The sequence below is a fragment of the Mytilus trossulus genome, chromosome 6 (genome assembly GCF_036588685.1).
Source record: "Mytilus trossulus isolate FHL-02 chromosome 6, PNRI_Mtr1.1.1.hap1, whole genome shotgun sequence".
NCBI lineage: Eukaryota > Metazoa > Mollusca > Bivalvia > Mytilida > Mytilidae > Mytilus > Mytilus trossulus.
In genome coordinates this window covers 66095374-66205003 of record NC_086378.1, presented here as the reverse complement: position 1 = coordinate 66205003, position 109630 = coordinate 66095374, and the positions used below count along the sequence as shown (strand labels likewise).

The 109630-nt window shown below is 31.5% G+C and overlaps 5 protein-coding genes across 8 annotated transcripts; 2 read left to right on the top strand and 3 right to left on the bottom strand.

The window, feature by feature from the left end:
* Nucleotides 1-4707: 4707 nt before the first annotated feature.
* On the bottom strand, nt 4708-29639 carry LOC134721705 (purine nucleoside phosphorylase-like). 2 transcript variants are annotated; one of them, XM_063584878.1, is made up of 6 exons: nt 29457-29639; nt 13294-13466; nt 11504-11607; nt 10590-10765; nt 9678-9868; nt 4708-9292 (listed from the first exon to the last, which is right to left on the bottom strand). In XM_063584878.1, the coding sequence occupies exons 1-6, from the start codon at nt 29552-29554 to the stop codon at nt 9090-9092; spliced, it is 945 nt and encodes a 314-aa protein (XP_063440948.1). In that variant the 5' UTR covers nt 29555-29639; the 3' UTR covers nt 4708-9089. The 2 variants fall into 2 exon arrangements, with proteins under 2 accessions (XP_063440948.1, XP_063440949.1); XM_063584879.1 differs by lacking the exon at nt 29457-29639 and adding an exon at nt 20039-20174.
* Nucleotides 29640-40534: 10895 nt separating this feature from the next.
* LOC134723670 (RING finger protein 145-like) lies at nt 40535-42052 on the bottom strand. Its single transcript, XM_063587227.1, has one exon. It carries the CDS (start codon nt 42024-42026, stop codon nt 40590-40592), a length of 1437 nt encoding a protein of 478 aa, XP_063443297.1. The 5' UTR covers nt 42027-42052; the 3' UTR covers nt 40535-40589.
* A 6447-nt stretch (nt 42053-48499) lies between these two features.
* LOC134723669 (uncharacterized) lies at nt 48500-52239 on the top strand. The gene is made up of 2 exons (XM_063587226.1): nt 48500-48754; nt 50715-52239. The coding sequence occupies exon 2, from the start codon at nt 50721-50723 to the stop codon at nt 51900-51902; it is 1182 nt and encodes a 393-aa protein (XP_063443296.1). The 5' UTR covers nt 48500-48754; nt 50715-50720; the 3' UTR covers nt 51903-52239.
* A 2011-nt stretch (nt 52240-54250) lies between these two features.
* On the bottom strand, nt 54251-58253 carry LOC134723668 (RING finger protein 145-like). The gene is made up of 3 exons (XM_063587225.1): nt 58208-58253; nt 57644-57797; nt 54251-55780 (listed from the first exon to the last, which is right to left on the bottom strand). Exons 1-3 carry the CDS (start codon nt 58220-58222, stop codon nt 54303-54305), a joined length of 1647 nt encoding a protein of 548 aa, XP_063443295.1. The 5' UTR covers nt 58223-58253; the 3' UTR covers nt 54251-54302.
* Nucleotides 58254-75342: 17089 nt separating this feature from the next.
* On the top strand, nt 75343-98320 carry LOC134721699 (retroviral integration site protein Fli-1 homolog). 3 transcript variants are annotated; one of them, XM_063584868.1, is made up of 7 exons: nt 75343-75499; nt 76101-77082; nt 84415-84618; nt 85180-85284; nt 92097-92153; nt 97405-97455; nt 97692-98320. In XM_063584868.1, the coding sequence occupies exons 1-7, from the start codon at nt 75497-75499 to the stop codon at nt 98219-98221; spliced, it is 1932 nt and encodes a 643-aa protein (XP_063440938.1). In that variant the 5' UTR covers nt 75343-75496; the 3' UTR covers nt 98222-98320. The 3 variants fall into 3 exon arrangements, with proteins under 3 accessions (XP_063440938.1, XP_063440939.1, XP_063440940.1); XM_063584870.1 differs by lacking the exon at nt 75343-75499 and adding an exon at nt 75683-75808; XM_063584869.1 differs by lacking the exons at nt 84415-84618; nt 85180-85284.
* The last annotated feature ends 11310 nt before the right edge of the window (nt 98321-109630 follow it).

The window sequence follows — 109630 nt, the reverse complement described above, 5'->3', positions numbered from 1 at the left end:
AATCTTACAATCATACCATTCACATAATATAGTAAGCCTATTGCTTATAGCATCTGAAAAACCAACTGAACATGTAATAATTCATGCATACACCAAATATAGCTGAGCTTTTGCTTATAGTATAGGAAAAAAAGACAGTCATAAGAACTTGATTAATGAACCATTTTTAAATGAGATCACAATTAGATGAACCCTTCAAGGCAGACATGTTACTTAAAATTGTTTGTTTATTAATTTATATATTAAAAGTATTTATTTATTCTTACCTTTATATTTTGTAGAGCATTCAACTTTAGTTGAAAACGCAAGACATAGTGATCCTACATTCCGTCGGAGTCGGCGGCGTCCACAAATATTCACACTGTTGATTAAAGTTTTTGAAATTTTAATAACTTTCTTGAAATATCCTGGATTTCTGCCAAACTTAGACAGAAGCTTGTTTATGTTCATAAGATAGTATCCAGAAGTAAATTTTGTAAAAATAAAATTCCATTTTTTCAGTATTTTACTTATAAATGGACTTTTTTCTGCCAGGAAACATTGCATTCACTCTAGATCTGTGGTTAAAGTTTTTAAAATTTTAATAACTTTCTTAAGCTTGTTTATGATCATAAGATAGTATCCAGATGTAAATTTTGTAAAAAATAAAATTCCAATTTTTCTGTATTTTACTTATAAATGGACTTAGTTTTTCCTCCAGTTAAAATTACATAAAGTCTGCAGTTAAAGTTTTTAAAACATTTTTGAGATCCTTTAACTATCCTTGATTGTTACCAAACTTGGACAGAAGGTTTTGACAATCAAAAGATAGTATCAAGCGGAACATTTTTATTGATTTCTTTCATCATTTTTGTTGAGTGTGTGATTAAAAGCAAAAGTAGGCGAGACACTGGGTTCCGTGGAACCCTTGCAAATTTTTTATTATTTACTCGTACTTTTGAGGTAGAGTTATATCCCTTAGACATTCAGTAATTTTCAAAAGTAAAAAAAGTCATGTGTCCTTCTTTTCTTGAACATCTCCTGATTACATTGCTGTAAATAAGTGTTACTGTAAATTCTGAAATTATTACAATGTTTTAATTATGGCGTAAAAATGCGACAGAGTTATTATTGCAATAAATAAAACTTGCATTTTGAAATAATTTATATGAATAAGACAGGATTTTTCTCAATATTGCAAAATTCAAATTCCCATTTTAGTCTAAAATGACAAAATTGCATTAATAAATGCACAAAATAAATTCTGAATTTCATCTTAAATAGTTGTCTTTACTTAATTCATTATTGGTGTAATTTCTTTGTCTATGAAATCTCATTTGTTAATTATCTTCATAACACTGATCATAAACAAGCCTGTGAGAAAGAATAACATGCTAACATGCACATTTAGGCATAAGTAATTTTTCAGTGGAGGTTAAGGGGAGATAAATCAAATCTTGAAATGAATATGAAAGTTATACAAGTTAACTTCTACTCGTAAATAAACATGCCGTCTGGGCTTTGCTAAATGTTCAAGGCCGTACAGTGACATAGAGTTGATAATATGTGTGTCATTTGGTCTCTTGTGAAGAGTTTTTTCAATGGCAATCAGAACTCATTTTCTTTTTTATATGACTTGCACAAGTATTACCCCTGGCTGGCATAGAGATAGGCTTGCCTTAAAATCATTCCATACATTAAATAAAGTTGACCTTATGCTTAGAACGGAAGTTATAGCATCTGAAAAACTAACAAAACTGAAAACATAACATTGACCAATGAATCATGAAAATAAGGTCATGATCATATGAAATCTGCCAGACAGACATGTACACTTGGCAATCATGATGTACACCAAATAAAGTTGAAAGGTTCTCATAGTAACTGACATGGGAACTAACCACTAAAACTTAACCTTAACCAATGATAGAATCTACACCTTATAATCATACACTAAAACTTAACCTCGATTAATGATAGAATCTACACCTTATAATCATATACTAAAACTTAACCTCGATCAATGATAGGATCTACACCTTATAATCATTCTTTACATTAAATATAATTTACACATCGCTATAGAATCTTGACCATAAAAACTAATCCTTGGTCTCTGATCTTTGCAATAAGGTTGAGGTTTGACAGGTGAACCTTGTCTGACCTACATGTAGACCTTTAAACAAGGTCATATCGTATAGCAGGTTATTTTTGTGGGTGTAAATTTTAACTTATATTTGTGGATAGAACAAAAATACAAAAATAAATTCACACAGACACAAGAAAAGGTATTGATAAAAGTTTTGATTTCAACAAAATAATAGTAACATCAAATCCATTGCATGTGTACTGATTAAAATATAATTCTTGGACACAAGAATTTTTTAGTTGGCTGTTAAATAGCTTTCAGTAACTGCTAAAGTACCCAGATTGGTACTGAAGTTTTTTTTATAGATATAGGAAGAAGTGGTATGAGTGCCTATTAATGTGACAACTTTCCATCCAAGTCACAATTTATAAATGTAAACCATTATGGGTCAAGGTACGGTCTTCAACACGAATCCTTGGCTCCTACCGAACAACAGGCTATAAAGGGCCCCAAAAATTACTAGTGTAAAACCATTGAAAACAGGAAAACCAACTGTCTAATCTATATAAAAGCAAGGACCGAGAAACAATTATGAACCACATAAACAGATGACAATCACTGAACATGTCTTTTTGTGTGTGTATGCTTTGTTATAATCTGATGATTGTATTCTTTTTCACAAATTTATAGTATGGCCTTTTATTTATGTTGTGCTTTAACAAATTATACTTTTCATGTTAAGAGGAAGGATTTGGTAATTGTAAACATGTTTAAACCTTTATCTTCTGCATGTGCCTGTCCGAAGTCAGGAGCCTGTATTTTAGTGATCATATTTTGCTATGTACTTAAACTGGGATTCATTTATTTTAGTGGATGAAGAACTTGTACTGTCATGACAATTTGATATTGCATACAATCCTATAGATAATGCATAACCTTGTTATATTTAATTTAGGGGTTATCTTTATCCATGTTTTATAATTAATCTTCATCTTAGATTCATGTACTGTAAATTTAGAAATTATAGCAAATGTGAAAATTGAAATAACTTGCATTGTGATATCGGTTTGCACATTTTTCATGAAATTGCAACAATTACTCCCCAAGTCATAGTTTTCCATTCTTCTAAAATCTACAGTACCTAGGACAAATGGTGCAGTCAGGTTTTTGAATAAGTCAAGTACCGGTATCTCATTGTGGATTGTCCACTATACAAGTGAAAAATGAACAATGATAGAACATTTTGTAGCTGGTCCTTACAAGTATTTTTAACCCTTCAAATACAAGACCAACCATATGTATGGCATTTTTTCTTTTCTCCATAAATCTTCTGGTTAGGGAGCATCTTCTGGCAGTGCATGTAAACTTTCTACACGTTAAATATTTATGCAGGCAAATGTCTTTCTTGCATTTACTAATCATCTTTTTTAAATCTGCTTCTAGTCATTGTTCAGACTTTTGATGAACCCATTATATTTTAATGTAAAATGTCTTGTTTGTTTTGTTATGAAGTGTCCTAATAAATCTCAACTATTACATGGCAACTATTTTAATTATCCAAAGGACACATTTTCTAAAAATTAAACAACCTTAGTGAGCACGCTTACATACCCCACGTCCCCACATTGTCATTGGAGAAATTAAATAAGTGAAAGAAAAACAATTGTATAAGAAAAATTAATTTCCTGCCAATATGCATATCTAAATAGTATGTCCTTACAATCTACAAAATTTCATGAAATTCTGTTGTGTGGTTTCAGAGGAGTTGAGATGACAAATTGTTGCAGAAGTACATTGAAGCAAATAAATTTAAAGGGGTGTAACTTCTAGAAAAAAAATTGAATCGCAATTTCCCGTCGATATGCACAACTACAAAGTATGTCCTTATTATCTGAAAAAGGTTTTGTGAAATTCTGTTGTGTGGTTTGAGAGGAGTTGCGATGACAAACTGTTGCAGTAGTACATTATAGTAAATAAGTTCAAAGGGGCGTAACTCCTAGAAAAAAAATTGAATCACAATTTCCCGTCGATATGCACTACAAAGTATGTCCTTATTATCTGAAAAGGTTTTGTAAAATTCTGTTGTGTGGTTTGAGAGGAGTTGCGATGACAAACTGTTGCAGTAGTACATTGAAGCAAATAAGTTCAAAGGGGCATAACTCCTAAAAAAAATTGAATCGCAATTTCCCGTCGATATGCACAACTAAATAGTATGTCCTTATTATCTGAAAAGGTTTCGTGAAATTCTGTTTTGTGGTTTGAGAGGAGTTGCGATGACAAACTGTTGCAGTAGTGCATTAAAGTAAATAAGTTCAAAGGGGCGTAACTCCTAGAAAAAAAATTGGATCGCAATTTCCCGTCGATATGCACAACTACATAGTATGTCCTTATTATCTGAAAAGGTTTCGTGAAATTCTGTTGTGTGGTTTGAGAGGAGTTGCGATGACAAGAAACAGGACTGACTGACGGACGGACTGACAGACGGACGGACGGACGGGTCAAACACATTATACCCTCCGCAACTCGTTGCGTGGGGTATAATAAACCTCATTAGTAAATACTTTGACCAACTGAAGATAACACCTGTTTTAAAGGACAGGTGTTTGTTTCTAATTTATTCTTAGAAAATAGTGAACAAATATGATGCATGTCCTTTATTTATCAAATCTCAACAACAAATCTTTCAATTGCCTACACATTAAGCTTAAATAACCAATTATATACCACGATTAACCCTCTGTATCTTGATATGCATTAAGATATCTTCTTTGATACAATCAAAATGTCCCCATTGAGGTATTATCATATGATGTATTTCGAAACACCTACAATATTGAAATTTCAACCTGCTTTCAAATTCTAATATATTTCTACACATTACAGTCATTGAATAAAATGATAGATGTTTTTTTAGTATACTTGATAGTATTATAAATATCAAGCTTTACTTTCCTTATGCAATGACTATTTTGGAATATTTAGTACATTAGAAAGCTCCAGATTACATTCAGGGTATCAACACCTAACCTACCTTTATGTCAAATATTTAAGTAATTTTTAAAAAGATTCACCAAAGAGATAATACTTATACATAATCAACATGTAGAAAAGTCTGTTCTTAGCTTTATAATCAAATCATAAAAATAGCATGTGAACAATAGAAAATAATATACAATCATTGTACTCAAGATATAAATACACAGCAATCTGAATTAAGCACACATTGTTCTAAATACATTAAATAAGCAGTTCAAAAAAGAACTATCATTTAAATTCTTTGTTAGCAAATGGTAAAGCCTAATTACAGATGAATTTAGGTATAAAAATGTATGCTTATAAATAAATAATGATAAGAGAATTAAGGAATGAGCATTTAAATTGTAAATTGACTATAAAGACCAATTTCTTTATTGATATTCTTCTGAGTTCAAATATAAAGAGAAATTATATTTCCAGTAAATGATAGTAAAGTAAGATTAAGTAAATATAAGAAGATATGGTATGAGTGCTAATGAGACAACTCTCCATCGCAGTAACAATTTGTAAAAGTAATCCTTATAGGTCAAGGTACAGTCTTCAAAACAGCCTTGGTTCACAACGAACTGCAAGTGTCTATATTTCACAATGCCTACCTCCCACAAAATGCTGTTAACCCAGGTCTACCCCCTTAGGGGCCCTAAACTCATATTTGTAAACCAAGTTTATCACAAAGACTATTTCTACATTCTTCAGACATAATTTTGTATTTAAGATCCAGTTTTTTCTGAAAACATAAGATTGACTCATTTTGTATGCTACAGAGGACACAAAATAAACAAAAGTTGTGTGTTTAAAATAAAGGCATGCACACATAAAATAATATTAATAAACAAAATAAATCTGGCTTCACTAACTGAGATATGACCAACCAAATGATTGGGGAAAGTAACAATATAAAAACATAAAACAATATTTAATGTCAACAAGTTATGCACTATAAACGAGTAAACAATAACAATACACCATTATACATGTATTGAGCATCAAATGGTAAAATATTTGTACTTTATTCCAAAAATCATCAAATGGTCTGTGTTTGGTGGCAGTCAGCATTGTATATAAGTTTCAGATTAAAGTAAAGTAAAGTTTAGAATGAGGAAACAGTAAATTCAGCTATTATTCTATTTATAAAGGGACATTACTCAAGAACAGTGAAACTTAGCAACCGCACCCAAATTCACATTTAATCTATGTTTTTTGTGGTAATAATCATTGTGTAAGAATTTAATAACCATTGGTCATGGCAATACAAATTGTTTTATTTATAATGTCATATATATTTCTTCATGAGATCTTCATCACCGGGAAAAAATATAAACATCAAGATTCAAAAATATATAAATTGCATGTTTGTTATTAGCATAGCTTATGGCAACAACACTCAATATAAACAATCATATATTAACCGGTGTATTTAAGGCAGTTGCAAAATATGCCTGTATTTTCACATTTGTAGAATATTATTTAAAAAACAGTCATGAGACTTGTATGTCTAACAATGGTCAAGAAATCTTTTCATGTGACTTTGGTCTTTTATTGAGTGTTACCAAGGTCCCATATACAGGAAGACACTGCCATTTTGTCAAAGAAACTCGAAATAAATAACAGTATACTATCATTGTTGTGTTAAAATACTTTTAATTCTTAAACTGGTGTCAAAATAAAATTAATTGATGACCTTGAGTTTCCATTTCGACAGCGAATAAATATAATAACTAAAATAAATATAAAAATAATCTCTAAAAATAAAGTATTAATTTCCTGTACTATTTGAGATTCACAACACAACATTCTTTGTTCAGATACTTTCTATAGATATAATGGAAAGGAAAAAAAAATAAGGTAGGAGTGCAAGAAAACTAATTACATCTTTTTTGGCCTCTACCAATATATATATGAGATTCATCAAAAATGCAATTTAAAATTTTAAATGTATAAATTCTATCTCTTTTGTTTTCAAACTAGTAGCTACTAGTTGTTAATCTTTTACAATGCATGCAAGATCTTTGTTGAATGAAAGTGTATCTTACCGGTAATTAAGTGGTTATGCAATAAAGATATTTCCAAAGAAAAGTTATAAAAAAATATTTGAAAACAGAACAATTTCTTGTTCTGTATCCTTACCCAGGACACTGAAAGTAAAATGTCAATAAAAGCATATTTTGGACCTAAAATTTCAATAGACCATTTCAAGTATAAAAGTGAAAGAAGAATTTATGAATGGTTTATTTTTTAAAATTCATTTCATAGAAACATAGCTGCCTTTTTTAACAAATAAATATCAGATAGTGATAATATAAAATATGAAAATAAAATATAACTTTTGTACTTGAATCAAAAAAGGTTGATTGTTTTTAATTGATTTTTGTTTTACTTAAATTTTGGTTAACTGCAAGGATTTTTACAACTTCAATAGACGAATAAAAAACATTTAACAAATTTTAATAAGCACATAGAACCTCCTCAAACTACTAGAAATATATCATACGATATTTACATACAGAGCACTAAGTAATTAATTTAAGCATTCAAAATCAATTCATTATTATAGTAACCATTCCATAAACAATTTTTGTAAAACATTTCTTCTTCTTTATAATTCAGCACTCCATCAACATACTGATGATAACGTGCCGGGCACTGATTTTACTATGATGCATGTGCGTGGGATCTAATTTTTATTTACAGTGAATAATGTACAAAAAATTGAAATAAAAATTTCAACATAACTTCTTTTTCTTCTGTTTTTGTACTATACATTTTGGTTTCTAATGTTGGGTAATCTCTTTAATATTTCCAATATATGTGAATATTGAACTATAAATCCAATACTGTTTCAGTAAAGTGCACAGAAATTTAAGTTATCCGAAAGATATCTGAAGTTCTTTCATTTATTTGTTCTAAAATGCTGTTTTTTAGCAGATTTGACAGTATGGATAACATATTCATGATCATTAAACTTATAAACACGATTCATTAACCATTTTTTAATTCATTCATTCATATAACAATAAATTACAGTCTTAAAATACTATACAAAACAAATATCACACAAAATATTTACAAAATTTAAAGAGGCTTCATTCTACACCAACATTATTTAAATGAAAAGGTGTCATCTGAAAACCCTCTTAAACTTCACAACATTAGAACCACAGTATTAACATATAGAGAGATTCAGTACGAAAGACATAAGAAATATAAAATTATTATGCCATATACAAATAAACTCACAGCCATTTGATATACAACTAAAGTCAGCTTATTTCAGTATATCAGCTCAAATTCTGTTTTTAAACATAGACAATTTAACAGAAACTCATTAAATATTATCATATTATTTTTTATAAATTTGTAAAAAAAAATCCATAGAAATTTTTAGAGTAAATGTCTGTTAACTTTACTTTAAATCAGAAATTAACCATAAATTTAAAGGGAAGTAATCTTGCACCTTTTTTTACACAGGCAATTGTCTCCCTTGAACATCTTTTTATTAACATCAAAACAGAAAATAAAGCACAAGAAATTGATGCATAATCTAAAATACTAGAAAAATCTCCCCTTTTGGATGAAAATGAGTTTATGCAGTTCCATAAATCCACCCATAACATGGTCAAACCTACTGATAGTATTTTTTACAATCTACTATTATCTAGCTTATTAAACAAAAACATCTGAGATTCTATTAAAACCATGAAAACCAGTAACTGAGTGAAATAATCTCATTAAAACTACTGCAGAAGGTTCCACAAAAAATATTACAATTTAGATTAGTCATTAGTCATGGAAAATTAGTATACTGACGATAAAAATCTTAGTAAGTTTTTTGTGAAACCGACTCCTGGATTCTATTTCCTCTTCAGGGAAGACATTTTCAAGGATTTATTCTCTCAATACATCAGTCCCTTATTGTATAACAATAAATTTTAACAAGAAAAACAATCAACAAAGATATAAACAACATATGAATTGTAATTGGCTGTTACACTTCAACCTCTGCCACCATTTTTGAAATAAGAGTCTGTACGTCTTTACTTCTCATTTTTGCCGTCTCTAGAACTTCTTCATGATTTGCACAGGTTTTACAGTCATACTCCATAATACAGCTATTTGTAATCAGAGATAATCCAAACACTTTCATGCCACAATACACTGCCACGATGGCTTCAGGTACTGTACTCATACCTATAGAAAATAAACAAATAATTAACCTCCACTCAAATCTTCATCTCTGATTTACAAAAACTTAGAACATTAGTAACTTTATCAGTCCTACCATTCAAACATATTAAAAATGGATTTCAAGAAAGAGAGAGACCAATTAATGGACCTAAAAGTTGCTGTATCCATAAAATTGAAGAAATTCAATATAAAGTCAAAATTATCAAAATTTACAATCATAAATGCATGCAATGATTTCTGAATTTTACACAGTATTTGATAATCAAATGATGCAATTTTCAAATAGAGCTCATTATTTAAAAAGAAACTATCCTATCAAATTTATATCACTGATACACAAAGGAGCAGGTAAAACTGCATTCTTTAAAAAAGTATTTGTTATTCTTACCAGTAGCATCAACCCCACATTGGAGAAGAAATTTACATTCTGTGACAGTCTCGTAAGATGGTCCCGTTAACATAGAGTAGACTCCTTCCCTACAGAAATCAGTATAACCTAGTTCTTTGACACATTTCTTAGCCAGATTACGCAGATTGAAATCATAAGCATTTGATAATGCTGGAAATCTTGGTCCAAATCTACAAAAGACGTGATAAAGTTCATGTTTGTTTTACAAGTATTACAAGTATTATAACAATTTTCAGGAAAAATTCTTTTTATATGAGTGGTCATTAAGAGGTTTTCATGATTTTTACTTTATAACAACATACTATCAGACAGATACACATTCATAAGGGGCCATCGATGCTCCTACTTGTAAATTTGCACAAATCCTTTTCCACACATAGATGCAGGATTCATGTAGTTAAAACCATTTTGTGATGTTCAGGCAAACAGAAGTAAGAGAAATGAAACGAAAAAATTCAGCAATTTTTATGTTTATTAAAAGACATTACTCATGAACGTTACAAGTGATGCCACCCAATTTCAAACTTGATCGGTGCTTTATGGTAATAAGCATTGTGTAGAAGTTTTATGTTTGGTTGAGGGAATCTCAATTAAACAACAGAAAAGAAAAGTTAAGATATTCATGTGTATAAAGGAGAGTAAATCATGAACCCCAAACATGCCACCACTTAATTTCTAACATGATCTGTGTTTTGTGTACAACTTTTATACCGTTTTGTTGAGGTGCAAGTTTTTATTGCTGGAGGAAACCTGAATACCTGATCATATCCATGACCTTTGACAGGAAAACTGGAAATCCTATTTAATGATGATAAGGGTCAACCACACCTGTCTAGTGTAAGGTGTGAAATCAGAGAGAGAAGGGGGGTATACATATAAGAGGATATTTACCGGTCATCATTTGGTCCTATTAGTGGATTTAAACCTGAGAATCCTGGAATATTAAAATGGTCCTTCATAATCATAATGTCCCCTACGTTATAGTCTCTGTTAATACCACCGGCAGCATTTGTTATAAATAACGTTGTTACACCCATCAGTTTCAATATCTTTATTGGTAAAGTAACCTGAAATGAAAAGAATTTAATTCAGATACTTGTAGTTAAAAAATAAATTAATACATGTGTACGCATGCTCTTTAATAATAAGTTGTGGCAGTTGACACTATATTTTCAAGCTTTTTATTTTTCAAGGACAGTATTAAAGTGTGACATTTTAAATAATGTCAACACATGAGCTTCATTTGCCTAAAAATCGAACCTGTGCAAATGATTTATACCTCATTGGTTACCCTATATACGGTGAAAAGATCTTAACAGTTAGTCTGTAACTGTTTGAAAATTCAAAGTCAATCAAAGTCTTTTACATGCACATGCATAAGGTAGATTTCTATTTAATGCAGATCATGTCTTGTACACAAAATGTTATAATCACAATCTTAAGACAGACATGTAAACCATTTAGATTTTAACCTATCAAATTGTTAATTTTTTTACAATTTCATATTCATAATTGTTAATCTAGTGATGTATATTGCTTAGTTTACTAGAATTTTACCGGATCAGCATCATCATTTGAAGATATTTTTAAATATTGTTCAAAGGTTTTTTATTTGGAAATATTAATCAGGTGTGAAGGTTTAACTTTATTGAAGAAATTCTACTCATTTCAAAAATTAAAACTAGGCTCATTTTATACCTATCTGTAAAACCAGGAATAAGTATGTGTGCAAATTTAAAATCTAAAATTCCAAAATTTGTTTTCATTAAAAATTGTAAATCAGCCTCTAACAAGTATTATTCTACCTTGTGCAATGGATATCCCTCATATACATGTACTCGTCCCTGCATTATTATCACCGGTTTATTACGTAATTTACCAAACACAAATTGGCCTTGGTGTCCAGGTACTGTAAATAAAAAACAAATATTCTTTACCATTCAAAATGTTTTATAGAAATATCTAGATCTATGGTAAATGAACGATTGAGTGATTAATGTTTAATTTACAGAGCAGCATGAGAGATGATTGATTGGTGTTTGCTTTAATATACAGCATACATGTAAGTGCTAAAAAGACTATATTGTAGAGACCAGATCTGTTATGAAAGGATGGTAGAAGACAGTGTTTCCCCCACTTTTTTCTTCTGACACATGTTTGAGTGATTGTGAAAAAAAAAAGTAAAATCACAAAAATACTGAACTTAGAGGAAAATCAATTCAGAAAATCCATAATCACATATGGCAAAATCAATTAACAAAACGCATCAAAAACGAGTGGACAAGAACTGTCATATTCCTGACTTGGTACAGTGACTGCAAGAGTATGCTTTTTAAATTTAAAGCATGGTGGCAGTTGATTTTACATAGAATACTAGTAAGATACATCATTCAAAGCTTATGGTTGATTAGTCATTATACCTAAATACTTTAACGTCAACACTTGAAGTCATGCACTACCTGAAGTAAATGCATTTTGATTGAATCTTTCAAAAAAGGATCTTCTGTGTATTTTTTTATTGTAGCAACACAGTGACTCATTTACGATGTTTTTTATATATAATTTCAATGATAAAAGACATGAAAGTGAAACTCAACAAGTTCAGCGACAGAATGTCTTTAATATGGTTTATATACTACACAAATGTTTATCTATAGGTTTTTTTTAAAAGACTGTCAAATGTCTGACTGTAATGTCATGTTTGGACTTTTATAGCTGACTTCAAATCACTATTGGTTTTGCTCGTTGTTGAAGGTCGTAAGGTGACCTATAGTTGCTTATATCCATGTCAATTTGATTTGGATAGTTGTCTCACTGGTAATCATACCACATCTCCTTATCTTATATAGTTCAACAAATCAATAGTACTTTGAGAACTAAATAGAAAACATGTACAACTGGAAAGGAGTGGTGTATGAGCTTATCTTGAAGGCTCTGACGTCTGTAGAGTCTGTACTTTCTTTTAATGCTATACTTAATAATTGAAAGACACAATAGCTTGATAAAGTGTATTGAAAACCTTGATGTATTTATTGATGCTGAGTGGAAAATCAATGACAAGTTTTACTACTAAGCACCTGCTAATTGTATTGTTTGATTTCTAGTGTTAATAGAAGTTTCATATGTTCTAAAAAATAATACTGTAAATTCAGAAACTATCGTTACATTTACATTTATTACTGCAACTTTGTTATAAATTTTAGACTAAATAATGATTTGATTTTTGCTATATTGAGAAAAATCCTGTTTAATTCACCAAAAAAATCAATCCAAATGCCAGTTTATATTATTGAGAGTAATGATTAACCTGTCACATTTTTCAAAATAATAAAAACATCGCATAATTTCTTAATTTACAGTAGATGTGAAAACAGATAATAAGTCATCATGTTTTTTACGTTGTACATTTACAAGTCTGTCAAACATTACATTTTGATTGCTCAGGTTATAAAATTTATTACATATGACCGAGTTCATTTACATGTGACGATATGTAACAACTAAAAATCCTGAATTGTGATAAATTACCATCTCTCCTGTTTCCGCTACAAGTATGTTTTAATCTACAGTTACCTTAACATACTGGTGAACATACCTGTACTAACAGGAAATCCTTCTATATCAAAATAACTAATTGTTTCTTTTTCCTCCACTAAATCTGCTAACCCACCAAGTCCTGAACCACAGATAATTCCAAGTTGTGGTCGACATCTTACTCGCTTCAGGATGTCTTTTGCTATTTTATCAATTTCTTCATAAGTGTCATACCTGTAATATAAAATAAAATTCATGTACACTTTGCTAAGCTACAGAGAAGTAAAATACTATATAATGCTTAAATTGAGAATGGAAATGGGGAATGTGTCAAAGGGACAACAACCCAACCATAGAAAAAACAACAGCAGAAGGTCACCAACAGGTCTTCAATGTAGTGAGAAATTCCGGCACCAGAAGGCGTCCATCAGCTGGCCCCTAAAAACATTTACTAGTATACATTACCTAATTATAAAATATCTGAAATAAAAGGACTATAGTTCTGAAAATATATATATATCATGAATTCCTTTATTTAAGTGGGTATCAGTTTTGGTGAATTTAGGAAACTTGCATTTTCATGGATATTATATTTCTAAGTTTTCACCGATCTCTGTTATTCTCATATATGTAATCCCTCATATGTTATTCTTCAGCATTTGAATTGGTAGTTCACCTGTACCCAGGAAACCCTTGAAAATTGGTATCCAACAAATAATAATGAATCCTTAGTATTTATGTATGAAGGTGCAACATGCTCAATGCATTAAATTTTCAAGTCTTTTGTGTGATATTGTTGCAATAAAAACATCATGACTACCGTAATTGGACCAACTTGGTTATCTTCTTGCAGTAATAGACTTTTAAACCAGATGCTCCGCAGGGTGTAGCTTTATACGACCGCAGAGGTTGAACCCTGAACGGTTGGGGCAAGTATGGACACAACATTCAAGCTGGATTCAGCTCTAAATTTGGATTGTGATTAAATAGTTGACACAGCATAGGTTTCTGACACAGAATGAATGTGTTCTAATGAACTTATAAATTTTGTTTTCTCTTAGAGCAATTCACTATGCTGTTGAATATTAATCCTCTCAAAAAAATGTTTGAATAAATTTTCTTTTTATTTATGAAATTTCAAATGAGAAAATTGAACCCAATTTTTTTAATCACATCCCCCTTTCCCTTATTCCAAAACTAATCTCAATTAAAATTTCTAATGGAGTTTGCGACAATAACTACTCATTTAAATACAGCATAAAATATTAAGATGTAAAAAAACTGCTTGTTATCACTGAATGGTAAAGATTATTTTAATTTATCAGTTGGTAGTAAAAAGTGATTATACATTGTATATTGTATATATAACAAAGATTTAAGTTGATTCTGGACAAAGAAAGATAACTCCAAATAAAAAAATTCTTACAATTAGATATTTCTTGCTTACTATTCTGGACAAAGAAAGATAACTTTAATTAAAAACAAAATTGCTATTTCACAATATTTTGCAATAAGATATTTCTTGCCATTGCGCAATACTGTGCAATTGAAAAGACTTGCTATTGCACAAAACTTAATATAATAATTTTAGATCCTGATTTGGACCAACTTGAAAACTGGGCGCATAATCAACCAGATGCTCCGCAGGGCGTAGCTTTATACGACCGCAGAGGTTGAACCCTGAACGGTTGGGGCAAGTATGGACACAACATTCAAGCTGGATTCCGCTCTAAATTTGGATTGTGATTAAATAGTTGACACAGCATAGGTTTCTGACACAGAATGAATGTATTCAAATGAACTTAAAATTTTTGTTTTCTCTTAGAGCAATTCACTATGCTGTTGAATATTAATCCTCTCAAAAAAATGTTTGAAGAAATTTTCTTTTTATTTATGAAATTTCAAATGAGAAAAATTGAACCCAATTTTTTATTTACATCCCCCTTTCCCTTATTCCAAAACTAATTTCAATTAAAATATTCTAATGAAGTTTGCAACAATTACTACTCATTTAAAAACATCATAAAATATTAAGATGTAAAAAAACTGCTTGTTATCACTGAATGGTAAAGATTATTTAAATTTATCAGTTGGTAGAAAAAGTGAATATACATTGTATATTGTATATAACAAAGATTTAAGTTGATTCTGGACAAAGAAAGATAACTCCAATTAAAAAAAATTCTTGCAGATATTTCTTGCTTACTATATTGGACAAAGAAAGATAACTCTTAATTAAAAAAAAATTTGTTATTTCACAATATTGTGAAATTAGATATTTCTTGCCATTGCACAATACTGTGCAATTGAAAAGACTTGCTATTGCACAATACTTAATATAATAATTTTAGATCCTGATTTGGACCAACTTGAAAACTGGGCCCATAATCAAAAATCTAAGTACATGTTTAGATTCAGCATATCAAAGAGACCCAAGAATTTAATTTTTGTTAAAATCAAACTTAGTTTAATTTTGGACCCTTTGCACTTTAATTTAAACCAATTTTAAAACTGGACCAAAAATTAAAAATCTACATACACAGTTAGATTTGGCATATCAAAGAACCCCAATTATTCAATTTTTGATGAAATCAAACAATGTTTAATTTTGGACCTCGATTTGGGCCAACTTGAAAACTGGGCCAAAAATCAAAAATCTAAGTACATTTTTAGATTCAGCATATCAAAGAACCCCAAGGTTTCAATTTTTGTTAAAATCAAACTAAGTTTAATTTTGGACCCTTTGGACCTTAATGTAGACCAATTTGAAAACGGGACCAAAAATTAAGAATCTACATACACAGTTAGATTCGGCATATTAAAGAACCCCAATTATTCAATTTTGATGAAATCAAACAAAGTTTAATTTTGGACCCTTTGGGCCCCTTTTTCCTTAACTGTTGGGACCAAAACTCCCAAAATCAATACCAACCTTCCTTTTATAGTCATAAACCTTGTGTTTAAATTTCATAGATTTCTATTTACTTATACTAACGCTATGGTGCGAAAACCAAGAAAAATGCTTATTTGGGTCCCTTTTTGGCCCCTAATTCCTAAACTGTTGGGACCGAAACTCCCAAAATCAATACCAGCCTTCCTTTTGTGGTCATAAACATTATGTTTAAATTTCATTGATTTCTATTTACTTTAACTAAAGTTATTGTGCGAAAACCAAGAAAAATGCTTATTTGGGCCCTTTTTTGGCCCCTAATTCCTAAACTGTTGAAACCAAAACTCCCAAAATCAATCCCAACCTTTCTTTTGTGGTCATAAACCTTGTGTCAAAATTTCATAGATTTCTATTAACTTAAACTAAAGTTATAGTGCGAAAACCAAGAAAATGCTTATTTGGGCCCTTTTTGGCCCCTAATTCCTAAAATGTTGGGACCAACACTCCCAAAATCAATACCAGCCTTCCTTTTATGGTCATAAACCTTGTGTTAAAATTTCATAGATTTCTATTCACTTTTACTAAAGTTAGAGTGCGAAAACTAAAAGTATTCGGACGACGACGACGCCAACGTGATAGCAATATACGACGAAAATTTTTTCAAAATTTGCGGTCGTATAAAAATCTAAGTACATGTTTGGATTCAGCATATCAAAGAACCCCAAGATTTCAATTTTTGTTAAAATCAAACTAAGTTTAATTTTGGACCCTTTAGACTTTAATGTAGACCAATTTGAAAACAAGACCAAAAATGAGGAATCTACATACACAGTTAGATTTGGCATATCAAAGAACCCCATTTATTCAATTTTTGATGAAATCAAACAAAGTTTAATTTTGGACCCCGATTTGGACCAACTTGAAAACTGGGCCGATAATCAAGAATCTAAGTACATTTTTAGATTCAGCATATCAAAGAACCCAAACGATTATTTTTTTGTCAAAATCAAACAAAGTTTAATTTTGGACCCTTTGGACCTTAATGTAGACCAATTTGAAAACGGGACCAAAAGTTCAGAATCTACATACACAGTTAGATTCGGCATATCAAAGAACCCCAATTATTCAATTTTGATGAAATCAAACAAAGTTTAATTTTGGACCCTTTGGGCCCCTTATTCCTAAACTGTTGGGACCAAAACTCCCAAAATCATTACCAACCTTCCTTTAATGGTCATAAACCTTGTGTTTAAATTTCATAGATTTCTATTTACTTATACTAAAGTTATGGTGCGAAAACCAAGAAAAATGCTTATTTGGGTCCCTTTTTGGCCCCTAATTCCTAAACTGTTGTGACCTAAACTCCCAAAATCAATACCAACCTTTCTTTTGTGGTCATAAACATTGTGTTTAAATTTCATTTTTTTCTATTAACTTAAACTAAAGTTATTGTGCGAAAACCAAGAATAATGCTTATTTGGGCCCTTTTGTGGCCCCTAATTCCTACACTGTTGAAACCAAAACTCCCAAAATCAATCCCAACCTTTCTTTTGTGGTCATAAACCTTAGTGTCAAAATTTCATAGATTTCTATTAACTTAAACTAAAGTTATAGTGCGAAAACCAAGAAAATGCTTATTTGGGCCCTTTTTGGCCCCCAATTCCTAAAATGTTGGGACCAAAACCCCCAAAATCAATACCAACCTTCCTTTTGTGGTCATAAACCTTGTGATAAAATTTTATAGATTTCTATTCACTTTTACTAAAGTTAGAGTGCGAAAACTAAAAGTATTCGGACGACGACGACGACTCCAACGTGATAACAATATACGACGAAATTTTTTTCAAAATTTGCGGTCGTATAAAAACTTAAATAATACTAAGGTTAATTCCTAGAAAAGGCGTCATTTTTTATTTTTCAAATCATTGCTTTTAAAAACCTAAATTTTAAAAATAAATTCTATTGCACAAATGTTATTTTAGGTTTAGTTAATTTGGAAAACAATTTAAATGTGTATGTTCCTTTATTGATGGTAACACATTTTTTTGGTAGCTATTATTAAAGACTATATTACATAATATGCTTGGGTTGATGTGATCCTGCTTTAAGATGGAAGTTGTAAATATACAAGAAAAAAATATATCTAGTTCTGTTATATGTTTTGGAGTTTAGTATGACGTCCATTTTTCATGGAACTATAGTTCACATTTTTGTTTGTTAAGAACCCACACAAAGCCCCCTTTCTGGTGCTGTACATGTATCTTCTGGCTGTGTTTAAGACCCATTGGTGACCGTGGCTGTTTTCTGCTCTTTGGTCAAGTTGAAGTCTATATGACCCCTTCCCCATTTTCAAATTTATACATGATCATCAATGTAGGAAAACTATTTCAGCACATTCCTACATGTATATCATGCCTATATTTTGATTATTATATATTTTGATTTTTGTCTTTTATTTAATCATTCCACATTCTTTCTTTTTTAATCTAGAAGTATTTCACAGCGGGTTCCTAAGATCCCCCATCAAAATAATTATATTTTAGATAAATTCAACACAATCTTGGAAATTTAGTGTATGAATTCCAATTTCATGTGACAGTAACAACAAAATCATTTCTTTTAAAACTTATTAAATGAATTTGTACTTGAATTTTTAGATAACGTCAACTTCTTATAGGAAAATGTTTTTGTATAAGAGCAAGGTAAGGGACTTATAAGAAGATGCAGTATAAATGCCATTGAGATAACTTTCCACCAGAAACCAAACACTGTAGAAGTAAACAACTATAGAAAGAGTCAAATTCAAACCTTCAACAATGAAAAACTCATACTTAGCCTACTTAATTGAAAGACAAAATTCAAATCCATTATAACTAATATGTGTTGCATGATAAGCATATTTAAACTAAAGAAAAAGTTTAAATGCATTATTATGAATACATGTGTTTGACTTAATTAGTTTAAATGATTGTCTTGAGGAAAATTGCCAAGAAATTTATAATGCTTTCTGATTTCACAATATGGTGTGTACAAAATAATAATTCAGATTTTAGATATAATATCTATAAAATCTTTTCACAGACTTGTTTTTGTTTACATTTTGTACTTATTAATCAAAATATAGACAAAATACATTCAACAATATATCCCTAGTACACAGATGCACCATCAGTACTATCATTTTCTACGTTCGGTGGACCATGAAAATGGGAAAAACTCTAATTTGGCATTAAAATAAGAAAGATCATACACATCATAGCAAACAAATGTACTAAGTTTTAAGTTGATTGGACTTCACCTTCATCAAAAACTACCTCTACCGAAAACTTTAACCTGACGCTGAACAGATGGATGAACAAACAGACGAATGGACGTGCAGTCCAGCAAAAAATAGTGCCCATAAATGGTGCATAAAAAATCTTTAAAAATGTGTAAACTTGCACTTATAATAACTGTAAGTCAATATTTTATAACTGTTTTTTGAAAATTTAAACGTGGGTTTTGTTGTTCATTTTTATACAAATAAAAATAGGAAGATTTGGTACCACATGTATGATTGTCTATGAGACAACCCCCTAACCAGAGACCAAATGGCATACATGCAGTAGAAGTTAACAACTATATGGTCACCATATTTAACATGATTTACATATTTGCCTTTAAAACATTTAGAGATAGACATCAAATAATTAACCTACATGTTTACGAATGCTTCTCTGCACACCAAAAAAAATAAAAAATGTCACTTTATTTTTATATATTTATTAAGCATTAATTGTCTTCCACTGTAATTTTTTGACATGCAGATACCATCCAGTAGTGAACTAAAACATATTTAGAAGATACATGTACAAACAAATAAAAAGAAAGTCTGAAAAAGTAGATGCAAACACATAAGGCATGTAAGGCAACTTACTTGTTTAGCAAATTCATTTTAGAAAATCAAGTCCAGTTAATTTTTTTCGACCTTTACATTAACTGTCGTCCAGAATAACAATGGATTTATTTTTTAACTAAGTGTTCTACCAGAATTCATGTATGAATGTGTCAGTTTTTAAATATCCTGTATATAAATATTGTGATCAAATCTTTAATCCTAGGAGCTCTTATACAATGTCCTGAGTATACCTACGTATATAATGATATAATTAGTAATAACCTTTAATTTATTCCTGGTTTTATTAATAGCCAGAATTAACCATACCTTTTTTAGTAAGAAAAAGTTTACTTTTTAATCTATTTATGCTTTCAAAACTTGTTAAGACTTTGAATTAATTTATTTTTTATACAATGGTGTAAGGTATAAATTGATATCAATTAAAGGAGACGCAGACCTTCAACTTTATAGATATTTTTCTCGATTTATTATTGTTTGGTTGTCGTCTTTGAAGTAAACCTACATGTATAAAGCATAAAAATGAAAACCATGGCCACATCAGAGACCAAATTATATGTTAACTTATCCAAACAAATACTTTAAGTATTAAAAGAACCATAAAGAAAAACTGACCAATATAGTTTTAAAATAAATAAGGTCAATCAATTCGACATAGAAAAGTTTAAAACAAATAAATATTTGAAATGTGTTTATACCTATCATCATGGTCATGCACTTGAAGAAGATTAATGTTGGAGATTTGATTTTAGAAAACTTTGCCTGACCCTTTGATGTCTTAAAATGAGATTATGACAGACAATCAATAGCCTAATGATCAATCTAAATATCGAACAAATCAAGTTAGAGTATCTGATACAAAAAAAGTCATTAAAATTAGTCTTATAAATGAACATTAAATTGAGAATGGAAATAAAGAATATGTCAAAGAGACAACAACCAGACCATAGAGCATACAACAGCCGAAGGTCACCAAAATGTCTTCAATGCAGCAAGAAATTCCTGCACCCGGAGACATCCTTCAGCTGGCCCCTAAACCAATATATATACTAGTTATGCACATTTTGCTATGTAAAGTATACACTTTATGTCATGTGTTTACCAGTCACCCTTCATAATTTAAAATAAGATCAAATTGCAAATTATTTGTAACGTGTATACTGTTTAATTATTATTACTTGTGGGATACTAATTTTCGTTGGTTGCGTGGGTACACTTTAACCACCAATTTAAATGTTCAACCAAACTCATATTTTCAATAGGCTTTGTATACACATGATACAGACGTTGACAAAACCACAATTTCAAATATCCCTGAATATGCTAGTTTTCGCAATCCATGAAAATTAATACTCACGAAAAAAATTTGTAAGGGTTCCGCGGAACCCAGTGTCTCGCCTACTTTTGCTGTTAATCCCAGGCTCAACAAAAATGAGGAAAAAAATCAATAGAAACATTCCTCTTGATACTATTTTATGATTGTAAGAAGCTTCTGTCCAAGTTTGGTGTAAATCCAGGATAGCTAATGAATCTAATAAATGTTTTGAAAACTTTAACTGCAGACTTTATGTAATGTTAACTTTGAAGAAAATCTAAGGCCATTTAAAAGTAAAATACAGAAAAAATGGAGTTATCTTTTTACAAAATTTACTTCTGGATACTATCTTGTGATCATAAATAAGCTTCTGTCCAAGTTTGGCACAAACTGAGGATAGTTTAAGAAAGTTATTAAAATTCTAAAAACTTTAACCACAGAGTGAATGTTATGTTTCCCTGCAGAAAAAACTAAGTCCATTTATAAGTAAACTACCGAAAAAAATGTAATTTTATTTTTACAAAATTTACTTCTGGATACTATCTTATGATCATAAACAAGCTTCTGTCCAAGTTTTGTAGAAATCCAGTATAGTTTAAGAAAGTTATTAAAATTTCAAAAAACTTTAACCACAGAGTGAATATTTGTGGACGCCGCCGCCGACGACGGAATGTAGGATTGCTTAGTCTCGCTTTTTCGACTAAAGTCGAAGGCTCGACAATAAATTAATGCACAGTATATGTTTATGAACCCTTTTTATATAACATAGATCATCAGACACAAGGACAATCGTGAAAAATAAAATTATCCTGAGCAGTTCAAACCCATAAAAATGGTGATTTGTTTTTTACTCCAATATACATGTTTTTACAGTAATTATAATCAGAGCTAAAAAACCTAGGACATCTGATAATCAAGTATGATGAAACATAAGGAAATTATCAATATATTAGAGGGATACTACTTAGTTGTAGTTATACATCCTTAAAATCCATACTTTAATTGTACAAGTAAACATGGTTTTCTCGTTTGAATTGTTTTACCTTGTCTTATCGGTCCCTTTTATAGCTGACCATGTGGTATGGGCTTTGCTCATTGTTGAAGGCTGTATGGTGACCTGTAGATGTTAATGTCTGTGTCATTTTGGTCTTTTGAGGACAGTTGTCTCATTGGCAATCATACCACATCTTCTTTATGATATATGGTAAATGTATCAAGAAAATATAATAGGATCAATGATGTTGTCAGCACATGTAGTTCATACATTTTTAAAAAACATGCTTAAAAGTTCTTTTCAACTTTCATTTAAAATTTAAAACAAAGAAATACAGATGTACTCTTAACAAATAGCCAACGGTAAAGTGTGAATGAGATTGCAATCGATTTTTCTCCTGTCATTATGACTTTCCATAAAATTTAATTTATTCATGTTATTCTTTACCATGCACATTTTTATAGGTAATGCTATATGATTTTCACTAAATAACATCTGATTATTAAACTTAACATGATTAAGTACTTTTTTATTCTCAAATCATAAAATTTTGAATCTGATGAAATGTTGTAACATGTTTAAGTTCATGTACCCATTAAATTGCATTCCTTCAACAATATTTTTATTTTCATTTTATAGTCAAAATTATTAAGTGCAAGATTTTAAGAATCTGCATTGTAAATTTAAATGCATTATTATACAGTACTTTATCAGATCATGTAAGCAACTTAATTATGAAGAAGAAAACTAGTTGATGTGTACTAACCAATAATGAGGGAGGGTAGGAGGGGTCCTGATCCTGAAATCCTGGGCTTAAAAACAGGAAATCCCAAGGTCCTGAAATTTGAAAAAAAAGAATTCCTGGATCCGGAAAGGGTCAATCCCGTATTTCTGAGCTTAAAGACACCCCATCCTGAAATCCCAATAAAGGTCATATCCGGGTTAATTCCCCCTCGATAATAAGAAGTCTGAGATACATGATTTTTTTATAAGTTATTATTTTCTTTGAACTAGCTGTCAGTTACTGTGAGTACTCTCCGATCTTTGTGTCTTTTTTGTTTGTTGGGGATTATGGGGAAGTATATAAACACTGCCATATCTGTCCAGTTTGTTTTTGCTAGATGTTTTTTCTGCTTTTTATCTATCTGAAGAGTCCTATTGTCTCATTGGCAACCATACCCAGTGATCTATTTATCTTTATATCCAAAACATTGCATGTAACTATGTTTAACATTCAAGTAAATGTGAAATATTTCAGAATATACTTACACATGACTTATAGTCCACAAATTTAATGTTCTAATTATGTTACTTAAAGACATGTAGATAATTTGCATTTTATGCTCTGACCTTGAAATAACATTTTTCAACTTAATTTATCTTAAATATATATCATAAATCAAAAGTCCTATAAACTTTTGAATCAATATAATGGAAATTTTGTTTTTCAATTGTGGTTAAAAGTACAAGTATGTAATCCATATATATATGCCAGTGTGTCACTTGAAACAATTGGTTGATTGACAATCTTGCATACAAGTTCATCTAAAGATGACCCTTCTGGGTTGTTTTCTGATCTAACACACAATCAAAAACAGACCTACGGAACAAACTGAAATCTAATAAAGATTGACAAAAAATATACCCGATGAAGTTTTCTTTTGCATATTAAACAAATCCTAGAAAAGGATATTTAAAACACAACATCATTAATAACAATATTGATCCCCTCAAGCATGTCATGATATTTATTTTTTTCAAACCTTAATTTGGAGATTTACCGCTCATTTATAAGACTTAAAATTTTACTATTTCAAGTGGATAAATATTGTACTAATCCGGGTTACATGGTTTAATCTGTTTCTTGCATTAGTCAATGGAAAATTTAGATTGCTGCATCACTGTACATGTACTTTTTAAATGGATATGGCAGGAAATCACACAAGACAATTATAATCTAAACAGTAAGTGGTTTACACTGGTTAAATTATGCTGTGATATTCCTGTGAAATCAAAACAAGGGCACAGAAATAACACTATATATATATATATGAATAGTCAAGGACTAATTATTGTCATGTACCTTCGTCACTTTCATTATTAATGATATCAAAATAAATCTTTTCTTACTTAATATCCTATTAATTATCATGGTTATAAAATAAAAACATGAAATATGTTTGTGAAATTTTATTATTAGTTTGTTCATATTGAATTAATCATATTTCAATATCTTTATATTAGAGAAAGGAGGAAGTGCTAATTCACCACCTGAATCATGTGAATAGGATCGATGCATTTAATTACAGTGATATTTTTTTAAATCTGTGTACCGTATATAATTTATAATATAACTTTTACAGGGTTTTGCACTATAGGATTTTTTTTTCCAAATGAACATGAATCAAGGAAAAAGTAGTGAATAGTTCACAGCGTTCATAGAACAATCAAGGCAATCAAACCTGGAACTCATCATTTTCAGTCTAGAGAAGGTAACAGAATCTTAGTGTACCTTGGGACTCTAAAATGTCCAGTCTTAAATTAGTTAAGCTGTCTCAGGACTGTTAGTGACAGGCCTGTAGCAAGAAATTTTCAAGGTGGTGTTATTTGGACTCACGAACTCAACTTTAACAGTCATAATACGAACAGAACGTTGACTTTAACAGCGCTTATTTGTTTTCAAGGTTTGTCTGAACCCTCCTGGCTCCCGGGATGAGTAAGAACCCTCAATAGCTCTCTCAGGCCAAGCAAAAAGATGTGTTCACTGTTACATGCTGAAAAAATAGGGTAGGGATTTTTTTTAATTTTTAATATTTTTACAATTGAGATTATGGGAGCAACATTCACATTGTGACTTTAACAGTGCCAAACCAAAACAAAATTAGGGTAGGGGATACAAATTGGAATATGTAGGTGTACAGTGAACACACAAATTGTTTTGTTTGACCTTATCAATAGTGCAAAAATGTCAAGGTCAGACTTGTGTGTAAACATCAGAGATCAAGGATTATTTCTGTGAGGGATGAGGGTTTTATTGACATCACTTATTCATCATTAATTCTAACACTAACATCCGTAAAAAAGTTTCAAAGGGTTAGCGCACACTTAAAAATAAATATTCATTCAAATCAAAATGCTTAACCTTTTATGACAGTATGACTCTAGGCAAATATTTAAAAAAATGTACTCTTAATAGAAATTTGCTATATATGCAGTATGTTCTGTCATTGTTGCGGTTAGTATGGTTACGCATAGTCTGTTTCCCGGCCGTTATTGGAATTCTTGACAATATTTGTATATTCCGAAGGCATACTGAATGTTTTACGGAGGGGACCAACCTAGGTTACGCATAGCTGTTAACCTCTACGTCACATGTCTTTTATTAGGAGAGTTATCTATTTATCAATCTAACCACTTCCTCCCCTGTTTGTATTTTGTTTTTAAAATGTCACAAAATGTACTTCTATCCTATTATAAAATGTAAACACATAATCAAAGAAATGAAATCATAAATCTTCTTTATTCATAAACCTAGCTTCAAGGTGGGTTTTTATCTATGTTTTTAAGACTGTTTATTTATTGCCTACAACATTAAAATGACATAACTTGCATCACATTAACATCTAGTATTATACCACATGAATGCAGATCAGGTGCAGTTGTCACATGTTAAATGTATATCAAGAACTGCTGACTTGCACCATTATATTTAACTGTATGAAATTATCAATAAATTATATAGTTTTACCTAATAGAAGAAATTTCAAGCTTTTGGTTGTAATGACTAATGTATGACATGTATACATACACAAACTACCAACTTTAAGTTATTTTACACTAAAAAAATCTATTTTTAATGTACAGTACAAGAGTATTTAAATTCCTTTTCTCTTGTCTAAAAACTATATATTCAAATGAAAACAAACATGACAAAAAGACCCTGTAATTAGATCCCTATTAATTCATAGTGCCTTTAAATATAAAATATTAAATAATAAAAATGTCCTGAAAATAGAACAAAAACATGTTTACTCTAACCTTGACCTAGACACACACTCTCTTTTGAGCCAATCAACAGCCTAGTTACTGTAAACAAAATGACACACCTTCAGACACCATATTTATCATAATTTTTCCCTTCATGTTTATCACTAGAAATTTAACACACGACTTAATATCAATATGTACACAAAATATAAATGAATTCAGACTGAACATTTCTTTTCATGTGTATTTTCAAGATCACAAAAATACTTAACAGGTCTGAACAACAACAAAGCATGCATTTAACCTTTTCAACCTGAATGTCATTTTAAGTTATTAAATTAAATACAGGTTATCGATCAATTCAAAACCAACCAAATGATTGAAGCTTGAATATAAATGGGTGGAAAAGAATAAACAAAAATAAAGAGGAACTATTTGGTCAATCACTGAAATGTAAACATTGTATACAATATCTATTGTGACATGTAAATATTTCATGTAGGCAATGTAAATAGTCAAGCTAAGAGGGCAGATATCAAATTAAATTTAATTCTAGTAGGCTGTATTAACACAATTTTGCACCCTCAGCATTTTACAAATGTTCTGCAACTTAGTCTATTTAAGGAGGCTCGCGGGTATAAGATTTTTAGAAAAAAATTAAACATTTATTTTTCATTACAAATTTTATTAATTACCTTTATTAGTTGTTACTTTATCATATGGTACAAAAATCATTCCAAAAAATTAATTCGTGTTGACCCCAGGTGACTTTTAAAATGTAGATATCATTGAAAAAGCTCCAAATTATCTCCCTTTGGTGCAAAAATGCCATTTTTTGGCATTAAAATTGAAATATCTTTTTTAAATCATCGGTGACCTATATTTTTTATTGTTGTTTTCGAATAAGCTGTACACAAACTAAATTATTGTTAAATTTAAGCGATTTCTGTAATTTAGTTCTTTTTTTATTTTGATATTACCGTTATTTCTCCTATTAGATCAACAGAAAAAAAGGACATTGACCAAAATGTATGCTTCTTTTGAAGGCAGATTATGAGCGTAAATGAACGGTGACCCCATTTTTTTATTTAATTTTTCCATTAAGTATAAGATAAAGTTCATTTATAGAAAAATATAGCGAAATCCTATATTAAATAAAAAAAATCATTTAGACCCGCAAGCCCCCTTAAGTCTGACACCTTCTGTACTCTGAAAGTGCAATTTTAATACTTTTCAAAGTACATTTTTGTACATTATCAAAATCTTATTATAACCTTGGAATTAAGATTTTTTACTGCACATACAAGAAATTAAGATGAATTCTGAATGAAACATTGTCATGAAATACAAGTTCCTTATGCTATAATAAAATTAAAAATCTGGATTAGCATTTCCTCTGGAAAGATTAATATTTTTATTACACTATAAATAAAGTAAACTTGTCAAACAGGCTTAAATTTTGTATTTACGCCAGACGCATGTTTCATCTACCAGAGACTAATCAGTGAAGCTCAAATCCAAAAAAGTTTAAAAGATCAAATGAAGTACGAAGTTGAGGAGCATAAAATGTATTTCCTAACATGTACAAAATACAGGGAATGTTCCTACAGGAACAGATATGGCATTTTTTTTAAGTTTCCAGAAGAAATTCTGTATGTGAAACAAATATATATGTGTTGAAAACATTTACTGACAACAGAAATTACATCTGACACTCTGATATTCAGTCAGATATTGAACTTTTGTCCTTTTTTACACATCTGTTATAAATATTATATATTGGTTTTTTTTGTTCCTGTATGATGCAGTTAAATGTTGGAACAAAGTACAATGCAGTTAGATTTAAACAAATATTACATAATTTGTATTAAACAGTATATGTAAATATTGATTAAATATTTTCAAACAAAAGCACAGCTGACATGAATTTTGATAGGTAATAAAGAAACTGACAATCATCTCCAAGGAAACCTGTCATTGTAAAATCTAATTAATAATAATATGATCTAAACACATGATTACCATTAACATGACAATCCACCATTTTCTACATTAGAAAATGCCTGTACCAAGTCAGGAATATGACAGTTGTTATCCATTTGTTTAATGTGTTTGGACTTTTGATTTTGCCTTTTGATTTTGGACTTTCCTTTTTGAATTTTCCTCGGAGTTCGGTATTTTTGTGTTTTTACTTTTTATGGATAACATATACATGATATATTGCAAAATATATCTAGCTTTAAATTAAAAAAAAAAATGTTCTTATAAATGAAAAAAAATGAAAAAAATCAGCTTGTTAAGAATAAGTAACTTGCAAATAACATTCACATGTATATAACTTTTAAATTCAACAACTTGTCCCTTATGAAAACCTACTTTTAGTACACCTGTAAAAGTATCATTTTCTTACCTTTCACAATTGATAATATTTTCTGAGGTTCGTTATGGAGTACATTTATAGCGAGTAATAGGAAAAAATCTTGCCAAATGATTGTAAAAAATAATTTTTGGAGCTTACTGATTAAATTCAAATTTCTTAATTACATGTTCATTAAAAAAATCAACTGACATAGGTAGATCCAGGAGGGGCCCTGTGGCTCCCCTTTTTGTGGGAAATATTTTATTGATTATATCGGCAATCGCTGAAGCCTGACTGGAGCAGGCCCCCCTTAGGTCAGTCAGCGGCCCACCTTATAAAAAATTCTGGATCGGATCATCCGCCACCGACTGATTTTAACGAATCACATAAAATTTCTTCCCAAATGACTATAACAGATAAATATAATGATAATATTTAAACAAATCACAATTTGATGCTAACTTGTCAAATATTAACATTTGATGCCTGACAATAAAAGGGCATTTCTAACCTCTTACATTGTACAAATGTATATTCTTTGCTTTACAGCAACTGTAAATAAACTCATCATATATTTCATCCTTTCGACTAAGTTATGTCATGACATTTGATTGTATATATATACAAAATATCTGCAGTTCTCGAGAAGAAAATCATAATGAAATGTTTTTAAAATTAAAAATGGTCTTCCAAGGTGAAGCTTAAATCATGCTGTTAGCTCTTTTTTTTTTTTTTTGCGGCTTGAGCTACACGTGCCGGCAGATTATTCAAGTCAAAATCTTACCCAGCTAGATACAGATGACCATTCTTTTGTTTGCTGTCACCATTCATCCCAGAATAATCTCCATTCATTTTGGTTTTGCCGTCTACAGTTCTCTTCATCCTTGTCGTTTATATCTTGTTTACCACTGATCCAATATTTGGTAAATAAATAGTGTAATATTTGGCGGTAAATTGTAAAGCGGAAGAACACATGGAAATTTTGCGCGTAATTGAATACCTTAAATGGGCTTGTCACGCACTATTGATTTCAAATATCAGAGAAAAGATTAAGTTTTGTTATTATATATAAATATAAACATTTATGTTAATCGAGATGCTTGACATTTTGGTTAAACATGTGGTACTATTTTAGCATGTAAAGAGTTCGAACAAGGTCAACAAACATTGAATGAAATTTCCGATGGTGTCACGTGACATCAAATTGCATCATGCACCAACAAAAGTACTAGGAAAGGCTTCTCCCAAAAAAGAACCCACTCATTGATTAAACATCACCTCAAAACAATTTTAACATAAACAATAAAATTTAAAGTGTTTATTTTAATTTTTTGGTTGTAATTATATATATTATTAGAGTGACAGGGGTATACACAGCGAAGAAGACTTGAAAAGACAATAAATATCAATAACACATTATTAATGTTTATGAACATTAAAAAACAGAACACAAACAAATATAAGGTTGCACTTTCTTGATAGAGGGTTACTGCTCACAAGGAAGCTATTAAACCAAGAGTTCCAAATGGTGAAGTTGAAATCATCCCTTCGTAAATTTTACGGACGCCATCACGAGTTGGTTGACCGTTATGGAATAACCGTTTCACAAATGATATCGGATATGTTCCTTACGTCGTAACTACAATCCCCTTCCCTTTCATGAATTTGACCTACCGAATTAGACTATTTACCGGATTTGTAATCACATAAGCAACTCGACGGGTGCCGCATGTGGAGCAGGATCTGCTTACCCTTCCGGAGCACCTGAGATCACCCCTAGTTTTTGGTGGGGTTCGTGTTGTTTATTCTTTAGTTTTCTATGTTGTGTCATGTGTACTATTGTTTTTCTGTTTGTCTTTTCCATTTTTAGCCATGGGGGGGTGTTGAGGACCTCCTTTTGTTGGAAATGTTTGGTTGGTTACAGGAAAGCACTGAAGCGTGACGGGAGCGGTTCTCCTTTTACGCAGTCATGCAGTGGGCCCAACTTATGAAAATGTCTGGATCCGGCCCGCATGCCTTGATTATTAGGACACATACATAACAAATCACAAAAATATAGGAAATCACTGAAGCGTGACGGGAGCGGTCCCGGCCCCTCTTAGGCAGAATACCACACATATACGATACTAAAACAATTACAGGAAAAAAAACAAGCTCTGCATGAAAAAAAGTATAACCATCTAACTTTCAATATCTTTCCGGGGTTTGACATGTGTTTTCTTAGTTTGCACTGAATTATCTTCAATCATTTGCGTATTTACAAAAGTACAATTACATGTATGTAGACTTCAGCCAACGGCTATTTTATGCCATAAATATTTGAGAATGGGTCAAAATTCACATGCAAATACAAAATTTTAAAGAAAGGGGGTCCCCAAATTAAGCAACGGAAAGTATATTATTTTACCACATGCCTGCAGCCGCCTATCTTATAAGGCCTGAACTTGTCAGCGTAAAGCCTCGGACCGTAGTGTGGCGATAATTGTGGCGATAAGGGAACAGTAGTCATTTATATGTAAAGCCATCCCAAAACCATCTCTCAAGTTGAATTTAAGTTCGAATTTTTTAAAGTTACAACTTTAAATTGGAAAAAAGTGGTGAACCTTATGGGATAATCGAGAACATATGCAGTGACGGGGCAAGAAATTTGGGGGACCATTTTATTACTACCAAAAAGGGGACCCGCTCCAGTCAAGCTTCAGTGATTACCTATAACAACCAATTTATTTTCGCTCAAAATAAGAGGCCCGAGTCCCTTGTGCCCCACCTTAAATCAGCCTGCATGTGACATGAACCGACAGAATTTCCATAAATAAAGACTCATCATAGATACCTGAGGATTAAATTATGCATTTACGCCAGACGCGCGTTTCGTCTACAAAAGACTTATCAGTGACGCTCGATTCCAAATAAAGTACGAAGTTGGTGAGCATTGAGGACCGAAATTCCTAAATGTTTTGCCAAATACAGCTAAGGTAATCTATGCCTGCGGTAGAAAGGGTTAGTATTTCAAACATCCAAATTTTTGTAAACTGTTAATTTATAAATATGACCATGCATATCAATGATAATTCATGTCAGCACAGTGCTGACTGCTGGGCTGGTGATACCCTCGGAGAATTAAAAGTCCACCAGCAGTGCACGTGCCATCGACTCATTTCCATAGCAAGATTATAAATAAAAATGCGAGGGGCACTCCCTCTTTCAGTATAAGTTTTATTCCATTTTTTTTTTAGTTTTCATCTCTATTTAACTAAGTAAACTTTTTGATAAGGAGAACGGTGCCGATGCATCTTTACTAGTTTCGATCCAGTCGATCTGTGATGATGGTGCACATGGGACCGCTTTCTTGTGGAGCTAAAAATAAACACGTACATGTTTACCAGGGTTGAGTTCAATATCGTAGCAGCTACGTCTACGTAGCCGCTACGTAGCTGCTATGAATTTCTATGTATCAACTATATAGTCTATAGCTACACGTTCAATAGTCAAAATCTACGTAGCACTATACATGTACACGTTAATTTGCTCAATACGCCAGACAATAGTAATGATTCCGAAATTCACAATGAATTTCAAGGTAAGGCGAAAGATACCAAAGCCAGGGACAGTCAACCTCGTAGATCGAAGATCTAAAATGATCATTAAATGTCCGAAATATATTTGTTTGCACCAAGAACATGATAGATGTCCGAAATATTTGTTTTCACCAGGGAAATGTTACAATTTCAGAAATATTTGTTAACACACACGACACAAGAAACATGATAGATTATAAATTGACTTATGGTTTGAGATTGAACTTAAATCTTACGGTTATTCAATATTTCTATTCGTTCAATAATCTTGAAAACTCATGGTTTATTATATTTTTGTTGAATTAACTGCCATGAAATAAACAAACTTGCTCCTGTTAAAGAAGCTTCAAAAGTAAATAAATCTATGTCTAAAGATGGAAAATGCACTTGGTAGATTTTTGTCAAGCACATCAGTTTTAAAGAATTAAATATTGATGAAAAAGAATATGAATATTGATTTGATAAATCTTTTCAACTTATAGTAAAAAAAGAAATAAACTTTTAAACATATTATTATTAAAGAACTTATAAAAAAAATTAAAAAAAAATTGTTATTGTTAAGAAAAGTATGATAAAATCAATCTGGAAAAACTTTCAAATATCGATATAACAGATCTAATTTTTTTTTGTTTTTTTTTTTTTATCTTTAGTCAGACTTTACAGTGAACTTAAAAATGAAATTAAACTGGAAGACTACTCGACAACAAATGGAAGTTTTTAACGACCTTGACTGGCTATACAGCCCTTGCACGGTCGGCAAGACTACTCGCACAATCTATTTCATATTTTATATCATTCGAAAGCTTATTAACCGTATTTCCTATTTTATTTTGCCCGGTCGTCAATTATTCGTACGGTGCAATTTTTGCTAAATCAAGGACAAAAGTCAAAACTGACCATTCCTAAATTATGCTAGAATTAAGCAAAATCCTCTTTTCTAATACTTTGTATGATAATTTTTTCTTCTAAAAATTATCTGAACCGTATAATACAATATACCACAACTCCAAATAAAATGCAAACTAAAATGTAGATTGCGCAATATTTACATGTACAGAAAATTGCATTTCTTGAAAAAAAACTTCCAAAAATCATGTAGATGCAATTTAAGCTACATGTAAATATTTTCTGAGGTTTAAATATGTATTTTTGAAAAATAGAAAAGTTATTTCGATTATAGGCTAAGGGATTTTTTTTCATTGTTTTAAACTGTCAAAACTTTCAAACTTGTCAAAATAATTTTAAAGGTTAATATTATTGTTGTGAGATCTTCGCAACATAAGAACCAAATAAAAAAAAACACCATTAAAATAAAGCTAAAAAAAGGGGGGATTAGTGCATCTGGTTTTATTAGTCTTGTATATTGTTTTTTTTTTTTTTTTTTTTTATAAATATGTTTGGAGTTTAGTATGACGTTAATTTTCGCTGAACTAGTACACAATTTTATTAAGGGGCTAGCTGAGGACTACTCCCGGTTGCTAGATTTTCTAGCTGCGTTGAAGACCAATTTTGGTGGTTATCTGCTCTTTGATCGGGTTATTGTCGCTTTGAATATTCCTGATGGAGAGTCGTCTCATTTGGCACTCATACCACATCTTCTTATATCTTCTTACCATCTTTAGTATGCAAATGTTCAACGAATGCTTGTCAGATGATCTACTTAAATACCACTCTGGTTTGTTTTCATGAATGACTTAAATGACAGTACTACAGTGGCATATATACGTTGCAACTTTAATGCATAATAATGACCAGCTTTGATTGTAGCATAAGTTAACTTTTTTTTTTTTATATAAAATCTGCTTTGTTTGAGATTTTTCGTTTTGAATTTTCCTTAATGTTCAGTATTTTATTGGACCTTACTTTTTATATATTATATATATTTAACTTAGGAAACAGTCATTATTTATTAGCTGAGAGGGTCGGTGCATTTTAGGGGGGTCATTGTCAAAAATATCACACAGCTGGGGGGTTGCCATAAAAAAAATATGGGGGGGGGGAGTCACACAATGAAAGTTTTTATTTCGGTCAAGTATATAAATTTTTGGACGATATTGAAGAAAGCGTGCTTGTATAATATCTAATATAAAGTTATCAAAGGTACCAGGCTTATAACTTGATGTGCATAAGTCTCATCAGTGACCCATAAAACATGCACACATTTTTTCTCACAAGTACTTAATGTTTCAGATTAATATAAAGCATAACTTATTTTGTAGATGTATGTAACTATTTATGAGGAATTTCAACTGTTTTGAACAACACAACGTATTCAAGAACAAGATATAAAACTGGTTGGTGGTCGGTCTTAATCAGATGGATATGTTGGTTTTTATTAAATGTTGAGAAATGTTTAATTTTCGTTTGGACGAAGTTTAAATAGATATAAGAAGATGTGGTGTGAGTGCGAATGAGACAACTTTCCATCCAAATAACAATTTAAAAAAAAGGTAAACCATTAAAGGTCAATGTACGGCCTTCAACACGGAGCCTTGACTCAGATCGAACTCCCAGCTATAAAGGGCCCCAAAATTACTAGTGTAAAACCATTCAAACGGGAAAACCAACGGTCTAATCTATATAAAAAAAAAAACGAGAAACGAGAAACACGTATTAATTATATAAACAAAAGACAACTACTGTACATCAGATTCCTGACTTAGGATAGGATATGTTTGTTTTTATTAAATATTGAGAAATGTTTAATTTTCGTTTGGACGGAGTTTAAAGTTTACATAACATCATCAATTCAGACATTGATAAGTTGAATACAATAGGGAAACATTGGTTATCTCCCCTTGAGGTCTATATGATAAGTAATTCTAAATAGTCAAATGTAATAAGAAAATACTGTTTTAGTTAATTTTATGAAAAGAAGCAGTCATTTTAAAATCCCATATGTTGACGGAATAAACAAATACATACCTGACAGAGGTTTCAATTGAAAGATTAACTAATTTAGCCAAATGTGATTTTTGTTTCTTTTTTAAAAAGTGTAATAAGATTTTAGTTTTATTGAATGTCAAACGTATTTACCATTTATTACTGAAATAAAATTCCATTTTGGAAAATTATTGTTTACTTTACTAACTAGGACATATAAAAATAGGTTCAATCCACCATTTTCTACATTTGAAAATGCCTATACCAAGTCAGGAATATGACAGTTGTTGAACATTCGTTTGATGTTTTTTATCATTTGATTTTGCCATTTGTTTAGTGACTTTCCATTTGGAATTTTCCTTGGAGTGCAATATTTTTTGTGATTTTACTTCTATACAATTAACAAAAAAGCGTGTATCCCTATTTAATGAAAGGATCACTAACTCGAATTTGAGGACATATAGATTTTTCTTTGAAAAGTTGAAAAAATCATCAAGGTGAGATTTATCTGAAATATCTTTTTCTAAAGGCACAACCGCTTTAGATTCACTTCAAGAGGCAAACATGATTTGTAGCTTTTCTGGTTACAAAGTCATATATTTTATTTATGTCTTGGTGATAAGTACCTTATAAACCATCAGAAATCTACCAAACTATGAGCGCATTCATAAATTCAAACGAACTTAAATTATAACCCATTTGGATGGGATTGGCTCGGCTAACAGTACAAAGCAAATCTAAAGTTTAATTTAAGACAGATGCAAAGTTCATCAAATACTGTCCTTCAATCTTCACAACAATACATGCTGTAACAGCTTCATGTATCCCCCTTTTGTCGTACCGACAAAATAATAACGTATTTTTGATCATTTTCCACAGTTTGAATTGATAGCTAATTTAAAATAGCTAAAAACTACTATTTTGGTAGAGTTGGACAACGAATGCATACTTATCTAACACTAATATGACTGGTGTATCCCAATTTTTGAAAATTTTACCTATTGTGTCTGTTTGTTCGGCTCACTAAATTGCTGTCTATATAATTGAATTATGCAACTGTGATGGAAGTGCTAGCTATAATATCAGATTTAAACCGACAATATTAATTTTTACAAAAGGAAATGTCTGCATCAATTTGTACAAGTCAGGAATTTGACAGTTGCTTTTCATTTGTTTAATTTTGACAATTGGACGATCACTTTCATTTTGAAATTGCTTTATATATAAAAAGCAGATGTGGTATTATTACCAAAGAGACAACTCTCCACAAGAGACCACAATGGCACAGAAATTAACAACTATAGGTCACCATACGGCCTTCAAAAATGATAAAAAGCCCATACCGCATAGTCAGTTATAAAAGGCCCCGAAATGACAATGTAAAACATTTCAAACGAGAAAACTAACGTCATCATAATTGTAAAAAAAAATGTACACATACAATCAACCAACTTGTTTTTATGGATACTTAATTTCGCGTTTTACCATTTCTTTACCACTTCGCGGCAATTAAATTTCGCGATTTCCTGATTTTCTTAATGAAGTGTAATAAGGAAAGTGTCAAGTTTTACACATTCGCGACGATTTATATTCGCTTTATTTTCTACTCGCGCAAGTCTCGAAAATAAATTGATCGCGAACATAAGTTTGTTTCAAGCAAACAAACGACAACCACTGAACTACAGACTGCTGACTTGGGACAGGCACATACATACATAATGTGGCGGGGTTAAACATGTTAGCGGGATTCCAACCCTCCCCTAAGCTGGGACAGTGGTATAATAGTACAACATATGAACGAACTATAAAAATCAGTTGAAAAAGGCTTTACACATCAGATGGACAAATATACAAGTGGACGTGGCTGGGTACTTGTACATCCCAACAACAAAAAGACACTAGAAAGAGACCTGAGAGTACTTGCAGTTAACTGACACATTCTTCAAGCCACTAACAACTAATAAAAAAATCATACATCTAAGACTAAATTGTCAATCCATACACATCCAAAATCCAAAGGATTACTTCATAAACAACAGTCACAGAAAAAAAATAACATTGTGCAATGCAAAGATACAGGTATCGGCATACGTATATAACATACTAGTAGTATTTAGTTTGCTTTAAATCTATACTGATAACAAAGTCAATATTTATACCAATACAATTATAATTTATTTTTTGCTATTTTATATTTTATATAATAGTGCAATCGGAAACATATCCAAATTTTCAGTGAAATTAATGTACTGTTTTATTTGTGTGTAAATTTATTCTTATTAGCTTCTCAGATGTGAAATGATGAACGTAAAGATACTAATCATATCTTTTAATTTTACTAAGATGCTCACAATCTAATCAATTTTAATCTAATTAAAATTAAATCCTTGAATTACACTTGTTCTGAAAGAGTGTCATCAATAAGTCTAATGTGAATTTTAAAAATTCAACACCATTAACAATTGATTGAAGAAAAAATGCAGTTATATACATAACGAAGTTTACCACAATAACAAGTATATCATAACTGAACAATGAAAATATAATACTCAATATAAACAGAGATGTTTCTACGGCTTCATCATGGCATGAAAGAAAAAACGAGTCAACAAAAGATAGACAATGGTCTGTTAATCCATACACCACACTATTTACAAATATTAGATAATATATAAACAAAAGGACATTTGTTTGATGTTCTTCATCTTTAAGCAACAGTAAGATTTCTCATTCTTCAATTTGTTCATTTTACTTTTTCAATGTCTCTGTTGTTTATACCAATAACAGTCTTTTGTTGAAGACCGTACTTTGACCAATAATGGCTTCATGTTTCCAATTATCACTTGGATGGAGAATAGTCCGATTGACGCTCATACCACATCTCATAATATCTATTTTCCATCATTCAAGTCTGCAATACAAAACGAGTTTCTATTTCACAATTTCACATGTGGAGACTCGACATATTATTTAAGAATTTGATCATGTCTTTATTTGCACCGCCATTAGCATGAATCATCTTTATTTGACATATAAAGGCAACAGTAGTATCCGTTATCGTCGTATGAAAATCTATGAGTTTGACTGTTCCTCTGGTATCTTTTGCCCATAATTTATGCAATTACAGTGTAGATATCACATAGAGGAGAATCTGCGAACTCTCCTAGAGAACATGATATCATCCCCGGTTCTTTGTTGAGTTTGAGTTGCCAAAATTTCCGTTTTCTATGTTGGGTCTTTTGTTCGTTTTTTCGTTGTCAGATTGTCTTCTAAGGATTTTCGTATTCCAGGAATAGATTCACAACTTCTTGGAATTTTGGATCCTCAATGCTCTTCAACTTCGTAATTGTTTGGCTTTAGAAATATTGTGATATGAGCGTCACTGATGAGTCTTTTGTGGACGATGCGCGCGTCTGGCGTACTAAATTATAATCCTGGTACCTTTGATAACTATTCGACTTACTATCCGTTACAGTTCCCCCTTTTTTTTTAAAGTTCTAACGAAACACTTGTGTTGAAATGTGTTCAGCATAACACTTGCCAATGCCACTGATGATACAGAAATTCAGATGCCTCTTTACACCGAATGACTTCTTAAATTCTTATTGAAGAATATTAAGAATGAACATTTTAATATACAAAATACTTATATTAAATTTGGTGGCAAGATAGTTCATAGTACTATATCTATTCTAATATTTAAATATCAGCATTTTTTTTTAATCTTGTAACGATACTTTTACTTGAAAATTTGTAGGATAACTTGAAAAATTCAAAAAGGTAGAATTTTATATTTTTTAAAACTGATCGGTAGATAACGATTTTATGAATATTTAATTATTAATTTAGGCGTCAGTAGTTTATAATTAATTATGCTCAAATCTCGTTTAGTGTAATGATATATCTTTGAACAGGATTGAATACTAGCTGAATCGAATACAAGAGAAAGAATAGAAAATTGCAGTCTATCATTGTACTTTCTCAGGGCAATTTTGTCTACAGGTGACCAGCATGGACGCATAGATATGGCTGGTGGAAGAGATGTGATTTATACAGAACATCACAAATAGGGTTCACTGACTGCCCAACAAGCTTACGCCTTGAAATACCAACCAATATGAAATAAAGGATTGTTAATGTGTTTCGTAAATAGCGCATTATTTCATTTGTTTGAAGCATGAACATCTCATTCCTGCATGAGCCATTTCCTGTCAAAACTGATTTAATAGGGATATAATTAAAAATATATGCAAAAACCGTTCCAAATCAGGATCAAATACAACATTAAACTCACCTTGAACTTATATGCGGCATGTGAAAGGTTAAGCTAGCTAGAACACGAGGTTTAATTCACCATTTTGACGTAGGGATATGTCCCAAGTCAGGGATATGAAAATTGTATTCAGCAAAAAGGTGATGTCCCTTATCAAATGGCAAAATCAAAAGGATCAAAGACACCAAACGAATGGAAACGGATTATCATACTTCTGACTTGGTGTAGGCCTATGTAGAAACGGTGTATTTAATTTGGGTTTATAGCTAGCTAAACCTCTAACTTATCATTGATATGGTTATAATCATACATTAACTGTTTACAAACTTTGATATTTTATAATACTAAGGCTTTTTTGTAACCTTAGGTATATATAACATTAGTTAAACTGTTGTATTTTTCAAAACTTTTAGGATGTTTTGGTTTTCGATGCTCTTCAACTTTGTACTTTATTTGGCCTTTTAATTTTTGTTTGATTCTAGTGACACTGAGAAGTCTTTTGTAGATGAACCGCGCGTCTGGCGCAAATACAAAATTTAAAAACTGGTATCGATGATGATGATGATGATGAGTCGCACTCAGCTACATGAATGGGTGAACAAATCAAATTGTAGTCAACATGGTGCTATAATCTTTATAATCACAATAAAACAAACAAATATGTTAACAGTTTTAAGTCAATTATGTTTTGACTACATAAGTATCATATTATGTGTAATGTACAATATTACGTTTTTTGATTTTGACGCATACCAAACTCATAGAAATCAACAGGAATGGTTGTGAAGGAAAGTATTTTAAAATACAGAAAATCAACTTAATGCACTTTCTAGAGTTTTTCATAAAATTACTGTTAATCTATTTAACGTCTGATGCATACATCATAATTCTCGATTTAACTATTTAATTCAGTTAGATATTTTTATATATAGTAAACAACACATAAGTAAACAACACATAAGATATATTAATGAAACAGAACAATTATGTGAAACATATGCAATATTGCATCCAAAACCTTAAGAAAAGTAACATTCGATAATATCAGGAAACACAAAAAATATTGAAAATAATTAATATATCAAAATGTAGATATTTGACGAATTTAATGATTTATATATGCTTTGAAGTGACTACACGGATGTATTCAAGACAATTACATACATAAATGAATTCTAAAGTTTTATAAGATTATTTGCATTTGACACAATGGACAAGTAAGTCTTACATTTAGCCATTTCCGAATACAGGATTCATGGAATAAATGGTCACATTGTGTGACCTTTGCTTCTTCCAATCCCTGGAAACAAATCGAACAGACGTCTTGATGTCCAGCAAGTCGATCAGATGTAGCGTCGACCAAATTATTTATGAATTCTCTGATCTTCTTTTTATGGCTGATGACGCGTTGTATTCTGACTCCTTGGATGTATATATTGACGTACGAAATTAATCCCAAACGCAACAACTCTAACCAACTATAAAAACCAAAGAATAGTGTCCACACAGAGAAAACCACCGTGCATATTTGAATCAATATTATAAAAATCCCCATGCCAATTCGAATATTAAACACCAGGTTATCAAATCCATCCCAGAAAGTTTGGCAAATTGCATCGTATTTGAATAGAATATAAAGAAATAGAATGTAAACAGCGAATATTAGATTTGTAAGATAACTTGACATTGTTAAAAAGATTCCTAAATTATCCATAGTATAGTGACAATACATATAATACATTATTATTGCAGGACCTAAAACAAACATCAATTGAATACAGATAACTCGTACGCAGGTTAACATATTTCCTTGTATAAATTCTACTTTTGATGTCATTGTTTCTATCAGGAGTAAACAGTTACTAACAAACAAGGCCAAAATCAATAATAACCTGCTGACAACTAGTTGTCCACGCTCATAATGTCCCATGTCCGATATAACTACGTTTATTAAAAAGAAAATGACGCTGAATATATATGAAGGTTGCAAAACAAGTTCACCTTCAATTTCAAACGTGCCTGTGACGGTGAGGTAGCAAACCTTAAGTAATCTTTTTGAGATTGAAACTATTATAGAAGCCATAGCATTTGATGATAAAATTGTACAGCAGCACATACCAAGTGTTGACAAAAGTATGGACCTTTGACCCTTAACACCTAACTCAGATAAGTCATTAATGCAGTAATTGTATATTAATGCCACAATAAACATCAACACATAATACATAGGATAGGTGAACTCCGCTACGAACTTGACTTTCCCTTTATCTAGTGTGTTTGAAAACTTGTTGAAGTTGTCGAACATTACACTATAGTTTTGTTTATGTAACTGTATAAACATGACAACTGAAATCAAAATAACAACAATGATATAAAACCAGCTTAATTCATCCTGCAAGATCGATCCAGCCAAAACAAAGCAATACAGATAAACCCCAAAACGACATTGTGTATTAATGTTACAGAAAAAACATACTAACAAACCAAGACACGTCTGTAATAACAGGTAGGAACTACCGAATCTTTCAAATAAATTACTTTCTCCAAACACCCAACCACATATAATCTGTGTCGTTGTCAGCAAGACCTTGATTATTTTTTGTTTATTAATGTATGACATTTGAAACAACAATCCCAGGCAACATGGACCTATAAAATAAAATATTTAGATTTTAGTGAAGTTTAATATATTAGTATATTCCACATAATCTATCATAGCTTAAAGGTCATGCACTTCTTTTGAACTTGATGGATAGTCGTCTCATTGGTAATCGAACACCATCTTCTAATTTTGATATCCATTAAAATTAGAATTAAAATATTATGGGTTTCTTTGGTATGTCAAAAGACCAAGAAATGCAACTAGACACATGTCATACCTCGATAATGCATATGTTATTGTACCCTGAAAATTAAACACCAGATAGTTTTTCTTTTGTGTGTACATCAATTTATTCAAAATAGCTCATCAAGAAATACGGTTACATTTTGTGTGTAATATCAATTTAGATGGTTTCGCCAACAACACTTTTTGACAACCATAATAGTGATCAATTATAGTTTGTACAATGCTCCTTTAAAATTTCAAAGAGGAAGAACTGCAGTTTCCTTAGCTCTACTGCTTATTATTGTTGCTAAAGTGTGCGTACACTTACAATACATGAGATATTTCTTGCTGAATTATGAATGCTTCAGGAACCCACAAACCCTTTCTAAATCAGTGGCAAGAATCCAATCAGTATACTAAAATGTACTTATGAGAAAGTGAAACTACCTAATCTAGGGTTTATGTCAATTTGGTGTAGAATCTATTAGATTCATAAAACATATTTAATAAAAAGTATAATAATAAAAATAACTAATTCCAAGCAAATATTAAAATTGAAAGTCATTTATCAAATAGCAAAATCAAAAGCTGAAGCACATCAAACGAATGGAAAAGCTATCTTACTCCTGCCTTGTTACAGACATTTCCTTTTGTAGAAAACGTCGATTTAAACCTGGTTTTATAACTAGATAAACCTCTTACTTGCATTATAGTCGTATATGATTCCATTATACACACCACAAAGTGAGAGCAAAGCAAATATACATAATTGGTAAAAATGTCAAAAAGGGATAAAACAGTCAATGTTGTGTTATAATCATTAAAACATAGACAACTCTGTTTAAAAAAAAAATAGTCATCAAGACACTTTAAAAACAATGCATATAAGAAATTGAAAGACAAGAATACAAAAAAATCCATAGCACAATAATACAATGACGGGATGTGTTAATACCGCCAAAAGCATATTTCCTGAAATGGACCGAACAATTAAGGTTAAAAATATACTAAGATAACTAAAAAGAACAATATATAACTTATATTTACTTTTCAAACCTAGCATTATAGCTATCCTAATAGCCTGCAACTTGTATAACAGTCGTTTACAGTGCCATTTTCTTGACAACATTGGACAAACAGTCGGACAAGACATTACAGGTTAATGTGAAAATAGTTGAATGCAGCAGCATAAACTATGTAAACATATATTACAGATATACACACTAAACTAACTAAAGCATTCAAACAAACAAGAAGAATCTTACAAAGACTCCAACAGCACGGATTCACTTGCTATTTTAAAGAATAAATATGTTTGAGGGGGCGCGCGGGTATAAATCCTTTTTTTAATTAAAGGATTTCGTTTTTTCCCCCTATAAATAAACTTTATCACATACTTAATAGAAAAATAGAAAAGAAAATTGGGTCACCGTTCGTTTAAGCTCACAATCTGCATTCGAAAGAAGTATGCGTTTTGTTGTTACTTTTTTTCTGTTGAACTAATAGGAGAAATAGAGGTAATATCAAAATATAAAAAGAACTTAATTACAGAAATCGCTTAAATTAACCAAATATATAGTTTTAAGTACAGCTCATTTGAAAAAAAGAAGGAAAAATAAATGTCACTGATGACTTAAAATCGATATTTTGATGTTCTTGCAAACAAATTTGCTTTTTTGCACCAAAGGGAGATATTTTCGAGCTTTTTCAATGATATACAAATTTTAAAAGTCATATAAGGACACCACGAGTCGATTTTTTTTATTGATTTTTAAACCATATAATTAAGTTACAACTTTTAAAAGTGTAATAAATAAGATTCGTAAAGAAAAAGAAAATGTTCAAAATTTTGCTGAAATGTTTGTACCTTCGAGCCTCCTTAAACTAATAAATACCGAAACAGGTCAAAAGGCATAAATCCAAAAGAAAATTATAGCACTTAATAAATACGAGGAATTTAAGTATACTGAAAAGATATACAGCTTTAGTGCCTAGAATCGATAACTCAATACAAATCTGGTTATTATTGGGTCTTGAAACTTTTCGATGAACTTGTTGGCACTATTGTTGCCTATTACCTTCGACCTGTATTAGTTTTTATTTTCAGAATATACCTTTATATTAATATATAGAAAAGTTTGATGTCATTTTAACGGTACTTTTAGCATTTTCATATTTGTAGAAGGTTTGGCTAGCAATAAAACCAGTTTTAACACAGTAATTTTTATTAAAATGTCCTGTACCAAGTCAGGAATATGGCAGTCGTTATCAAATAGTTCGTTTCTATGTATGTTTCATTGGCGTTTGATTTTATTGCGCTTTATATTCTTCTGTTGTTTTCTTCTTTAAGTTGATGTGATTCCCTAGTTTTTAGTTTAATAGCAGGATCTGTTTTCCCTTATTCAATCTATGACTTTGGAACAGCGGTATGCTACTGAAACCTATATTTATAGTGTTCACACATGTGCTGTTACCTTGGCAATTTTGAAAATCTAAAGTTCGAAAACACTCTTTATATGCTAAAATCTATTTTGAAAGTTTGGAGCACTATTATTAACCAGTCTGCTATTTTCATAGTGATGCAATTTTTATAATATTTTTGGAGTTCCATAATTTTGTTATTCTTGTGCTTTGGATTTTTTAATATTATGACCCCAAGCCCTAATGGCAGATTTTCTAATGCGCATCCGGTGCAGTGAGAATACTACAGTGATAATTAATGTTGATACCATTCAGAATGTACAGAGCAACAATCCACTCTTGGATATGCATTTAAGGTAGAATAGACTGGCCTTTTAAAGCTGACTATATGCGGTATGGGCTTTGCTCATTGTTGAAGGCAGTGCGGTGACCTATAATTGTTAATGTTTGTGTCATTTTGGTCTTTTGTGGATAGTTGTCTCATTGGCAATCATACCACATCTTCTTTTTTATATTGATACCTATAATGTTGTATTGGTGTTGCGATAAACTATAAGTTTTGTGAAATAAATATCAGGTTTAAGCGTAATACATTAAGATATTATGTAACCATATCTTGTATGACGGTACAAAACACGTATGCAGTTATCATTCTTACCTAGTGACCGCAGAAAATATGACAGCCATCCTAAATACTGATAACTGAATCTGGAGAAAATGTCGAGAAAGGCTATGGCGAAAATGTTAATACTAAAATCCAGCAAAATTGTCAAATGCTGCCTCTTAAATCTTGATAATCTTGATTGGATTTTCTAAAATGTTAAAAAATAACATATGTTCGTAATTAATTGCCTTAATTATTATATATGAATAGCGTTTGATTGATCATTGAGACGGCGTGAATGTAAAGCAAATGAAACAATCGTATGTGGTATAACCACTGGATAGTCTTAAAACATGTATCCGTCAGTTTAATCGAATAAACGAATCTGCCCAATCTAGTAAAATAAAATCATGAAATAAAAAACAATAATGCATAAAAATCACAGGCGCAGTTGTGGTATAAACGAACAAGGCAGTCATAAAAACACTCAAGGCAAGGATTTAAATAAAAAGTCTGGATAGTCATTTTTGTGGACTCAAGATTAATGCAGAATAACACAACATGATACACTTGTGTAAGGAATATCAAAATAAGACTGCTAAAGAAGGAGGGTATAATTGGAAATTAGTCCTTGTAAATTACTCCTGTGGATAAGCGATTCTCTAAAATGAATGCGAGTGCCTTCCATTTTTATAAATATGTATATATGCGGTGTATGTTTACAGATTTTTGTCCCAATAATTGTCACATTCACCTAATATGTCTGTTTTGTTAGCTTCTCAATTTTGTCAATATAATGGTAATATCATTATTTTTTAGTAACAGTCATACAAGTGTGGGGTTAAGTCAGCTTTCAAACCAGATTAAACAAAACATTTTCTTCTTAAGATGCATGTATCAGCTAGGAATATGGTAGCCGTTTTTCGGTTGTTGATAGCATTTGATTTTTGCAATTTTTATAGAATGTCCTTTTCGAATTGGCCGTTGAGTTCAGTATTGGGTTTTAACTATACTAGATTGCAGTTTTAAACATGTGTAAGACCAAATAAAACATCCAATTATTTAATATGTTACTTCACGAAAACTGATACACAATACTGCACGTTTATTCATAACGTACATTTTTCCAAATTGTTTTAAGTGCAGAAGACGTGTATTTGAACGTACAATATAAAAACTAGTCAATTCAGTGAAATAGCGTTGTAAGTAAACTATGACACCAACGTGAAGCTCGATCCATGTTTATTTAATTCCAAACATATAATCTATATAAATAAAAATATAAACATAATTCTTATATTTAAACCTAGTAATACATATAATTGCACTGACTAGGTTTTAACAATAAAGTTATTATTTATAAACTGAAAGACAATTGAAATATGATTCGATTTATCTTAATATAAATGAACCCCTCAATTGTCAATTTGTATAAAACCTAATTCAATATGTTTCAAGCTTAGTACAATGACATAAATATTTAACAAATTTGCTCAGTTGAACAGGAAATGGGTAAATTAAAAAAAAATCCAACATATATCTCACTATACGGTACAGGATTCGCTTATGTTTGAAGGCTGTGCTATGACAAAGATTTTACATACTCATCTGTTGATATCAGATGAATAGTTGTTTCATGATAATATTACCACATCACGTCCTTATTTTTATATAAAGTTAAAAGAAATACTTATATGTTAAAAATATACTTACCTGGTAAAGCTCCATGTTTTGTATAATATAAAGAAAAAAACAAGGTATCAACACATTCTAAATATAGATTTATTACACCCGTTTATTTTTAAGTATGATTGCCATGAAATGTATTTATAAATCAAGCCCATAGAAATAAAATAAACATTAATATATAATTATCGCTATTTTGTGTATTTTTCCTTTGATCTTTTTTTGTGATAATGGCATATCATGGTACTCGCATGAGATGGAAAATTATCGCTAGAAACTAAGAAGCCACGTGGCGTTGCTACGGAAATTGACATGAAATTGACAACGTCGTCACAGGTAAAATAGCGATAAACAGATTATCATTGGTCATCTCAACTCGATTGCTTTTCTCGCTTTCGCCGTGAACGGCTCAAGCGAGAAAATCAATCTCGTTGAGATAATCGACGATAATCTATAATTATATGACAGTTAGGATCTTCATAAAATGTTGGTTTGAAATCATAGAATACCAAATTGTTTGACTTTGAAGTCATCGGAACAATTACGTTATTTTAAAAAGCTAACATAATCGGTTGAATATGTACTGAATGGTTCATCACTTACGATCAATATTAGCCGCGAGTATTTTTGTGACCGACTCTTGATTATTTAATTGTAAAATGTTAAGCACAATATATCAAAATGATAACCCCATTTTTTTAAAATGTCAGGAAGAATATATTAAAATGATAAACACAACATATTAAAATATTCACATCTGTTTCTATCACAATATCCACATTTAAAAAAAAACTTATCTTGTACATATCGAATCAAAATTTTCAACACGCCTAAGAAAAATAAAGTGTTCAGTAAAATCATCTCACGGTATCCCCCAAAAAAAGGAAATTAGCAACCTCGAACCTGTTCGAGCAAAATACCATGTTTGTGGACAGGCAATATTCTTTTTCAGACTTTTTGTGAACAAAACTAAACCGCAAAACAGATATTTCATAATCTTTACCACAAATGGATTTACAAACAGAACATGAATATCCATTTGACCCTGGCTTTTAAGCAACAAACAATACATGTAAAGTTGTCGCTAATAAGGGAATGTTGATTATTATTGATTTAGAAGTCTTCAACTTTATCTCGAAACCCTGTGTTGGTTTTATCTTTAAAAATTTTCACATGGCAAGGAATATGAAAGAACAAAAATGATAATTTGTGTCTATATTATTTATTTATTAACAAACAAAGTTTCCTTAAATTATTGATTTTCCCTGAAATCATATTAGGGAATATGTATAATGATTATTAAAATGTTCAGTGATTATGTAAAATCACTGCTCATTTTCAGGGATTATATATAATTACTAATGATTGCAGTGATTCTACATATTCCCTGAAAAATCAAGGATTCTACATAATCCCTGATTATACAGATTCACTGTAATATATATATATACATAATACTAGCCTTTAATAAAGGGTCAATTGCTTACATAAATTCTATGTCAAAATCAATTGAAAAACGAATAAATACCTGTTCAAAGGGAAATAAATCGATCGACCCAAAACAATGTATATCTTAAGTGTACTGGAATCTTAACGATAAAAATTTTGCCAATCATACGGGACATAATATGAAGTCGACAAGATCACCAAGAGATTGAAGGGTCAAATTCTAATGATAGGTTTAAAAAACTTTAAAGTCATAATTAGTGGAAAGTATTTGCTGATTCAAAACGGTGCGCAACCAAGCTGATTTTCTTGTTAAGGAAGTAAATTAACTTTTGTTATACACAACTTCACGCAAATTTTAAACGTAAGTACACTTACTCACATTTACTATACTCCAATAAACATGTCAGACGTTAGGCCCGTTTGTATGGAATGCTTGCCTGTGATATCTTTCGAAGTGGAAGTTCCATTATCAAATGGCAAAATAAAAAGCCCAAGCAAATCAAATAAATGAAAGACAACTGCCATATTCATGACTTTGTACAAGGAATTTCTTTTGTAAAAATGGTGGATAGATTTACAGAAAGCAACATTATTTAATAATGTTACGTTTGTTTTTAAATTTACTTGCTTATATTGCATAAAATTAATATTAAGAACTTATATTGTATAGATAAGTCACCTTGTCCCTGATGTTTGCTTGTTATAAAACCAGGTTTAAGCCATCAGGTTCTTGAAAAAAGCCTGTACAAACTATGGAATTTGGCAGCTGTATTTCACTTGTTTTGTTTGATTTTGTCAGCTTTTAATGGACTTTCTCTCTATGAACTTGCGCTGGAGTTTGATATTTTGTTATAATTTTGTGTCCTAAGTAAAGGCATGAAAATACATGATATTTTGTGTTTTTATTTCATTTTTAACCAAATATTCCTGTTTAAAAAAAAAATTGCTTTAGGGTAAAAAAGTAAAATCACAAAAATAATGAACTTGAACGAAAATCTAATCGGAAAGTCCATAATCACATGGCAAAATCAAATAACAAAACACATCAAAAACGAATAGACAAGAACTGTCATATTCCTGACTTGGTACAGGCATTTCAAATGTAGTTTTATAGCGCTAACCCTCTCACTTTGATGACAGTCTCATCAAATTCCGTTATATTTACAATGATGCGTGAACTAAAAAGACAAAAAGAAATAACATTATTTATAAACCAAGCAATAGCTTTTACATAGCAACACTAATCATTGATATAAAGTTAACGAGTTAATAGCATGTACAATACAGTTTCGTTAGATAACTCCACATCAATGAATGGTGATCTTTTAAATTGAACAAGAAGTTGAATATGTTTATTTGTACTTGAATGTATATGTTTGACTACAAATAGAAATAAGATGCGATATGAGTGTCAATAATGCAAATCTCAATAAAAGCAAAACACGTATACGTGCACTTTTTTTTAATTTTTAAGTAATGTTCTGCTATTGCATTATTTCATCTTTCCGGTCTCTTACCTCGCCGACATTTTTTCCATACGTTAGAAATTCGCTAATAACAAAAGTGCAATTTTTGACGAAATTCGCTTACAAGCTTTTTTCTGCCTAGTCTCTTCAAATATGTTCAAATTTAGTGCTACTTTTACAAATAAATGGGTTCATCATTTCAGACTTTTACTAAAATTTAGATCCTTTTACATTTCGATTCTTTAGAGAAACATACCTATTTTTGTTTTCAAACGATAAACACAAAATGCATTTTGTAAAAACATTTTGAATATTTCTTTACATAATTGTGTACTAAGTTTGTGTAACATTTCGTGGGAAATACCTCATTCTTAGATCAATGTAATGATTCTTAAACCTCCCCTTAATATTTATTGTATGATCTTTAAGGAGTGACATAAGTAAGAGAGTGTAATACTATCAACCATTAAATTAAACTGAACATAGATACCAGGAATAAATTATATATATACGTCAGACAGGCGTTTCGTCTATAAAAGTGACGTTCGAATCCAAAAAAATTAAAAAGGACAAATAAGGTACGAGGTTGAAGAGCATTGAGGACCAAATTCCTTAAAGTTTTGCCAAATACAGCTAAGGTAATCTATGCCTGAGGTAGAAAAGCCTTAGTATTTCAAAAAATTCAAAATTTTGTTAACAGTTAATTTTTAAATATAATAATATCAATGATAATTAATGTAGCTTTATCTAAATGTTTCGTTATTGAGACAATAAAAAAGAGATTTTTTTGCATGTTTTAAAAAAAGAACAGAATAGACTAACAAATCATACATCAACGATCAAAAATATTTTCAGATACACATGGGAAATCCCTTTTCAAAAGAAACGCAAAAGATGACTGAGGGAACTAAAGTTGAATTATACTTGAAGGATGAATTTGAAAGGGAATGTGCCTACAAAATAGAACAAGAAGAAGTCGAATTTATCAAGTCGGGTATAGAAACCATTGTGAAGAGGATTGCTAATAAAGTTCTAGACAATGATACTTTACAGGAAAGTATGAAAGTTACATTTGAAAAATATTTTAAGGGAAAAATGACAAGAAGCTCAAAAACTGTATTTGGTGTTGGAAGTTTTTATGAAGGGACCAGAAATAATTTTCCTGACGAATTTGATTTTATTCTCACTCTCTTTAGTTGTGAAGGCACATTTGAAGAATACAAACAGTTTCTCCTTGAAGCAAGCGTTTTTAATACAGTTTCAGATACTTTTTCACAGAAAGTGAAAGAATTGTCCGAAGTAGATAAAAATGCCTTACTCTATACTGCTTCTGATCCGAAAAGTCAACGAAAACTGTATTTTGGTAAATATTTGCGTCAACACGGTCCGGCAACATGGTTAAGATTTATTTACGAAAATGAATCCAACAGGAAAAAGGAAATAGATGTAGATTATGTTGCAGCTTTACATATAACTAACATGGATGTTCTGAACATGGTCGTAAACGAATTGTGTGTATTGACAGAATTTGCCAAAGAGACATTGTCAGTCGGTAGTTGTTTTTGTATAGGAGCTAATTTTTCTTTAACTCAGACGGAAGTACGTATTATGAAAACCATCTTGTCAGAAAATCATAGAAAAATATACAGAATCCTGAAGTATCTCATAAATGGCCATGGTGATGTCGATAAACTTAATAATCTAGGAAGCTTCGATAAAGCTTACTCCTCATATATGATCAAAACTGTGATGATCTATCACCATTACAATTGTAAAACGCTCGACACTGTTAATTTAGGACCATGTATATTGGATGTACTGGACAACTTATGTAAATATAAAAACACATCAGAGTTCCCTAGCTTATACAAAGTTGACTATAGAACAAAGATTCGATGCGACTTGTGTCTCCTGACTTCACTAAGATCCTTGACAGACTGTTTGAGGACAATGCAAAGAGATTTAGGAAGCAGTTATAACTATGAGAGAGACAAAATAAGAGATTCCATTTCAAAGAAATACCATGACACATTAGGCAAATAAGTATTCAAAACGTAAATATTTCAATGAAAAAAAACGAACGAAAATATTTTTATTTCTTTAAGATGTATAATGGAGATGAAACTCAAAATTCAAATCTTTAAATCTTGATTATTTGCATGAATACCAAAATTTAGCATTTTGTATTTAATGTAAATGGCAAAACTTATTATAATTACAAATAGATCAACAGGATTTAAACCGTTTATTGACTTATATATTATGAATATTTCAATTAAAGTTCAATTTCACCCTATGTTTTGCTTTTGTCATATTTTTATGACAAGTCGACTATAAAAGGTAAGAATAAAACAACCAAAAAAAGGAACAGCTAGGTAAGATAAACAACTATAAGGCACACACATGAGGAAATTAGCCCACACATATGAGTTTAATTTACACCATGATGCTACATGTATTCGGTAAAAATAATAGATTTTAATAATTTGGTTGGATTGTTTCAGCAGTTATCACTATTTTATAGTAAAGCATAATAAATGCAAGATATGCAATCACATTCAATAGCGATTAAAAGTAAGAAAAAAATATCAAGGAGCATGGTAAACAGGGTGTTCGTTTCATGATATGATGATCATATTGTGATTTCTTTGTGATGGAATGATTTGGATTTTTCTGTAGTCGATGTGTTGGTTTGTTATCATAACACATAATATAAATGTACGTTCACAATCAAAATTGTTGTTTACAATTTTAAAAGGATAGCTTATATAGTTGCTTTATTTTCTTTAAAAAACCCGAACAAACAACAGAAATAAATCGAAACCCACCGATGGGTCTTCAACACAGCGAGAAATCCTGCACTCAGAGGTGGACTTCAGCTGGCCCCTAAACAAAATGTGTACTTATTCAATGAAAATGGACGTCACACTAAACTCCAAAACTTTAAGATAAAGTTAAATTAAACATCTATTAAGACAAATAAAAGACCAAAGGCTCTTGAGTTTGGACGGGCGCAAAAATGCGTCGAGGTAAAATTTAAACAATTAAACGAAATGTAGTATTTAATGCCTTATATGTAGTGATCCAATATTTTTTCTTAATTTTGGAATAATGGAATCGAATAGGTAGATATGCGTGCGATGAGAATTACCTGATATTTTTGTGGTTAGTATTTATCTGTTTTGAATATGTTTTTTTTTTAGAAATATGAAAGTCACCTTAATCATGTCCCATGAATGCTTGTGCTATTAATGCTGTTAACGTTAAGTTTTAGTGCCACTGTCTCGCATTATATTCATTTAATATGTGTTGGTTGTATTGCAATGTCGCTGTTATGTTCTATCTTCTTTTTTTTGCGTTTTGCAATATACCTTTTACGACTGCAGATGTTCTTACTAAAACTGAAACATTTCACAGAACACTAAAGCATGACCTTACTCACCATCAGATAGGTAAATATGATTTTGACATCTTTAAATTCTTTTGCAAACCATCTATATAACACCAAATTTAATAGAACGAGGCAAAGTTCAGTCTGACTTTTTACGATGTTTAAATGTTCATATCATCTTTGCTATTACTCAAACTATTATGTTCAACATTAGAAAACACGTCATAATTGTTGGATTATGACATTAGAAACGACATGTCACATGTCTAATACCCTTTTTTATATTTCTTAAATATACCAATTGTATGCATTAATAGGGAAATAACGACTTATGAAAATATAAACCATTAAAAAATATGACGGGCGGTTTAACGCATGAACGAATGAAGCGAAAATGACATAATGAAAACAATGCTATTTCGTTAATATGTATAGTCATATCAGTTTTATTTTCAAATTGTCTAGACTTTGTCTACTTAAGCTCAGCACTTTGGTACCGACTTGATTTAATAAACTTTTATAAAATTATTCGTTTATAACTTTTGAAATTATTCAGAAACTAAAGTTTCAACTCCCTCAGGCAAAATTGTCTTAAGATGAATTTTGCTATATATTTTATGTATTTTTTTGTCATATAGCTCTTCAACGGGTTTGGTACTTATAACTCTTTGGATTTCATATGTTTGGCTTTGACGTTCCTGATGAAGGTAAATCCAGAAAAGCACTTCGGACGTTTGAAATTATTAAACGTGTTGTTTTCTACTTTTTTACCATAACTTAACTTGGCTCATAACTTGAAATCCTATATGTTACTGCATGTAATATTAAATGATAAATGAATTGAAGGTGAAGTTTTCGTCCATGACGCACGCACTATTTGGTTCGAAACCAACTTCTTCACACGAACTTGTAATCTCATTAACATCAAGTATGAGAAATATGACAATATTTCATTTATTACAATGTTAATATTTGACAAAATTAAAAATACAACCCGATTATGAGAAGTGTCTATAGAAGCGTGTATGTCACTAACAAAAGATTTGAAAGTTTTATATGGGTATCTGAAGTTGACAAACTGGGCAAATAAGTCTTGTGTTTAACCATTTCTGAAGACATGATTCATGGAATAAATGGGCACATGGTGTAACTTTTGCTTCTTCCATTTCCTGGAAACAAATCGGGCAGGCGTCCTCATGTTCAACAAGCTCATCTCTTGTCGCGTCAATCAAATTTCTGGTAAAATGCCTGATCTTGTTTTTATGGCTGATGACAAGTTGTAATCTAATAGCACTGGTGTATATATTTGTGTAAGTAATCCCAATTATCATCAACAAATCTACCCATCTATAAAAACCAAATAATAATGTCCACAGAGAGTACACGATTGTACATATTTGTATAAGTATAAGAACTATCCCCATAGAAAATCGAATATTAAACACCAAATCGTCAAATCCGTCCCAGAAATTTTGACGAACTGCATCGTATTTGAATAGAATAAAAAGACACAGTAGAAACATTGCACAAATCGAATGTGTTACAAAAAATGACGTCGTCAAAAAGATCCCTAAATTGTCCATCCTATATTGACCAAATATCACATATATGAGTATTACAGGTACAAAAATAAATACCAGATGAATAAAAATTATACGCATGCATGTCAACAGATTGCCTTGTATTATTTCAATTTTGGAAGAAGTTGCCTCTATTATGATTAAACAGTGACCAATACACATAGCCGTTATTAATAGCAACCTGCTTATAATTAGCTGTCCTCGTTCAAAAGGTTCCATATCATATATAACTATGTCCGCCAACAATATATATAAATCTGAGATATAAAACAGTCCTATAATATTTTCTGGTTCTATATCAAGCAAACCTGAGACGGTGAAGTAGCAAAACTTTAAAACTCGTTTTGAGATTTCAATCATAAATGTACCAAACGCGTTTGCTGATAAAATAGAACAACAACACATCCCAAGAGTTGACAAAAGAATTGACTTGACGTTGCAAGTCCCCATCTCTGATATGTTAGTATTAAAGTAATTGTAAACCAATGTCACAATAAACATTAACACAAAATATACCTGAAAGGCAGGATCTTTAAAGAATCTTCTTTTAGAATGTGTATCTATAATTTCATGAACATTGCCTTCACAAAAATTAGTGACCATTAACCAAATATTTTCATTACTCTTCAACATAATAAACAACAAAACTGAAATCAAAGTAACAGCAGAGATATTAAGCCAGCTAGGTTCATCCTGCAGAATCGCTCCAGCTAAGAGACAGCAGTACAGATAAGCTCCAACTCGACGTGGTGTATTTATGTTACAAATATAACAAACAATCAAACCAGTGCACATCTGTGAAAAATGGTAGAAAACATAATTTCTTCCAACTGTGGTATTTTCTCCAAGAATCCAAGCGCATATTATATGTGTAAGTATCAGCAAAACCTTGATAACTTTTTGTCGATAACGGCTTCGTAGATAAAACAAAATTGCTAAGCAACATAAACCTAGAAAATAAAATAAAAAGAAAAACTGATTTATTAACTAATTGGTATATTGTTAATGAAAAGCATACTATATATGACAATGAACTTAACGTAGACACATAGTTCTGCACACGAGTTGGTTAAAGCAGTTAGGTCATAAAATTTAAATAAATCATACATTTAAATCATAATCTTCCTATACCTATATAGTTTGAACACTCACGATAAACTTTTCTACAAAGACATCAAATTATTCTAGAAACCGCTCTTATTTCAATGACAGATATATCTACGACCAACCAGACAGTCCCAGACAACAATCTCATTTTGTATATGGAGTTCAGCCAATGAATGATGGATTGATTTGTTTTTCTTTCACGTGCAGTTGCAATAGTTTCATGATGCAAATGCAGAACAACGTACATTTTGAAAACATCAATTTTAATTTACTGTAAGTTGACCATGTTGAAGTGCTAAATTTTGGATTGCTATTGCAAGTTTAATACCTCAAGTTACTTCAGGAGAATATGAATTGACAGTTCACTATGCAACTCATAGTAAACTCAAACGACATCAATTAAAGATAAATTCCTGGACAAATATGGTCTTTTTTAAGTTCATTTTGGAGACATTATATTTCCATTTCAACCAAACAATTAATAAAAACTTTTCATATCAAACAGTATATCACTATGGAAAATACCTTGTATAATATATGGACATACCATACATTATAGGAAAACTGCTCCGATTCGAAATCAAAATCTTGGGAAGCGACGTTATCAAGATGCTTTCTGCTTACATTAACATATATTTTGTAACGTTTTGTTGATGAATTTTTCAACTGACTGTCCGCATTCTTAAAGAAACACACTCTTTGCATTCTAAAGGGAACAAACTATTCTCCTTATGACTTACATCTAGAAATTGACATTGAGGTTTGTTGAGAACTATCTTAACAACAAACGAGATAACTTAATAGTGCCAATATGAAACATTACTCAAACAGCTTCATCGAGCGGTTATAGATAAAACAAGGATACTTCAATGCAATATCAACCCAACGATACAAACAAAAGAAGCCTACAGTTTTTACAAATAGACAGGTGTCTTACATTTTATAACAATATTGCATGCTCTTAATCACATCGAGTCCCAAGAAGCAATAAACAAATATACAGTTACATTAAAAGATCTTATATCTGGATTTTGGGTATTTGGATGTCAATACATTTATTTATCCTTCCTTCCCTTGCTTTTAAAACCACACAAACATTTAAACGACACTACTTTGAATTTGACTTCGAAAACTTGTACAATATAAAATAGCAAATGATAAAAATAATTAAGAATAATACAATTACTCGACGAAATCTTATAAATTTGTCTAAAAACTGTCTTGTGGCTTTGTGTCTAGCTCTATCATGCACAGAACCCGTTGTCAGTCGTCATTTCTAAATTTTTGTCTTCTACCGCTAGCAATAACACATCGCAAGTAGTATGAAACATAGACATTATCAAATTTAAAACATATTGCACTGGCTAATTAAAATTCGTACACGAAAAATTATAACTGCTACAAGTCCTGTTTTGTGTGCCATTAATAGTTTTGGCATTTTTCCTGGATTTGACCAGTTGAGGTTCATAAATGAAACCATTTGTTTAATGTTTTTCTCTTTTTCATATATGATTTAAGTAACTTGTAACATGCTGTTGAAAACGTTTTTTGGTCGATTTCTTTAGCAATTTTTTATCATTATTTCAGCTTCTATTTGATGCACGTTTAACCAAACTATATGGCGAACAAATACATAATACACAGTTACACTATACAACCATATTGGGGGTGTTGGTAAAATCATTATATACAATAGTTATCATTACCTAGTGGTCGAAACAAATAGGAAAGCCATCCCAAATACTGGTAACTGAATCTTAGGAAGATGTCGAGAAAGGCTATGATAAAAGTATCGATACAAACTTCCTTAATATTGATCAAATTTAGCCTCGTGAATCTTATTAAATTGTGATGGATTTTCTGAAATAAAAACCAAAAACAAATATATTTCACTCACGATGTTAGACAGATGTAGAATAAAGATTTTAGCAGATTAAAATGAAGTAATTCCCTGATGTAATTGATTCTTGATTACATAAATGCAAAAAAGAAAAACATAGAAAATAAATTAGAGTTTGAGCTGTAATATTGTGGGATACAGGTTAAAATAGAATAATAAAAAATATGTCAATAAAAAAAAATGGAAATATTTCAATGACAAGGTAAAAAAAGAGGCGAAATATATCAGAATAACATTCAATATGATAAGTCGAAAATAAACTGACAATGACATGGCTAAGAAAAATACAAAAAAGGTACACAAAACACAACATTGGAGACAAAGCAAAACGAATAATTATACATATTGTACATATATATATTATACCTACCAGTAACAACTCCATGTTGTGTTGAATTCTGAGTAGTTTCGGTTTAATAAAAATCCTATATTATTCTAAAAATATAAATTATGAAAGGTGTCATAATTAATAGAATATTTTTAAATGTGACGGTTTTAAATATACCACCTTGCAGGCCATTAAAAGAATAACTTAGATTGAACTATATATGTATATTCGTTAATTACCTGAATTCCTATTGATAATATAAGATCACACATTGTTATAAAACAAGTCATGAATATTAAACTCAGATTGTATTACATAAACAGAAGTTAAACTTAAAGTATACTATAAACTTTGCAAGGTTATAAAAACTATGTGAAAATACATATGTAATAACCTACTTTAGAATTAACGGAAAATGCAGTCCATGACAATATTTTTCGTATTTCGAATTCTTTAACACAGAAAACTAGTAAATAGTTATTAAAGGTACCAGGATTTTGATTTGAAACGCTAGACGCACGTTGTCACAAATATGGCTACGGTTATCGATGCCTGATACACAATGTATATGAAAATATAAAAAAGTATTTCTAATAATTCATACTTTTGCAAACAGTTAATTTATAAAAATTGCCATATAATTGATATTCATGTAAACACCGAAGTACTGACTACTGAGCTGGTAATACCCTCGGAGACGAAACGAGCAGTTGCATCGACCTAGAGATGTATTAAGTGATAAAAGGTACCATGCTTATAATTTGATACGTCAGACGCGCGTTTCGTTTATATAACACTCATCATTGTTGCTCAGATCAAAATAGTTAGAGAGCCAAACAAGTAAAAAGTTGAAGAGCATTGAGGAACCAAAATTCAAAAATCTAATGATACAAAAAAGGAATGATGTATGAAACAACAAAAGTACTTGAAAATTAATCACCAAAAGTTGGACTGACAAATACGTACCTGTAAAAGCACCGTTTTACGTTGATGCAGGAGATAATTTTTTTTGAAAGCAATAATAATACATGTTTTCAATTATTCCAAATAATTCTTATAAACACATAATGTCTATGACTAGGTTTAAAAAAAATGATTAAATAAGATCATTCTTTCTTTTAAATGTATTAAGTGTACCTTATCAACAAGAAGTTAACCTAATTTTGAGTGATCTAACTACAGTTAAAAGCATTCTGAAAAACTGCCAAATTATTAGAACACAACTACAATTTGATCCTTCTTAATGTAAAAACGGTACATAACTTTTGAGAATTATTCAATTCAGTCGTACAGAATTAATATAGTGATTCTATTGTTTTCGTGGCAATGGATTAGTATACCTGAATTGTTACTACATGTATAATCAAGACATGTTTGTCAACTGACAGCAAAGTTAAATATAAAACTACTAAACTATGTTGTACTTGACAGCATGCAAACACTATCATCATAACCCAGAAAGAATTTATTTACCTTATGTCTTTTCATAAAATGATTAAGAAGTACTGTGATGAAAGTACTTTTATAATCAAATTGTGGTCAATCAGTCTGCAAAACTTCTGTTCCTAATATAATGTTAAAGTATTACTGAGGAACAAAAGACATAGATGGCCTCAGTGTCACATTTGGAAACATAGTTTTCAATGCTCTCAAACTTCGTCTGTTTTGTTTCCTTTGATCGGATTGTTACCTCTATGACACATTCCACATTTTTATTCTCAATTTTATTCAATCTCCAATTACAGTGTCCCTCTTATTGTTTTATTCGAAAGCCACACGAATTTGCACAGCTTTGGGATTTTTTTATTTTCTACGTTTCGTCCGTTTGTCAAAATTTAGTATGATAGCTCAAATTTGCCTTGAGAACCATTTCTCCCTAAATATTAGCACTGACGGAAGAAGGCTCCCTTTTTAAATTATTTGCGTTGTCGTTCAAGCGTTGAGTTACTAAAATTATTTGTTTGAATTGATTAACTGACAGATTAATGTTTCATTAAAGTCAGCAATTCTGACTCTTTTGTTTCTAGTGTCTTGTTTGTTTGTCTTGTTAGCTTTTTTCCCTTTGTAATGCCACTGTGAGACTCCTTCTGTTATTTTCTAAAATCAAAGCATTATTAATTATTTATGTGCCTGCCGTCATCATACATGTATGTGTGTTCAATCATTTTGCTTGATTATTGCAATAAATCAAACAAACTGACAAATATGCATAATTGTGGGTATTTGTTACCGTGTTACATCGATCCATTGAAAAAAACCAGATATCATTTCAGAGTTATCGGACTTTTCCCTTAGATAATTTTTTTTTCTTACATTTTTCATAAACGAATGTCCTTCAGTTGCAATAGTATGGTATTATCATTTGTATGATACAATATGACACAATCATTCTTTAGTTTTCTTTGTTGTGTCATGTGTTCTTATGTTTGTCTGTTTGTCTTTTTCATTTTTAGGCAGGCGTTGTCGGTTTATCTTCAAATTTATGAGTTTGACTGTCCCTTTGGTATCTTTCGTCCCTCTTTCACACTCATTTAAGAGTTATGGGATTTTAACAGTTATAATTGACACAATATTATGTTTTTCTACAGAGCCATTTGATTTGTTTGTCTATTGAATGCCTCACAATTATAAATCCAAATTCATTTTTAAAACAATTTCAATATGCACAAAAAGGACGTACTAACACTTGAATTATTTTCAAAACAACGCAAAATGTTTTCTGATGAAATCGAAAACAACAAACTAGTGTCATATTGAAAATATTGGTACGTTCATTTAAGCACATTTACATTTAAACTTTTTGAAAGAATTTTAAATTTAAGATTAATTTGTTATTGTCATTTGTTCTTTAAGCTTCCTCCAAAACCGAAGAAGCAATGATTTATTAGTGCCATACCAGGGGCGGATGCAGGAATTTTCGAAAAGGGGGGGGTGCTAACCCAGGGCAAGGGGGGGGGGTGCAAAACATATGTCCCGATACAAATGCATTGATCGGCAAAAATAAAGAGGGGGTGTGCACCCCCGGAACCCCCCTCTGGATCCGCCACTGCATACTGAAAACTCTGAATACATTTAATGTTTGGATGATATTATACTGGGATTAATGTGCCCAGTACATCTTTTTAAATGCATCTGCTAGTGTCCGTCCGAATGAGGTTCTTATAGTTATATAACTTAAGTGAATGTATAAACTGACCTTTAATGTAAATAGATATAATAAGATGTAGTGTGAATGCCAATGAGACAACTCTTCATTCAAATAACAATTTCAAAAAATAAACCATTATAGGTCAATGTACGGCCTTCAACACCTTGGCTCACACCGAACAACAAGCTATAAAGAGCCACAGTCTACTATCTGAAACCAAACTCTAAAACAGCGATGACGTTGCTTCGCTAAACATCAACGTAGTACTGTTAATTCATTATTATTCGTTGGATACCAATTTTCGTTGTTCCGTGGGAACAGGTGAACCACGAATTTAAATGTTCAACGAATAACAAGTTTTGTATTAGGATATGTGCAGACTTTGGCAAAACCACGAAATCAAATATCCACGAAAAGACAAGAAGTTTTAAGCAATCCACGAAAATTGGTATCCACGAAAATGAATGAATCCACAGTATATCAAAAAGTAAAATCACAAACATACCGAACCCCGAGGAAAATTCAAACACTTGGTACAGGCATTTTCTATGTAGAAAATGATGGATTGAAACTGGTTTTATAGCTAGCCAATCCTGTCACTATGACATACGCATCAAATTTCATTATATTGACAACGATGCATGAACAAATCAAACAGACGTAATAGGTTATGTTATGCTATTGTTTCAGAAAAAGGGAGAAGGTTTGGATCCATTAAAACGTTTAATTCCGCTGCAGTTTGCACCTGTCCTAAATCAGGAATCTGAGGTACAGTAGTTGTCGTTTGTTAATGTAATATATACGTGTTTCTCGGTTCTCGTTTTTTTATATAGATTAGACTGTTGTTTTTCCCGTTTGAATGGTTTTACACTAGTAATTTTGGGGCCCTTTATAGCTTGTTGTTCGGTGTGATCCAAGGCTCCGTGTTGAAGGCCGTACATTGACCTATAATGGTTTACTTATTCTTAAATTGTTAATTGGATGGAGAGTTGTCTCATTGCACTCACACCATATCTTCCTATATCTAGTAATAGGTAAACATGTAAAAAAAGGGCACAGCAGTCAACATTGTGTAATATCCTAATCACTATTAAAACAAACAAATATGTAACAAAGAAGCACAAAAATCCTATATCAAATTTAACAACCTCATTCTTTACTTTTATATTGATCCATTTCCGTCCAAATGAGGTTAAATGTCTGTTATAGTCAAGTGATTTTATGAACTGACCTTTCAAATATAGTCATATAAAATCAAGAAGCAGCAGTAGTATACCGCTGTTCAAAAGACATAAATCGATTGCGAGAAAACAAATCCGGGTTACAAACTAAAACCGCGGGAAACACATCAACTATAATGAGTGCTTACAACGTTCAATCCTTAAAACAGATTCAGATAAAAGTAAAAATATCAGAGGGAAACGAAAGAAACACAATGGGTTCGTCGACAGGGTAGGCGTCTGCTTCTATCAAAAACTCTACCGTCCATATCTATACTCAGTAAAAATGTATTACACCGGAAAAGGAAACAGTTGGTAGCATTAAAGATTTAATGACTTTATTCTAAAGATATAAGACTGAAAAAAACATGTCGGACGTTAGTTGTACGGGGCGCCGAATGGGACTCTTGTGGTTTTGTACAAAATTCAATTCTGTCATAACAAAATCATTTTTGTCTTACAAAACTATGTGCTACAGACTTGTTTTGTGAGAACTTCAATTTTGTGATGACAAAATTCATTTCTGTCATGACAAAATTCATTTTTGTAGACAAAATTCATATTTGCCATGACAAAAGTCAATTTTGTCTTAAAGGTATGCAAATATAAACATATTTGCATACAAAATTGACTTTTGTTACCTGATATGGAAATTAAATCACAAAAGTCAATTGTGTACGGTAAGATTCAATTTTGTGAGACAAAATTGACTTTTGTGAAACAAAATTAACTTTTGTGAGACAAAATTGACTTTCGTGAGACAAAATTGACTTTTGTGAGACAAAATTCAATTTTGTCATTTTTGTTGAGACAAAATTCAATTTTGTCATTTTTGTTGAGACAAAAGTCAATTTTGTTAATTTTGTTGAGACAAAAGTCAATTTTGTAAATTTTGTTGAGACAAAAGTCAATTTTGTTAATTTTGTTGAGACAAAAGTCAATTTTGTCAATTTTGTTGAGACAAAAGTCAATTTTGTCAATTTTGTTGAGACAAAAGTCAATTTTGTGACGACAAAATTCATTTTTGTGATGACAAAATTCAATTTTGTAACAACAAAATTGACTTTTATGAGACAAAATTGACTTTCGTGAGACAAAAATCAATTTTGTTGAGACAAAATTCAATTTTGTTAATTTTGTTGAGACAAAATTCAATTTTGTCAATTTTGTTGAGACAAAATTCAATTTTGTTAATTTTGTTGAGACAAAATTCAATTTTGTCAATTTTGTTGAGACAAAATTCAATTTTGTCAATTTTGTTGAGACAAAAGTCAATTTTGTTGAGACAAAAGTCAATTTTGTTGAGACAAAAGTCAATTTTGTCAATTTTGTCTCACAAAAGTCAATTTTGTGTAACAAAAGTCAATTTTGTGTAACAAAAGTCAATTTTGTGTAACAAAAGTAATTTTTGTGTAACAAAAGTAATTTTTGTGTAACAAAAGTAATTTTTGTGTAACAAAAGTCAATTTTGTGTAACAAAAGTCGATTTTGTATGCAAATTAGTTCACAGAAACCAAACTAAACTAATTTAAATACAAAATTGACTTTTGTCGCTCAATTTTCAAATTAGGTAACAAAAGTCAAGTCTGTGTAACAAAAATGAATTTTGTCATGACAAAAGTTACTTTTGTCCGCTGATAGATAATTTTGTATGACAAAATTTCAAATTTGTAGTATGATACAAATTTTGTTAAACTGAACTCATTTTTGTTGAACAAAAGTCACTTTTGTCCGTACAAAATTGAATTTTGAGTACAAAACCACAAGAGTCCCATTCGGCGCCCCGTAAGTTGAGACACAGACAAGTATTGGTTATCGTTACACTTTTGAAATATCGATTTCAGTTGTATATCTACATTTATCGGTCGTCCCTCTGTCTATATCACTCTGTTCAGCTCTTAATATTATTCTGTATCATGTCTTTGTGACGTCAAATACGTTGACCCGGCCTTAATAACTTTGACCCGGACATATCAGCGACGTCATAATGTTTGAACCGACGTTAATAACTTTGACCCGAACTTATCAAGTCATATGTTTGTGCTGGCGAAACAAAGAAAACACTTCCGAAACACGCAAATATAGCCCGATAAATCGATTATCAGATTATCTGCATATTGATATTGTAAAATATCAACTGCTTGACATTATATGAAGGCTTTTTGATCTCGTTCGCTACGCTCACTCGACAAAAAGCTTCATATTATGTCTCGCAGCTGATATTTTACGATATCAACATGCAGATAACCTGATAATCGGTACAACTTTGTTGGCTCGATCAGTATTTGTCAGGAAAAGTAAAATCACAAAAACATTTAACTTCGAGAAAAATTCATAAAGGAAAGTCTCTTACTAAAAAAGCAATCAAAAGCTCAAACTCATCATACGAATGAACAACAACTGTCATATTTCTGAGTTGGTACAGGCATTTTATTAAGTCGACAATGGCTGAGGAATATAACTCTGTTTATGAACTAAGTGTTTTTTTTAAATATACTTTCATAATAAAACACTCAAGTTCATACTAGGTAAATGGTTTGAAAAGCAACACATAATTTGACAAAAAACGAAAAATATTAAGAGACAAATACTTCACAATGTTTCTGACTAGGGACACATAAAAAAGTAGATACTGCAGTTAAATAGCATGGCATTTAAAATACCTTACAGAAAAAAAGGATATCGGAGAGCAGCAGACATGAACCTACAGAACCCTAATTAAATTGCTTCAAGGGTTCGTTTTTGATGACCGAAATTGGTTCTCTGTGCATAAAGTATTGGCCTCCATTCTGAATCATAGTCGTTATATATGACTGCGCAATTTTGAAACGTAACACGCCTATCAACACTGGTTTCACTGGGTGTTTCTGATACGTATTCAAAAAGACAATAAAGAATTTGCCTCCAAGACATGGTAATGTTTACATAATTATTATATGTTGACACAAACGACATGCTAACTAGTGCCTTCTTTGTTTTGTTTATAACACTTTTTATTTTAATGTTTCCATATACTACATGTATTCAATGAACAAAGAGGGAAGTATCTAATTTTGTATTTATCTCAAACCATCGTTTAATCATAACTAAAATTACTTCTTGTTAAATCCTTCATGCATTAAATACAATTATAACGGAAGCTGGACAGATTTCTGTTTCGAAAAAAAGAAACAATTTTATGTTCCTAGAAAATCATCATTTGGAATCATACAATATCGCGTGCGACATGCATCACATGCGCAATCAGGTACTTCCGGCGAAGAAACAAACATCATTATAAATGACACTTGGTATATCCGGTACTTTGAAGGTTTCTTTTGACTATTGACATTGAACGACAAGTTAATGTTAAGAAATTGTTTCCTGTAAAACATTATCTTCATTACTTTTGATGTTATGTAAAATAAGTTATATTGTGCATGTCTTATCAAACTCCAGAAACAATAAACTTAAAAAGTAAGATGGATTTTATATAGATTGCTTTAAGAGGTGTGGACAAAAGGGGAAATACGGTATATCAGAAGGAAATAAATCAATGGAAAATATCATTAAAAAAAGGAACTGCACGAATTGAGGAAAATAACTTCAAATTGGTTGTTGTCGCATGAACGTATATCTGAAATCTCCTCATATTCGTATTTATATGGCAGAATAAATTTTATGTATAAACAGAACCAAAAACCACAAGAAAACAGCCCTGGTTATCTTACCTTTCTAACACAAAGACAAAACAATACAATCAGAAAAAAAAAATGAATTCATAATAGGTTTTGCTCTCCGGTCATTGGATGGTCGGAATATTTATAAGGGACATATTTCGAAACTCATGACCGGAACAATATTGATATTGATTAAAATTATTTTTTAAAGAATACATATTTAGAATTGCTTAATTTGAAAAATCGTTATTATTATCTCTGCAATAATCAACATCACAGAGGCAATACACACTAATAATTTAAGAATATTTGCAGCTTCGAAAATAAACCAAAAACTTTCAATCAGCTCATATCATACCCGCGTACTAACCAAAATCATTCACCACACTTTCAAGCAAGCTCACGAACAGGCTTAAAATAAAGGAAAAAAGAAGAAAGCACGTATCCCGCAGCCGAGATACGAACGGTAAATTGTATTTCATTCCCCTCCCCCCATTTTTTGCTACAATGATACAATAAATGCAGTTCAACAACTTAAATCAATGTTTTTAATCCTACTTCCAAAGCAAATCCATAAACTCGAGACAGAAATCTGTTAAGCCAACATGAACACCTTACATTCGTTATCATGTTGAGCCTTAATTATACAACCTCACTATGCATCTTTTCAGTTTATAGAATTAAGATGGAGAATGACATCGTGTAATCATCGGTTCTGATCAACTCTTGCTTATATCTTGATGATTGGTGTAAGATGACAACAAATTTAACCGCGCCAGGAAAACAAGTAGATACACGAGCGGAAACAACAACTTGTTAATGACGTAGAAAACAAACTGTGGTATTGTCCTTGTGTTTACCATTAGTAAAATTTAGAAGGTCACACACCCTCGATTCAAGTTTTGTTAAGCTAGATTTTCAAAAAAAACCCGAGAAAACAACTACATGAAAATTCAATGTTTCACATACAAATATACATATAGACCTGGGTTTCTTTTTATAGTTAGAGCAGAAAAAAACATTACTATCATAAAATAGAAGAACAGTACACCTTTAAAGAACACAACAAATGAATGTTGGCCGTACAAATACGCAGCCACATACGGTTGGAATGAGTACGGTGAATTAGCCATGGCTCGTGTCAAGAGGGTTGCACGCTCTCTATGCGTTAATTAGAGAATCCTTACAGAAACTTTTATGACAGTTGAAAGGTGTCCTGCTGTAGGCCAAAATGTCTGCCCTTATCAGACATACATTGTAAACACGTTTTTTTTAAACGAAATTCCAAACTTCCCTTAATTGCTTTATGTTTGGTAGACCTTCAGAACCTATCAATTGCCGGTACTAGTTAGAAATAATACGATAAGGAATGCGTGCCAAGGAGACAACTCTCCATTCAAGTCACAATTTGTATAAAGTATAAACAACTATATATACATAAAGGTCAGAATACGGCCTCAAAAACCTTAATATACACCGTACAGTAAGCATTAAAGTCCCCAAAATGACATTGTGAAATAGTTCAAACAGGAAAACCAAACGTTCTAATCTATATAAAAGATGAGAAACGAGAAACACTTATTGACAACATCAACAAACGACAACCACTGAACAGGCTCATGTGCATACAAATGCAGTTGTTTTTAATGTTTTATTTGTAGTGTCCTCGTCTGGAATATGCATGACGTACAATGTATTTCCCACTGGAAAATAATTATAAATCAAGCAATCCATCAGCTACCCAAGAGCATGAGGACGAACAACCACGCTATAGCACTAGATAAACTTGGCATGCTCATTGTATAGATTTTATACTGAAGATGTGAAAACCTCTTTTTCAGTTATTCTCTAAATATCTGTCTGATACACACCTGTCATACTGTATTTGGACTTTGAATATTGTTAATTTCATGGATGATACAAAAATGAAGATGTTGTATTATAGGGTCATTGCATGAATATTCCCCAATATTCATGCAATTACCCTTTTATTGTATAGCAATATAATATTTGAAAGAAAACAATGGTTGTCGTTGATGACGTCAAGATTTATTGCACTAGTGCAATATCAGAATTTATTGCACGCTAACTTTTGGTTACTTTCTGTGGAAATTATTATATTACTATGCAATAATATTGTTAATGAGACCACTCCCCCAAAGGACCAAATTACATAGATATTGGCAGCTATAGGTCACTGTTCAGCTTTCAATGATGAGCAAAGCCCATAAACATTATTCATGTAATAAAAAGCCAAACGACATTTTAACATACAATGAGTGTAGCGTATATTTTGGAATCTCTTAATTTATCCGTATGACATAAAGTTTGAAGACAAAACCTAGAAACTTCAACGCCATACTTGTATTTATTTAATTATCTATCATAATGCCTTCATAAAATAAATTTTATGACTATTCTTTTGTTTAAAAAAATCACAAACTGGCTGTTTGCTAATGCGGTTCTGATCTTATATTGGACCATGTTGATCCAAAAGTTGTATGATATTGTCCACTTGTAAATCGCTTATGCATATTTAAGACGGAAATGAATTACAAGTAAATCTACAAAGGGAGTCGGCATGGGTGAAGGGCTAGGTTTTTAATCTATAGGAAATTGTTCAATATCGGAAAGATCAAGTATTTTGCCATGCAACTTATACTTGTGTTATATTTCCTAGCTTTGCAAAATCGTACATAGACATGGATTTGAATGGTTTTACACAAGTAATTTTGGGGCCCTTTATAGCTTGTTGTTCGGTGTGAGCCAATGCTCCGTGTTGAAGGCCGTACATTTTGACCTATAATGATTTACTTTTATAAATTGTTATTTGGATGGAGAGTTGTCTCATTGGCACTCATCCTACATCTTCCTATATGGTTACAATGTACCAAATAAAATTACATGGGCGCAGCAATTTTATGAAGGGAACATGACATAGAGATAAACATAGATGGCTCTCTGTGATTGGTTGTTATATCTTTTATATATTTTTCTTCTGGAAAGCATTATGAATGAAGGTTCATGCAAGCACAAATTTTTCCTTAAATGTACAGTATGAAGGGCCGGAAATATTTTTTTTATGTTGCTCAAAATTATGGAAATTTTTCTGCGAAATCGTCAGGTATCGTGAAAAAAACCAAAATTCACCAAGAAAAGCCATTGGACCATATATATTTGAGTGCGGTGAAATCGCAAATAGATATCGAGCTTCAATTAGACAACATCAGTTTTCCATAATTAGTTTATTAAAAGCGCCTTTTAAGGAGATAATTGTTAAAAATACCATTGCCCCCATTTAGTACTTTATATCCATATCTATATAATACAATCTGGGCACTAAGACGTGGCTGCGTATTGACTCATCCCGCAAACCAATGATAAAACAGATATAGGTCACGCGTTTGTTTCTATAATGCAGTAAATTTTTAGGCGAGTATGAGGTGGTAGTATGGTCCTTTTGCAAGTTTTTCATGAATTAAAAAAATCCTTAAAAAATATTTCATAAACTTGTTTGCATCCGAAGCTATCTTCTGTGTTATTTGTATTGAGGAACTCTCGCAATCGAATATTTGAAAGACAAGGATACATATAAGTTACAGTTGTTTGTTTTATATTTCAATTTTTTTTTTAGAAAATCATTCTGTTATAAGTGAAATAAGTTACAAATAATGATATTCGAGAACAAACGATTAAAGTACTGAAAAACGGTTAATCATCAAACAGTACCTAGTACCTAAAGCTATTTTTATTTAGGCTTTACTAATTATTACTAAATATAGGACTCAACCTAGTTATTTCAATCCCCGTGTTAAAAGTGCCAAACGAGTCAATTACAACAAGTGCTTACTTAACTATACATTGTTATCTGATTCAGAATTAAATTTCATATACAAGGAGAAACTAGATTTTTAAACCAGTAATCGGTTTCATTAAACAAGTCAGGCATCATATTGATTGATTGATTGTTTGTTGGTTGCTGAACGTCCAGTGTCAAATACTCCATGCATGTTCAGAACTAGACAAAATAAATATAAATGGTAGGTTCTGTGGCCGTCCTAGATAAAGGTCGGTAAAATTGGTACTGTCACTGTAAAATGAAGGTAAATTAGAAAGGGGAATATTTTTGCCTGCATCAAGGCACCTATAGATCTCTCAAAGGTGTTTTGCAAGGATTCTTATTGTGAACAGAGTATTTCAAAAGAGGCATCGGAGTTAACATCCCGTTTCTAAATGGACGTGGCTGCATACTTGTACATCTCACATACAGCCGAAAGGACGCCCGGCTTTTTTCAAGATTGTACGGCAAGAAGAGAATCTTAGAAATGACACGAAGCAGAACGTTTATCTTCATTTGAAAAACGAAAACCTGAGATGGCTAGTTATTTTACTAATGGAGCCCTCATATTTTCATATGCAGTCTTACTTGAAGGTAGACTAAGTGCTTCAGACGTATCAATCTATTATGTTAAGTTTTTATGTTAAAGGTCATCGGTAACATTATAAATGAATATCAAACAAGCCTGCTTTACAGAAATACAAAAGATATGGGGAATTCATCCATGACAAAAAAGCAGTACTTGCACAGGATATAAAAAAAACTACACAAAAAGAAAAGAAACAGCGCTTTTATTACTCTTAATAGTGCGGTGACAGAAGTGTAAAAAGTCGTCTAGATCGCGAGTTTAATCTCACCAAATAAAACACGCCTAAAAATGGTCTTAACGTAAAGACAAATATGTCTTCTTTAGTTTTTGCTCTGTCGTCAGAATTTCGTACGGTCACATTTTTTCTAAAAAGTCGTTTTAATAACTAGTAGTATATTGGAAAGTTTCAACCCCCCTTTTTCAAAATGAAAAATTGTGTATGTTTGCTTACATTTAACTGAAATAGGTTTTCCTGAAGCTATTTTCATATATCGAAATATTCTATTTAGTTTTTCATTTTCTTATAATCTATCAAATTTGCTAAGTTTAGACTGTTAAAAATTGAGGTAATTTTAAATGCAAATTCAGACACAAACTTTAGTTTCTTCTTCATAGTAGTAATACAAGTTATTCCATAATATTTTTAGCATATAGTATTTCATAAAACTAATCAGTGATAAAAATTTCGGAACCAAAATATGAAAAAAACCTTAAGAAATCAATGGAAAAAGAATGGAATAAAAAACTTCAATTTCAACACGGAACTTAATCACTTGCCTTCCGTCACATGTTGTGTATTAGTCAATAATTTGCTCTCAACTGATATATGATATTACTACCTTTTCGCTATTATATACACATATGTGCACTGATATATGCTACATTCTTTGTTTGTATGTGTTTATATTCTATGTTTTTTTGTTATAAAACATTAAATATACTTTGTCAGAAAGTCTTATTGTAAAATCAAAATAATTGACGGATAGTTTTAGTAAATATTCCGTGATATGTCAAGTCCGTTGCAACTTGCTCCATTAAATCCAAAGAAAAGACAAAAGTTCTTAAATTTTATGCAGTGCTTAATATACAAGTAAGAAAAAATGGAGTGAAATTTTGAGTCAATTTACCAGTATAGGAAAGTTGATTTGTGTATCTGTATTGAATAAAAGATTAAATGAGGTGAACATCAAGATGTTTCATGCGAAAGCTGTTAATTTACAGAAGTCCGTATCATTGTTCATGCTACAAAAGTTACACAAGTAAACATATTTGTTCCCCCTTTTAGAGCGGGGAAGCTTCTAATCTGATATTTAATGACGACATACAATTATCGGACTGTTGTCCCTCAGTTTCGGGTATGTGTACGCGCTCTAGAATGCAGTCGTTCAACTGGAGCGCTTGTATATTTTGTTGCAACAAAACATTTTAGAAAGATCAAAAACTACTCAAGTTTGAATCATATGAGCGTATTAGGAACGTTTTAACCGTGTAGGATAAAGTTAAAGTTGAAATTATTTCCCGTCCATCTTTTAAACTTCCAAGCACTCTGTCATTTTGGTTGCATTACAAATTATTTGCTAAAAACGGAAAAAAAGCAGATATCTCAGTTCACGATACTGCTCTTACTAATTTTATTTGGCTATTAACAACGATGTAATGGTCATTCCTCATGACACCGTTACTAGATAAATATACTACTTAGTAGTAGATCTTTTCTTCCAGCTGATTCTTATTTAAAATATTCTATTTGTAAAATGCAGTCTAAACTCATTGATTTCTATAGAAATCTAGTTGTCAAACAACTTCAACAAGTTCAAGGCAAATATAACAATATTTTGTAGCAAAATAACTATTTGAGATGCCATATCAGCTGCTAGCCAATTGACAACTGAACTCAAAATTTTAATGTCAAATGTAAAAGACACAAATAACGGACATATATGTCATTCCGCTGCAAGTATACAATAGAAAAGACATCTCTACAAACTCTACAGAAGTATACCCAACTTCTGGAGAATTGTCTCTTTCGTCTTCAATTCAGTCAATGCTTTCGTCTTTTTTGCAATTCATTTTATGGTAACTCGATGAAACTGCCTCGCCAAGACTATTCTCAGGAAATGGCATCACAGAAATTGCGTAATTGCCGTCAACCGTTTGTGTGGACATTTTTTTTTTTTTAAACTTTTTACTCCTTTTCATTTGGGATTGGCTTTACAAATGTACCATGAATTTGGTTCGAAACACCTTGCTGAAATATTGAATGTCAATGGATTTTATGCTTCTTAAAGTAGAGTGCGACGCTATCTAATGTGTTGCCAACTATGAAACTGAGCGAAATCAAGATAGTGTGTACGTCTCATGCATAATGTTTCCCCATCATCTTTGCAGACAAGCATATGGATGTCATCTTAGCCCAATTTTAGATCTCTGTTAATCTTGGATGAATTGAAAGGGGTGGTTTGAAGCTGGTATTTCTTTGGGAACAAATGTCTTCGGACTTCCTACAATACCTTGTCTGTACTTGTAAAGAAAAACTCAAAATAACGTGTTTGCTTTGAGCAGTACCTTTCGTGTGCATACCTGTGGCCATGAGTGAAATGTATAGAAATATTAAAAACATGTATTGTGACGGTTGGTGAAAATGAAGATGATGGAGATAACAGTTGATTAGGTATAGAGCTTGTTGAACTGATACAAACGGTCCCAGCCCCCGGGTTTCGGGAGTGTTGGCGTGCCCTTAAAAAAGTCAAACCCCGCCACATTCTGTTTGTGTTTGTTTCAAGTCACGAGAAGGCAATGCAGTGTTTGTCGTATGTTTCTATATACTATTTTTGTTTGTTTCTTATTCATTTTGTACATTAATCAGGTCGAGAGATTTTTCGTTTGTTTTACAATATTCATTTCGTGAATTGAAAACTATGCGGTATAAATTTTACTCATTGTTGAAGCCCGTACGGGACGTATTGGTAGTTTATGTCTCATTTGGAGGGTTACCTCATTTGCTATCATATCACATATTCTTTTTTTATATGGAATACTTTTGAAGTTTGTGGTACGTTGCAAGGAAAAAAGAGGGGGGTATAGGTACAATACTTATAAAGTAATAGATATTAACCAGAGTAAAATACGCAACAACAGATAATACTATATGGAAGCAGTAATAATTGTGAAAAAAAACCAAAAGCAACGAATAGTCTATAATAAAACCTGAAGTATCCGCAATTCAATTTGAGGTCATATTTGACTGTAGTGTTATATTGCTTTAAATTGATATCTCACCCAATATGATAGTTTAAAAAATAATTTTAAAGTATTGTCCTGCATGACACGTGATTTTTACCTGAAATAGAAATTTTTCAAAAGGTTAAAGTGCTCTAAACATTTTATAGGTTGAAAACCTAATTTTTGAAGTTTTGTTTATAGAACGTCGTTTTAGGATTTTTTTGATAAAATAAATCTTAATGATTAAGGTTTATGTATAATAACAAACATTAATAAAGCCAAAACAGTATCGTTTGTATTTATGTAGAGTTTAGAAATAGAAAAAAATGTCAAAATTGAAACCCTCCCAAATTTTCACAGATTTTCACATATGACCTTTGACCTCAATTTAAAATTTTTGTGACCATACCAAGTCCTGACGACAGGCATATTATTATAGTACACGATTTCCTCTTTCCAATTATATATTATATAGGTGTGTGTTCGGTGGGGAGATTAAATTAAAAAAAATCTACCTTCAGTCACCGCACTATAATCTTAAAGTCAAAGTAAGGCGTTCAAAACGGAGCTAAAAGAATAACCTCAATGCAAGTTTGAAACGGCCTCTAGCACCGGCTTGAGTGGAATTATTTGCAAAAATAGTTGAGATAGACTTTGCAAAATGTAACACTACCTATACGGGCCCGGTTAAAAAAGAACATACTTGAAAGTACATTGTAGTACATATTTGAAAAAAAAATCCTTTACGTAGGTTTGAATCCTAAACTATGTAGCATATATTTTTGTAACAATGGTATCATATGAAAGGTGAAGAACTGTTTTGATGCTTGTAGAATACAAAATTTACTGATAATTTTTAATAACACAAAATATGTATGAATGAATTCTAAAATTTAGGGCATATATAGCCTGTCTCTTGTATATAAACTGTTTGGTCTTGTGTATCCCAGATACCGGTAACCAGTTAAGTCGATTTTAGAGGTAGTATTCACAATGCAGAAGAGGTGAACCCATGGCTAACTGATAAAAACCTATAAGCATCAGTCCTGATGAAGAACAGCAATCATGAAGCTGTTTATTTATACGAAATATTGGTTACTTCCTAGTTTGGCATCTAATTTTAATCACATGCATATATTTACGAACACCATGACCTCTCTTCCTCGATTCAAGTAAAAATAAAATAGGGATTGTTAATGTTGTGCTTGTGTGGCACAAAACCAACTAAATAATTTAAATATCATCTAGCGGATGAAGGAAGGAAGGAAAAAAAACCGTATCATATATACACACACAAAATTCAAGTGTTCTGGGTAACCATTTTGAAAACTTGACTGAAACAAATACTAATCAGCTTATAGTTTTATAAATAAGTGTTTGTAACTTTATGTATACATGTATATCTCTATTCGCATACTAAACCGACTTTCCTGTTCGCCACTTTTCTTCCCTATCTGTATTGTAAAGATAAGTCTCAGTTTCCGGTGTACTTGACGGTCGCCATGTTTGACGAATTATGATTCAGCGCCTGACCCAATCAACAAGATTTATCACAATTAAACACAGTTTTAACCTTGTAATGCTTAAAATTTACACAGTAAAGTTTTAAAAATTTCCGCGTTAGAGATTGTGTTCACTTTCCTAACTTTTGGAACATGGTAAGTAACAGAAATGTAATTTCTTTAGTAAAACGGACTTTAGCATTGCTTAGGAAGATGACAGATACTATTACATACTCTAAACTTCCCCTTACTGGGGAAATCTGTGAAGTATTTTGTAGGAAATATAAGAGTTAAAACTTCCACCTAGGCTCCGGTTTACAAGGATTTCCTAAGTTGAGAGAACGATTCCGGAGTTATTAATATATTATGAATAAAACAATTTTAATTCATTTAACAACATACGTTTCTCATATGAAAAGTGTTATTTCATTTTTGAAGTTGGAAAAAATAATTTTAAAATATTGAGTAAGTACATGCATGACAAATAAGAGACTAGTACGTTTCTTTGTTTCTTTATAGGTGTGTATATGTACATGTATGATGTGTCAACAACATTTGTATAGTCTTGTGTGAATACGTGATTTTATTTTAGACAAATTTAAAGCTGGTTTTTTTTTGCATTGATAAATCTAGTCCAATGTCGGGATTCTGAAATAAATATAAATAAGAATAGTCAAATCAAAACAGTAATTGAATAGTTTTCTGGTTATCTAAAAATTGACTTTTGACTAAATATATATAAACTTTAAATTTAAAGGATCAAGAACCTGAAGTTAACATTACAACAACGCCGCAGACTTCTGATGGTGAATATGATGAAACGTCTTCTCTTGAAAACAACGACGATGGACAAAACCAGAATTTCTCGCCTTTGCAATCTAGACAACAAGAACAAAATGATCCGTTGTCCTCGTGTGCCATCCCTCAATCCGAACTTAGTCAACAGTCAACAGATCTCCAACCTACCTCTGATATCGAACAGCTGGCACAACAACGAGACATAGGCCCACAAGATTTAACTAACCAGTCAGAATTATTACAAAATGGACAACAACTTCGACAAGATATGCAACAACAGCAACGCTTTGCTCAAGATTTTCAAGTACAACAACATGACATTTCACGACAACCAATGTCGATCCCTCTTCAGAATGACATGCAACAAAAAACAGAATTATCTAATGAAGAGATACCATTTGATATATCATCTATTCAACCAAAAGCAACGATCAAATTAGAACCAGGAATAAATGCGACACAAGAAGTGTGTTCCAACGAATGGAACTCTTTTAATGGGAACGGGAATGACGTTGGGGAGTTAACAACAATGCAACCATTTTCATATTACAAAAGTGCTTTTGATACAAATATTCCGGCAATGTTTGATCCAAGTAACAATTATCAGATTCCGAACAAAAATAACGCAATGTTTGATCCAATGTTTGCTAGACTAAATGATGGAGATGAGTTGCATCCCTTTGACACTACTGCGGTGCAATCTTCAGCTAGTGACAATTTCCACCAAAACAAAAACTCTATGTATAATTATGGTCCTGATTATACAAAAACAACTCCATCGGCTCTAGATTGTAGATCTTCTACTACGCCGTATCAAACTCATCCAACAATATATAACCGAGAACATTTCAGTTGCCCAAATAATATAACCAGATCAAAGTCATGTGATGATCCAGAGAACCCTAGTCTTTCATCAGAGGAAAAAGTCATTGTCCCAGAAGGTAATCAACATTTCTTAATGTATTTTGGAAATATAGATTTGTCTTTAACAATGGTTTGAAAATATATATAAGCATAATTTATTATTTGCATTTAAGTGCTTCCCTCCCCAGATTATAACTAGTTAACATAGAAACATTTTTTTTAAAAAGAGGAATTTTTTATACAAAAAAATGGAGGAAACTAAACGTTAAATTGAGACCTTGTAAAGAATCGTTGTATTTTTACTAGTATTAGAAAATATGAATTTGAATTTTTAAACTTAAATCTGGATTTTCTGAAATAAGTGGTTCCCAGAAAGTTTACTTGTAATTATGTGAATCACTGAATAAGATCACGATTTATTTTAATTTCCCACGGACCTGTTTAAATATACTTAAACTCTAGGAAAATATCAAATACAATAAAAGATACACAAATTGAAAAACTAAATTCTCCTCTCCTCTTACCACCTCCAAATTTTAAAATAAAAGAAAATTTACAAAAATATTCAGAAATTAAAATGTAGAATCGAAACAGGAAAAATACATCCATTTTTTTTAAAAGTTCGAGATGTGCTCTGATTTATCAATTAATGTAGACATCATGATGAAATTGATTTTAAATAGGAAATAAAATAAAATAATTATGTGTATATCCTTATTACTTAGTGGTAGTGATGCAAAATAATAATAATGAATATAAGAAAAAAATGTTATAGCATTATATTTCATACAACTTTATATATACATGTGTTGTTATAGCTTAAAATATATCTACTTTAGATTCACCGATTTGGAAATTCAAACACTTGGCCGTTTTGCTCTAACATGCATATTTTTTTTATTGATTAGACAAATTCGGGAAAAATTTGTCTCTACTTTTCCATATTTTAATAATACGATTCATCGATAACAGTAAAAATGTCTTTTCACGTGTTCATAAATGTATCGCTCAAATTTGTATTGCCTCTGCTCCTTCACATTTCTCTCTTAAAAAATGTATTGAAGCAATATTTTCTAGCTTGTCATTAGTCAGGAATCATAATAATGTCTTCATTTTACGTGTTTACATATATACATGCCAGGAGTCTGCTGTTCAGTGGTTCTGCTTCATACGAGTTTCTCGTTTCTCGATTTCATATATATCGGTAAAAGTGAGACCTTTAAATTATTTTATATTAGTCACCGTGGGCCCTTCATATCATTCTTTTCGGTGTGTTCCAAGACTCAGTGTTGAGTGTTGTCTCATTGGTTAATACTCTTCATTTTTGTTTCGTTACATTTTGAATGTATGTTATACCATTTGAGCGATTGTCTGTCATTTAAGTCTGTAGGGTGACCTCTAAATATCTTATTCAGTTAAATAATGTTATTTGGATCACTGTTCATTAGCCTTAATACAGCATTATATTTCTTGAAACATTTGGACTATAAATGAACAATGTTCATGTATATAATCGTAAACATAGCCATTTACTAGTATGTTTATTTGACAAGTTAGACTAATACCGACCTATTTTTGGATATAATACTTGTAATATATTAAAATCCTATAAAGTACTTTTGAAACATTCAAAGTATAAGTGTTTTTAGAATGAATTAACTGGTGATAGCATGTGTAAGGTGGTTATATTGGAGTGGGTGATTCATAGTTTCCATGTGAGAAGTCTGGAACTAAAGTGTTCATGTCTGTGTGTGCCAGCCAGTAGGGTTGTGTCAAAGTTCCCCTTTGAGAAGTCTGGAACTTAAGTGTTCATGTCTGCGAGTGCCAATTAGTACGATTGTGAAAAAGTTTGGACCAAAAATCTGTAACACGAAAATGTATCTGTCAGTAGTTATAAACTTGTAATATAAATCTCATTTGAGAAGTCTGGAAAAATTGTCGCATTTGTATATACATGCAACCCTCCCCATTCGTCCTTTGTTCAGTAACTAATATTGTTTTCATTTTAATGAGGTCAAAGTTCATAAGGAAACATTATTTAACTGATGGTGTTTATTTATTTCAATCATCCAGACTCTTTCTTTTGTCAGTCGGATAGAAAAAAAAATGTATAACCACATAAAAAAATACTTTTACTACTGTAGTATCCCTATATAAATAAATATGTTTATACATCCATGCACATACAAAATATGTTATTTGGCACAAAAAAAAGTAAACCAGTGTATGTCAAAGTACGGTCTTCAAAATGGAGCCTTGGCTCACACCAAACAGCAAGCTATAAAGGGTTAAAAAAAATACATGTGTGAAACCATTTAAACGGGTAGTCTATATAGTCTACTGCAAATGTTACATGATTTGTTTAAATTTTGAACAAAAAATAATTGATTTGAACCTGACAAAATAAAAAGCTTTGCATCTAACATATGTATAGAATTGAGATTGGAAATATATAGAATTATGGTTGTATTTAATAATATTCTCATACATAGTATGAAAACGAATTAAGATTTTCCAATTTCAGTACCGAACATACTTGCAGCACGACAAAAATTTAGAAAGTGTTTTTTAAGGAGGCTCGAGGGTATAAAAATTTCAGAAAAATATCAACATTTATTTTTATTACAAATTTTATTTAATAATACTCAACATTTATTTTTCATTACAAATTTTATTTAATAATGATAAATAAAATTAGTGATGAAAAATAAATGTTGATTTTTTCTAATAATAAATAGTTACCATTAGTAGTTGTTACTTTGTCAGATGGTTAAAAAAAATAATTTAAAAAAATCAACTGTGTTGGGCCCCAGATGAATTTTAAAATGTAGATATCATTGAAAACGCTCCAAACTATCTCCCTTTGGTACAAAAATGCTATATTTTGGCATCTTTTTTTTAACTCGTCGGTGACCTGTATTTTTTATCATTATCTTTAATTAAGCTGTACTGAAACTAAACTATTGTAAAATTTGACCGATTTCTGTAATACAGTTCTATTTTTATTTCACTATTACCTCTATTTCTCCTATTAGTTCAACAAAAAAAGGTACCTTTACAAACATGTACGCTTCTTTCGAAGGCAGATTGTGAACGCAAATGAACGGTGACCCCATTTTTTTATTTTATTTTTCTATTAAGTATAAGATAAAGTTCATTTATAGAAACATAGCAATATTCTATGTTAAATTAAAAAATAAGATTTAGACCCGCGAGCCCCCGTTAGTATTTCTAAATTGTTCATATACTTAGAATTGGGTTCCTAGCTTTCAGAACCCCAAAGAACACTGAATCATGAAGCTGTGATAATAAACATTTTAGTATTAAGAAAGGAATTATTTTTTAAATGGCACTTCTGCGAAATAAATTCAGGGCCTTTCAAACCTTATTGTTTTGCTTTGTTGTCGCGTGTGCAGTTCGAGTTATTCGTTGTTTTAAATTCATTTTATATGTAAGAGGTTTTGAACCAGAGGACAAGTGTTGTGACATGCAGCCCTCGTAAACCCGGATATCCCCGATTCTTTTTAAAGTACATCTTATTAATTATAGAACGATTAAAACTTTAAACGTGAAATACCGAAAAATGTGGTAATTGAAGTAAATAATCTCCATTTACTACACACTAGTTTTATTAACTTAAACGGATAATAATATTACACTCAGATCTCATGTAATAAAACTATATTCAACTCTTAAGTGTATTAAAATATTATAAGGAAATAGAGAATTATGAAGTTAAGATAGATTGTATCCGTTTAACTGCTTGTAATGGCTGTATCAATGTTATTCCTCCTTCACTATTTCCTTCCATTGTCAGTACCTCTCTTGTAAATTGAGGAAGACTAAAAGTGAAATGAAAACCATTTATAAAAAGACTTTCTCAAGTCAGTTGTACTAGAAGTCACCCACGAAGACACTTTAAATATAGATATAGTGAATGCAGACGAATCATATCATATATTTTCCAATTTCATTTAAAAAGAAAAAGTCAATTTAATTATATCCCCTATGATTTAAACAACCATCGTTATTTTTTTTATTTAACAAAAACCTTTTTCTGGTTTATCAAATCATGGGAATTGATTTGTTCCACCTTCTACAATATTTTCCAGATGGAAAGGGGGACAACACTTTACGACAAAAGGGATGATTTCAGCTTTCCAATTGTGAACTTTCCATTTCTAAGTAGCAACATTCCAGCAGCACCTGCATACGGGGTATATATCTCCCAATTGATACGATATTCCCGTGCTTGCATTTCCTATCATGATTTTCTTGATAGAGGGTTACTGCTCACAAGGAAGCTATTAAACCAAGAGTTCCAAATAGTGAAGTTGAAATCATCCCTTCGTAAATTTTACGGACGCCATCACGAGTTGGTTGACCGTTATGGAATAACCGTTTCACAAATGATATCGGATATGTTCCTTACGTCGTAACTACAATCCCCTTCCCTTTCATGAATTTGACCTACCGAATTAGACTATTTACCGGATTTGTAATCACATAAGCAACACGACGGGTGCCGCATGTGGAGCAGGATCTGCTTACCCTTCCGGAGCACCTGAGATCACCCCTAGTTTTTGGTGGGGTTCGTGTTGTTTATTCTTTAGTTTTCTATGTTGTGTCATGTGTACTATTGTTTTTCTGTTTGTCTATTTCATTTTTAGCCATGGCGTTGTCAGTTTGCTTTAGATTTACGAGTTTGACTGTCCCTGTGGTGTCTTTCGTCCCTCTTTTATAGCATAAGATATACCGTGATTCGTCACAACTCGGCCAATTCCGTAACTCCATCTGATGGAGAGAAGCGGAGTCATCCGAGCTTTGCCGATTGATGAGATGAAGAAATAAAATCCAATAAAAGCATCCGGAAATCATATTGTTTTTTTTTATCTAGAACGGGGGAATATATATCTGCGTACTCAAAACTCTTTATTGTCTGCATTTCAAATACACTATTCTCTGATTATATATTGAGCGGTAATTTTAAGATTTTTTTTTTTAATATTCATAATTTATCAACAATATATCAAATTCTGGCAAAATATCATCGAACCTTTACCAGTGGCTTACACATTAATGGGAAAAAAATGAACAAAGAGGTTGAACAAGTATATACGCACTTCAAATAAAAATATACCTTTACACTACATGTATTTAGGATTGTGCCTGATATTCATATGATGAAATCATAATCTTTCAATCAGTTTAATTGAAGTCTGGAGCTGGCATGTCAGTTAACTGCTAGTAGTCTGTTGTTATTTATGTATTATTGCATTACTGACATCAGACTCGGACTTCTCTTGAATTGAATTTTAAATGTACGTATTGTTATGCGTTTACTTTTCTACATTGGCTAGAGGTATAGGGGGAGGGTTGAGATCTCATAAACATGGATCACCCCGCCGCATTTTTGCGCCTGTCCTAAGTCAGGAGCCTCTGGTCTTTGTTAGTCTTGTATTATTTTAATTTTAGTTTCTTGTGTACAATTTGGAAATTAGTATGGCGTTCATTATCACTGAACTAATATATATTTGTTTAGGGACCAGCTGAAGGACGCCTCCGGGTGCGGGAATTTCTCGTTACCTTGAAGACCTGTTGGTGACCTTCTGCTGTTGTTTTTTTCTATGGTCGGGTTGTTGTCTCTTTTATACATTCCCCATTTCCATTCTCAATTTAATATAACCTAGGATTTGTATAGTCTTACTATACAAATCCTTGATATATCGCACTATATTAATACCACTCTTAATCAGGAAATATCCTTTTCAAATTAAGTAAAAGCTCGAATACGACCGAAATACGATAAAAACTGCATGTCTTACATTGATAAAGAAATAGATGTACATTATTTAATCAATTAATTATGTATATTTAATTTGACTCGAAACATAATAGTGGTTGAGAGTATATAAAAGTTATGTTAGTTTGAAAGCATATACACACAAATTTCTCTTCCGGACAATTTAATAATTATTTGGCTAAAGCACAAAACATGTTGTTTCAAAGTCAATAGCTTAATAAAACCTAGTATATGTACATGTATAAAATGCAGCGTGTTTTATTTCATTGTATTTCATTTTCTTTTCTTTTCCGTGAAAGGATTTAAAATCCATTGTAAGGTGCTTGAGAAATAGCAAGTTCTTTATCCAATTAAAGTAAATCATGAACTTTGACAACAAACACAATTTACATTTAAGTAAACAAATGTAAATCCATGTACTTTATTTTATTTATTTACAAAATCCGTATCCATTTGATTGAAAGTGTGAAGATAGTCACCTGTCGATTAATCGTCATTGTCCACTCACTAAATGACCACTACTATTTTGTCAATAAAACTGAAAATTACTTGATTATCCCACAAACCAGCAGATGTAATTCTCTTGTCAATGGACAATGGTTGTTTCCACGTGCCATTGAAAACAAATAATCTGACACATTACCAATATGGCTACGAAACCGCTTCGAGGCATCGTTTTAGCTGTTACTTCAATTTACATTTTGACAGTTTCCAAATTTTTAACAATGTTTGGTATGTTTCTTTCCGTGAAACCTGCAGCGAATCTTTAATTTTTTTATTGAGGTCGCGTGGCCGTTTTGATGGATATTAAAAATAATAATAAAAAGATAGGAAATGTTGCATTTCTCTATAAAATAACCACATTTGTGAATGATATGCATTAAAACCATTTTTATTATAAACGTGTGCGTAGGAAATACGAACCGTTTGAGGTAAATGACAGAAAGAAAAAAACCCATTTCAAAGTGAAAGATGATAGCTTTTAAAACTTGTGAAAACTTTTGTTTTTACATTGAGCACTGCACGTATCTTCAGTTTTATATATGAAACCATTGGCAATTTGCTATATAATACAATTAATATGCATGAACACATTGCACTAAAAACAGTTTAAATAACATAAACTGTCTAAAAAAAAGTGGATCACAGTAAACGTTTAGATAAGATATACATAATCCATTTGGTGGTGGTCCTATTAAAGCAATTCAGAAGTTATTTAAACATTACAAATTCCTTATTTTAATTTCATAACAAGATGAATTTGTTTTTTCAGCATACGGTACCTAGAGTGGTAGTTAAAGCCTTACTCTTTTATCGAGGCTTTTCACACTTTATTCGAAGGTAACATCGTTGCTCATTGTTGCAGACGATGTTGCGAACTGTTCATCTCTAGTTCTTTTTCTAATTCTACCACTGCAACCCGGTATGGGCTCTTCTCATTGTTGAAGACCGTACGGTGACCTATAGCTGTTAATTTCTGTGTCATCTGGTCTCTTGTGAAAGTCGTCTCATTGGCAGTCCTACCACATCTTCTTTTTTTTTTTAAATATATACGGCACCTTCAGAGATAAATTATATACAGCTTATATGTTTTGTTTTATTTAAGACCCATCTGTATGGACAACAGAGCACGTCCAGCAGTGGATAGACTGGGCAGTAAAAGAATATCAATTACGAAGTGTTGATAAATCGAGATTTGCCACCCTTACTGGAATTGAACTTTGTACTTGGACGATGGATGATTTTACACAGATTTGTGGTGATATGAATGCAAATTGTTTACTTGGCCATTTGAATTTCTTGCGAAGAAGTAAGATGTTTATTATTCTTCCCATGCATTTCTAGTTTTTAATGTTGTTTACAAACTAATGATAGTATCCGACTTCCACACTGTAGCTTTCAGATTTTTTAGTCTTTATTGCGCAGGAAAATCTAGCAATAAAATGGAATGTTTGTGCACTAGTTAAATATTATCCGTTAACGATATAAAATATTTCATATTCAGTTTTGTTAGTTTTTCTCCTATGTAACTACATCTAACAAAATGGGAGAAATAAGCTATGTCATTCAATGTGTGTGTCGTTTAATTGCTGTCTCCTAAGGTATACCCAGCATATTATTTTATTCATAAATATATAGCAAACAGTAAAGACAAATTATAGGAAGTCAGAAATATGATACAATGGTAGTTGTTTTTTTTGTTTGTTTCATTGTTTGCTATAATACTATTATAGTGTAATAATCCCATATATACTCGTGCGAGTAATTTTGTTAATGATAATGAAATTCAAATATAGCAGGGATACTGTTATTGAACTTATGACCCATTTTTTGTGATTTCAAAATTTGTGTATTTTTTTTCTTATTAAAGGAATTATACAGAAGACTTATCCCCCAAGTATACCATCTCCAAATGGATTATCTACCATTAATTATAACCATAACAGCGGCGGAAGTTATGTAGCTTGTAAAGCAGGTAAAGAAAAAAAACAATATAAATTCGAACCACTTATATATAATACTTGATAGTATCTTTCTATTTCTTCTGATCGACATCTCTTTTCGATGTATAAATAAGAACATCTTTCTCAAAATAATTGTCTTTGTTAACTCCTTTTCTTTTGTTTTTTTTGATATTTTGATTAAATACGGTACAAAGGTGTGAATTTAATAGAACACCAGAGACATATAATACAATATACAATTATTATAAATTAAAATTTGGTTTTGATTCTCTTTTCTTTACCTACGAACTCCTTGCAAACGTTGCAAATTCATTTCTGTACAAGTCTTTAATTTTTATCACCGAGTATAAACATGATAGTTAAATGAAATTTGCCAGGGTTATTAAACAATTTTGAACTTGTTCATGTTCTCAAAGTCTCTAGTCTCTGCATGACGATAGAAATGCAGATATTCACTTTCGTGTGGTCTTTATAACTATGTTTTCAACCTTAATATATGTGGAAGTTTGCAAGCCAGTATTTTATAACGGTAAAAATGGTCTGGTTGAAGATTATTAATAAAATAAATGAAAGACTATTGTACAGTTAATTTCGTGGGAAGTACTAACATACAACATAAAGTTAAATATTTCCTTTACTTTATTTAGAGTGCGAATAAATATCAAACACAGTATGACACAATTCCGAAAAATTTACAAAGCCGTCAAAAGCGAATGCAACAATGGCGCTAAAAGTTGTTAGAAAAGTTAGCACCAGTATTTACCTTAAAAAGTTCAAGGAATTTGGTTATTTCTTTTTTCTATCGAATTGATTTGAAAAGAGAGTCATATAATTAAGTTATGAATTTCGCGCGAAATTTCCGTAAAATAGTGTAAATATTATTAAAACAAATACTCTTAATAAACTCAGCTTCAAACGAATTAAACAAAATTTTCTCTTTTTTCTCGGGGGGTTTGATATTATACAAATACAAACTTTGTGTCCTGTTTTGCAAGCAAATAAATTCAAACAAGGATTAAAAGATGCCGACAAAGTAGCGATCCGCCATTTTGGTACTGTAAGATGAAGGCAAACTTTGGATAGAGTATGATCGTGTACATGCGGAAGCAATCGGATTTAAGGTGATTAGCAATTGTGCAAACACTCTTCAGACTAAGATTAAATACCAGACAAGGACGTTCTAATGGGATGAAAGGGTGGGACTATTGTAACTTGTAGTCAATCGCTTTTAATGTAAATAGTATCTTTTACAAAGTGTAACAGTCTCGGGGACACTTTCAAGATCTTTTGAACTAACGAGTTAGACTGCGACCGGGTTTTTTTTTTTTTTAACTTCGTTAGATTAAGCGAGAATGTTTTTTTTTTGAGAATGTGATTTCCTCCCCAATATTAATATAAGTAGAACATAATTATAGTTTGCATACAGAAATAAAGAAGAATAAATGAGTTAGATTAAAAATATATATCTTTAAAAGCTATTAGGGAGTTTGACTTGTCGCTGGATTAGAACTACCTTCAACATGACGACACCATTTCTAAAAGAATTGCTGAAACTTCTAAATGACAAGATTTCAGTACGGGGCTTGCTATTTTATTGTTTAAATAAATCATAATGTAATATTTTTTGTAATATTACTTTCCCTTCTCCGGCTTGTATTTTTTGTTCGTTCCTGTTGGTTTCTTTTTTATTTCCAATACAATTATATTTTAAATGATAAATGTGCGATTGAAATAAATTAGGAAATAAAACAGATTATTTATTAATTAAACACTTTGTTTAATAACAATGTCTCCTGTCAGTTTTCTTTATAACTTGAGTTTTGGACATTAAATTTGTTTTAATGTATTATTGGCTAGTTTTTACCAGGTGAAACTACTTGTTAACCCTTTAAGCACGTGAGTGGTCAAAGCAGACCGTGTGTCCAGATTTTGGACCGAGCATAAAATGAAAGGATCCAAAAAAACACATCATTCAGTTGAGTTAATTTATCGACCGGAAAGTTGATTATTCCGATATAGGCTTTGAATATTACCTATGCTTGGCTGCATCCTGTTGTAGTCCGGAGAGGCTAATTGTTTTTACAATCCTATCCAGTTATCAGAAACGTGCCAATTAAAGTGTCCTGTTGAGAGTCGAGTGTCAGAATATTTGAAATTTTTATAAATGCTTCAGTTAATCTTTACTGCACAAGACCGTCTGCAAAAGTAAAATAACAAAACTAAGTAAAAAAGACCTGAACTTATTTGAAGAGAACGTGTACCGATAAGCCTTTTTATTACAAGATTTCATCAAATACGCAAAATTCCAACAAACTGTAATAACAAAAATGTAGAAGCTTATTACTACGGGAATGAATTGTTGAAGCACAATTGCAAATAAGTACTTTTCATATTATTGATATTCTCGGAAAATACATAGGCCTCCTGAAAGTATGAAATCAATTATCTGGTCTTTTTAACCACGTTTTTATTTGAAAAGGACGGATTAAAGTGTAAAACCAAACGCAGTCTATAACAAAGTTGACAGAATAAGAAGCGGTAATGACAATAACCGGAACATGTTAATTTTCAATTCGCACCTCCAGGTGTCATCGTGTCGTGAAATCACGTTAAATGATCGAACACCATTTAGCAGTTTGTTTCGATATTATTAAATAATAGCTAGAATTATTACTCTTTATTTGACAGATAAAGTATCCAATTTGATAGAAATTCATTTGTTAAGATAAAAAGTATTAAACAAATATTTAATTATCCTTGTTCCGGTTTATCTGTCATTTTTAACCATGAACCAAATTTGTTTCGGAAAAATCAAATGTTTAATAAAATTTAGATTTTAATCGTTATTTTCATTTTTCATGCAGTTCTCCGATTACCGTTGATATCGACAGTGGCATTTTATATTGTTTATTTTTAAACAATTTATTCATTAGAAGTGAAGTATTTTCTTTAAGCATACATAAAAATTAAACATTAATTGATTGTCATTCTAAATTTCTCGATTTTATGCATAATTTTGATATCTAGGGTTAAAGATACACAGATGTAATTAAATCATATAGGAAAACCTTTTAATTTAAAAGCACTAGATCTCACATTGCATAAAGTTTCGATTGATAATAAAAGGTTTGTAAACAAAAGACTAACGAAATCACATTCATTGAAATTTAGAGATTAAATAATACACCTTAGCTAATTGAATAATAATAATAATAATAATAATAATAATAATAATAATAATAATAATAAATAATAATAATAATAATAATAATAATAATAATAATAATAATAATAATAATAATAATAATAATAATAATAATAATAATAATAATAATAATAATAATAATAATAATAATAATAAAAAATAAAAAAAATAATAATTATTATAATATGGTCTCATTATCGCAAAGACCATGTGACTCCTAAACTGTCATAGTTTAAAACTATGTTTCTGTAAATTTATTAACCTTCGAGACGATATGTAACGTTATAGCGAGAGAGAAAAATACGTTTTACATTTATATTACAAATACCCATATTTCGGTCTAATCATTGAAGTAAGCACATAAGAGTTACATATTTAAAAAAGATATTGGTATGAAATAATTCTTCAATTTTCTCTCTTATCTTATCAGACTTTGACATAAACAAAATGCTAATACGTATGTAGATTCTAAATATCTTCGCTTGTAGTAGTTTCTACTTGTCTAATGAGGAACATTGGTCAATTATTCCCCTTTAATGATAACACAGGTGGCAGTGCAGTAGATCAGGTCCAACACACAGCATCTCTTATCTATATCCTATTGAGAATTACATTATGTATATTTGTATACAAATTAAATAGAAGATTTTATTAACAAATGTCTTTTATCTGGATGTGTCTTGTAGAGGTGATTATATATTTTTAATATATGAGAATTTAAAATAAAAAATGGACATTATTGCAACAAAAAGTAAAAAATGTGAAAAGCACATAGAATTGATAGTCCTATATTATATGTATAATTTATGAGGGGGATATTTTCTTCTACTATATTCATGATTTTTTTTTACTTATTTTGCTATTTATAATGTTTTATTTTTATTATCAATGTGCATTATATTTTTTAAATGAAAATATCAGCAGAAAAAGGATAAATTACACAACTGTAATGCTTAAATGCATTTATTATAGGATTAATAGAATGGACAGCTAGCAAAAACAGCTTTGTTTGCTGTGATTTTTATTTTTTGCAGAGTGATCATGCATCAGTTAAAAGTTTTGACAATGAAAACTGAAGTGAAATATTCATTAAAATTAATTTATAATTAATAAAAATAATTAAATTAAAAAATTTTGATTTTATGATATTTTATGAACTATCGGTTTGAAATATTTTTTTTTATAAAAAGTAGTTTTTTCATTTCATCATTGAATTTTAAAATACTTTTGAAAAGATTTTTGAAAGTAATAGTCATGTTTGTTGGCCCAACACTAATTTTCTCCCAAATTACATCAGACAAGGCCAACAGATCTAGTGTGATCAGTTTATTTCAGGACGTATATGGCCATTTGAGTGCTTAAACTGTAATCCACCTGATGAAGAACCAAGAAAAAGAAGTGACTTTGACACACATATTCCAAATTTAATGTTTTTTTTTGGCTTTATGACTGACTCAACTATTAAAAGAGGAAAACTGTCATGTCAAAGTAAACTACAGAGACATGTTTACAATGAGCTGTTGGTTCCAGCTATATCTCTTTTGATATTGACGTAAAATGTGCTAAGTCTTTTCCAAAATTCTGATTTCTGTCATTTGATTCTCATTTGAAAATTTAAAAAAGTGTCTTCATGAAAAAAAAACATCAAATTTGGAATTGAAAGCTGGGTTTTGTTTTTAAGCTGTCATATATAAAAATATAAAGATTTCTTTCAGTTTGATTAGTGAAAATTATTTTAAGAATTAAACAAATAAAAAAACATGCTTAATTTATATATTTGTGTAAACAAATGAACTATTATAAAATAGTCATAAATACATACATACATGTACATAATGGTTTACTTTTATAAATTGTTACTTACATGGAGAGTTGTCTCATTGGCATTCATACCACATCTTCCTATACATGTACCGATGTATCTAACAACTCTTTTAAATTCCATTTTTTGTTATTAATAAAGAAAGAAATAATAGTCTTTAACTATGTGAAAAAAATCTCTCATTTTTCTTCCACTGCATGATAATACACATACACTCCTTTAGTTCTTTTTTTTGTTTGGGCAATGTATCCAAAATTTGACACATTTATCATCAATTTATTAATAGTGATTAAAATAAACAATAATACAAATGAATTAATTATAATTAAGGCTTAATAATCAACATATACATATTTGTGTATCATTTGCCAATGAATGCATGCTGACTTTTTATCATACAAACAGATGTTGGACCTGATCTACAACAGCGCCACCTGTAATTAAGTGGGGATAATCTTCACCAATGTCTCTCATTGTCAGGGTTAATTTAACAAAAAATGCATTTACCAAATAAAAAGTTTTATTGACCTAAAAAAGAAAGAATAATTTCCCATAGAAGCTAACATAAGGACTGTCTTCACTTCGGTTTTCTCTCACATTAAAATGTGTTTTACAAAACGTTTTAAACATAGATTTATTAGCACCAATAATCAATAGCTGAGGATGACTGTGAGAAAATTTAGCTTTAACTGGAAGCAAGAAATTTGTAAACAACGGACCCACGTGTCTGGGTGCCCCGGAATCGTGTTACGCCATTTAACTAGTATCGACCCAAAGTCATGAATACAAACAGGAACTCATTGGTCGATGGTGACATCCGTCGACGGCTTTGATTGGCTAACAAGTGAAAATCAGTGTTTACTCACATCATCCACGTGAATTTTTTCTTTTATGAGAAACCAATAAAACATTTTCATAATTACAAATAAGTTACCGTTTTGTATTCATTTTTATATGATCTCCTTAAAAATCAACATCACAAATATTTCCAAATAAAAACTACAACGATACGAGACTTTTATATCCGACATTATTTGAAAAGAAGATGAGCAATAAGAATACGTGAAAACTAATAGTTGAATATTTTTAAAAAGTTTATCATCATGCAGGTTCTAAATCAAGTGGATTATTTTAAACATGCAGACTATTTAAAACAGGATTATCTGAAAGAAGATCTCTGCAAACAGAGTGATTATTATAGTAACTATTTAAAACAAAGTGACTATTTCAAACCAGACTATTTTAAACAAGCTAATTATTTTAGACAGTGTACTCTCTCTGGATTCCATAATTTCATGTTTGCAGGTAAACCATGGTGTAGTGATTTATTATTTTTTTTTTATCATTAATTTCTAACTATTGGAACTGATAGTATACATGTATATCTAATGTAACTTATATAATAATGCAGTTTGTTTGGGACATATGTTCTCAGAGTTGGTTAAATGTATCATTCCTGTTATTTATTGTTTGGTTCTCTTATAAAATATCATTAATTATCAAATTGAATCTAGTGAAATATGCAGCTACTGTAATGAAATAAAACCGTTCTTTTTTATATAGATAGTCTTTATTTATTATTTATATACCAGTCTTAAATTTAAAATGCAGGTAAAAAAGTTCGGATAAAAGATGCACTTTCAAATGAGTACATAATACAATCACTTTCAAATAAAACATAATAGAATAGAAGAAACAGATTATGTAGTAATTGAGAGGATGTGACAATTTACATTTAAATGTGTCTAGCATTATGCGCTGCCTTAATTAACCACTTTATACCTTTCTATCTGCAGATCCAGGCTTCCCAAAGTCACAATGGCAGCCACCACAACCATCACCAACAAGTCAAGGTAGGTTCATACTTGTACTATAATTTCTTACAACCAAACTACAAGTCGGCAAGGAAATTGTGGGTGGAATTTAACCTTTAGCGCCTATAAATGTCCATTCCTATATGTGTACATAGATGAAACTTTATTGATTGTTTGTCCAAACCGCCTTTCTTGGATAAAACTTAAAGAACCGTCTAACCCAAAAGGTTAAAATGAGCATTTATATATATTTACATGAACACCTACCTTGATGAATTTTATGACTAACGGTACCAAAAAGAAAAGACAAATTCGCCAAAGAACAGTATCTTCTCAGAAAGTTGGAACCGTGGTTTCTTAACAATTCCTTGATCTATCAACGGTTTACCAAAGTATGTTTTAAATCGTATCAGTACCAAACACACTGACTACATGGTTGATGTTATCCTTAGGAAATATTAGTCCAGCATCTGCCATATCAACTCAGTGTACCAATTGTTCTTCGTAGGGGTATATTTTATCTATGTGTTTGTTCATCAAAAATATGTTCAACTTAATTTTCACTAAAACCGACATTTTAGCTGATATTTGCGTTTGCTGTACATGTATTCAGTCAGTTTTATTGAAGTCTGGAGCTGGCATGTCAGTTAACTGCTAGTAGTCTGTTGTTATTTATGTATTATTGTCATTTTGTTTATTTTCTTTGGTTACATCTTCTGACATCAGACTCGGACTTCTCTTGAACTGAATTTTAATGTGCGTACTGTTATGCGTTTATTTTTCTACATTGGTTAGAGGTATAGGGGGAGGGTTGAGATCTCACAAACATGTTTAACCCCGCCGCATTTTTGCGCCTGTCCCAAGTCAGGAGCCTCTGGTCTTTGTTAGTCTTGTATTGTTTTTATATTAGTTTCTTGTGTACAATTTGGAAATTAGTATGGCGTTCATTATCACTGAACTAGTATATATTTGTTTAGGGGCCAGCTGAAGGACGCCTCCGGGTGCGGGAATTTCTCGCTACATTGAAGACCTGTTGGTGACCTTCTGCTGTTATTTTTTATTTGGTCGGGTTGTTGTCTCTTTGACACATTCCCCATTTCCATTCTCAATTTTATTATGTTTGTTTACAAAACATTTATATAATTTATTTATTTATTTGAATCGATCATTAGACATACTAGTTGTCAATTTGAAAACTTGAAACTTGAAACTTATTTCACAAGGCCCCATATGCAGCAATAATAACAATATTATATTTTATGAATTGAAATATTACTCTGTTTAACTGGTACTCTCGTTGCCAAATGAAGACAGGAAAAACTGATGTTTTCTTTTAAAAGTTTTAGTGTAATTCTTATTGGCATACTTTAGATCCAAAATATATCTTGTCTTATGGTGCACCGTGTGGGCTATATAAAACAATCCATTGATTTGCTAAAATGAGGTTCACATTGGACAACTATCTATATACTTATATATGTTCAACGTCACTGGTAAAGAACTTTTTTTCATGCGTGTATATTTTGTAAATGTAATGTTAGCAAATTAACCCGCAAGCCTTTTACTTTTTGCAATTAAGCTGTACGTCTTCATAAACATCGGTCAAGTTCTGAGCAAACCATTTTTATACATATCGCATACTGGATACGTCTAACCTAATTAAAACGATACCTACTTTAATCTTTATTGAATAATGTCCATTTATACAATTTTGAACAAAAATAGTAGGTTGCAATAGCATTCATGACACAATGACCTGAAGATACTTTTCACTTCTGTTCCGGCCATTTTTTGTACGCTCTCAAAAGTTGAATTATATGCTTTTTAAACATTTCGTCTCGAACGTGTCTGGTGAAATTTATTCAGGAAACAAGTATCGCGCGCTCGGAAATAAGTTTAAATCTTGCTTTTTTTTTTTTTTATTAATAGCAACTTGAAACATCTAGATAAAAATAAGCAAACAAAAATAACCAACTCTGCGAATATACTTTAAAAAATCATTATACGATTTAATCGGAGATGTTGGGTTCACACTTATTGAGCAGGGGGAAAAACAAGAGACATTTATGTACACATATATAAAAATATATGAAAAGAGCATACCTTTCAGTACAATAATTATCTGAGAGAGAGAGAAAAAAAGCGAACGCATGAAAATAATGTGAGATCTTAGAGCAAAAAATATGAACCCAAAGCTATTAAGTTTTAAAAATATTCTTTAAATAAGAGAAATGTATTTTTTTGTTGCTTATGATAATTCTTTAAGGTCACGTGTGTGAATAAATGAAATCATATCTAAAATTCAAAATACAATAAAACAATCTAAGGGGATGCAAGCACTTCACAAGTATCTTATAAGTGTTAAGAGTAAAACGTGTTAAAAATCAAATTTAGTCATAAAAGATGACATTATTCATAGAAAACAACATCTAATTTTCAACTTTCTATCCCAGTAATTACCGTAATAATCCAGAAACTGGCACACGCCATTTTGAAGTGTCACTAACCTCCACTAAATAAAACGGTTCAATGACAGATTTAATCATATGAAATCCTATCCATGGTCTCTTGATCGTCGTTGTCAATTTCATATTTTCTTTTATTGGGATTCTTGAAATTGTCATCTTTAGATTTTCCGGTTTTCATTTAATCATTTGCGAATTGTCTTATTAACATACATAATTCTACGCACCTGCGAGTCATGGTGAAATGTTCTCTCCGCGAAACATTAGAAGTTACATAAAGTTTTGACACGCTCACGCGAACTTGTAATATAATGAGAAAAAAGAAAAAAGAAAACGCTGATGGGGTAATGATAAGAAATAAGTTTTTCAACAATGTTTTGAGAAGGTTTCAAACCTGAGTAGAGATGTCAGTTGCATGCGCTTATTGCACTTGGCAACTGGAAGAGACTCCAACACCCTTAAGCAAAGTGTCCTTTGATTATAGGACATATTTTCTTCAAAATGATCGGTCTATTTTGTTTTCCGTAAAATCTTTAACAGAAATCATATCCATATATAATATTATATATGGCATATTACATTATCCGATATAGACAACGAAACAGCAAACCTACAACACAATTAAACTAAAGAGACACTAAGGCTTTAACTCGGGGTCTGCAATGCCAGCATTTTTCTTTGATCGTGTTCTACTTTAGCTACAGCTTATTTTGTATATATATATGCTGATGGATTATCTGTCGCCGAGTCATAGTCCCCGCACACAAAATTGTAGATTTTTCTATTTATAAGTATTTTTATGTAGATTTTTCTATTTATATGTATTTCTATGTAGATTTTTAACAATTCCTCAATTGGATAATTGTGTTTACATTTTATATTTCTTTACAATTTCATTAAATGTGCTTTTTTGTAGACATTTAGATATGTTGTATCCAAAGAAAATTTAAATAGTCTTTTTGTACAAATTCCCCCAATTATTTAAACTATCTAAAAGAGATTATATTTTTTTTTTACCGACAGCGGTGGGCATCCTATCATGGTCAGTCCCCCAACTTACCTATACTTACCTGCACAACGTTTATAATGTAAATTTTAAACAGAGATCGCAGTAGCAAAGATTTCATTCCATTTTCAAACAAAAATAATAAGAAGACTCTCTCAACTTCCTAATGTACAATCAGTTTTCCGAAAAATATCTATTAGTGTATCCTATGACGCCGGTCAATCCCCCAAGCAGTAGCAATCTATGGTTGGATGAAACCTTATTAACGGGTTAACAGAGAAAATTGCCAATATCGAACTGTATTTAACTTTTGTCTCCGATTAAACAGTTAATGAATGTAACAATCTGTGTAATCGGATTTCTATTCCGACGATACGTTTACTTTTTCATTCCATCTTTTTTGCCTTTTCAATTCTTTATAATGCGAGCAATCTAGATATGCGCACGTCTCGGAAATTAGCTTTCGTCCTGAGGGATTCCGAAAGTTCGCACTAAATTGATTTTGATTAATGTGGGGACCTTGTACGTTATTGTTGAAGTTGTTGTGAGAGCAATTGGTCGAAAATACCTAAAATATCTTTTAAAAGACATTTGAAAACGTTAAATGAAGCAAACTGCTAAATAACGAACTATTAACCCGCGAAATAACAAATTAACAGAAACTTTTCTGCAGTGTTCAGGCATTTGCTATAACTAGTTTTTTTTTAATAAAATTGTTAAAAATATTTTGTCCGATGCCTGATTCCTGACTATGATACATTAATGACAAATTCGGCTCTTATTTTATCTTGCTTACAATGCATTTCTAATTTATCAAGTATCCAATACATAACAGAAAAGGGGTATTCAATACAATGCAGACACATTATTCATATATGATAATTGTAATACACTGCATTTGTTCTTTTTCAATCATTGCTGTACTTTGAATGGTAATATTATCAGATTATTACATGGCATTTTTCATATCGCATGTATTATCAGCCCTAGGTTTAATATCAGCCCAAGAGCCGCATGGCTCGAGGGCTGATATCGACCGAGGGCTGATAATACATACGATATGAAAAATGACATGTTATGATCTTTTTATCATATGCTTCAACAGTAAAGAAAAATAACAGACTAAGGTATTGATCCTTTCACGTGTTTCCCGAAGTTTAAAGAGTAAAAACTTTCACGGATGTCGGACCCAAAATTTGATACATTCAATATGAAATTTTTCTATCATATGCCTCAACAGAGAGAAAAACAAAACAACAGTTTAATATAAACGAATCGACAAAAAAAATAATTCAACAATATACATAATTATGAACATTGTTTGGATAAGTATTTTTTTTAAGAAACTTTCTAAATTAAGTTTCAGAATTTTTTTTAAAAATGCATTTATTTAATTTTTTTTAATTTTTTTTTATTTTCATTATTTTTATTATTTTACACGATATACTTTCCATTATGATTGTTTTATATACTACTTTGTAATGTTTTCCACTGAAAACGTAACATTGAAGTGTATTTTCCGGAATTGGCCGAGTATCACCGGAATGCCATGTGATAACGTTACGGAAAGGTATGTGATAACAATCGAAGCATGTGATAAACTTTTCATATCAGCCCGCAAAGCACCAATTCGAAAAATATGAAATTTACGTCAATTTAATGCTATTATCATACGGTAAAATTTAAATGTTATTTAGTCGAAGTATATGATAAATATTGATATCAAAATAAAGAAATAATGTATGCCAATATTTGTACATTTGGTACAAAAACAGTGTTTTTGTTTGTTGCTAATTGTTTCTTTTTCTTTTTTTTTCAGAACAATTGTATCAACGAATGGTCCATGTATCAAGTCGATTTTCCAGTTCAGGTAATTGTCCTACTTGTCAATTTATATTATTTGTAAATATCATTTCTTGTTTCACCATACAAAGAGAACCGAGGACTGACAATTAACTTGAAAGTATATATCTTTTTTAAATCATTCAACAATTATTGACTAGTATTTTATTTATTCCATATCCAATTTTTCCATTTCATAATGCTAAAGTTTTTTTCCGATCCTCATTAATATTCCTTTACATGACAAAAATATTCTTCTTTCAGGAACAGGTCAGATACAGTTATGGCAGTTTCTCTTGGAACTTTTATCCGACAGACGAAACATGGGATGTATAACATGGGAAGGAACACAAGGAGAGTTTAAACTTGTTGACCCCGATGAAGTTGCTAGACGATGGGGTGAAAGGAAAAGTAAACCGAACATGAATTACGACAAACTGAGCCGTGCTCTGAGATATTACTACGACAAGAACATAATGACAAAAGTTCACGGGAAGCGATATGCATACAAATTTGATTTTGTTGGACTTGCTCAAAATATGCAACAGACAACACCTGAAACTTATCACACACCACATCGTTATCAATCAGACATGTTTATGCCAAGTTATGGTCCATCTCCTCTTAATTACCTCAATCCGCATGCGCCTATGCCACCAACGACATCTTCCGGACTCTTTTGTTCTCCAAGCCCGTATTGGCCATCAACGACCAATAATATCTTCCCTAACATTCCAGGACATGGGTTATCCCCGCATGGAGTACAGCCGCACGTGGGGTCGTTCTATCCGTAACTTTTAAAAACATATTAATTTTACATGTAAATACTCCTGTTATTGATATTTGAATCGTTTTATTTATGTTGATTTTGTTGAATAAATCATTTTGTCAGACTTTTGATTATTTATTGAGACATGTGAAGTATTTAATTATTTGTGATTTCATTTACATTGTATCTAATGTATTGGAAAGAACTTGAAAATTTTACTTGATATGTTATTGGTAATCCTACATCAAGTTTTGAAATTTTTCTCGAATAAGTTACTGCAAACTTTTCGATTTGTTCTTTCCTCTTCTTAATGATGAATACAACTGTTAACACGGGGACAAGTATCGACTGCTAGCAACACATGTTTTACATACGTCATCTTATTATTCTTTAAATGAGTTGTACAACCTCCACTTTTAACTATTTGAATACTTTTTTGAATTTAGGTGATTTTTTCTTGGTATTTGCAGTTGAGAGTATGTCCTTTTTTATTACAATATGAACTTTAAACTGTTTTTACGTTGCCTTCTTCTTCCACGAACATTTTGTTGTATTGGTGATCGAGATCAAAAGAGTGCGGATGAGTTCATAAATCTTTAATTTTCATTTCCAAAGTCATCGTTTGTGTATGCCTTTTTTAATAACAAATTGAAATTAGTTCCCGAAAATTGGTGATATAGATATAAGAAGTGAGGTATGGTTACCAATTAGACACATTTTTATATCCATTAGGGATAAAGATGAAAGAAAGCAACTTTTGGGTCACCGTAAGGCCTTTAACAATAATCAAAACCCACACCGTAGAGTAAACTATAACAGGCCCCGGCATGACAAAATATTTAAAACAATTCAAACCAGAAAAACAACGGCGTTATTTATGATAAAACATTGAACTAAAAACAAATATAGCAGACAGCAACCAATTAAATTGTAGGCTGTCAGAATTGGATAGGATATGTATCAATGAAGGCCTAACACAGCCACAACACCAAAAGAAAAAGGACAGCATAGAACCCTACCAGCAATTGATCTGTCAATAAGTCTGTTAAGCATATTAAAAATATGGTATATTCCGTACAGAGTTACTGTAAATAAACGCTAGCCGTCTCCATTCAACACCACGTATCGTCCAAACATTTGAAAATCGATAATTCAAGCTTGATCCTTGAAGAAAGTTTACTGACCAGATTTGTATGCAAACCCATTTCTCGTGAACGTTTGTCATTATAGTCTGGGCGTAGTTATTGTCAATTGTGAATGAATTGAAGAAAAAACTGAAAATTATCAAATAAAATTTGACACTGTTTCAGAAGCATATCGTTTTTTTCGGAAAACCTCAGCTTGTTTACATTCAAATACATAGTTTTATAAAAAGAAAAAAGAAAATAACAAAAATACCGAACTTCGTGGAAAATTCAAAACGGAAAGTTCGTATTCAAATGACAATATCAAAATCTTAAACACATCAAACGAATGGATAACAACTGTCATATTCTCAACTTGGAACATGCATTTTCTTATGTAGTAAATGGTGGAATAAACCTGGTTTTATAGCTAGCTAAACCTCTAAATCAAATTAAAAAAAAGTATTTTGGCTCAAGACAAAATGGCAAATGACAAACAATGTTTCTAATCACTTTACAGGGAAAAGTTATGAAAAACTTTGGAAATAGTTGGTAATTTGTTTTTTTAGCAAAATTGATTCAAACCATTTAGAATTACATTTTACTTATTATCTGTTTGATTTAAAACAAAAACGTTACTTTGCATTAAAGTAGAAGCAATTAGTCGTCTCCTTGAAAAATGTATTTTTAGTATAAACAAAAAATGGAGTATGAGTGCCAATGAGACAACTTTCCTTCCAGGTCATTATGTATAAAAAGTTAACAATTATAGTCAAAGAACGTCCTTCAACACAGAGCTAATGCCCTTATTCTAATTGTGCCATGAGTTTCAGAATATGTGAAGATACATATTGCACATAAAAAGACATAAACATATTCCACTAAATATTTACTCATTCGGAGATTCCACGTTTGCTTATACATAAAAAGGATAAAATAGATTGAGCTATAAAAGTGATCTATTAGTTTTTTTGTTAAGAGCTATGACAGGATTTTGCTTCCGCTTATTTACAACTTGATACATTCTATAATGTAGTGATATGCATCGCACAGTTGAGTTCGCATATCACATTTCTGTAGAAAATGCAAGACTCAAAGTCAGATTGTTCTAAGTCTACATGTATCTAACGAGTAATGTAGACTTTTTCTTTCAGTGTATGAAGTTATTTTTCATTGAACAATTCGTGTACCTACGTACTTATAATGACACCATTTAACATAGATGAAGATTTTGGAAAAATTTACCCAGCTTATACGCCAAATAATTCTAAATTGTGCATTGAATTTCGGAATATTGACATGTGCCGATAAAGCAAAGATATCCACATACATCAAAATTGAAACCCCAAAAAAGAACGAGTTCTTTGAAACTTTTATTTTTATTTATTTAGAAATGTTCGGTGGGTCTTTGAATACATAGTGCTACTCCCTTTAACAACTACAAACAAAAAAAGCACAAAACGATAAATCTTGTTACTATTTGCTTCTTAAGAAAGCATTCTTTACATTGTTATCTACAGAAGGGCAAAATCTACTTGAAGACATGGAATCATTTTCTTAAATAGTTATTCCATTTGTTAGCGATAGTCGATCATATATAGAATTCACAATTTCTGTTGTGGGTTTGTTTGTTCATTTCTTCGTTCGTTCGTTACTCCATAGTATATCTGGCTTCCGCAACATCTTTTTTATTTGATACATGTTTAAGCCAAGTCCATACATACCATGTTTTGTGTGAATAGGTAGTTATATATTATCTTTAAGCGTTCGTAGTTTATTTCAGTATGTGACAAAAGGAAACGTGCGTTGGATATCCGTAAGCCTGTGGATTAATGGAAAGGAAAACTAACAATAGAAAAATCGTCTCATTTATCATAAACTTGGAATGATTGTTTCCATGAAAAATTCAAATATTGTGGTCTTATTTAGTCACTATAAATGTTTGGTTCAATAAAAGTGAACTCGGGTGGATAATCTCATTGATACATTTACATATGACGTGGCTCTGTAATTTACATTCCGTCAATGTGTTTATTTTGCAATGTTATTGTTTGTTTACATATTTGTTTGTTTCTAGGGGAATTGAGATGTTACCACAATGTTGATTGCTGTATCCCTATTATTGACATTTTTACCTATTGTGTCTGTTTGTTTTGTTCACACATCGTTGTCAGTATAATGGAATTGTATGCGTAATCATACAAGTGAGAGGTTTAGCTAGCTATAAAACCAGGTTTAATCCGAAATTTTTTAAATAAGAAAATGCCTGTACCATGTCAAAAATTTGACAGTTGTTATTTATTAGTTTGATGAACAAAGCCCATATCGCATAGTCAGCTATAAAAGGCCTTGAAATGACAATGTAAAACAATTCAAACGCGAAAACTAACGCCCTTATTTATATAAAAAAATGAAACTGATATCAAATCCAAAGTTGATCTGATTCATATATAGCTTCTTAGGAAAACTGATATTAATGTCAATTTTTTTTTTTTATAAAGATCAAGAAAGGATGACCCCTTATTTGATGCACGAAAATAATTTCTACACAAAAACAAACTACACAAAACAAGAAACAAAAATCAAATATAGAAACAGCAATAAACTATAACCACTCGGTAACAGACTTTTGACTCGGGACATGCACATATAAAATACGGCGCCTACGCTACCCAACCTGTGATAGTGGTGTAATAGTACAACATATGAACAAACTATAAAATTCAGATAAAAAGAGCTTAACTCCTCAATTGGGTAAAAAGCAGAAAAAAACAGCCAAATAACTCAAAGAACAGACGTTTCAAGGAAAGGTTATTCTACAATTCATTGTTCTTCTTACAGCGTTGGATAGCAGAGGCGGATCTAGGGATATGACGCCCGTTCGTCCCATTTGTGGTTGGCTATTTATGGAATCACTCAAAGCATGAATCATAGGAGCCCCCAATTAGGCGATAGGTGGACCCATTATAAAATTTTCTGGATCCGCTACTGTATAGCACCATGAGTGTCTATACTTCATGTAATAAACCAAACAGATTCTTCATCAACGACCCAATCTTGATCAGGACAGTATACATGCATCCACGGACGCTTTTAAATTGCACCGTCTAAAAAAAATTGGTTACAATAACAAGATTGCTTTTTGACAATTCGATGACACTTCAGTTTACTTTTCTTGTTAATGTTCACCTACTCATTAGTTTTCCGTGAGTATGTTCTAAAGACTCCATAATTTCCCTCTCATTATTTTGCCAGGAGTATGCGCTAAAGACACCAGAAATTCCCTCTCATTATTTTGCCAGAAGTAAGCCTCAAAGACCCCAGAATTTCCCTCTCATTATTTTGTCGGAAGTGTGCGCTTAAGACACCAGAATTTTCCCTCTCCTTATTTTGCCAGGAGTATGCGCTAGGACACCAGAATTTCCCTTTCATTATTGTGCCAGGAGTAAGCGCTAAAGACACCATAATTTCCCTCTCCTTATTTTACCAGGAGTATGCGCTAAAGACACCATAATTTCCCTCTCATTGTTTTGCCAGGAGTATGCGCTAAAGACACCAGAATTTCCCTTGGCATTAAATAAAAATAAAATAAAATTGTATGGCTTCCTCAATGTACAAATAACATCTGATGAACGTTGTTTCAACTTTAACCATTATGTTAAATCAAAGATGTGTGTAAGAAGATTTCTACAGTATGAACCGTCTTACTATAGAAATCCTTGGTTAAATGTTGCATGAAAAAAAGTAAAAAAATGTGTTAAATAACGCAAGGTTTCCGCAAAGATGTGGCGCGAGTGAATGCTTTGTACATAACTCCTCACAAACATATAGCATGTAAATTATTACTACGAGTATCATGGATAGTCAAAAGCGTATTACCCATTAACACTAAGGATTTTCTTACCCCAGGCATAGATTATCTTCGCTGTAGTTGGCATTACGTTTTGGAATTTTGGGTCCTCAATGTTCTTCAACTTTGTACTTCGTCTTTGGCTTTATAACTTTTTTTTTTATCTGAGCGTCACTGATGAGTCTTGTGTAGACGAAACGTGCGTCTGGCGTATTAAAATTATAAGCCTGGTAACTTTGAAAACTATTAATGTTATATATGGTATGTCTATATAAAAACAAACTCGAGGCACACTTTAATTAGATATTTTCCACATATTGACCCTTCAATACCATATTACCATTTTTGATAGTCCCTAGCAGTGAAAAGTTTGTATGGTTTAAGAGGAATTTTAATATTTATAGAAACATAAGCAGTAGACTCAAAACTATCTTGGATTGCACATAACGACATAAAACATCAGCTGTAGACTGGTTTTTTTAAAGTTGCAATTACTGGAAGTTTTCTGTTTTAAAAGTCACGATTTACCAAACACAGTAAAATTTCCATTTTATGGTCCAAACATTGATTTATTATAATAAAAGACAAACCGTTTATACGTTAATTTCCCGATGAACATAAATAACGGTTCCTAATGCATGTTAGTCATTCTAGATTAACAAACAGATATACCAAATAGCATGTCTATGTGATATAAGAAAGTACCTTTTAAAATAAATTCATAAAAATATGACTAAACTCAATAAAGTATGCTTAATTAACCACAGGTAAATGTAAATTTTAAGCCGCTAAAGAAACTTCTTTAATTACATTCAATCGCCATCTTTTATAGCATAAACTGTTATTACAATCACAGGGTTCTGAAAGTGTTTTATGCCGTAGCAAATATCCTGATATTATGGAAGCACTTTCCTGAATGAGGAAAAAGCCTTGAAGTGGCTTCCGGTGTGTTAAATGAGAACATACAAAAGCCCGGAAACCTATCTCAACAACAGACCAGGTATCTAAGTATAGCGCTATTGATTTTTTCCGAATGGCGTTTGGCGAACATTAAATCTCGTTGAGAAAGCGAATTTTTACATTGTCGTTTCGGCGTAATGAACTGTTACCTGTGTGTTGTGGAAAATGGCTTGTTAGCTCACATCCGGTTTTTAACAATTTTTCAATGCATCGTTGAATACAATTGAATGTCCGCTAATGGTAAATGAAATAAAAATGGTAAGCTTTAATGGAAAAAAGTTTCCGAGCTTTCCAAAACGCATCCGGAGGAGTTTACATATTGTATACGTTAAAATTAATCTCGTTGGATATATGGATTGCCATGAAATCTGCAATATTATTTATTTTCAAAACTGAATAGAAATCGAATTACATTAACAACGCATATTTATAGGTTTTTAAAAACTCTCCCTCCGACAATAGATTAGATATGATACGGTTATTTAAACAAAAAACTGTGTTCTCGATCACACCATAATTTAAAAAGCGTATGGACGCCTTACTCTGTACACCCAGAAAGCTAAAAAAAATCCATTGTATTTACGGAAGAGTTATCGTCATAAACATTTATCCTGGGCAGTGTAGACTTTTCATCTTTATCAGACAAAAATGCTATATATATGCATTTGGCTTAAGCACCCAGTGTTGTATTATCGAAAATATTTGTTTTTCTTTTACAAATTGTGACTTGTTCGATGTGGAGTTGTCCCATTGGCTCTCACACCACATCTTCTTATAACTATTTCAACATAACAGAATTGTCCATCAAATCCAGGCTTGCCTTATCGTGGACCAACAACTCTCAAGCATTTGCAAGTTACATCTAAAGTGAAAACAAACAAGAGACCTACCTATTCATATACCAGTCGACGGTAAATACAAAACATGCGCAATAGCCATTGTAAGATTAAATAACCCACCAACCCTGAAATATCATTTGTCGGCATAGTACCAAAAGCAGCAATGCAGCATTTATTTTACATCGAACTGTTACATGAAAAGTTGTTCTTGTGAAACTCGCAAACTGCAAGATCATAGGAAATCCGAAACAGCTGCAATTAAATTACCACCGGTCAATTCATACCAAAGAAAGAAACTGCTTTATCACACAGCACCCCTTCTGAACGGGACGTTCTTTATGAAAATACCATCCTTCTAATAATAGAAGTTTAAAACTGAAATTTGGACACACAATGTAAAAACAGAGGGAATGCATAATACCGCAGTCCCACTAGGCCACGATCGCACTACGATCTGTGAAAAAAATGACAATTTTGACGTTCGTAGTGCGATCGTGTAGATTGCAGTAAGTCGTATCACAGTTGTGGTGAGGTCTTAAAGATCGTGATGAGCGTAGCTAACTTTGAACATGTTCAAAACAATCGTGGTGCGGTCGTGGCGAAATCAGGTCTAGGTAGAAGCGTAGTGAGAGCGCAGTTATGACGTGGTAAGATCGCTTTACCATCGTAGCGAGAGCGTAGCAAACGCGTGATTCTATTCGAGGAGACTGCGCTACGATCTCACAACAATGTTATCAGGACCTCACTACGACTATCACGTTCTCACCTCGACCCAACTATGCTTCCGCTACAACTACTAGTATACAACGTTTACACCACGCTGTTCAAGATAATAGTACGATTCTAACACGCCCATGTCGTCCACATCACGCTCTTCTTACGAGCTGACTAAGTTCATACTACGATCTTCATGCTGTTTAGATCATTATTTTCATCTCTTTTAGTTATATTTGTTATTCTAATCGGATTTTGTCTAATGCTTAGTTCGTTTCAGCCCCAGTCCCACTATACCACGATCACACCACGCTCACCGCGATCTAAGATAAACTCAGATCGCGATATGAGCGGCATGAAACCGTAATTTTTTGTTTCTTTCACGATGCTACGTCCTCATTACGCTTTTACAACGATCCCGCTACGATTATAACAAGTTTTACCGCGCTTATTCTGCGACCTCACTATGCTTTTCAAGATCTTTCTACGCTCAACAGTTTTCACTACGACCATACCATCTGAGTTATCTGATTGCAACACGATCTTACCACGCGTCTACTGCGATTATAGCACGTTTTTACCACGATTGTACTACGTCCTCAGCAAATACGTGCCATGTCAATACAGTTCCATTTCTTCTTTTTCTGATTAATACGTAGATTTCTCTGAAACAATACAGTCATGCCACCAAAGTCTATAAGAACACGTAGGCTTGGTGGAAGGAGTTGATGTAGCGGCAGAGAAAGGTCTGATAGTAACGAATCCTCATCTAGCAGAGATGTCGGACCGATTAATCAAACCTAAATTACAACCTATTGCTGGTCCATAAAGCTCAAACGGCGATATTTTAATGAACGATAGCAGAGATGACACAGATGTGTCAATAGATATAAGAAGATGTGGTATTAGTGCAAATTAGACAACTCTCCATCCAAGTGACAATTTATAAAAGTAAACCAATAAAGGCCAAGATATGGCCTCCAACACGGAGCGTTGGCTCACAGCGAACAGCAAGCTATAAAGGGTCCCAAAAATTACTGTAGAACCATTCAAACGGGGAAAAACAACGGTATAATCTATTTAAAAACGAGAAGCATGGTTGAGCCGTAAGGTAAAAATGGACAAGAAGTCTAATTAAATACAGACACACAAAACCTGGAGAGATTTAATAATATATTTTATGTGAAAATGAAAATAAAAATGATGGTCGTAATATGAACGTAGTCAAGTCGAAAGAAGAGCGTGTTGAGGACGGCAAGGGCGTACTAGAATCGTACTATGGTCTTGAGCAGCATGGTGTAAACGTGGTATAGTCGTAGTGGAAGCGTAGTTTGGTCGCGGTGAGAACGTGATGGTCGTAGTGAGGTCGTAATAACGTCACTGTGAGATCGTAGCACAGTCTCTCAGAATAGAATTACGCTCTCGCTGCGATGGTACAGCGACCTTTGAGATCTTACTACGACCTTAGTGCGCTCTCACTACGCTTCTACTACGATCTGATTTCGCCACGACCGCACTAAGATTGTTTAGAACATGTTCAAAGTTGGCAACGCTCATCACGATCTTGAAACCTCAACACGACCGTGATGCGACCTTACTGCGATCTACACGATCGAACTTCGATCATCAAAATTTGCATTTTTTCACAGATCGTAGTGCGATCGTGGCCTAGTGGGACTGCGGTATTCTCTGTGTGTTACATTTTAATGTTGTGTTTATGTTATGTCGTTGTTCTTCGTTTATATTTAATGCGTTTCACTCAGTTTTTATAGTTTGTTACCAGGATTTGTTTTTTTCTATCGATTTATGAGTTTCGAACAGCGGTATACTACTGTTGCCTTTATTTAGTAGAGATGATATTAAAATCTTACCTTTATAAATATAGACAGGTATGAATTGAAACGTTTAATTTTGTGGGTGTCTTAGTTAGGTATACGGAGATAACTCAGTTGAACGTTTCAATCACATACTATTTATATTTTCAAGTAGAGACAGGCCAATTTTGTCGGTGGTGAAAAAAAGTAAAATCACAAAAATAGTGAACTCCGAGCAAAATTATAAAAGAAAAGTCCCTAATTAAATGGCAATATCAAAATCTAAAACTCATCAAACAAATGGGTAACAACTGACATATTCCTGAGTTGTTACAGGTATATTTCTTATGTCGAAAATGGTGGATTAAACCTGTTTTCTTTTACTAGCAAAAACTCTGAATTGTATGACAGTCGCATCACATTTCATTATTTTGACAACGATGTGTGAACAACACAAACAGAGGCAAAGCTTCGTGTTGATAGCCGTACGTTGACCTATATGCCCGCGTCACACTGTCCCGATTTTTATATACGATTAAAACCCGAATGCGAAAATTGTAAGTTCTTACGAAGTTGGTCCCGATCTCATTAAAATACCAAAACGTGACCGAAGCAAGAACGATGAATACCGAAGTCTATACGATGGTCCCGAAATTATATACGATAGCAAAAGATGGACATACGAAGGTTAACCGAAGACGGGTATTTAAGCTTCATATCTCAGCCGAAGCCTTCACGATAGATCACGAAGGCTGCACGATGGATTACGAAGGCTACACGACGGATAACGATGATGGCGCGATGGCCATACGATATATAAAAGACGTCGTGTACAGCTTGCGATGCATTTAAATTATATGCCGAAGGCATCACGCGTTTTATATTGTTTCTGTGTAAGTCTGCCATGCATGGCGGGAAATCGATTTGTTTGTCTAATTCATATAAAACTTAGTTTATTACCCCCTCGCCTACTACATGTAAGTTTCGTGTAGATAAAATTGTTATGGACACTCTAGAACCAAAATGCTCAAAACTTGGTATGGTGTTACTCGTTAAGAATATCTTAAGCATTATTGACTTTAAAGTTCAAAGGTCAAGGTCACAGTGACAATTGTGATACAAGGCAATATCACCCTTGTGGACACTCTAAAACCAATATGCTTCAAAAGATTTTAACCACATTTGGTATATTATTCCTCTTTTTAATGATCTGACATTTTTTACGTTCAAGGCCACAAGTCAAGGTCATGCAGATGGACTTGTTTTTTCTCCTTGAAATATCATAATACACAGGAAATTGGTTGCTCATTTTTTTTTACCTTCTGGTTCTAAAGTATTTCCAGTTACTGAATATTTTGGTTGATTTCTAAAAAAAATAGTTTATGTATCAAATATGCATATTCAATTTACCATTTTCTGCATGTGTCATATACAAATATAGTGTCCATATTTGTTCCCAATATGTTACATACGAGGGGATACCACGCTCGGCATTGCCTTGTTTGAACTGTAAAATGTATGCACTAGTCTGAATAATCACCCATATTTATGCCCATGTTTACTGATCTATCTTAAAGGTAATGTAATGGGTTTGTTGGTCCCTTTTATTCAAAAAGAGCTCTTTCATGGAGAATATTATAATAATATAGACAAATGGAAGACTGTGGGGAGAGCAACACATGCGGCAAAATATGACATATAGAAAACTAAATGGTTATGGAGTAAACATTCGTGTGACAACAACTCAGACGATACATAAAAAATCAGAATAATGAAGAAAAAGTTGGTTTCCCTATATACGTGTACCTGTTGTGTTGGTGTACGAGGCGCGTTTATGGTTTTCATTATGTAACTTGATATGAAAAATTGACAAAAAATAATATTTAACTTGTAAAAGTAAATCCTGAGCCTGTAATAACTGCTCTTCTTGTTCCATTTGAAATAATAGAAACAACGATGTCGCCTTTCTTGTTCTCATAGAATCATATGATATGAGCTCCCTGTTTTGTGAACGTCTTTCTTAACTGTTGTATTAGACTGACCAATGCATATCGCGCATGGCACTTCATATGTATTTTAGCGGGAAAATAAACTTACATTTAGCTGGATTTATTTCCGTCGTAGTTCCATCTT

Bases quoted from the DNA above. Each gene is read 5' to 3' on its own strand.
- LOC134721705 (XM_063584878.1), bottom strand. From the start codon at position 29,554: ATGAAGAGAACTGTAGACGGCAAAACCAAAATGAATGGAGATTATTCT. The intron at 10,766-11,503 runs GTAGAATAATAC...TTTTCATTTCAG, and splicing joins AGGGATATCCATTGCACAAG to GTTACTTTACCAATAAAGAT. The intron at 9,293-9,677 runs GTAAGAATAACA...TATTTTCTATAG, and splicing joins ATGTGGGGTTGATGCTACTG to GTATGAGTACAGTACCTGAA.
- LOC134723670 (XM_063587227.1), bottom strand. From the start codon at position 42,026: ATGTCATACATTAATAAACAAAAAATAATCAAGGTCTTGCTGACAACG.
- LOC134723669 (XM_063587226.1), top strand. From the start codon at position 50,721: ATGGGAAATCCCTTTTCAAAAGAAACGCAAAAGATGACTGAGGGAACT.
- LOC134723668 (XM_063587225.1), bottom strand. The intron at 55,781-57,643 runs GTAATGATAACT...TTTATTTTCTAG, and splicing joins CTATTTGTTTCGACCACTAG to GTTTATGTTGCTTAGCAATT.
- LOC134721699 (XM_063584868.1), top strand. The intron at 77,083-84,414 runs GTAATCAACATT...GTTTTATTTAAG, and splicing joins AAAAGTCATTGTCCCAGAAG to ACCCATCTGTATGGACAACA. The intron at 97,456-97,691 runs GTAATTGTCCTA...TTCTTCTTTCAG, and splicing joins AAGTCGATTTTCCAGTTCAG to GAACAGGTCAGATACAGTTA.